The 132,810-nt window shown below is 36.2% G+C and overlaps 7 protein-coding genes and 1 non-coding gene across 14 annotated transcripts; 4 read left to right on the top strand and 4 right to left on the bottom strand.

Annotated features, from left to right (window-relative positions):
- Nucleotides 1–4,857: 4,857 nt before the first annotated feature.
- On the top strand, nt 4,858–12,537 carry LOC143445750 (choline/ethanolaminephosphotransferase 1-like). The gene is made up of 9 exons (XM_076945052.1): nt 4,858–6,696; nt 6,991–7,121; nt 8,804–8,954; nt 9,028–9,169; nt 10,274–10,358; nt 10,469–10,573; nt 10,779–10,934; nt 11,057–11,203; nt 11,855–12,537. The coding sequence occupies exons 1-9, from the start codon at nt 6,606–6,608 to the stop codon at nt 11,975–11,977; spliced, it is 1,131 nt and encodes a 376-aa protein (XP_076801167.1). The 5' UTR covers nt 4,858–6,605; the 3' UTR covers nt 11,978–12,537.
- Nucleotides 12,538–15,993: 3,456 nt separating this feature from the next.
- LOC143446702 (tachykinin-like peptides receptor 86C) lies at nt 15,994–24,360 on the top strand. 2 transcript variants are annotated; one of them, XM_076946458.1, is made up of 6 exons: nt 15,996–17,939; nt 18,146–18,436; nt 18,530–18,669; nt 18,863–19,034; nt 22,981–23,083; nt 23,392–24,360. In XM_076946458.1, the coding sequence occupies exons 1-6, from the start codon at nt 17,336–17,338 to the stop codon at nt 23,591–23,593; spliced, it is 1,512 nt and encodes a 503-aa protein (XP_076802573.1). In that variant the 5' UTR covers nt 15,996–17,335; the 3' UTR covers nt 23,594–24,360. The 2 variants fall into 2 exon arrangements, with proteins under 2 accessions (XP_076802574.1, XP_076802573.1); XM_076946459.1 differs by lacking the exons at nt 22,981–23,083; nt 23,392–24,360 and adding an exon at nt 21,284–22,268 and having other exon boundaries at nt 15,994–17,939.
- A 2,454-nt stretch (nt 24,361–26,814) lies between these two features.
- Nucleotides 26,815–34,731, top strand: LOC143445752 (cholinephosphotransferase 1-like). 3 transcript variants are annotated; one of them, XM_076945054.1, is made up of 9 exons: nt 26,815–26,977; nt 28,037–28,167; nt 29,264–29,414; nt 29,491–29,632; nt 30,545–30,629; nt 30,752–30,856; nt 31,049–31,204; nt 33,608–33,754; nt 34,507–34,731. In XM_076945054.1, exons 1-9 carry the CDS (start codon nt 26,887–26,889, stop codon nt 34,627–34,629), a joined length of 1,131 nt encoding a protein of 376 aa, XP_076801169.1. In that variant the 5' UTR covers nt 26,815–26,886; the 3' UTR covers nt 34,630–34,731. The 3 variants fall into 3 exon arrangements, with proteins under 3 accessions (XP_076801169.1, XP_076801171.1, XP_076801170.1); XM_076945056.1 differs by lacking the exons at nt 26,815–26,977; nt 28,037–28,167 and adding exons at nt 28,237–28,487; nt 28,650–28,816; XM_076945055.1 differs by lacking the exons at nt 26,815–26,977; nt 28,037–28,167 and adding an exon at nt 28,500–28,816.
- Nucleotides 34,732–34,803: 72 nt separating this feature from the next.
- On the bottom strand, nt 34,804–38,223 carry LOC143445751 (signal peptide peptidase-like 2B). The gene has a single exon (XM_076945053.1). The coding sequence runs from the start codon at nt 36,620–36,622 to the stop codon at nt 34,985–34,987; it is 1,638 nt and encodes a 545-aa protein (XP_076801168.1). The 5' UTR covers nt 36,623–38,223; the 3' UTR covers nt 34,804–34,984.
- Nucleotides 38,224–44,188: 5,965 nt separating this feature from the next.
- LOC143445429 (E3 ubiquitin-protein ligase HUWE1-like) lies at nt 44,189–106,404 on the top strand. Of its 4 annotated transcripts, none has more exons than XM_076944529.1 (91): nt 44,189–44,343; nt 49,754–49,887; nt 52,404–52,566; nt 52,753–52,905; nt 52,989–53,051; nt 58,234–58,365; nt 62,339–62,507; nt 62,621–62,718; nt 63,314–63,494; nt 65,167–65,327; nt 66,099–66,282; nt 66,360–66,455; nt 66,674–66,856; nt 67,993–68,146; nt 68,232–68,362; nt 68,436–68,580; nt 68,747–68,853; nt 68,939–69,005; nt 70,051–70,108; nt 70,400–70,576; nt 70,754–70,857; nt 70,988–71,132; nt 71,293–71,346; nt 71,468–71,570; nt 72,348–72,490; nt 73,023–73,165; nt 73,363–73,497; nt 77,951–78,073; nt 79,230–79,306; nt 79,672–79,850; nt 79,963–80,149; nt 80,231–80,282; nt 80,582–80,687; nt 80,912–81,112; nt 81,398–81,505; nt 81,590–81,661; nt 81,748–81,851; nt 81,946–82,027; nt 82,124–82,249; nt 82,348–82,478; nt 82,616–82,822; nt 82,899–83,050; nt 83,133–83,319; nt 87,425–87,608; nt 87,927–88,116; nt 88,197–88,373; nt 88,465–88,502; nt 88,644–88,713; nt 88,798–88,928; nt 89,030–89,182; nt 89,327–89,541; nt 89,710–89,926; nt 90,051–90,206; nt 90,481–90,559; nt 90,996–91,040; nt 91,142–91,330; nt 91,420–91,535; nt 91,641–91,713; nt 91,785–91,886; nt 92,011–92,124; nt 92,211–92,544; nt 92,617–92,761; nt 92,918–93,059; nt 93,215–93,436; nt 93,543–93,620; nt 94,723–94,884; nt 94,995–95,045; nt 95,784–95,918; nt 97,956–98,085; nt 98,174–98,321; nt 98,495–98,692; nt 99,371–99,931; nt 100,060–100,297; nt 100,459–100,560; nt 101,001–101,304; nt 101,415–101,770; nt 101,874–102,015; nt 102,104–102,215; nt 102,327–102,441; nt 102,528–102,725; nt 102,821–102,933; nt 103,055–103,202; nt 103,283–103,378; nt 103,483–103,613; nt 103,749–104,066; nt 104,881–105,087; nt 105,179–105,318; nt 105,414–105,499; nt 105,573–105,719; nt 105,904–106,021; nt 106,105–106,404. In XM_076944529.1, exons 1-91 carry the CDS (start codon nt 44,299–44,301, stop codon nt 106,205–106,207), a joined length of 13,251 nt encoding a protein of 4,416 aa, XP_076800644.1. In that variant the 5' UTR covers nt 44,189–44,298; the 3' UTR covers nt 106,208–106,404. The 4 variants fall into 4 exon arrangements, with proteins under 4 accessions (XP_076800644.1, XP_076800645.1, XP_076800643.1 ...); XM_076944530.1 differs by having other exon boundaries at nt 80,579–80,687; nt 100,462–100,560; XM_076944528.1 differs by having other exon boundaries at nt 80,579–80,687.
- LOC143447673 (5.8S ribosomal RNA) lies at nt 54,003–54,156 on the bottom strand. Its single transcript, XR_013114220.1, has one exon. It is a non-coding gene; the product is annotated as a 5.8S ribosomal RNA (ribosomal RNA).
- LOC143445431 (ribosome-releasing factor 2, mitochondrial-like) lies at nt 106,400–112,211 on the bottom strand. The gene is made up of 13 exons (XM_076944532.1): nt 111,819–112,211; nt 109,922–110,098; nt 109,541–109,728; nt 109,102–109,287; nt 108,797–109,029; nt 108,524–108,664; nt 108,228–108,424; nt 108,043–108,135; nt 107,723–107,935; nt 107,373–107,540; nt 106,836–107,002; nt 106,615–106,746; nt 106,400–106,557 (listed from the first exon to the last, which is right to left on the bottom strand). Exons 1-13 carry the CDS (start codon nt 112,063–112,065, stop codon nt 106,417–106,419), a joined length of 2,283 nt encoding a protein of 760 aa, XP_076800647.1. The 5' UTR covers nt 112,066–112,211; the 3' UTR covers nt 106,400–106,416.
- A 6,770-nt stretch (nt 112,212–118,981) lies between these two features.
- LOC143446182 (TBC1 domain family member 25-like) lies at nt 118,982–127,955 on the bottom strand. Its single transcript, XM_076945709.1, has 11 exons — nt 127,762–127,955; nt 126,792–126,901; nt 124,414–124,537; nt 124,137–124,264; nt 123,903–124,048; nt 123,293–123,481; nt 122,980–123,082; nt 122,728–122,834; nt 121,022–121,158; nt 120,723–120,872; nt 118,982–120,614 (listed from the first exon to the last, which is right to left on the bottom strand). The coding sequence occupies exons 1-11, from the start codon at nt 127,816–127,818 to the stop codon at nt 119,925–119,927; spliced, it is 1,941 nt and encodes a 646-aa protein (XP_076801824.1). The 5' UTR covers nt 127,819–127,955; the 3' UTR covers nt 118,982–119,924.
- Between the last annotated feature and the right edge of the window lie 4,855 nt (nt 127,956–132,810).

Raw genomic sequence — 132,810 nt, 5'->3', positions numbered from 1 at the left:
CCACAGTCAATACGGCCAACTCATTTCAGACAACATTGTCCTACCGGGAGTGCACCTGCTGGAATCGTATCGACCAGCAAGAAGTTTTGTCTTCCGAGTTCTGGGACACACTGTCCTTTATCACAACTATACTATATCGCACGAACATGTGCAGGTGCATCAACTCAACTTACCTTTGTCGCCTATACATGTCAACTACAAGGCACCCGACTACGAGAAAATTCTCAACGAGCTACCTGACTCTGACTCGTTTACTGATCTTCAATCGCTGCTCAGCTCTATGTCTGAAGCCAACCTTCTCAAAGAACAAATGCGACATGTCATGACAAGCCTTACTACTACCGATGAAACCATGATCAACGGATCCTACGTCGCAGACACATTCGCACACGCCGCGAAACAAACGTTACTCCTTGCTCTGTCGCAGATTACGAATCCATTTCTCTCAGCCCTTATATTCATCCTGCAACTCCTTGCCATGATGTGGGCCCTCTTCCATACCATCGGGTTTATCCGATCAGCTCCGCACCATTTGCAGTATGCCAGATCCCTTGTATCCCGTGTCCGCGCTTGGCGCCACCAACAGCAGGCGCCAGTTGCAAGACCACAACTACCACAACCGCTGCCCTTGCCTCGGCGTTCTCGTGATGAACCGTCTCCGTCTGGATCTTCTGATGACGCGCCGCCCGCTTCATCTTCTCGTGATGATTTCGCAATCACCCACACACTTTAAGTTTCACTATGTGTATCACCTTGCTTTTCAATACCGTTAATGTCTTTTGCATGTACAATTTTGCCGTTTTCCCTTGTCGCCGCTTTCAATTTTGTAACTGTTTTGCTTCGTTGCATGCTTAGTAGCTTATTCTTGTGCTAGTATCGTTTTCACTTTTCCCGCCTTATTGCATGCTAACTATTCCTGTGCATGAGTTTAGCTGTTTCAACCCACCTCAATAGGGGGGGTGCAGTTGCAAAAATTTACCCTCTACCCCTTTAGTTTCTCCACAGACTTTGCTGCCAAAACCACTTCAGTATGTTGTTTGTGCTTGCTCGCCATTGCCACCTTCAGTACGTTACATATTAATTGTCATCTTTTTCCTTCCGTAGCGGGGGAGGAATGTGGCGGCTTGGCTCGCTTTTGTAAAATCATTACGACATTCTTAGAAATGTGTTTTCCAGAACAATTGGAGTTTTTAAACTTTCAGTTCCGCCACATCATTCTTAGGAAGGAGTTTTCCAGCTAGTAATTGGAGTTTATAATCTTGCTTTTCAAAACACTGCAAACTACCGTTGGTATATTTGTAAACTTGCTACGAATAATTTCGTGTGAAAGCTCCTTATTTGTACGTTACCAAGTCGCTTCCAAGAAACTGTTTCCAACTAAACCGAATGTAATTTGCATTGCAAACGCACCGTTTTTCACGTCCACACGCCTTGAAATGTTCATGCCTTTTTTGTCATATATTTCCGCCACATCGCAGCACGTATTATAAGCTTGAACTTCTGTGCGAGACTCCGGAGAGCCTCAGACACAAACGGTGACGCAGACGTGAATCAGTAGACATCGTGCAAACAGTCGCATGACTTGTGTTCTTGGTTATTTGTAATGTTGAGAAAGTGTACAGCACCTACAATAAAAGCCTTTTCTGGCAAACGGTATTTGTTATAATATAATACGAACGTTCGGCTGTCAGAAAGGTTAGAGAATTCTAACCGCACGCAACAATAGAGTCAGATACTAATGTAGTAGGTTAACTAAGTCAATAACGTAACGTAAGCTAAGACCGATAAACTCTGTATCTGCATCTGTCGGCATCAACCTCTACATCCTAAAACGACCCCAACCTCTACACTATAAATAATTCCAAAATACCACAAAAGCACCCAAACAAACAATATAACATGTGAGAAAAGTTTTGGGAAAATAGCAGTCCTGTTGTACCAGAACCAATTCATGTGCGTAGAATGCACATGACGTTATAACTATGTATGTCTAAGTCGTTATAACTAAATCCATGGCGAACAGCCGGGAATTCTTTTACAATCCCAAGATGTAAAACATGGACTAAGAAGATCTACAAAAGCCAAAAAAATAGCAAGTCAAACAAAAGAATAGGTAACTATAGGTTTTAGACCACTGTGGGTTTATTGCAAACACGGTTATCACAGTTATGGTTCCTTCATATGGAAGCAAGGAGATATAGTCTTTTGAATTGAACAGAGTTTCAACATTAATAAATGTGTGCCCAATCAAGACGGTTCTTAATAAAGAACTTTTAGTACCACGCTGGCATCTCGAACGATGTAAGATCACGATGTTCAGAGGGATCTTCTGTAGAAATACTCGTTGAAGTGATGTTGCAATTATTTACTTTGGTAGAGTATCCACGTATACCATGAAGTGGTTTCCAACTATCAAAATTGTATTGACTCAGTAGTTATGGAGTTATGGTCAACGCATGGAGCGATAGCAAAATGATAATGTTTGATAAAATTAAGATTTGAGGTAGTTTTCCAAGTTTCTTGTTCAAGAACATCAACGTAAAACATGATGGCGTGATAGCGGAATTAGGGCCGGGTGGGCCCAGGCCCCTCCATTTATTACTTAGAGGCCGGGCTGCTCCACTTTTAAAAACAAATGTATAAAATTAGGAAGAGCGTTATTATGATCTTCAGGCCGGGCCCACCCACTAGTGTATTTAGTGGGGCATTGAGTCATACCTTCTCACAAACCCATTTTCGGGGCCAAAGCCGTTTTTAATCCTTTTTCTTCATCGTATTTCTGTGATTACGACTGCTTGTCGGCTAGAACTGTTGGATAGATATGTGCTACGACAATTTCGGGTGACCAGGTACTGTATGTTATGTAACAAAGACCACAGTCAAAAACGTAAAGAGCTCAAACACGGCAGTTGCTTGTGGTTTTGGTCATAAAGCTTCGAGAGAAAATTTTCGACGCCTCATGCTTCCAACCAAGCAGATCGAGCTACGTTTTCAAAAACTTGTCTGAATCTTGTAAAAAATACAATACAACCGTGCAAAATCGTTTTTTCCAAAAAAATTTTCAAAACCTTTAAAGGTTTTATTTTTTGTGGACCGAAACAGTATTTTTGCTTTCTGTTTATCAGAGCTGCTCTACACGAGTAGAATACTTCACTAGAGTACCTCTTTTGTACACATTTAATAGTTTAATAATTTAATTGGCGAAAGAATCAAAAAAAATGTTTATTAGAAGTCGATGATAAACATGCGTCCATTGAAATACCTATTGGCAATAGTAATAGGCTATTGCTTATCACTTTAAAAATAGCGTTTTGTTTGTTGCGTATGGCTTGGTTGGAACATAATTACCCTCAATTTTTTGAATTCTTTTGCAAAACATGGTTTAATTTTAAATCCCACGTTAATTAATAAAAAATCAAAATGGCACCAAAACTTCCTGGACTGTTGGAAAAGATGGAATACTACCAACAATACTAAGGAACGGGTGTTTCCAAAAATACATATTTTATAAATGATTATATCGTATTTCTTCGAATAGAAGCGGCAACTACTATTTTTTATTTTTGATATTACACAGTACCACAAAAAGAGTACCTATCACAGAAATTGTGTGTGAGCGATTTTCAATAGAGCAATACTTAAAGGATCGTTCGTTGCGGCTTCTATTCAAGGGCGGCTTTTAATCAAGGAAATACTGTATCTTGCTCGCTATTGTCCCGAACACTTCAAGTATCCTGCGAAAATCCCGAGTTTATGTCAAATTATAGTGGTTTGTAGCACGAGTGTATTCGACGTATTGTCGCAGTCGTGATTATCTCACTGGAAACAGAGCCGGTACCCACGAGGACGCCCATGGTAATAACTAATAACTTATGCATATTATTGAATGTGTTTAATATGTCGTTATCCATATAGACCGATTCATTAAGCTTGTAAAAATAACTAGGAAAAGTAACGGGAAATGTAACGCGTCCGTTCCTACTAGGCCGATTCTTTATCAACAGTGAACCGCCGCAACAGAAAACGACCACTCCTCTCTCAATGATTAACATGAACAAGGCTTATATAGGCTACCGGGTTCCGGATTAGACACAAGAATACTTGATAAGAAAAACGTGCAAAGTGATAAAGTTACAACATACGTACAAATCAGTTAAAATGAGCTAAAAAACACGTATAAAATATAAGTGTGAGATCATTGATAATTCTGTCACAATAATTCCAGTACAAATAGGGGTTCACGTCCGCACGGTAAATATTGACGAATTTAAGTTTTTTTTATCACCATTCTCACAAATTCTTGAAAACCTAATGAATATGAAAACAGTTTACAAGAATTTTTTAAACAACTCGCAAAAACAAAACAGAATTCCACTCGGATTGACTCTTGGACCTTAACTTTTCCTCATTTACATAAACGATTTAAAAAATTGTTTTTATAAAATAAATGTATTTATGTCTACAGATGATACCAATGTAATTAAGGTAAAAATATCAAAAAAAAGGTTGAAGATGAATTGGTTATTGTTAAGAAATGGTTTATCATCAACAAGCTTACTAGCATTAGCGATAAACTAACTGGGCCAATCAGTTTTCTGGGCTTTGATAGCAAACTTAGCTATAAATTTGCTACCAGTGAACTCCACATGGAAGACAAATAATGTTGCAACCATAACATTCGAACGGTTAACCAAACTCTACCAGGGAACTTTTACCGAATGGTAAACAAGGGAATGTTTTTGGTCCAATAGCACTAAAGCCTGGTAAACATCACGAGGCTGAACTTCAACAATAAGCTACATACGTCATAGAGGTGACATACGGCTGGAACATTGGAAGTCTGGGCTAGGCTGAAATATAAGTTCGATTGTTATATGGCTTAATACAACATGGAAAAAGCATATAAGCTGATGAATCATACAGTACTTGTCACGACTAAAGATACCCACAACAAAACGAAGATATTTAAAAAACAAATAGCGTCAGGAAAGTGTGCTTAGATTATTAGAAGAATTTCCTTTAAAAAAATGATTTATGTATAGGCTACGTATAGATGCATTTCATACACATTTGTGGATTTTAAGTATATTTAGTGACTATTTTACCGTAAGTGCTAGGTCACGTAATCCGTTGTTAAAGATGGGTGGCTAGGTAAAAAGAATGGGCATACAAAAAGTTGATTTTTTTGTCTGCACATTGAATGCGTTAAGAATCGTATCCGGCCTAAAGCTGTTTGGTACACTCAAAATGTCGAGGTCTGCAATAATTTAGCCAAATTTTAAATTTTGTCAGTTAAAGACACACTAAAATCACTAAAGGGCTGAAAATGAAAACAGCTATATACAGTAGGACTATTTTTTCGTTTCAGCCCTTCCAGGCTTAGTTGGACCCGTCATTCATTTTAAAATGTTAAGTATGTGATGATATTATAAAATTGCTTGCAAATCGAATGCCGCATAGAATACTTGTTTACGGAAATCGGCAAAGCAAAGCATTGCGTTACGTAATCGATTACTCTCTGCTTATCGTATTAAGTCGTGACAAAAATGTCGTGCATGCCTATATTGTGTGTGTTATTATTCATAGTTGTTCAATGCGTTAGTCTACTAAGTCAACCCTAGAAAGTGGTCGACTTTATTATGTAGCTGTCCCAATGTTCTATCTAAATGTATTCGTTCAATGAAGCTTCAATATAATCAGATTATACAGTTGTCATTGTTGTGTAACCTTTGTAGTAAAGTGGGTAAACCTTACAGGTTAAGGTACCATATGCCACTTTTCATTACAAGTATAATAAGTTATAATTTTAAGTTCAGACCGTACCTCGCAATGGGTCTTTTTTGGAAGGTATACATTGGATACAGTATTCCAGTGTACTAAGCCGTAAGGCTTGTGGGTATTTTCTGATGAGAGTGACTATTTCACCGTAAGTAGGTCACGTAGCCTGTTGTTAAAGACAAGCGATTAGGTTAGGAGAAAGGGTATGCTAAAAGTTGATTTAAGCAATTGAAGGTTTTATTGGAATAAGATTTAGGTTAGAAGGGAGGGGTTGAATTTAGGCTAAGTTTAGGTTACTATGTTATAACTTATAACATTTAAGTTAGGTTAACAAAAAACTGTGAAAAATAGCTTCGAACGCAAGATATTTACTGGAGAAATAGTGGCAGCCTTTTCTGATTGCTTATAGTAGAGATTATTGACAACCCTGTCCTTGAATATAACGGATAAATATCTCTGTATGGTCCAGACTTACCCGTTATTTGCAAGGCATACAAGTTAGTGTCATAGTTAGGTATTTAAAACAAGTTTTTGAATGAGAAAAGCAAGAAAAGAATTATAAAGACAAACAACTTTTCTGAGTGTTTTTATTTTATTAGCCGGAAACCATTACGTGATCCCATAACAGTTTCTTCTGACCATCTGCAGGCTGCTTTGTCACGCAATTGCGCGTAAAGGGAGATTGTAAGCCTATGATTAGTCAGGCGTTTAACGAGTATTGGTACCGAAACAAAACAGCGTTTAGTATTCCTAGCAAGACAGGAATTTAACTTTGTGTTGTCTTTTTTGTTCATTTTATGAAGTATTGAAAGCGAGTCATCTGCAAGATGGGATTACTTACCCAAAAAGACTTAAAAGCTCTTGATAAACATAAATATGCTTCAACGAGCGATTCCCTTGCTTGTTTGCTGTGTGCCCGTGAGTATCTTTGATAGGCTGCTTTTTTCTTAACACAATGTTGCACACCTAAGTGATGCTGTGGTGGTTAATCGTTTAGGTTACGCTGCATGGCAGGCTGCAAATTAGTTTGTTGCCTTGTTTTTTTTTATTGAATAACTTAGGTGCATATTCGTATAGACTGCAAGCGATTATTCTTTTCTTATGATCGCCATTTCTCATAACATAAAAATTGTTAATTTTGTCGAATGCATATGTGGTGGCACCTTAATTTGTTGTTTTTCTTTGTTGTATTTACTGAGACATATTTTGCAGCCTGGTGGAATTTTGCTTTTCGCTTTGTTCCGGCAAACACGAGTCCGAATTCGCTGACTTGCATCGGTCTGTTGGGAAGTGTCGTTTGTTGTGCGTTGACTGCTGTCTATTCACCGAAGTTAACGGGAGAGGTAAATATGACATGTATAGTACATTTACAGCACAAGCGAGCGATGAAATTTACAAATAATTCAACAGCCGATTAATTTAAATAAGCGTCTTAAATGTGTCCAGAGAGGCGAACGTTTTTGAGCAGTAGAAAGCGACTCTTGCGGATATCGTGGAGCATTTTGCGAGATCTTGACACACGACTAAACAGAATGCCAACATTAAGTTCTAGAATCTAGAGCAGGGGTGTCCAACCCGTGGGCCCGCGGGAAGGTTCTGAGTGGCCCGCGCGGTATTTTTCGAAATGACTTGTCTTATATTATCAACTGAATCGCCTACGTAATTTATGGCAAACTTACATTCCGAGAAATTGGCATTTATTGTTTGCTTTCTTTGTGTATTGCTCTATAACTATAGAAGTATAGAGCAATAGATAGTAGAGATAATAGATAATATAGATAATAGAGCAATAGATAGATAATATATTATAGTCTCTAGTGCAGGGGTGCACAACTGTTCAAGTTAATTTTATTGCATCACAATTTATTTCTAAGATTAGAATTTTGGTGTGAGGGTTTCAATTATAAATTAGCAGTAAACACTCAAGTGGCCCGCGCAATCATTCGTAAATCGCATGTGGCCCTTTGGCCAAAAGGTTGGACACCCCTGATCTAGAGCATTAGCCAATAGTATGTGGTGTTTGCGGTTTCACCAAACTTCTAAGTATGTACATTCGATAAAATTACAGTCGACTCCGCTTAATTCGGACACTTTGGTTCCGCTCACTTTTGGCCGAATTAAGCGGAGAAACGGCTTTGTCCGAATTAAGCGGAAAATCGATTGTTCATTTCATGGTCATGCGTAAAGGCAAACAACGCATTTAAAATACTGTAGTGTTGCGTAATAAATGAATTGCACCTGCGCTATACTGCAGTAATTGGCACTTATCGCATAAAACGCACAAGAGTACGAGTAAATGAGTACGCATAAAACGCACATTCTGAGCCGCTTCCTCTCTGTCTTTAAACCTCGTCCACGAAGCATAGTCTCTTCACGTTGTTCACGCAGATTTGCATCATTTTTCTGCCAATCTTGCAAAGTACGTTTTGATATCCCCACCAACGCAACTAACTGCCGAACTGTCAAGGAAGCGTCGTCATTTTTTTCTTCGTTTACTTTAGTGAGCAATTTCACTTTTTCTTCTAAACTTTTCTGTACCATTCTGTTCTACAAGATGGTCGCAATGGTACCGAAGTAAAAGCGACTATGAAGCTGGCACGGCGTTATATGAATTCATTGTCCATTGTTACCGCATTAATCGTCATTGTTTCACCATAATCACTCATAATGCAACTGCATCTTGTGTTAAAACCAACCAAGTACTGTTTATTGTTTCATAACCTAACGATGTAACGATAGGAATTGCGAACCTGTGTCCGAATTAAGCAGAGAATTGTCCGAATTAACGGGAGTTTTTTTACGTTCAATTTTTACTTTTGTTCCGTTCCCGAGCATTTTTGCCGAATAAAGCGGTTGTCCGGGTTATCCGGTGTCCGAATTAAGCGGATTCGACTGTATATGAAAACTTTGTTAAACTGGTGTTGTTTATAATTCAGCATAATTGATGACATGTTTAACTGTTGTTTATTGATAACAGTATAAATATTAACTATATTTTGTTTCATTTAAAGTAAATGTTACGCAGGCTCCGAACTGGGTGTATTTACTGACTGGCTTTGGTATATTTTGGCATCAAACATTTGACGCTCTGGATGGTAAGCAATGCAGAAGGGTTGGTAGAAACAACGGACCAATTGAGCTCATATTTGATCATGGATGCGATGCGCTGTCAAGCAGTAAGAATTTTACACTAGACGAAATTACGTTTAATAAAAATAGTGCAACTAACACGTGATTGTTTCTTCGTAGCTCTGTTTTATGTAGCTGTTTCAAATGGATTGCAACAGGGTTCCAACATTAACCTGTGGCTGGTAACATTTTACGCCGGACATCTCCTGTTTTACTCCTTTCAGTGGCGATTATTGGTTACAGGATCTGTACACTTTGGAAGGTGAAGTTACCATACGAATGCATTGCATGAGTGCATTCTATATGTCATTTTAATATTCAAGACAAAATCTATTGACATTAAAATTAGGTGTTATTTATCAGTTATACAGGATATATACTTTGCTGGTGTAACGAAGACAAACCAAAAACCCAACCAGGCCCGTAGCTAGCAGCATGGGGCCAGAAGGGGCTGGAAATATTTTAGCCCCTCCTGGAAAAGTTCTACCCTATAACATCAAACAACATTGATAGAAATTTGCGTTTTATTTTTAGTTTAATTCAACGATCAATCTGATGTCATATACTAGACTAGTAGCCTTCATAATTCGACCTTTTTCTAATAGGCCATTAAATTTACTCTCCGTTTATTTTAGTACTTTTGTTATTGGCTGTCCACTATTTAGCACCAATTATATTGACGCTATAATAGTCGCTGACTAAAACTGCTTTCTTTCAGGCTGCTTGAAGTCCGTTAGTGCATAACAGCAGCTTTTGAAGTTCGCCGCATCATGCTTTTGGCAGTGATTTCTGTGAATCCGGTTAGCAGTTTGGTTTGTTGTAACAAAACAAAAAAGAAATTATAATTTGACCTTCAAAACAGAAATGAAAATAATTAATGAGAAATCTCGAGAATGATGTAATTCGTGAGGAGACTGCCCGAATTAAGCGCTTAGGTGAAATGCATTTCTCATGGTAAAATTGAATCAAGGCCAAGGGATTCAAAAAGCTAATTAAGTAACATTCGCCATGACTACTGGTGCTTAGAGTGGCAAACATTATATAACGTCCCTAAAAATTTTAGAAATACAAATTTTTTTTACCTTCAAAATTGAAGTTTGCATTCTTTACCCACGAATCACTAAATTTATTTTAATTTTTCTGCATTCACATGCAAAGGTTATTGTATGCTTATGCAATAGTATAATTTTTGCCAATAAAAAGTCTTTTCACAGCTTAGTTTGTGAACTCCTCCTGGGTTTTGTTGAGCCCCGTCTGAAAAAGCAGGCTAGCTATACCGGCTTGAACGCAACTGATTTCCAATAACAAAACTTCAAGCAACTCGGCTGAAGTCGAAATAAAATTGTTTCAAATTTTTTATCTGTAGATTTGACTTGACTGAGACTCAATTAGCCACTATGCTGACCATGTTAATGACCGGTGTAGTGGGTTCAAAATTTTGGGCATCTGAGGTTTGTATCGGTAGTTGCAATTTTTTTTTCTTTTCAACAGATCTGTTATATTTTATCTTATGCTATAAATGTATTACGTTTTCATCTCTTAATGGGCAACGTTGTTTTAGATAGGTATCTTTTCGCTTAAGCTGAGAGATGTTATGTCACTATCAGCAATCTTTGTCGCAATTGCTAACTTAATTGAAAATTTGAAGGCAATCCAGAAGCATTCAGTAAGTTAATGAATAGAATGACTCTTATATTGCTTCATAGCAATCAAAATCATGTTATACAGCAAATGTCTCACGTACCACGGAGGCAAACCATTTGCTTTCAGAAAATTATCGGATTTAGCTCTCTGGCAATTAATAATTTTATTAAAATGTTAATTTTATTAAAGGTTAATGTTAATGAATTTATTACCTTTTTTACCACCAGTTTTCCCTTGGAACTCTTTCTCCGATAGTCTTTGGACAAGTTTTGTTTGCCATCGGTTTCGCTTTTATAAGTGAATCAATACAAAATGATGGATTGCTCATTTATTATGGATTGTTTATAGGATTCTTCATTGCAAAGCAAAATAACAGAATCATGGTAAGTATTTTTTGATTGGTATTTTGGTGTGAAAAGCCTATGCTTTTTATCTCCAACCTATCTTTTATTTTCAACAACGCAATCGTCTTTTGTTGGTATTAGTCATTTGGTTTTTCTTTTAGGTCGCCGCGATGGTTGGAAATCATAAGGTATCATTTCGAGACAATTCTGCGATTCCAGTAATTGCTTTTGCATGCTATGCAGCAGTTGGTACAGTCTATAACACTGCAAACTTTCTAAATACAAGAACAATGTTGTTTATTTGCTGTGTAAGTATTTTTGCTATGATAAAGTGGCTCCGTTTTTTCTTGTTTTGTGTTTAATAACCAACATTACATCGCTTACATTCAGTGTTGAATGGGGGTAAGTATTAATTACGACGAAAACAGCCATATTGTATGATAATATTATAATATAGGCCAATATATGATACCTGTTTCAGTTTTTGCCACTTACACGCAGCTGAAGTTTATGGAAATTCTTCAGTTTACGCTAAAGTTATAAATATGATCCATCACTGTACTGTTTTTTAATACAAAAGCTACAAAACTCATTTTGTGTTGCTATCTGTAACTAAGGTTTCCTATCTTAATAGTACTGCGCACGGTGACTCTAACAAAACGCAAGATAAGTTATAAGTATAAAGTTTATACAATAAACTAAAGATGGGCAAACCCGCGGCTCGCCGAAATGTTTGTGTGGCTCTTCTAGCTGAATAGTAATACCCCAAATTGACTACTAATTTATAATATTACATATTTTATTATATTGTAATAACCCAATTGACAAACACTACTGATTTTGCGGCTCGCTGGTGTTTGTAGTTTTCCGCAAGTGACTCTTTCATTGAACAAGTTTGCCCACCCCTGGTATAAATCATATATAGCTATCATTAATATTTTTTATTCTTTTCATCACAGGCAATTTCGGGACTGGACATGACACAGCATTTCTGCAGAATTTGTTTGGAACTCGCAAGGCATTATGATATCGGCATCTTTAACATCAAGACGGAAGACCGAAATTTTGATAAAATTAGATGAAAACACTGTTGGTTAGTTATAGATAAAAAGTATAACCATATATGCAAGCGTGTATAATCTCATTAATGTCCTTCCTTTAACGAAAGCACAGACTGTTAGAATTCATTTTGAAAAAAATGAAAACAAGTTACCTATACACAACAAACTTTATATCGTCGATATTTGGCTTTCGATAATAAACCAACTCCTAATTGAATATGCCAAACTCTAATTTCTGTGTTTGTATTACCAACAACTAATCAAACATATATATATATATACATATACATAATCAAACGTGTCGAGTATTCGCGGTAATTTTCATACGACATCATGACTTGTTTTCATTTAATGCTTTCTTCATCGTCCTCGTGTTTATTTACTGTGACTTTTTCTGTTTTAGTTCGTAGAAGCGTTCAGTTTGCACACAGATTACACATTGCTTCCGTTTACGCTCTAAACGCATGTTTGAAATCACAGTCCAATTTTCAATATATTATGCCTCGTTATGTATCATATGCTTGCTACTTCACTTGAATGTATTATGTCAATATTTTTAATAAAATAAGAATCAATATCAAGTTTTTGTTTGCTGATAGAAATTGATCCAAACCCCATTTAGTGTCAGCAAAAGGTAGTGAAACTGTTCAAAGACTTGAAAAGTACTGGAAGAAAGCTGGAGTCACTCTATAGCAAACCTGATAAAGAATACTGGCCAAACCATAAACAGACTGCGAGGTAAATGATCCCCTGCTGCAAAACTTGTTAGAAGCCTATGTCGTATAGAGGTAAGGCAAACGGCAAGTCGACAGAAAAAATAAAAATTGAGTAAAATTATGTGACGTCAGTAACAATGTTTGCATTACTTGCAAGATACAGTAAAAATTTCCCAGAACGTGGCGTAATATCCCGTTTCCACTAGTCTAAGTAGCTTACTTTGCAAACGAATGTTTGTAGCATGCGTTTCGTTTCGCTCTCGTAGTCCCAGTCGAGAAGACGTTGTAATTTCGCAGTCGCGAAGCAATTTCACGTTTCACCATGTTCATCTAATGAAGAATCAATATATATCGAAATGAACATTTGTGCTTATTGATGTCAAGCCATTAGACAGCAACTCGCAACAGTTACATAGGATTCAACATAAATTTTAACTGTGTAAGCGGTCGAGGTTTCATAGGCCATCAAATCACAAACAATTTAAACTGGAAGTGACTGCTAAGAAATGTCTGCAATCAGACCAAAATATATCAGCACGAACAATCCAACTTTCTGGTTGTGAAAAGTTTGCACGATCTTGCTCATAATAATCAATATACCAGAAATTGCAATCAGAGTTAAGCAGTCGGTACTTTGAAAGTACTGTATCGTCGGTAACGGTACCGATAGTTGGCAAAAAATGTACCGACGGTTCCGGTATTCGGTACTCTTTTAAAAAAGTAGATCCATATTTTGTCGGTACTCGGTACCGGTAAGTTTTGTATAAAATTAAAAGATGCTTTTGCAAATGCAATGTTTGTCACTATTATGCCCCCGGTAAAGGTTATTCCAGGTCAAAACATATGTGACGTTACTCACTTGCAATTTTACTTGACATTTCTAAATTTAAAAAGTTAAAATTGGTATCAAGCATTAATTAACATTTATTTTTGAAAGCATGCTTGTTAAAATTTTTAAATTATCACATAAAAAGTACCGAGTACCGAGATTTTTGTGGCAGATAGGAAGATTTTAAAGATCCATTTGACCTTGTCCTAAATTGTCCTTGTACTAAGACCTCCATTCCTCTGAGTTATTTGGTAATAGAATAGAACAGGGGTTTTTAACCAGGGAGCACGCCTCCAGGGGGACGTGCGTAAATTTCCAAGGGGTCGCGAGCCTTAACGTGCTTTACAACATACTTATTCTTCATTAATATTGATATTAGTTATTAGTTTGATATTAGATATTGATAGTACAGAAACAAACTGGACGTTGAAGGAGGCTTACGATGTGCGCTGTCTGGGATTAAACCTCGCATTAAAGAGCAAGTTGCTAAGAAACAGTGTCAAGTGTCTCACTGATTCGTGATCAATAAACAAAATGCAATTGCAACATTGCTGTTTGTATTTATTTATAAGTGTAGGGGGCTTGAAGCGGAGAACCATCGCTCAAGGGAGGCGCAGTACCAAAAAGGTTGAGAACCGCTGGAATAAAACAATCTGAACAACTATCTAAATTCTAAACTAACAAATTGTCTTGCTTAATCATGGACGATAATCCTGAATCTGAGATGTTTCGTGAGCACATTTTTCGTTTGTTTAACTTTTAGCTGAACGTCCAATTGGGCAAGATAGATAAATTTAATAAGCATTAAAACTGTTGCTGTGGGTGTGCCACGGAAAAAAGGTTGATAGGCATTGCAACAGAGAATAGATGATCGTAATATGAACTTGTTGGGAAAGTTTTGTGTAAAACATAGATTAGGTAGAAACCTTGAGTCTTGGACTTGAGATTCTCTAAGTGTCTGGTGCACGAAGTCAAGAACGTCAACAAATTGCAGGATATTGAGCAAAGAAATGAAACATATAAAGTGAAGGAAAACAATTACTCCAGAACGTGATGCAGCTAACAAAAGATTCGGTTCTTATCGCACACATGAGCTGAGGTTACAAATACTTCAATTGAAAAGGCGTCCATTGCAAAAACTATGCTGCTGTAAATTTGCAGAGAAGCTCAAGACTTTTGCGACCGTCAAGCTTTCAGTTTTTAATCAGATTTCTTTTCGATTCTCACTGATGGTCTTGAACTATGGATAATTACCATAGGTTCAGAAATTGGATTTTCAAGAAAGGTTTGTGGTGTAACATTATTAGATTAAATGCGTAGCACCGAATTCTATAAATCTTTAAATGTTTAACAACCACTTCTTTGAATTAGGAGGTCTCGCTATGGAATGGTATTTTAACTAGAACGTCACCACAGCGCCTCAGTAAAAACTTGAAAAATAAGTCTTGTTTACCATACCGACCGAAAAAGGAAAAACGGTTTGACGCTAACAGCCAAGTGTTGAATTTATATCAACTGGCCAGTCTGCCTGATCTCGATTCCAAAGCTTAATCAAGCTCAATCATATGAAATGCTTTTAACTACATTTGTAAAGTTTTTGAACCGTTCGTATGATGTGACGTTGTGTAATTGGGGTTATTTCTTACTTTTGTGATCAAATAAAGTTACTTATTACAAAAAGATTGCGTTCAAAGTGAGCATACCCTCATACCTTTCCTTTTACACTTTATGTTGTTTATAATATCCTTTTGTATATTTTATTCTTGTCAATCATTTTTAATTATATTTAAGAAATTAACCGTGTTGTGAGTTTAGTGATAATGCTGTAACCAATACCGACTCAGCACGCAATTGTATTAATGCCAGCCCGCACGTTTTAAGCCCTTAAGGCTTTGCCATTTCTGCACGTTCGTTGATTGTTGAATTGCATGTCCTTTATCGTACTGATACTGTAACGGTTTGCATCGTAATTTTTGCTCCTCACTGTTAATGGCGAAAAACCAAGATGAGACAGTTTAAACTTTATTGATATAACAACAGAAGATTAAATAACATCATCCCAAAGAAAAATTATGCATTCAGCGTTACCAAATACCTAATAACTTTTAATTGCCATAACCATATATTTTGCTGTGAGACATAACGTAGGCACACAAAGTAAATTTACTCAGTTTAACCATTAATACAAAAAACAGTTTTGTTTTAAATATGAATATGTCCGTCTATATTTTAGTCTTGTCCACATACCCGTAATAATCATTCAGACTCACAAATACAACGTACAGCTAGCGGTTTTCTTGACAATCTGGTAACAATTGTAAAATATTTTAATGATCTGCAAAAAAACAACATTATATACAGGTGTCTTCAAAAGCAGTTTTCGAAGTTGGATGTTCACGTTGTCATATACGTCATAACTGTACCGATTGCCTACAAGCCCCAAGGCCTCATTATGCTGCGAAGTTATTATTGTGTTCACATAGCATCACGCTGAAAGTGCAGAAAACCAAAGTCAGAGTCGTTAACAGGTTTCAGCGTTTTCTCTGCTATTGCTAAACGATTCATGTCTTCGTACGCCATGCATTAATAACACAGCAGCGTTTTGTTTAAAAAAAATTGAGATTTTTAATCAAACAAGACATGATAAAAAGCGCTCAAATGGTATTGTTCTGAAAGAAGTAGGTTACAAACTTAATGTATACAGTTTCAAAAAATAAAGCATTTAGCAAAGTTTTTCAACTTCAGTTAGTCAGCAAAGGTTGCAGTTGTTATAACGTATATACATGTACCCATACTTTGGAGTGTACTGTATATACATTTATGAATAAACAGCTTGAACTGAACTGAACAGAACTAAAAACATTTATATTTGTCGTACAAGTAAAGCAAATAACAGAAGTTTTATTATATCGTTTCCATTTCATTTATTCATTGCATTAAATTGTGTTTTGTATCTTTATTAATTTTGGGCACTATAGCCTGAAAATATTTCCTTTTCATATAACTTATTTCTTCAGGAAATGTAGAAAATGGTAATTCGTTTTTTGCTGTGTTAAATTTAAGATTCAAAAATTAAAAACCATAAAACTTTAAAAACAACATTTATTTGAAGATTCTTGCAGAAGCAATCATTCGCTTTCAGTTACATTAATTTTATACGTAGCAATAGAGTAGAAATAAACGTGTGATGTTACGAAAGTTGATACATTGTGTATATTTGCATGAATATTTTTTCACGTCATAAAGTTTCTAGTGGTTTTGCAAAACGACACTAAAATAGAATAATTATACAACGGCAACGTCATCCCGGTACGGTCATTACGTCGCATTTTCGAGGAAAAGTTGTTGTTACACCCAACGACGTCAGTGTTTGGACGTGCTCTTGCAGTTGATGACGCGCCAGGAACGGCGAGTACGCCACCTTCGGCGACAACGCCATAAATAGTAATTATTCTTTTTCTGGTCATGTACACTATGGTGATCGACATTTCTCCGCAAAGCCTTTTCACCTTGGCGTCATAAGTAGGCTACTTGGCGTCACAGTGAAAATATCTAGATTTAAATATTTCTCGTGATCAATATAATTACGCCTTAAGGTCAAATTTTTAAACATGTTTTGTGCTTTTACAAGCTGTGCACGTTTCATTTTTGACTTCACTGCAGGCAAGAAGCGATAGTTGTTATACGTTATCAGGTTTTAAATACAAAAACGAAAGATTTTGTTTTATTATTTATATATATGTTATAACTGTGCAATCATTTTTCAAAGGTTTAAACCTGACTGAAAGAGTGTCTAAGATACACAACTTTCAATCGCATGCATGGTGTACTCATATGTTAGTTGGAAGGAAAAACGAAAATCTGATTAAATCTGATGATCCTAAATTTTGGTCCATGGCAAACATGATGTCTCCTCAGCCCACAAATTCAAGCAAAGTTTTTGCTTTCGTAAACAGATTACCCTCAAGTTCAGAGATCTTCGCCCTCAACCAGAGGTTTATTGCTGAACAGGCAGAGAACTTGTTAAACAAATCGACTAAGGTTTCAAGTCAATCGCTTCCACCCACGTCATTTGAAGACTTATTGCCCAATTCTTCAACTTTTCATCGTATATCAATCTTTGAAAATCTCCAGAATAACGATTCATCAGCCATCACTTTTCCGGAGATATGGTTTAAGCTTCCAGCATCTTTATGTGGCTTTCCAAGTTTTTGTTCCCTAACGGCCAGTTCCATTCTCAGAAAAAAACGTCTAAATCAACTTGATGAATGTGATATGAACGAAGGACACTTTTTTGTAGCTGTTTGCATTTTACTTGGTTGCTTTATAGTTCTTGGTAACGGATTGGTACTTTGGAATGTCTGCAAAAAGCAAAAAGGTTTTGAAGATAACTATAGCAAAGTAAAAGGCTCTCTTGCAATAACAGATATGTTGACAGGTACGTTGACAGAAGTGTCTTGCACAACATAGACGTTTCATTTCGCCTTCCAATGGCATTCTTTACATATAGGTACCTTCTGAAATCTACGGTATGCAAAAAAAATATTACCCATTTTGATCAATTGACATCATTCTATAAATGCTGCATATACGCGTTTTCTACCGTTGTCCGAAAGAACTCACATTGCATATATTTCATTGCAGGCGTACAGCTTCTTGGAATCTCTGTGTACAATTACTTTATAACGATTAATTCTTCCGTCGAGGAAGTTGTTGAAAGACAAAGATCACTCCATGGTACTCCTCAGGCCATTGCAGCTGGAAGTTTTCTTCTTTTCAACTTGACGTCATCGATTTACCATCTAGCTTTGCTTGGTTGCCAAAGGCTTATAGCCATAAAAATGCCGATTCAGTATAAACTCTTAAGAAAACGAACTATGTACTATGTCCTCGGAGTCGTGTGGGTTCTGGCGATAATCTCAGCTTCGATGCCAGGTAAAATCAATACACATGATCTCAGAAAATGTTAGTTAGATAATAAATCAAAACCAAGTTGTGGCATGTATATAACAAAGTTTCTATTTTCAGCTTGGTTTCCAAACGAACTAGTCTACACCTACTACCATACCTTATTTCTTTTCTATCCCGCTGTGCGCAGCAATGCGAAGTCATTGTCGGCAACCATTGTAATGTTCATCTTGTTTTATGGATTACCATACCTCGTCATGGTAAGAAATGAAAAGTGAAAAATTCCCAAAATACGAAAAATTCCAAATATCGTTGCTCTGTTTTGTTTACCTTGTAGTAGATAGGCTAGCAACCAGGGAATGTAGCATATCGATTTACCACAAGCTGGAGCCAATTTCAATATAAAAACGGACTTTCTGAGGCTAAAGACAATTATATACACCTTCTGTTTAGATTTCTTCATCTATTCTATGCGCTGTGTTTATGCGAAGCTACTACAAGAAAACGTCAATTCAGTTTTCTGCCAGTAGAAATACTACTAAAAACTCTCAAAGTGTCCGCAAGAGAGAGAAATCAATATTTGTAACAGTGATATTAATGCAAGTTGGATTTTCGCTTACGTTAGGTGAGTAAACGCATATAGCAGCATGAACGTATATAGAGAGTATACATAGCCCAGAGCCGGACACCCCTGCTATTATATATACTGTATAGCCGAATGTCGCACGCATGCCGAATGTGGCAAGCAATGTATTTCAAAATGGCTTGCGAAAAGGCTTTCACAAAAACTAATGTGCTAAAATCTAAGGTTTGTTACACAGGTTGTTGTTTTAATTTTTTATTCACAATTCAACGAATTAATCTTAATTTTTGCGACAGATACCTTTTACCTTTGAGTCTGACTTGTACCATAACATGATAATCACACCGTAATAATTTACAACAATGACATTCATGAGGAAAAGGTCGGTGATTTCGGTAGATTAGTAAAACAGTTAAAAGTGAATGCATGAATTCAACTGCTGCGGAGTTTACGACTAGTGTTACATCATGATGACAGTTTACATTGCAAAACGAGGTAACAATAACGCTGTTACGTCTTTTTTCTTTTGACTGCAGACATGCGTTGTAAACAACCAAAATAGTGAAAAGTTTAACCAACACAATAGTTAAGGAAGCATATGGGTTTAAAAGAAGGGTCAATTTCTTTGTTTATTTCTTTATGTAGTAAAATTATCAAAAATGCGATTACTCATAAATCGCTCCATAGGGATTCTCGAAATTTTACATTCGAACTAGGCTTTCCTGATACTATCTCATACTGGAATATGGCAAAAATCACATATCACTATATCCCCTTACCTAAGCTCAAAGTCAGAAGTAGATTTTTTGGCTTAAAAACACACATTTACCACTTTTTCATGCCAATTTCTGTCCAAGTTTTCCGAGCAACCTGGAACTTTGAAAGGCGCCAACTGCTAGGGGAATCCCCAGGCTAGAAAAAACACCACCCATGCTGCCTTTTCATTGATTTAAACATGTTTATAGAGCCCCACGTAAGAGTCGAACAGAATCAGAGAAATCTTTTTTTTGACCCATAAGCCTAGAAATAAGAGTCTTCAGAAATGTCTAAACTGTACTACACATGTTTATTAAATGTTCAATATCGCTATTGTTCTGGGAAAATGTATCAAACTGGATTGCAGTACGCTTGAGATGGCCTCACAGCTTTCAGTATAACAGCTTACTCTTCGGTATTCCTGAATTCACAATGTTTTTATAGACTAAGTACACTGCTTGTGGCTGGTAGCTCGTTTTAGTATTTATCGTGCCAAGTTTAACAATTGTAAACTATCTATAGAGCTATTTAAATATTTGGTGAACGATACTGAAAAATCCAAGAGATGTTCAGAATCAGAAAAAACAAAATAATATTTTATTATAGTAAACGGGGATCTTGCCTGCCATGCTTTTGATTTACATTTTTAATTGTAATTTGTCATTTGTTTTATACTGCTGTTTAATTCCTACTTGTTGTTGTGTCGTTAGTGGTTAAAAAACAATATAATGATACCCAAAAGAGATATAGGCCTAGATACCTCACACCTCAATATTATCAAGAGTAACAAGACAATAAACAAAGATTTTTCATTTGTTAATGATGTTTTTAGGTTTTTGTAAAAGGCACAGTGTTACGTAATATAAAAAATTAAATTTACTTTATCAAACGGTGGTGCAGGAATAAGTTTTTAAAACAAAAATTGGCACATCTCAGTATTTGACTTGGAAACTCCTATAGCCTACATCTTCCAACTGTAATTGTAGTGACAAAAGTTTTATACTTAATTCCTTAATTTATGGAAACAACAAATCGATATGGTATATGCTTAAGACTATGACTAAAGATCCAAAACCTAACTTAAGCGCTGATTAATTTAAGTCTAGATCAAAAACTCAACTTAACAGCTGTGAGTTGTGATCTCCGCTCACAATTATACTTGATTTCCTGATTCGCCAATTTTTGTGACTTCAGTATATGGTGGCCGACTCGTGTCACGGAAGTTTTTGTTTATTTTGCAACTTTTTTAAAATTGTTTATTACTTTGCCTTTTTATTTATCTTTAATTTATTTTATTAAAGTTTTACATTCTTGAAAAACTTTTTACATTAGATTTTTATATTTTTGTTGTTTTAGTTTTTATTTTTCCAAAAACTTATTCTTTTCAAAAACTTTATGCAAGTTTTTAGAATTTTTATTTAATATTTTGATTTTCAACTTTCCAACTTTTCAAATTTTTTGAAATTAAATATATTTTATGTAAGTGTTTTAAATTGGGAAGCTTTTTCAAAGCGAGTTGATTTTTTTCTCTCCAGATTTCATATGAAGCGGAGGAAGGCCAACAGATCTTTTAACCACAAAACGTTTCAAATATCTTTTAGAGTCTAGAAATAGGCTAAATTTTAGAAATTTGGTTTGGCTTTGTTGCTAAATGCAAGGTGGCAAAAATAATTGTAAAAAAAATTATTTAAAAATTAAAAATATAAAATTGTATGTAAAAAATTAACAAAATAAAATAAAAATAATAAAAGTTTTTCCAAAAAGTGGCAAAATCAACAAAAACTTGCATGCCACGTGTCGACCACCATACTTGAGCACGGATTTTCAGAAGGCAACTTAAACAAAAAGTTTATTTGGCAATGGGAAATACTAAGTTTAACTCTTCCAACGGGACCGTTTTTTAATTATATAAGCCTGGAACTGCATGCGTTTATCCACAAACTCTGCTTCATTGTGTTTATCAATTCCTTTTTTTTCCTATGGTGAAGATTCATGTTGCTTAAACCTGTTTGGTAGCCGAAAACTACCTATAAGTATAAGCAACGCCATATTTGCGAACAAATCCAAAATGCAACTCAACTTACTGCGCATTGTGCTAAGTTTCCCGTAATTGTGTGTTTTTGGTATTTTTGTAAGATATTATATATTCACTTTTTAGATGCCTTGTTTATATGGTTATTTGTTTGTCTCAAACTTTTACACACAAATATTTGTAGTATAGCAGTGGAGTGCCTGTGGAGTATATTGCATATCCGACTTACATTTTTCCCATCACTTATGGTTATGTTCCTATTTAAATCTTATATGCTGTAGTCTAGTAAATTGGTTCAATGACTCACCTTATATTCCTGTGATGTACACAACAATTATACGCCTTATTGACACCTTTCCTCCCTATAAGGCAAGAAACGCCTTTCATGTTAAATTTTTAATTGGCGAATCATACTAACTTTGGGCGCTGCTGTGACCAGTGATTGGATTGTTATGCGTCTTGCTAAATTAAAGCATTGTTTCATTTTAGTTAAAAGTGGTTTGTTTTGCACAGAGATGGCAGTCGGTACTTCGAAAGTACCGCGGTACACACCATAGTGATTCCCAAGAAAGATGTACCGAAAGTTCGGTAGGAAGAATCGGTAAAAATATCCAAGTCAGTCTAAACACATCAGAAGACCATCCTTAGTTATTGAAATTATGTCTGGTGGCAAACATAGTTAAAGTATATGCTAGTCCAACCATCGCATTTTCTTTATTATAAAAACCGCAGTTTATACGCACTGTTTTGTACACTATTACAATACGAAAATACGAAAATTTACTTTTACCAAGTGCATTAATAGATTGCATGATTCGGCTGAAATAATTCGGTTTCTTTTTTCAAAAATTCGTTTTCGGACAGGATCAAAAAAACACAATTGGGTACACTAGCCTGTAGAACTCCTCATATTTTTTTGGAAGAACGTACGGGCCATATTGCCTAGATTTTTGTTAACGGCCATTAACTAAAGACAATATTCCTTTACCAGCATATAGGCAACTTGTGTTTTTTCACAAACAGCTTGATTTTATCAGCTACTTAAGTTCAACATGGCCATGTGCAATTGCGTGGACAAAAGATAGGTCTAATTAAATTACTTGCTTATATACAAATAAAAGTTCTAAAATATAACAACTAGTTTTCTCGACTGGAATAAGTGAGTTTATATACAACTTTGAAAATTTATGTTTTTTGCAGTGCCCGTTATTGTCGTAGCAATTCTGGTGTACACCAATTACCTGACGTGTAACAATTTTTCAAGAGTTTACATAGCGTGTATATACTTAGCAATGGCAAACAGGTAAGGCCTCCTGCAATGGTTTTAGCCATCTTTGAGAGCTACTATAATAATCTCACAGCTTTTGTAGAGATGTTAAAGTTTGACCTGAATGTTAATTGATCGTGGGTTATTTTATGCAATGAATGATTTTAACTAAATATAATATTTGGATAAAAACTTTTAAAACAGTTGAACAACTATACTACATATAAAAACTAATAACATAACTTTTGCAGCCAAAACTAAGTTGTTATGGGCCTACGTTCTCTACAAGCTCTTTGAACAAGACAAAAACCGTTTCATAAGTATCTCATAATTTATTTTTTCAGTTTAGTGAATGTGCTGGTGTATAGCGTGAGAGAAAAAAAGTTTCGAATGTCATTGAAAAACTTTTTGTGCAATATCTGTCGAAGTGAAGTGAAATCCAAGATTCACCAAAACAAGAAATCAACAAAAATACCCAAAATTCTTGGCAAAACAGCGATGAAAGCAATCCCACTACCTTTGACTTACGACAAATCACCCACTTAAAGACAGTCAAGATAAAAACATGGTGGATGAACAAACTGTCTTGCAGTGCTATTTGTCAAATTTATATCTCATAATGTTATTCAGGATTTTCCCTTGTTGGTAGAAATAAATTTCCATATAGCTTATAAAGAGAATAGATTCTATAACATCTTTTTGCCTTATTCTGTCATTATTACTTTATTTGTTGTTGTGTGCTTTTACTTTTACAATATACCGTGAAGTTTGTGGTCTTCCCTGCCGATCGACTCAATTGACTTGGATGAAAATTGACCCATGCTGAAGTTGGCTCTCGTTTTCGGTAGCACATGCGCATGCAGAGATCAATCGGCCATAATCAACATGTACATTGCACAGCAAAAGTTAAAACTGTATTTAAATAGCGGTTGAACTGAAGAAACAAATGAATGAATTGTCATACGATGAACGGGAACATAAAGCATAATAATCCGTGAACTATATCTCTGCTGTTATCAGATAGTCAACGTTAATTAACTAAAAGAATGTAAAAGAGTCCGGTAAAAAGTAGGAATCGTCCATTGAATGGCGGTGACGTGATGCCCACCGCACGTATTTTACGTATGGTTAACCAGGTGTTCATGTGGCATTTTAAAAATAACGAATTTATTTGCTGTTGTTCACTGATCATATTCATCATCTATATATTAAATATTGTGCTGATTGTGATTTTAATCAACATTTTTTCTAATTTTTTGTATTTATGTCGTTTAGATATGACAATAACTTTCATTTTATTAACAGTATGGTGATGTACTTGTGTGTTTAATTCTCAAACACTGTTTGGCCCCGCGTGCAATTATTTCCAGGTCACTACGTAAACTTCGTAAACATTACGAACAATGTAAGTAATGCACACATTTTGTTCACTATCTTGCTATGCTACGTTAACATGGAATGCATGTGACAAACCACAAACATTCCATAAATTTAAAGAAATAATCTATGAAAAAATTTTTAAGAGTAGCCTAATTTGCCCATCTCGTAGTTTGGCCATTATCCAAGTTGTTTCATTAGTATACAATATATACACATATTATAGTGGAAATGAACCTTTTTTCTCTAAAATAGAATAGATCTAATTTTTCCCGTCAAAAAATCTTAAAGATTGTATGGGGAGCACAGTCCTTCACGGAGTTTATAGTAAAAAATAGGCGGTTATGAGTTGGGCGTTAGGAGAAAGGGCATTGGGCATGCAAAACGTTGATTTCAAGGCTTTAGAGCAGGGGTTCTTAACCTTTTCATAGTCGTGGCCCACTTTCGTTTTGAAAATATTCTGTGGCTCACTTCTTAAAGGAAATGGAATTACCACGAGTCTAGACATGCATTGGCACAGCTATTTGAAGTTTTGGGCGACACAAAATGATATAAATCATTATCACTTAAATCATATAATTTGAATAAACAACAATGCTAATTTGGAGGTTACAAAATTTTCACCAACTAAATAAAACTAAAATTTTCACCAACTTTACATTTTTCCGAATAGCTCTGTGGCCCACCTCAAAATGCTCCTGTGACCCACCAGTGGACCATGGTCCACCAGTTAAGAACTCATGCTTTAGACTAGAGTTTAGTTAAAGCTAGATTTATATTTGCAGGAATATTTAAGTCAGGTTTCAGTGACTATGTATGAAAGTTGAAATTAGGTCAACCAATACTGTAAGAAGTAGACTAAAAAATACTTTTTTCTGTTGGAATTATAATTTATGACAGACAAAAACAAACATGTTTATTCCGATGTGACTGCTTGCGAATGCATTGACGTGGAGCAATAGCATTCACTGTATACAGACAAATCCGCATGTCATCGAAACACAAGTTGCTGCATTGTAGCCTGTTGTTCAGTCATCTTGCATCTAGTTCTATCACCAATTCACAAAAAGTTGTGATATGTCTCAGTCTATACAACAACGTTTTTCAAGCCATCAACAGCAACTAGCACAATAATTTAGTACTAAAAGTTAACGGCATTGTTGGGGGGTGTATTGTGAAAAAACTTAGAAGCACTCAATCGCATCCATGATCCGTCGAAGCCCTAAGGTGCCTGGATACTAGATTCTATTTGCACAAAATTTTATTTACGACGACTTGCGGTAGTTTGCGTTGTGATGACATGCGATTTTGTCTGGACACTGATCGTGGTTGCTGTAACCCCGCAAGTCAACGCACTCACAAGCACTCGCACCACACCAAACATGTTTGTTATTTTTGCATTGCACCATGCGATTCCAGGTGGCTTTGTAAAGTTGTAACCATGGTTATAGACTTGGGGTGCATTCGCGATTCAAGCAATGTTATTGGTCAAGTTTACTCAGTAGTCGTGTAGGCAACAAAGTTCTGCTATCAGTGTAACCTATTGGATGAAGTGAATCGACTTAAAATATGGATTATGATCCTATATTAAGTAACTATAGGTACCGTAGCCAAACAAAAATATTTTAGATTAAGCTGCCCCTAACTGGGGCTCGAGCAATGAGGAATCATGCCCAGTTTTAGTCAGGGAAAGGCTTTAAAACTAAAATTTTAAACTTTAATTTTAAAACTTTATGATGAGGTTTTTCATGCGAATTGCATCTAAGGTCTAGTCACATAAGGTTTGAACTTGAGTCGCTCGCTGTTACGAATGAATTTAATTTTCGTTCAAACACTGCTCCATAGGAATGTTTATTTCCTTACCATCGCAATTCATTGAAGTACAGTACAGTGGCACTAATGATTTATGGTTAATATCACGAGGTTATACTATGAATTATTATTTAACAGTATTCTAGTTTACTAAGCCATAATTCTTGTTTGCAGTTTTTTATGTCGTTTACGTTATTGGTGTAGATAATTTGAAGCCCTGCCTACAACAGATAAATGTCGCTGTTTTCGCTTTACATATCATATTATACGGGGTCTACAAGTAGGCTATAACAATATTATATTTTTGAAATAAATTTGATGATGTGGGAAAAGCAAGGTGAGAATAATAACGATAAACGTGTTTTTTCAGAGTTTTCTTTCAGAAATCTCAATTCGGAAATATCACACTGTTTCACAATATGTAACCTCAAAACAAGTTTTTTCTAGAAGTAATGCAGCCCGGTGACACAACACCGCGTAAACACTGATTGCAAACCTGTGATTAGTAATCGCACTTCTTCGGCGCACACCAACGCAAATGTTGTTGCCGAGATACGCCCGTGTTCAGCTTTTATTACAAGTTAACAACTTAGCTTTGCATTGTCTTTTTTAGTTTATTGATGAAGCATAGATAGTAATTCCTTTGTAAAATGAGATTACTTACCGAAAAAAACTTAAAAGCTCTTGATGAACATTCCTATACTGCAACGGACGACTCTTTTGCTTGTTGGATGCTTTGCCGTGAGTATATTTATTTGAAATTGCTGCAGATTTCATGTGATAGTGGCAAACTTAAACAGTCCTGTAGTGCCTAAATTTAAGGTCAAGCTTTATATTGAATTAATTAAATACTTAGCTTTTGGACTGTAGATAAGAAACATGTATGTGAATATTCTACGGATAGCAAGTATATATCTTCATTTTGTGCTCGCCCTTTCCCTTTAGATAAAAACATTCTATCGCATGTATGTGACGGAATTTTCCTGCCGCCTTAGATGTCCATGCTGTGTCTTGTAATTACGTACCAAAGCTGATTTTGCTTAATTTAATTGTCTAAATCAAGAAGCCATAAAAGGAGTAACAAATGATGAAAACTACTCAGCACAGCAGGCACTCCTTGACAAACCCGTAAGCCAGGGACGTACAGAAAATAAACGCCTGTATAACCTTGTACTTTTCCACGCCCAAGTCTGGAATGATTGTTTGGAGGAAAGTGGAAAGAAATCGATGATACAGTATAATTGAGCTTCGTGCCACAATTAGAAACAGCGCGTACTGCAGTTTTACGATGTCTTACACAACACGATGACATACACACTATCAAGGGGGGTATATGTAACAGTTACTATAGTCCTTGAGTTGTGCAATACAAGCTGGTACGTCTAAAACGATACTACCCGCAATGTATAAACACCAAAATTCAATTATATATCAAAACATAAAGCATAAAGTGTGTATATAGGACGACTCAGTAAGACAAGCTTATTTTGTTAAAAGATTAGGTATATAAACATACTACTTTTATCTGTCAGTGAACGAGTGAAATAAGTGGGAGCACAATCATTGACGATCATTATGTTGACCATCACCCTATACAAATTTACATTGAAAGTGAATCATAATGCTGAATAAGGAGTTGCTACACACATTAAACTGGCTTCGTTGGAAGGAATTGTAAATGTCAGAAGTGAACGCTTTCGTCACATATGTAAAATGTTTTCTTGTATAGGCCTATATCGCGGCACCATAGACGTAATCTGTTGTTTTTCTTTGTTGTATTTACTGAGACATATTTTGCAGCCTGGTGGAATTTTGCTTTTCGCTTTGTTCCGGCAAACACGAGTCCGAATTCGCTGACTTGCATCGGTCTGTTGGGAAGTGTCGTTTGTTGTGCGTTGACTGCTGTCTATTCACCGAATTTAACCGGAGAGGTAAATATGACGTGTATAATAAATTTCTAAAATGGAAGCACATACGAGCGATATAACTGACCCAGAAGGAACTTTTTTACATAACGCAGTGCATGGTTCTTGATCGGTGAGGTCGAACGAACGAACGAACTTTCTAGGAAGGAATATTTTGCTTAGCCTCAGAGGCTTATAGATAACGTAGTGTGCCACTTATCTTTAGGAAAATGGTTTGCAATACATGATGATTTGCCTCTTAAAAACGACTGAGTTAAGTTTTGCTTCGATCGAGCTTTCTGTTCTGTTTTGATTTTGCTAATGATTGTGACCGCATTGTACCGGTGGTAAGTATTACGAATTTTGCAAAAAACTTTTTCAATGCACAATCAACTGCTAGTTCCCACATAACAGTAAAGGTAGAAAAAATTTTGAACAAATTTCGCCTATATTTTTTTTTGTACAAATTGTGTATGTTTGTGTACAATTTCTGCATAAAATTCCATAAGAAGAAAGCGAGGAATGAAGTGCGTTAAGAAGCATTAAAGGGAGGAACTTGTCAAAAAGGTTGAGAACCACCGACATAAGGACTACATGGCACTAATAATAACCTTCATACAAATGACAACATCAGCGGTGATTGCTTAGCAGCGGTGGCTGCGAAGTAAAAAACATGGTATTACTGCCAAATAAGTCACTACCAGATTGATATAACGCCTTAGGTTGTTAATGCCACCGAAAAACTAAAATTTTTGAGCAGTAGAAAGCGACTGAAACTTACCTCGTTTAGTACTTTGTACAACATTGAAAATGATGTTATTGAAAACTGCCATTGCAAATCGTACAGCAACATTTGGTTAGAATTGCGTAAATATTTGCTAAACGGTATGTCATCATTAAGTTTTTGGTGAAAAGTGAAGGGTGTCTACGATAGCACCCAACGAAAAATACAGTCCTGTACATTTGAGAAAAAAATATTATGTAAACTTTTGCTGTTGCATTAATCTTGTTTACAATTCAGAATAACTGATACAGTACTATATTTTTATACTGTAATTGTTGTTTGTTTTGACAACTTAAATATTAGCATTTTTATATTTCGACTAACATGAATGTTACGCAGGCTCCGAACTGGGTGTATTTGCTGACTGGCTTTGGTATATTTTGGCATCAAACGTTTGACGCTCTGGATGGTAAGCAATGCAGGAGAGTTGGAAGATACAACGGACCAATTGAGCTCATATTTGACCATGGATGCGATGCGTTGTCAAGCAGTAAATATTTTATGCTAGACCAATATACGTATAATAATAAAGATAGTGCAACTAACACTTGATTTTTTCTTCGTAGCTCTGTTTTTTGTAGCTGTTTCAAATGGATTGCAACAGGGTTCCAACATTAACCTATGGCTGGTAACATTTTACACCGGACATCTGACGTTTTACTCCGTTCAGTGGCGATCGATGATTACAGGATCTGTACACTTTGCAAGGTATACGGTTAGCAAACAAAGAAACTGTACGAGTGTATAACCACTGATTTTTTTCGGTTACGTTCACCGTATCGTATATGTACAAACGTATAGGCTACTCTATACTGTACTAAAACTATACCAACGTATAGTTTTATTATGCAAAACAACGTTTTTGCGCTTTATTTTTTATGTAAGTATCATTTTAATATGTTGACGTGACATAATTAGACTTCAGTTGCTTAGTGGTCAGAAGCTTACTGCATGATGTCACTGTCGCTATATAGACTAGCAACAGACACTCGCCATGTTGGCATTATTATTTGTATTATTTCTTTTTCGTTATTGATAGCGGGAGAAAAAGTATGGTGCTAACCTCGTTGTAGATTGGTCAAACAAATACGCTCACAAAAGACCAATGAACGGAAAAAAGCGCAGAGTCCTGAGGATTTACAGTAAAACGTGCAATGTACAAATTACAGTGGTGCTACAACGCTGGAGTTTAGCACTGCCATTAAATTTCAGGACAATGGACGATGTATTCGTATGTAACTAGACGCCTACTTCCGTAATCATGTTTCCTGCCATTCCCAAATTATAAACATCATTGAACCCAATTTTACAATTACCATGACAACTGTAATTTTTATAAGATGTGCTAAAGTGCATATTTGCAGTCATATTTGCTGAAAGCTATTATATAAATATCTAAACTTGATCGATTGTTTGTTTGTTCTTTTAGCTCACTTTTCGGGCTTTGCGGTCATGATATTTTTTGTCTTTCTGGTAAATTGTACTTGGCAATAACAAAAACTTCAAGACCAACAAAAAGTTAATTGCCAGTTACCCACTAGCTTATTCACAACGTGAAGTTGTTACCGGTTATCAAGCAAATCAATTTAAACAAGGCCATTTCGAATATTTTATCTATAGGTTCGATGTAACTGAGACTCAGTTGGTTACTATTCTGACCATGATATTGACCGGTGTCATGGGTTCAAAATTCTGGGCATATGAGGTTAGTGTCGTATAGCACTTGTGGATTATATCATTTTTGCCTTTTCAAAAAGTATGTTATTGGCTATTTCATCGTCTTCAGTATGTTATTTTTCCGCCTTCTAATGGGAAATTTTGTTTTAGATAGGTATCTTTTCGCTTTATCTGAGAGATGTTATGTCACTATCAGCAATTTTTGTCGCATTTGCTAATTTAATCGAAAATTTGAAGGCAATCCACAAGCATTCAGTAAGTTGAATAGAACAACTGTAAGTTTGCATCAAAGCAAACAAGATCATATTAAAAATATCGAACATACCACAAGCGCAGACCATTTCCTTCTGGCAAGTGGTGTTATTTACAGTAGCTCTCTGGCAGTTACAGTAATTGTCTTTTTAAAATGTAAGTTAAGCACGGATTTATTACCATGTACCCATGCAGCTCTCCTTTCGAACTGTTTCTACATTAATCTTCGGACAAGTTTTGTTTGCCATCAGTTTAGCTTTTACACATGAATCAATACGAAATGATGGATTACTGATTTCGTATGGATTGTTTATAGGATTCTTCATTGCAAAACAAAATAACAGAATTTTGGTAAGTATATCGCATTATTAGTACAGCACGTTTTTGTGTGAAACGAAAATAAACTTACAATTGTGTTTCTTTTCTTGCAAAGTTTACAACTGTAGCCTACACATATTTAGGTGTAGCCTATAGGCTATACTTAGAGCGGCGGTGTTAACCCTTTGCGGTCCAATTTTTTTTTACCGTTTCGGTCAGTCTAGGTCCAATTTTTTTTTAATGCATTTTTGGGTAGTTTTATATGTGTAGAGTACGGATAAGAAATTTTTTTGGCGAAATTTTTTTTAGTTTTTTTTTTTTAGCGTTTTTAAAAATGCTACTTTTCGCAATTTTTTGCATCATGTATTTTCTAGACAAAAGGTATCACAACTTTCAAACACTACTGACGTTTATTGAAACACAAATGCTGTTTGTATACAAGTAAAATTATCACACTCTTATCACACTGTTATCACACTGTTGAAATTTTCTGGTGAACTCCTGTATGACGCCTGGACTTTGGTCAGTCTTTGTAGGTGACTTGGGTGTGATATTGTTTGAAACATTCTCCCGGATGAAGTCCAGGTTTTCTTTGGCATGTTTCACAAAAGAATAAGGTGGTTTTCCTTTGTTCTTTGGTGTTGCAAACCATACAATTCTTTGTGTGACCTCTTGCTCCTTTTTTGATGAAATGTGGTGATTTGTTGAGGCGCTCAGCAGAATCGCTTTCACTTGGCCTTCCTCATTTGGGGTTCCTGTTGCGGACGTCTCCTATAAGTTGCACAATCACCTTGTTTCTATATTGTAGGTGTCTTGAATCTGTAAGATGTTGCATCTCCTTGTAAACCAAGAATGAGTTAACCATGCATACTTCAACCAACCAGAAAAATAGCTTTCTCCACCACCGCAGCGTTTTTCGTGTGAAGGAGTATGATGCGCAGTAATGATCAGAACGATCAACTGCGCCCATATTAGCTGTGTAATCACGGATTACATCAGGTTTCTCTACATCTTCCTGCCTCCCATTTCGCCAACGACTGTGGGGTGCAGTGTCCGCATTGTGCCAGGTGCTGAGCATCAGTATCAAGCGTTTATCTTGCCATCCAAGTGTTAGAATATTTTGTGGATGACGGTATGCTTTCAACTGTAAATTTTTCAATCGCAAACGCTTTACTTCAGTGGGTAGTCCAACCCTATTTTTCTGGATAGTTCCAGTAAGGTGGATTTGATTCTGAAGCAGTTCTTTTGCTGGAGTGCAGCTTGTATAAAACCGGTCTGTATATACATGATAACCACTTGCTCTGACTTTTGACAGCAGCTTGCCAACTAAATGCATCACGATTCTCGATGTAAACGGCAGATCTTGACGCGACAAATTTTCTGTAGTAGTTTTTCCAAAATAGGGTTCAAAAGCTGAGATATACCCAGATTCCGAGTCAGACAAGACATACACCCGAAGCCCCCATTTGGTAGGTTTTTGGGGATTATAAGTTTTGAAAGCAATACGCCCTTTGAATCCAACTGTGCTTTCATCAACAGCAATGTTTTGCCGAGGGGTGAAATTCCGAAGGCACTTCTCTTGGATGCAAGAAACTAAATTTTTCATTACACTTCCACGGGTTATAGGTCTGAGTGCTCATCAGGATCAGAGCTCCCATCATAACTCATTTCCATATCTGAATCAGAAAAATCACTCTCTTCATCAACCTCCATGTCTGAATGATTTTCATCTTCAGAATCAAGCATTTCAAGTACATCATTAGCACTAAACCTTCTAGCAGCCATTTTACTATAAACAATCCAATACTATTTACTACAACTCTCGTCTGTAAGGTAGTAATAAAATACAATAACAAGCAAAATTCATTATAGCTGAGTGCAAGAATTGCCCTTGCCTAGCCCAGTTTTACTAACTGTTTTCCAGTTCCAATTTAACTTCAACTTAACAAAAGTCAGGGGAAAACCCTAATAAATACCATCTACTATGTTCCAAAATCGATAAAAAATGTTGTAACATTCTTAGAATGTAGGTAGACCCGTAAAAACCGCTGTACACAAAAGTCATCCTAGGGATGTAGGTGGACAGCATTACATAATTTTGTTTATCATCCCAGGGATGTAGGTGGACCGCAAAGGGTTAATATTAGTTGTTTAGACATTTATTTACTTCAATTTATTTGTTGATGTTTTTTTAACATTTTCTTTGGCGGTATGCTTTGCAATGGCCTTTGCAAATTGCAATTGCAATCTTGTAGTCAAATTAGGTTTCGCATCATTTTTTGACTGAAAAGGTTTTACTGATAAACCAAAACCTGTCATAAACGGAATTTAATTTTTGATTGGTTTATGTCCCTACCATAGCCTACTTTATGTTGAACGACGCAATTTGTCCACCGTTGACAATTGACAAAGTCACTTGTTTCCTTGTTTTTACAGGTCGCCCAGATGGTTGGCAATTATGAGGTATCATTCCGAGACAATTCTGCGATTCCAGTAATTGTTTTTGCATGCTATGCAGGAATTGGTACAGTCTATAATACTGCAAACTTCTTAAATGCGAGGACAATGATACTTATTTGCTGTGTGAGTATGTTATAGTTCTATGGCGTACACCGCCACCTGTCTATTATTTAGTTGTATATTTTAAGATGTTTGTGTTCAGGTAGTAATTATGACGTGTTTGGTATGCGCTTTGATTCGGTGCGTCGCGCATTCATCATAGATCGGACACATTACACTGTCTGCACTCGTGGTAGCAGCATAGGTTACCTCTGAAGATTCAATCGATTTTAAGTCGCCTTTGAACTGGAATGGACACGCTCTACTAAGGAGTCGGATATATTAATTATATCGGAGTTAAGCCACTTATGGCTACAATAGTCGGTTAGACAGTATACTACACGGATCAAACCTCACCAATACGTTACAGCTCTATCGCCTCTATGACAAAGTGACTTTAATTTCTCATATTTTGTGATAATGACGGACATCTAAGTTCACGTTCAGTGTTACTTTTAATTTTGAAGGAAACAATAATATTTTATGATATTATTATAATAGCCAGTAGGATTATAAATCATAACAGCGTGTTTCATTTTTGCCGTTCTCACGTACAGTAGTTGAAATGTATGCAAATCTCTAGGTTTACGTTAGATAAAAAAAAATCCATCGCTACCGTTTGTTTGCATGGGTCAGCATAAAATACGGTATGTGTTGATGTAAGTACGATTTCCTTTCTTGAAAGTGTGTACCATGGCCTTAACAAAATAAGTTACAAATAACAAGTAAACGTTATTAATAAATATCATTAATATTTTCTATTGTTTTCATCACAGGCAATTTCGGGACTGGACATGACACAGCATTTCTGCAGAATTAGTTCGGAAATCGCTAGGCACTATGACATCGGCATCTTTAAAATCAAGCCGGGAGAACGAACGTTTGATAAAATTAAATGACAGATAATAACATGAAGATAAAGGAAGTAGATTTTGCTAAAAAATAAAACTAAAACACAGATTTGTGAGAATTCATTTGGAAATAAAATGAACATACAGCTACACCTGAACCTGTTTATTTTTCGCAATTGATCGTGGGAACTAAAAAGAGTATTGTGCTACGTGCAACCCGGGGATTGTTAATTTTTCTTTATTGGTACAACACTGAATACATACATTCACATTATTAGTACGTTTTTTATAGAAAATAATGCGAGAATATCACCAAAAATGATTAAAAAACTTGTTTCCAAGCATTTCACACATAACGGATAAATATCAAATATTCTATTTTTTCTCTTTACTATATCATTTATTATTTTGTAGTTAAAAGGTTATCCTTTACGCTGTTTAAGGGTTCTAAAGATTCAATATTTTCATCAGATTCAGGAACAAGTTCTTTGTAAATGGGAGTCGATATGACAGTTTCGGCATTCCAAATATCTTTCAATTCATTTCTTTTTAATGCAACAAAAAAAGTGCTGAGCAAACAGCATGGAACAAGGTATAGTAAAGCTGGTTGTCCTACCATCATGACGTACATCGCAATGAATGTAAGAATTAAACCGATTCCGTATCCCAACACGGCAGCAATATAGTATGAGTGTAGTTTTACCATGCTTTTTGCACTAGTTTTGAAATCCCACGTAGCACAAAATCCCACATGTAAGCCGGGCAGTAAAACATCACCATATCCTAGCAATGAATATGGCAACTCGGTACATTTTGCTAAAGCCAGTAACTCAAGCTTTGGCAATTTAAAGAGCATGGGTAACTCTTCTTTTGTTTTTCCAGATCCTCCAGTTGCCACATGAACCATAACGCTTTCATTGTTTTTAGTTAACAATGGAGTAATAAAAACATAAAAAACATCATACACAAAAAATAAAGACAGTAACAAAGTACAGATTTTAAAATTAGGCAGTCTTATAGCTTTGATCATGTAAATGCAAAATCCCACTCCAAGAATATCTTGCAGTAACCATGCAAACCACTTTTTTCTGCAGATTGCCCACGTAACTGAAAATGACATGCATAACAAAAAAAGAAGTATTCCCAGAACCGATGGCCGATTCTTCAGAAAAATAATATTATTTTGAGGAATTTTGTACCTAATGTAACATGGGGAATATTTGAGATATGAGTGCAGTAAACTGAACATAGCAAGTGCTGATACATAACAAAAAACAACAATAATTACATAAACAAGATAATCGTAAAAGAAATACATCAGTAAAATAGAAACTGAACTCATAACAAAAAATAAAATAGACTGTGCTACATTGACATTCAAATCAAGATTTTCTACAATTTCATTATCATTACTTAAGGATTGTTGTGTTTCTTTAACCCTACAATTTCCTTGAGCCCAAGCTCCAGCAGCACATGTAATAACTGCTAAAAACCATATTATTACCAAATTTAGATCAATATGGCGCGGAACATTAATTGCGTATTCCCAAAGGCGTATGTTAACGAGGCCAACAGTTGTCTTCAATGTTTGAAAAACTTTATATGATTCATCCGTAATAACAGCAACACTTATGTTGATAGTTTCAAAATCTTCTCTTGTGGCATCTGGTACTGCCAAACCGTCATCACTTACTATTAGTACACCATTGCCATTTGCCTTTAACACATGAAACGCCTTCTCCGCAAAGGTACAATTACCACGTTTAACAATGACAATCTTTTTGTTAAAGCTGTTGTTTACATGAGGATGACATCCCAAATCCGGGTAAGTATCAGCTACTTCAAACCATTCCGCAAGGGGTGATGCATGCGTTGGAAATGCTTTGAAACCTGAGTTGTATGCAGTACATATGTCTACCGCATTGGACAATGTTTTGGTTGAAGGATTTATCTGCACAAAACCATATTCTGCAGAGATAACAGAGATTTGTAACACCAGTAAGAATGATAAAGTTACCAAGTGTTCCAATAAATTTGCCATCAAGTTATTCAGATGTACAGCTCATGAAACATGTATAATTATAACAACCCTTTTCTTAGAAACTCCTGGATAAAATCCTGAAATCAAATCATACAACACTAAATGCTACTTTTAATTTTGATGTATAGCACGGTTTCTGCAGTGCATTACAATCACTGGCGACATTAGGTATACCACTGAACGGAAGTGGGCAGTCGGTACTTTGAAAGTGTTGTCGGTAACGGTACTTGGTAATGTTTCAAAACATTTTTTCCGTAGTACTTAGGAAGTAGGGTTAGTTCGGGTATCAATAATATTTATTATCCAGATAATGGATATTTGTATTTTAGCTAACTGGTTAATAGGATAATTATAAAGGTAGGCACAAGGCAACTCTTTTTCAAAATTTTTGGCAAAACAGAAAGCATCAATCGTAACAATTTGTCGGACTGTGAAGTAGTTAAATTACTAGAAGACCACAAATTGGTATACAAAAATTTACAAATCGCTAATGTTTATTTATTTTTTTAAACTTAGTTTTAAATTTAGTAAATTCAGAAGTATTTCGCTTTCAAGCCTAAATTCCATCTAAATTCCTGGGAAACTGCCCAGTTTTCACCTTGCAATACATCCATTAAAGCATTAAACTAAAATGTTAATGCTCGGAGGTTAACTGATAATTTATATACTAGAGCAATTCAATCGCTTTGTGTATTGTTTGTGATATAATAAAGCAAATATTTTCTGAAATTTAACACCTCCTAGAGAATACAGGATGAATTGTTGCACATAATAAAGGTTTTAATTAAGTTTAACAGAGAGTCAATCACCACTTTCGTTACTGGAAACTAACTGATGGGTTGTAGACTGCCCCAGTACTTTGGTCAACAACTGAATTGCAAAATCCCAAAATAAAAATTCAGCATTTACAAAACAACCCATGACTCGTGACGTAACCGTCACACAGTATTCAGAAAAACTGCAGAGTATGGCATGACACACCCAAGATATTTGAGTAGAAATGGTATCGCACACATCTCTCTAAAAAGGAGACATTAATTTTTTTCCGTTTCCTATTGTAAAAGATTGGTAGGGACCTATCTTGCCTACCACAAATGCCAAACAGGCTTGGGACATGAGTCGCATTGCACATCACTTGCTTCCTTGTACACTGGAATTTTGCTCCTGCACCCCCGAGGTCTCTGCGAAAACTGCCTAACGAAAACGCAGTCCAGGCAATCATAACGGACAGAAATTTAAGCTTGAAAATTGACAAACCTATTCACGAAAGATTAATGGGCAATAACATAAAAACTGAAATTAATTACAAAAATTGGCAAACAAGTACAAATTCAAATAGTTTGAAAACAATCAAGCATATAGTCTCTACCGATGGGTTATTGTATAGCCTACCCCTACATGAATACCAGCCTGGCTTAACACAAAAGCCAACAGTCAACCAAGCAAACAAGATTATTTGGAATGTATCATACATAAATAAGCTACAAAATATTTAGTCGCAACTTGCAACTATAGGTGACAAATTTGACGTAATAAATTTGTCATCGTTTACGTCATCAACAAAGACCTATGAGCAGTCTGTAGTTACCAGCATTTTATCTATGGTCATAGTGACATAGTTACCTGTATGGGTTTATAGTCGGCGAGGCAATTAGAGTTCTAACTGAGCACATGCTAAAATGTCTGTGTGACGTCACCAATGGCAGATTGCTGTTTTTCATCAGCACCCTGCTATCAGTGATGTCACGTAGTTGCCGATCGGTATACCACCTTGATGTTGGTGACGTCAGGAAGTTGGTGGTTAGTGGTTTAGAGAGGCAGGGGTCGTAATGAACAGAACAATTCGTTTTCAGATAATGCCCAGCTATTGGTTTGTCCTCAATAGTTGGCAGGCTGTTGTTTTGTATTGTTTAGTTATTAAGTGACTACTTCACCTCAACGTGTGGATAGGTGAAGCCGTGTGTTTTTGAAAACAGACTGTTAGGGTTCTTTTTTGAACAAGTTGTGTAGTGTGACAGTGATAATATTCCCCTAAGCTAATAAAAGTGTGAAATTCAATTAATTAATCATGTCATGTAAATTGTAAGAGCGATCAAATTTGTTATGAACATTAATTAATGCAATGGTTGCAGTGCTTGCATTTCCAGGTTTTTTAGGGTAAATACATTGAGAGACGTGATTGCAAAAAAGTAATCCTATGTGCTGTTGATTGTATTCTTTTTCTTTTTCGCAATCACTTTCAATAAACACCATCCACAGAAACCTAAGATAAATAGTTTATAAACGAGGCAAATAGAAAATAAGGTTCAAATATTTCACATGTATCGGTGGAAAAACTGCTTAAATACCATTCATGCTGGTAAATAGGATGAACAGTAGGCAAAACAAGAGCACAATATTGTACCAAACAGAAAAATGCTTTAAAATTAGATTGCATAATTGACAATTAGTTGTTTCATTGGAAGACCGCAAACAAGCTTGGTACAACACAACACAGTGCGACAAAACCAAAAGCACAAACCTACCCAAAAACTTGTAAACTTTTGCCCAATGAATCACCTCCATGTAATTGCGCTGCGTTTATCAGCCACCGACTGAGCACTTATATTGCCGGTTTTTGTAGCAAAAATAAAATGTTCCATAATTGATGCTAAACCTTCAACAATTTTATTCCAAATCATTTTAAGAACGAGATTCATCAAAGAGAACGCCGATTTACAATAAATAAAAAAGAAAAACTGGTACAAGTTATAATAAACAAACAAAGAAATAAGGCTTCAGTGCACACACGATTTGTTGTCAAAAACTGTCATAGGCTACTTTTAAGTTGGGCCTACCGTCGTACCTGCGCATGTCCTACGGTCAGGGGGAAAAAGAAACAATACTACAAAATAAAGATAGCCTACTATCAGCAATCAATGTGTGCTGTCACCCGATTCGTCAAGAATTAGCTCATAGGAAAGGTAAAAAGGAACGCACGGATTAGCCATTCGTATGAGCTGATGGTAATAATTCCCTCTTTTAAAGTAATTGTTGTAAGGCTAATCTTGTGTCGAATGAGTAATCCAACCGAACAGCTATGTTAGGACCCCGCCTCGACGCTAACGTTTGAATTAAGATTCGACATAAACCCGTTAATGTTGTATCTATGATTGACGCTTGCTGCTGTTCAGTGGTCATTTCAGTAGTTCTAAAATCGGGCAATTGGTACATATAGGCCTTAGGAAAAATCAAAAAAGCTGATTAAAATGCGTGCTTCAATCGGAATGTGCACAACGACTAGCTTGCTAACCAGATCTTGAGCGATGAGAATTCATCGCCAAATGGAAGTCGGGCAAGGACTTCCTCAGTTCTAGGATGAAGATATTGATATGATACCGGATCGACCTTGACAAACCGGTACCCGTCTATGGTATACCATCACCGTGTCTATACCACATGGTAGGCCCTACACAATTCCACGCATGATTGGCTTTAGTTAAAGTTTAACTTTTAGTTCTTGATAAAGCGTCTCTATCTCATCAAAGAAATGAGACGAGTGTTGTCTCATCTGCTGTCCTTCCAATAACAAAAACGGATGTTTCATTGCATTGAAATAGGCCTAAGTTTCTCACGGTAAAGTTAACGCTAGGCATAGCAAAGATTACAGGTACTTCCTCGATTAAGCTTGTTATGTTAATAGCTTGACTATGGCATGTTAGATATCTACCGTTACCTAGGAATGCTAGGATAGCTATAAGCAACCATCTTTCTGACTGCAATGATCAGTATTGCACCGCGGACGATGATCGTACACTGTTACTGTAAGGCCAAGCTGTGTGGAAGGTTTGCCTAGGACCTAGGCAAACTGAACCTGGCGCTGTTAAAGTTTTCAATTATTTCTATTTATAAGCGTTGTTACTGCTTACATTATTATATTGTTTAATTTTCGCCATTGGCTGTCGTGAGCGAAATGTATGGTGCTAACATCGTTATAGCCTAGACTGGTTAATAAGTCAATCATTTTATTAATCGTCAAAAGCGCGGTGAGGACGAAAAAAATCAAGCCGAAAAGGCAAAAAACGTGCTAAAAAATAATTAAGGTAATAATTGCTGGTAACAACTAGCATGGCCACTAAGTTCATTAGTTGAAAATTCCACAAAATCTAAGTTAAAAAAGCGAATTTAAGCAGACTGCGTTTAAGCAATAGGTGATTGAAAATTGCTTCTATCCTGTATATCAGTGGATAGGAAAAGAAAACCTATAGTTGTAAACTCCATCCAGGGCAGGGGCCCGTTTCCTGGTGTCTATAGCACTAATGTAAGGCATTGTTAATAAGCCGGACTGCCTGAGTTTGTACAGCAAAAATGCACACCAACGGTAATCTTTGGGAGATGTGTTGACATTGCTGCTCAAGGTGTCCAATACAACAGGAGGTAGTGCTGAAAGGAAACATTTTAACATTCATGCTTGACGTTTAGCACTTGTAAGAATTCATAACATTGTAGTATTGGACTAATACAATTCATAGACTGAAGATCAAATGTCATCAAGATGGATGTTGTAAATAACATCAATGAAACATCGATGTCACTAGTTTATAACATGGCTTTTCATTGCATTTATAGGCTCAAAATTGCTTTGTTTTTTAAACAATGCATTGACGAAAATATGGTTAATCTTTTTCTTGCATAAAACATCTGGTTTTTGTGTAACAATTGCCTATTGTCAGAGCTTTTTTCTTTGATTTTGTGCCTGTACAGAATGTAAAAGTGTCAACGCAACAAAACCCAGACCTTTTCCATTTGTTTGTCTGGAATAATTTGCAATTAATGATAAATACAGCTTTGGAAAGTGTAAGTGAAACCATGGTTAAATAATAAACAACAAAAGGGTAACGCATTTATTTGTAGACAATTCCTGGGAACTCTTAATGTAGTGTACAAGTATTTGGCAAGAAGTTGGTCAGTCCACTGTCACAAATATTGCACATAATAAGAAATTGCTTTCAAAATAATTTAAAGAAAAACATTGATGCTTTAACCAGTAATTGTACAACATTTGTCTTTTCAAGAATGTGATAATTATGAGCAGGCTTATTAGCCAAGTATGTGTTAAAACTGCCATTGTAGGATAAAAATTTGCCAGTGGACTTGTATGCTAAGCTTGACCTTACTGTAGTTCTGATGCACTCACAGTGGGATAGACAGGGCATTCAGCACATTGATGTAGCGTAGCATGAAGTAATTTTATAATAATTATTTGTCATGATTATGCAGTTGTTGCCAAAATTGTATCACAAATTTGGCCTCCTATTATGACAGAGAGGACAGTCATTATGATGTCACTATCTGAAAACAATATGGTTGATGACTGCTGTGGTTTGTATTAGGCTTGCTAGTAGCGGTAGGCCAACTAAAGTGTTTTCGATAGAACATGTTTCCATAGGTAGGTGATTAGTAGCAGTAAGTTTAAATCGTTCCCGGAGCTGAAGTTGGTTAACATGTAATACTTTAAATTGCTAGACGTAATGCTTTACATACAGGTACATTGTTTGAAGAGGATAGGTGACAGATGAATATAACATGTCAAAAAGGAAAGTTTAACAAGTTCAAATCAGAATTAATTTCTCTGTCTTTGCAAAAAGCAAAGGTAATATGTTTTGGGGATATCAATGAAACGTGGAAGATTAGTGGAATCTCCATATTCATAGTCATGCACTACACCAGTGCTACTCAAACTTTTTAATACAGTGTATCGGCAGCGCACTTTTCGTTATTCGATGTACCAGTAACATGTTTCAAGAAGAAAAACAAACAATAACGAGTCCAATTTCAGTTTGATTAGCTGAAATATCATTTTGCTGTTCAATGTCACTCTCAACAAAATTATTTACAAACATACTCAAATCAATGCTAAACTAAACTGTATTGTGTAATCTAAATTAACTGCCTGCATTTAACTGTAGCTTACTGTTGAAACACAAAGGATAATATTTGTGAAATAAAATTTTATTGTGTCGTAGCAATGCATCCAACTGATACAGCTGATTAAACGTTATCCTGACCTGTAGCAAAGATCTCTATGTCAGTGAATATGACTGGAATTCTGTATTGCTTAAAAGCCTAAGATAGTAATGTAGAATAATGCCGAGAATAAAAAATAACCTGAGCATTAACGTTCCGGCAGTCAACTGCTTGTGTACATGCGCCCACAGGCGTCGGGTGTCAGAAATCGTGCTTGGGTCTGCCGCAGACCCTGGATTTGTTACGTACAAACTCGACAAAGCAGAAAGTCGAACTTTGCGGTTGCAATGCGCTCATAAAGAGAATACAATCGGGTTTTCATTAATTCATTTCACTTTCACCATTGTTATTTTGGATCTTATACTGAATCTGTAATTCTGGAAATTGGCATAACACAGCAATTGCCTTTTTGCTACGAAATGCGTGAGACATGGAAAAAGACCACTTTTTGTGAACAACATGATTAGATACAATTTATTCGTCATAAATTAAAAGCTTTTTGTAAAAATGTATGGTGTGATCGGTATCAGAATCGGGTCTTATAATTATCCTACCAGCAATACTACTTTTCCTTTTCTAGATTTTTTTACCAACATTTGGCAAGTTACTGTTAATAATAAAAAATGTGTGCCCATAATTGCATCACTTGTGTTGTCAAGCATAACTTAAATTAGCGTATCAACAGTGGTACATCTTTAGCTTTGTGACTGATACGAGTTTATAATATCCAACTTGTTCAATGCTGTTTTGAGTATTTTGCAAAAAATGAAACATTGAAAGCGGATAAACAACCTGCTGCTTCAAACTGTTTTATCTCTGCGATTAACCGCATTTTTAGTACTTCCTACGATCGTCATTTTATAAGACGTCACTTCGTACATACAATATTACATAGTAGGGATGGGCCGATGCGAACCCAAACCCGAATAGATTCGCCGAATATCGCCTTTATGGAAGATTCGGGCGAACACGAATACCAACAATGGCGAAACCGAATACAATATTATTTATAAATTTACTGATATTCGTAAAAAATGATGATCTAGTTTCCCGACAATGCTAAACTATAGTCAGCAGTACAGTACTTACAATGAAGGTCGATTTCCTAACGATTTTGCTTTTTCGATCGTTTTTTAAACACTATTTTTCGAAAGAAAGCGATTTGTTTATCGATTACATCATTTTAGAAGCTAGACTTGACAACTTTTGGAGGAAATTTTATTGTTTGGTTCTCATACGAATAGATTCGGGATTCGTTCGTGTCGACCTTCATGATATTCGGGTTCGCACGAACCCGAATAATCTTCCTCACGGCACATCCCTATTACATAGTCAAGAAACGGTGCTACGCTCCATACTTATCTGTGTTGCAATTAACAAGCGGATTGCACCACAAGTTGCATAGGGAAATCTCCATATTTGAAAATCTAGGTTTTGAGGTTTGACAGACTCAAATATTTTCAAAACTTGAAAACCTATGCCGTTACCGGTTTGCATGTCAGAATTTGAGTAACACTACACTAATTAAGAAGATACTTAGTATGTTGTAATATTTTTTTGTTGTTGGTGAACTGCTATAGTCTTATTGCTAAATGATGTATATATATTAAATGTAGTTTAAGTTTAGTTGTTATATTTGAAATATGAAAATTTTGGACAACTGAAGAAAAATGAAAATCGACCGAAGCAAATTAAAAAAGTGTGCAACTGAAGTGGTAAGTTACTCTAAAGCAGGCATCACCAAACTTTTTTCACAAAGGGCGAGAATCTTGAATACTGACGATCGCAGACTAAATTCCCACTTTGATCAATAGGCTACCATACAATAAGCTCATTTGTGATTCAGTGAGGTGGGCCGGACAAATTAGTCTTGCGGACCGTAGTTTGGTGACCCCTGCTCTGAAGCTATTCACAGTATGTGTAGTGCCAGGACCTGTTTCCATTAATTGCATTATTACATGATGAAAGTATTTAACATAGGTTTTGTGATAGTGCTCCAAAATACACAAGTATATACAAAAAACTGTTCATATGCCTCAACATTTAGCACAGCGTTTTTGACATTCATGAACTCCTTTGGATATGATCACTTTTCTTAATCCAACCGTTCAATTTAGTATGATTTTGGTTTACTTAAAACTCCTGTTTAATAATTTTGGCCTCTCATCAGTTAGAATCTTATTACGATAAAACAAGGTAATGAGATTAATATTTTCTGATATAAAATAATTAGTTGTCCACAAGGCAATGAAATACTGCAACAGCATTTTTAAAAAATTTCTATCTGGGCGATTGTTAATGCTACAAACGCATCTGTCCAAGCGATGTTAATTCGTTATTTTTGTCAACTAGGGAAATGTTACAATCAAAGCCAGATATTTTTAATCACAATAATGTTGAGTTTGCATGTCAAAAGTATAAACATGTAGGTAAAACAATCAGACAAACATGATAAAATACCTAGTTGACTAGGCCTTTAACACCAAAAAAATTATAAAAGTTACATTTTGGTTAAAGTACAAAACATGGACCACAAGAATCTTAACATTATTACGTACAATCTAGAATACCAAAAATTAACAGACACGAATAAATCACCAGATAGAGTAAGAGAGATCCCACTACTTGAGTGTGGTTGCGAAAGTTCGCATGACATCAGAACTGTGCTTAGTTTGAGACAACCCTAACTTTCAATTGGCCCGGGAACATCCCCATCAAGAATTTTCTACATTTGCCATTGTATGATACTTTTGTCATTAAAAGTATTTTGTAAAAGACATGTTATGTTATCAGGTAACACAATTAACGGTAATACAGTACATTGGAGTACAACTTTACGGTAATTTATATTTCTTTCAAATATTTTTAATAACACATGGCTAGTTAATATTGTGTTACATGTTGTCAAGCATGACATACATTGGCGTCACATAAAATGTTAATACTGTTCGGCTTTAGCTTTGCTACTAACACGTCCAATTTGTTCAACATTGTTGCTAGTATTTGGCAAAATATGAATCATTGAAAGCTTGATAAACAACCTATGGTTTTATTTTTGCAATTGAAAGGGAATATCAAATTTTACAATATCGAATCCCTGAGAACTGAATCCAAAGCTATTCGGTTCTTGTTTTTTTGAACCGATATTATTCAGTTTACAATCAGTGCCCACAGAAGTTTTGATTTATCTTCTATAATCTTTTTGAAGACGATTATTACACACAATTTCACTCAACGCGATGGTTACTACTATACACAAACACTTAAATTATTGTAAGTACAAAAGTATTTTTAAAATCGTGACGGCGATTAATGCATAGAATCACAGGAAAGGAAAAAGTGGCAGGTGTATATGCGAGAGCACTTGCGTTTGAATAAGTTGGTGATAAGAGGAATGAACGCAAACACAACGGTCATTGTTGAAAAAGGCAATCAAGGAACATTTGAACACCTAAACGATTTGTTTTGAGAAACACAATTGTATAGAATTGCATGAAAGTTGGTTTTCAATTACACCTTGCCTTATGAATTTGTTGCTACGCTAGGTTTATTGACATTTGCACGGTGATGCATAATTCACTGCAACGATACGATAAGAAAATATTTAAAGTCCGTGTAGCTCAGCTTTCAGTTAGAAACTAATCAAATTAATATGAAGAACTTGTAAGAAGTTTTGCTTTAGCAGCCAAAATGAAACTACTTGCCAATACTACAAAGCCGTCGTTGTAACACATCAGGTGATTTAGATAGGCGATATTAGAAACCGACCTTTCTGGAAGTTGCTTAATAAGAATGCAGACGAAGACACACGAGATAAAACAGCAACATATGTGAAGTTGACCAGACGTTCCAGTTAAAGATTACGTCTACAATATTTATGATCATAATTTATTGTTTTTTTTATATAATTGATTTATTACACTGGCCAACAAAAAAATTTTGGCATGGAAGGTAAGAACGATTTTAGGGTATATCAGGGGCGCTGAGCTCGAAAATGCCATTAGTTTTTGCAAATTGGCTCTAGTTTTTAAGATATTAGCGAATTTTGATATTTTTGGTACCTTTTAATTTTGAACGTAGGTTGCATTTTATCTTAAGGAACAGCCTATATTAAATGTTGTTGTAAGTCTATCTGCACTAAAACCACAAGAATGAGCAAAAGCTAAAGACACAATGAGATTAGCTAAATGAAGAAGTGCTGCATAAGTCTATTCTTTTCTGTATATTCAACACAAAAAATGCCCCATTTATTCGTCTTTTCAACAGATTCTCTTAACATATTGCAATGTGTGAGACTAAGCTTCCAATACCACATTAAAACTTGCTTGAAGTGAACAATAAATAGCAGTAATTTGGTAATAACAAACCAAGTATGCCTAAGCCAACACAAGAAAGACGACAATTTGTAAAAACAGACGAAATAAACAAGCAATCAATTTTTTTATTTGCCACGGAGTATTCAAAACAAAACACTATACGAAAAAATATACCCATCTCAGGATGTGCATTAGTGAAGTTCTTAGATGCACTCTAGTTAATTACTCAAATTAGCTTAAAGTCATCTGCAGGAAAGTTCTCTTGTACGACTTTCGCCTGTAGTCTGGTTGTGGACAGCTTCGCATTAGGCCCCAGCAGTAATCTGCCATCATGTGAGTATCACATCTACCTTGATATCTTGGTGAAACCTTTCACCTTGTTCCTCACTCATATTTCCAAGGTTTTCAGGGAAGCGATCCAAGTAACTGAATAGATAGTGAACTTTTATGCTCATCCTTGATCCAAGAGCTTGAAAGTTTGTAAGCTTTACTTCTATGAGATCCACATAGTTGCTTGCTTTTGTGTTTCCAAGAAATCCTTTTACAACTGCAACGAAAGAGTGCCAGGCTGCCTTCTCAACTTCAGTCATATGTGATGGAAAAACTTAATATTAAATTAATTTTCGTATTCGTGGCCCATCAAAAATTCCTGCTTTCAGCATTTCAATACTAAGACCAGGAAATACTTTGCACAGGTGATCAAAACAAGCACCATCTTTATCTAATCTAAGGCCTTGACAAATTGTTTCATCAAACCCAGTTTGATGTGCAATGTGGGTAAAATGATGCGATCACAAATCACCAAAGGTTCATTTACAATGTTTTTATCTTCGTGCACAAGCTGTTCACGTATGGACCATTCCTTTTTAATCCAGCGTTGATCAGTGGCCCGACTATCCCAGTAACAAATAAAGCAGGGATACTTGGTGTAGCCGCCTTGTTGTCCTAAGAAAAAGTTGAACATTTTCAAATCAACGCATATCTCCCAGTTATGCTCAGTATAAGAAAGTTTCTTCAAGATCATCTTTACACTTTGGTAGTGTTCCTTTAAAACGACTGAGTGGCCAATTGGAACACAGGCAAACTTATTTTCGTTGTGAAGTAGCACACATTTCAAGCCTTTTTTGGAGCTGTCAATGAATGACCTCCATTCTTCTGGTTTATACTCAAGTAGACCCATAGATGAAAGAAGTCCTTCGATGTTTTTACAGTACACAAAATTATCTTCTTGAGAGAAAAATTGCATTAACATTTCTTCTCTGTCCCGGTAAAACGTTATTTTTGTTGCCGAATCAAGAATGTTATGCTATGTGTTGATGTTAAGGCTTATGTTAGTGCTTGATGGGAGATGATATAAACTAATCTAAGGTCTTATTTACCTCTCAAGCGAGAAATTTGTGCCAGACAACTCAACATTTGGGCAAAACTAAATAGCTGCTTCACATGGCTTCAGTTTTTGTTAACCTACGTTACTCACTAGCATACATTTGTAACTTTTCATGGCGTATTTAGGAAAAAGCAATATCTCAAAAACTAGAGCCAATTCAGCAAAAGTAATGGCATTTTCGAACTCAGCGCCCCTGATATACCCCTACATCGATCTAACATATCATGCCTTTTGAAAAAAATTTTTTTTTTGTTGGCCTGTGTTATCGTTAGATAAATGTTTTTGTTTTAGTTAGATAAATTTACTCTGATCATAGTGTAAATTTTTTGAAACATGCCCAAATTAACTATTCTCTGTTACTAAAATAGATAAAGTTCTAACAGCTAACCTCTCGTAGTCTCTCATACCAGATATTTGTGAAAAACAAGTGTAATTGTTATTGGATTAGAACAGTTACTCGAAATTGTGGATTCGAAAAGAAATAATTGTAGAATAGTAAATTATTCTACAGTACTTTGCACATCCCTAACAATCGATCACATTTATGGCACTGCAGGTCGCAATGATCGTCTTTTTACCTGACGTTACTTTGTACATGCGACGTTATGTAGTTACGCTGCTACGCCCTACACTTATCTGTGTTTGCAATTAACAAGCGGATGGTACCATGACCAATAACGCAGGTTATTGGCCACATGCTAATTGCAAAACTGCAATGTTTTCAGCAGCAACACATTGCACTTGGATAGTACAAATAGCAAAAAATATCATTATGACATCATATTGAGAATCATCTGTAGGAAATTACCAGTAAACATTGGTAATTCACATCGAAAATAGTATCCCAAGAATTGGTGAGATAAATCATAAACTTTATCATATAATTCATACCTTATAAAATTGTTTAAGAATGATGATGTGTCCAGTTTGTTTTAATTAAATAACTACCAACGCTACTCCACAAAGCTTCCTAGCTCTGCCATCAGGTAATACTCAAGTAAAGCTATGGTATAAACTGACACACTTCAGCTCGTACTGATGTAGTGTGACTTCTATACTAAAAAGGTTTTATTCTAACCTTGTTCGTATTTGAATCAGTTTAATGTGTTTATGTTATGGAGAAGGTCGTTTTCAGTTTCATTAAACCATTAAGTTAAGTTTTATATGGAATTTATTCTGTGTGCTATCTGGGAAGGACAAGCAGCTTCCTACAAGGAAGCTTCCTTGCAAGGAGTTAGCATTCAGTCTACAACAAAATGCAATCGGATACTGTTCTGGTTTATGTGTTATGTTTTGGTTAATTTGTACAGTACTAGTAAAAAATTATTATACTGCAGTAATGCAGTTACATTACTTGCACATAATGTTCAATCCTTTTGTTAGTAGAAAATATTCTTGTTTTCAGTTTTTTTATTTTTTCAGCCTGCAGACTGCAAAGTCCTAATTGACAAATTAAGGTCATGCTCAGATGATGAACTCCTTTCAGTTTTAGAGCAAACAGTGAGCTGGACAGTTGGAAAATGTGAACTCTATCATTGGGTTGATGTATTAGACAGGTATCACTATTCATTATCTGTCATGATTTTTGTTAGATTAAAGCTTTTCATACATATGCATACCCAATTTAATCTCACTGTCTTTGTCACTTCAAAGATGAAACAAATGGGCAACTGTTAACTGAACCGCGTAGTTGTGTTTTAAATAACTTTGAATAGGTGTTTTATTTTATGCATAGTGACATCATTATACTGCTATTTTGCTGTAGTGTCTAACAGTTTGTTTCGGTTGTTTATTCAATTGTAACTAAACTGCACTAGAATGTAAAGTACAGTAAACTTTTGCAATATATTCTTCATTCTTTATGGCAATATCACAAACAGTTTCAAAAAAAAAAAGATTAAGATTGGACGTAAGCAAATTTATCTTTCCATTCTTGTACCGAAACATTTATCAATAATGAAAATGTGCAACAATTTCTATTATTAAACTTTTCTGGTACACGTGTTTGTAATAAAGCAAACCGTGTCAAATAAAATAGTGTTGTTTGGAAATAACTAACCAACAACCATTACCGTTATAATTATATGTATATATATATATATACATATATATATATATACATAGCAGAACAGAAGAAGCCATTACATGTAAATATAATATATGCATTGCCGGTCAAATCTACCATATTAATATTGATTTTGCACAAAGCATTGGGTAATTGTATTGAATCAAAAATGAAATACAAATCTGTTGTATTTGTTGAAAATTAGTGTAGCCCAAACATACCCTTACAATGTACTGTATTATTGTATTTGTTAATGCATTTATTTACCAATTTACACACCAACAACAACTGTAAAGCCTAAATTTGATCGTTCACCTTCACGCATAAGAGTAGTGCATTTTTATTTAAAATAATGTTCTTGTTCTTATGTGCAGTCTAGAGCTAAACTTTGTCATCAAATGTTAAGATAAATTTTTTCTTTCTTATCTATCATACATTGTCGAAAATGGTGCAGCCATCAGCAAACAGTAACAGTCTGTTTAAGTGTTAACATTGCCATGCGTGCTAGAACTCTGCTTTCCGTTTTCTTGGTAAAAGTTAAGTTTGTAACTGTTATAATTTACTATTTACTTATCGCTGTAATTAACACAAAAAAACGATTATTGGTAAAGGTGAGTCCTATATTCACTAGAAATGTTGGGGTTGGAAAGTTAAGGTTCTCCTGTTCTGAACCTATGACACTGATAACTGGTAGTAGGACCATTTCCTTTCTCTCAACCACCTTTAGCCTTGGCTCTATGCCTCCTGATTTTATAACAACCTGGGTGAAGTCCACTAAGCATTAAATTTTTTTAAAAACGTCTTTGCTTGGTTAACTGTCTGACAAGTATTCTTGTGTTTAAGTTCAGCTTGTTTTAGTACTTGCCCCTCACTTTAAATTCAAACAATATTTTGATATTTTGCAATATCAATAGAAAAAGAGCAAATCCGAAAATTATTCTTAAAGTGAGGGGCAATTCCAAAAATGGTCTTAAATCGAAGAGTAGTTGTTAGTAAATATAATGGGGAAAGGATTTGTACTAATATGTAGTGGTTAAACAGTTATAGCCACAAAAAGTGGCAAAAATGCACAAAGTTAAATTGCCTAATTATGATGAAAATGGCGGCTCATATGACGTCACAATAACAGAAACAATATGGATGACTCAGGTATTTTGATCAAGTATGAACAGAATGTTCAGTGTGGCCAACAAGTAAACAGTAATAGTTATAATAATAGAGTTCTTGGCTGTATATCAGGAACATTTTTCGTTACATAAGCCTAAACTAGTTTATTGTTGGTGTAGTTGTACTGGTTAATGTAAATGCTAATCTACAAGACAGTTCAGTCTTGGCTGTTGGCTCTGACCTAGTTTGGTACAGCTTTTCTGGTAACTGCGGTAAAAACAAGAATGCTTTACCAGTTGATGTATTTCTTCTTCGTTTTCTCAGTTTTGATCTTTCTTGCGATAACTCGCTCAAATAACATCGGATGTTCTTGAAATTTGGCATGTAGATGGGGTTTAATAAAATCTCAAACAAGTTCATATATCAGCTTGATTACATGACTACTTTTGTGAGAAATCCCCGAAAACTTTCAAATTTTTGCACAGCTTCAAGCTTGTCCCCCACTTCAGGCATCTAAAACATAATGAATAAGAGGGAAATAATGAACCAAATTAAAGTTGTCCATTTTTTTGTTTGCATTTGTTTTGATGTTGTCTTTATTCTTTTGAAATATTGTAGTGCCTGATAATTTCATGCTTGTAGTAGTTTTGGCTCCAGTTGATTAGTTTCCTCGAAAGTTACGATTTCTCATTTGTTTAAAAAATGCCAGTGTTTTATTTTAAGAGTTTACTGGTTTTTCTTTTTTACAATTTCTCAGTTTTGTTAAGTGTATATTTACAGCAATTTAAAAATTGTAGTTTAAAAGACAGACTGCTTGTGTTGTGTTAATCGCATATATGATACTGGTATTTAAAAAAGATAACGCGGTGTAATACATTCACATATATAATATTTTTGTAGATTTGATGATATCTTGTCCTCAGCTGCCAGTACAGGTGACACAAACTGGCTTCTGGCAATCAACACTAACAAGCGCTTGCAGGATTTAACATTATCGGTTTTGCATTTTACGTCTTTACTTATTGAGTACAGCTTTTCACGCCACTCCTACAGTTCCGTCGAAGTGAGATTTATATACATTTAAAAAAGTAGTATAAAATATATTATTGATTTGCAGTATTGATTGAGCTCGCTAAGTTATGTGTCCCAAGATTTTATTTTGTGCTTTGTATTTGAAAAGTTTTATTTTTTATATTTGTGTATTTAATTTGTATAAAACTATGGTTGATGTGCATATTTTATATTTTAGCATCTCATATCACTCCTCTCTTCATCAAGTTTGGATGTCATTCTTTCTGTTTTAAATCTTCTGTATGTCTTCAGTAAACGCTCCAACTTTTTATCACGGCTTGCTGAAAAGCAGAGGTTGCCTTTGCTAAAACGACTTGCATATTTAGCAGAGGTATGAATGGTCATTGCTTATGTGATTGCATAAATGCAAATTAAAGGCAGTATTTTTAATGAAACCCTTTTTTTAATTTTTAGAGCTGGGGTGGCAAAGAAAATGGATTTGGTTTAGCAGAGTCATGCCTGAATCAACCAGTGTCTGTAAGTTACAACCTCAGTGTTAGTTATTTTTTAAGTTAGAGCTTCTCAAACTTTCTTTGTTCTTTGTTCCCATTTTAGAAAAGAAAGTTTTTATTCAACCCCTAGCCCCGATCATTAACATGTAGGGTAGCCTACACATTAGTGGTATTAAAATAATAAACGCCCCATCACAAATCTTGAGTGTTTTTTTTGTCTATGGCGAAATCATACAAATGCACACAATCAACGAAAATGTACGGTAATAAAAAAGCTGTGCAATGGAAACAGTGAAGCGAATAAAAACTAACAAAAAACAATTCAATTTATAACAGTTGAATTTGTTTCACTACCCATAGTTTGAGAAACCCTGATTTAAGTGGCATGATTTTGTACCAATACAGTACTTCCTCGATTATCCGGTCAAGTTGGGTCAATATTTTCAAAAATCTGACCGGATAAGCAAAAAAAACGGATAATTGAATTTGTATTTTTACCGAGCACGCACGCAAATCGCCGCCATGGGCCTGACACCCGCTATGGGACGATCAGATCGATCAGAAGGACGCGGGCGATCCGCGACGCGCGCAAGACGAATTCTATACGCCACAATTCCGGAGCGCTCCAAAAGCGACCGGATTCGGCGATGGGCTCATCCCGCTTCACTCGCCGTTACTGAGGGAATCCTCGTTAGTTTCTTTTCCTCCGCTTAGTAATATGCTTAAATTCAGCGGGTAGTCTCGTCCGACCTCAGGCCGAAATGTAAGAGACGTCACACGTGCCGAGGATCGACGACGTTCGCGATCGATCGCGGCGACTTGGCGAAACGAGGACACCTCTTCGAGGTCGATCCGCCGCCGCGCTCTCCGATCGCGTGCCGGACCCTTGCTGACTTCGACGGGACGGCGGAGACACAGGTCTCCGTCCGACTCCGCATTCGCCCGGGCGACGGGCGCGCCGGGATTGCTTTTCAGACGACCCTGAGGCGGGCGTGGTCCCGGGATTAACCCGAGGCCGCAATTCGCGTTCAGAACGTCGATGCTCAATGTGTCCTGCAATTCACACTAATTCACGCAGCTAGCTGCGTCCTTCATCGACTCGCGAGCCGAGTGATCCACCGCCAAGAGCCATCATCGTTTATCGTTTCAGCTTCTACGAAGCAGTCACAGGTTTGAATGTGAGCGCTGAGCGGACGATCTGACGACCGTCACTTGAAACCGCGGGGGTACTCGACGCCCGTGAAAGATTTGTGCCTTGTCGAGCGCCTCAACGGGCGCGTCTTGACCTCGACAAGCGCGAGAGGCGGCCGGTTTCCCGGCGACGCCGCCGCAGCTCGAGCGGGAGCCTCCGTTCGTTTCGATAATGATCCTTCCGCAGGTTCACCTACGGAAACCTTGTTACGACTTTTACTTCCTCTAAATGATCAAGTTAGATCGTCTTTTCGGACACCGGTTCGGCCGTTGCCAGCCGCTCCGGGTCCAATCGGAGGACCTCACTAAACCATTCAATCGGTAGTAGCTATGGCGGCGGTTCAACGTCAATTGAAAAATAAAAACCAGAGTAATCTCACGCATATGATAGTTGCAAGTGCAATCATGCGAAGTAAAACGACCTCCCAAAGTCATTGATCACCTGGCCGGATAATCGAATGCCGGTTAAACGAGGGACGGATAATCGAGGAAGTACTGTATATGCAATTATTGTGCTTTGAGCAATTTTTTATATTGTTAAAATTCTGTACTACCGATACCTACAATTTCTAGTCTCTTTTTCTTTTTTAGTTATTCTAATTAGGCTTTAGTCTGTTTGAGAAATCCTTGCCTAAGTTTTGATGTATTTGTTCAACCATAATTGCTAAATCGTATCAGTAGCTTTATTTTTAAATGTGTTTAAAAAATGTTTTTATGATACGTTTCTGATAATGCATGTAAGTTCAAGTTCAGGGTGAAAAGAAACTGGTTGCCAGCTTGCACGTTAAATAAGAATGTACAGTACATCCCCCAATAGTGTGAAACTTTAATTGATCGTTAATATAAAGATTTTGATATCATATAAATGCGAAATTGCACTTGTTTAATGTAACATAACAACCTAACGACATCTTTAATATAATTGAGTTGTTAAAAAAGTCAAATGATGGACATGTTGCTTATGATGCATTTCATCAAGTTTTCTGCACTATTCAAAGTCTGTTCAAAAAGTATCCAACCTTTTCTCTTCTCTGGAAAAGTAGTGCCACCTGTGCCAAGTTTTTTTTGGGGCATTGTTACGTCACTATTACTCCATCTGTGTGAATTGTTTCAAGCCAATCGACCATGTCATTCTCTCTGTGTTAAGCATTAAATCCAGGTATATAACATGTGCCCGTCAAATTTTTTTTCACGCAAAATCCCATTTCAATGTTTGTCAAAAGCTTGGTGATAGTCAAACTGAAACAATTCGAAAGATTCAGCAGGTTTTTGGAGATAAAACCTCAAGCCCAACTCAGAAAAAGAAATGGTTTAATCGCTTCAAAGATGGTCAAATGTCAGTGGAGAGCGAGCCACGCTCAGGGAGGCCATCCACAAGCTGAAACGAGGAGGTGATTGAGAAGGTTCGCTAATTAGCACTGGAAGATCGTCGTTTAACAGCACGAGAAATCGTTGCAGATGTGGGAATAAGCACGAGTTCAGTTCATTCCATCTCAATCAGAATTTGCACCTGCAGAGAGTGTCGGTGAAATTTGTTCCCAAGCTGCTTACGGAGCAACAGAAGGAACTTCGGAAGGAAATTGCCCAGGACATGATGAATTGTGCAAACCATGGCCCAGAATTTATGAAGACTGTCATCACTGGCGATGAAACGTAGGTTTGTGGTTACGGCCCAGAAACCAAGTTTCAATCCTCACAATGGAAACACGTGGAATCTCCAAGGCCCAAAAAAGCACAACAAGTTCGCAGCAATGTGAAAGTAATGATGACCTGTTTTTTTGATTTCTGCGGCATTGTGCACCATGAGTATGCACTAGAAGGCCAGACAATCAACAAAGGTAACTATTTGGAAGTTCTACATCGCCTTCGTGAAGCTGTGCGAAGAAAGCGGCCAGAGGTTTGGGCAGCAAAGAATTTTCGACTTCACTGCGCCAATGCACCCACTCGTTCGCCGGGCTCCTTACACTCCAGACTTGGCACCATGTGATTTTTGGCTTTTTCCCAAGTTTACAGCCATCTAAAAGAGACACGATTTCAGTCACGAGAAGAAATTATAGTAAAATCGACGGAGGAGCTATGGAGCATTCTGGAGGAGCAATTCAAGAGATGTTTCCAGAAGTTGAAGAAGCTCTGGGAAAAGTGTGTGGGCCGCCAAGGGGCTTGTTTTGAAGGAGATTAAATAAAATTTGTGAAATTCATTGTTTTGTCTGTTTTATACCAAAAGGTCGCATACTTTTCGAACAGACCTCGTGTATATGTATATCTTAACCTTTTATGTTTTCTCTAAGTGTGTCATGTCAAATAAATTTTTATGCATGGAAGTATATATTTTCTATTAAATAATATATATTTCCTCATAAAACAAGTTGAACTTAACTCAAAGAAGCGTTGTCAGTAATTATCCTTGACAAAGAATTGTCAATAAAATTTCGTAGTTTATCATATATTGCTGTAAAGATGTCACAATTTTGTAGTTACTTATGACATCTGACATGGCAATTATGGCATCACAATAGAAAATCCGTGTGCATGAAGTTGGCCTTTAGAGCGAGTATGAATAGAAAGTTTCATGCCAGGTTACAATAATACGTAGTTTACTATTATATGTACTTAGTGCGTAATAGAGATACAGCTTGACACTGTTAATCTAGACACTTTATGGTGTTGAAAAAAATGTTTAGTGAGGTGTCCTTATAACCAAAATTGAAGAAATATAACATGAAATTGTGTACGGAGCGTTACACTAAGCTGACTATAGTGGAAACCGCTTTAGTTTACTCTTTAAAGCAGAGGTGTGCAACATACCGCCTGTGGGCCAGAACGCGACCCACGGTACCTACTTACGTGGCTCGCCTCCCACACAGACTTCATCAAGTAGACCAATGGTTCTCAAACTGTGCGTCGCGACGCCCTGGTGCGTCATTTTAATTTTCTAAGAGTGTCACACAATAATTCTATTTCGTAGCTAACCTTATATCGGCTCATAGCAATATATAATTTTGTTGCACAATAATTTACTATCTCCTGACACATGAATTCGAACTCTCCCAAGATTCGATGAACTTTGCGAAAGCAAGCAAGGCCAAACATCACATTAAATGACATTCTTTTTTAGTCATATTTCATATTTCATTTTTTGTTTTATTTTTATTTTCAATTTTATTTCTTTGTTTTCTTTTTTCTTTTAGACATTCCTATTTTTTTGTTGTATCAATAAATACAACTTTGATTATAAGCGTCTTTATTAGATTCTTACCGCTGGAGCGTCGCAAGTCCAGCAAACTTTTCCAAAGGCATCGCAACGAAAAAAGTTTGATAATCACTGAAGTAGGCCATTATTTTTTAATACTTTTAACTGTTGGTCGGCCCTCAGCATCAATACATTTGTACGTTGTGGCCCACTGCTACAAATAGTTGCACACCCTGCTTTAATGGAAACGGATGTAATTTCCGACTTAAGGCAGACATGGACAAAGCACTGTAATGAAGACCTAATTGTGTCCAAAATGACTGATTTTAAAAGAATTGAAAAAATGGTTTGGCGACTGTGCTTAGGACACACATCTAAGTGTGTCAAGTATGAAAGTTTGACATAGTAATATGTAAATGTGTTTCGTGCGAAAAAGGTTGCAAGTATGGTTGACAGTTGACAAACAATGTCATACTCGTGCAAATAAAACTTTCTGATTGAGTCCATGTAAAGACTTTCATATATCTAGACTAATAAAATGTGTGGAAAATGAACATATGTTATAGCTTGGTAATGTATTTCGTAATCATTAAAACTAATATTGTAGTGTTTGTTGTTGTTTATGTTAATTTAAAGAAATTTATGTTAATGTCATAAACATGTGTCATTGTTACTGATATAAAACATATCTAAAGGTGCACTCTTGTGTTATTGAAACTTAAAAGTAGTTTATAATAGCAGCATCATTTTCTCATTGTTCATGCTAGACTGAGATGTTTAAGAATTGCAGACTTCATTAGTGACAGATTTTAATTTTTTTGTGCAGAGTTTTCCTGCTAATGCTACAACACTTCATTATGAGTTCTATGCTGACCCCAAAGACGTCACTGAGGCAAATGCTACTAGAAGAATTGGAAATACCAATATGTTTTGTATTCATGTTGAAAATGTACACCAAGTAAGACATTAAATTTTCTACTTTTTAAAGTGGTTGTTAATCATTAAAGTAGCTTTATTTTTATATACTCTGGTATCCTGTTCATTGACCATAAAATCAACCTTATTAGTCAGTCTATTTTTGGACCAGTTCCAAAAAACTTTTTGGGTTCATCACTACATAATAGGAAAAAAGTATAGCAAATTAAACCATGTTAAGAATAGAGTCAGACCTCCTTAATCTGGACCACTTTGTTTTGTCACAAAATGTCAGTTAGCGAGGTTTTCGGATAATCAGGATCAAAACTGTAATAGGATGAAATTTTTCATAGAAATGGTTAGATACAATCTGGCTAATTTTTATTATAGCTTGGAATGCTATACTGCACTGTGACTGTAGGGCGTAGGCATACTGTACTTGACACTCAAGCCAATAGGATTGATGCATTCTGCATCAAGACATCACTATTGTTGTTAAACTGTAGAAGCACACTCAATCTTGCAACCCAGTAAATTATTTAAATCATTTCTTTTTATCACACTTAAAATGATGCCGACAGCTGGCATAATTACTACTTGCATTTACACATTTAATGTTTCCATGTTAAAGGGTTAGGTTCTGTTTCAACTGCTCATTTCACCTGTCAGTAAGAAAGAAGTAAAAGTAGCAAGCTAGCGGACTCGGTTGCTCTCCACTTTCTTGAAATAACTCAACTTATGTTTTGGGTCCAACCATGTTGTGATGCTCATGTTTGTTTATTTGTAACTGGTTTAAAATGATCTCTCTAAAAAATGCCAACACCTGTAAAGTTTTCTCACTTTGCTGCATCCATAGGATAGCACAAATTATTTATTCATTTTGACATTTGAGTTTTTATCAATGACAACAAATTTTCTAAGTTATTGTAATTATGTTAAAGTTAAGTATAGGAGTAAAAGCTAGTAAATGTTTAATTCAATTTTTAAGTGAATGTGGTATTCAGTCAATGGTATAGCTAATTTTAAGCGAACCTACACATGAGCCTTTTCACTTAAATTACCTCTAACTGTTTTGTAATCATGTTTCATGTGTAAACTCTTCTATGAGCGGTAAACTGGTTCGACCTGGTCATGACGAGATATCTCGTCATGCGCACTGTGAGAGGGGCTTTCCATGACGATATATTTCGTCACGCGCACTAAACTGAATAAACTGTAGCAATGCCATTGCTGCAAATGGGTGCCTTGCTTTTGCTTTGATTAATGGGCATGGTTTTTGCTATAGAAAAAAAACAGAGTGTAATGAATGGGATAGCTTCATTTCTTGGCGAATGGGAGAAAGAGTAGCAGCTACACAGCAAAGCCGAGCTGGTTAGATAGTTCCAAGGATGGGAGGTTTTCCACTGGTTTGGCTTGCAAACATTTAGTCACAATACCCAAGTTGGTACCCTTTATATATAGATATGGTGGGTGTTTGTACTGTGACACCAGACACGTGTGCATTATTCAGCACTGGAATGGACCAAAGCCCAGGCTGCTGTAAATAAAGTGGTAGCCCCCGTCTGAGTCATCTTGTCAGTGTGGCACATGAGAACAGTTTCTTTCATAGTGACTAAGTGTCAGTGGTATGAAAGTGATTTGTTTAGAACTACTGCATAATATTTTAAGGCAGGATAGAAGGTCACAGGCGTCAAATTGTTTGTCAAACTTAGCTTTCGAATAGCTGCCTTGTCGTTGTGTTGGAAACTGCCGACGCCATTTTAGTTTTGTTGAGCTTTTCTGCTAGGTCATGAGTGTTAATGTTAAAGAGTACGTGGGTCGGGATTGGTTTTTGTAGTATCACTTTTTTTAAGGTGGTGTTACCTGCTTTGCTGACCATATCCTGTTTGAAAGTGGACACAAAGAAGAGGTACTGGTAATAGATCTTTGGGTTCGCTCGCAGCTTTTGATGTTTGGGATCATGACCACCAATGCACTTCTAAGAGCTTTGTGATGTTACAATTAGGAAGCTACGGTATACATCCTTGACATTATGATATGTAGAGCAAGGAGTGTAAGTTGTTAGATGGGACATATCAAGGACATATGTTGTCAGATTTCATCCATGGCTTAAGATTCTTAGCAATGAACATTTCCAATCAAGAGTTGGATGTTTTGTTATAAACTTTGCCTAGAGAAGCACGAAGGACCAAGTTATAGAGGGACTCACATTTGGAATCCATTTGAAGTAGTGCTGACTACTTTAGATGGTTTACTTGCCGCAAGTATTTAACCACTGCAAAAATCTTGCTTATACTGATTTGGTTTCACAGAATCAGGTGACGAAATCGACTAAAGATGAAGATTTCAAATTGATGCAAAATATAACAGAGTTAGGCTGTTTAATCTTGTGATTGAGATACAATTACAGATGGTTGAGCGTTTTCTATCATAAACAAGGTCAATTTTTAATAGCAATCATTCAATCATTTTATTTTTTGTCAAAAGCACGGTGTATACGAAAAACCAAGCCAATTGTTACTAACACGCACCAATGAACAGGGAAAAGTGACTCTGCTGAAAAAGCTTAAAACATGCTCAAAATTAATTACGTTATAATTGGCGGTAACAACTAGCACAGCCACTAAACCCATAATTAGTTAAATCCATAAAACATAAGTTAAAAAAGCGAAATTAAGCAGTTGAGCAGGTGGTGTGTTCAAGCAACAGATGAATGAAAATAGGTTCCATGCTGTACATAAGTGGATGGGAGAAGAAACCCACCCTAAAAGAAACCGGTTCCGGGCAAAAGGTCGGTTTCTGGTGGCCATAATACTAAAGAAGAATGTTGTTGACTAGCCCGAGTTTGTACATCAGGAATGCACACCAATTATAATCTTTAGAAGATGTCATGACAATACGTTGCAAGATGGAATTTTCTAAGGTACATCGACGGTGATGTACGGGAAAAGGCAATGCAATATGCTAGGCTAATGCTTGTTTCCTACATTTGCTTTGCTGGGAAGAATAGATACATACATTACAGGATACTCGATTATTCCTGGGATTAAGTAAAAATACATAAAATGGATTCATGACTTGATGTTCGAATCCAAAGTTTCTGTGAATCTAAATACCTTGGTAGAAGAGGTGCTGATAAATGATCCATTTTTTTATTTGTTTGAAAAGCTAGCACAAAACCTGGTAGAATAGTAGAAAGTTTATTATTTTGGATATGCAATTTTAACATCGATCTGACAAATATCGCTAAAAGTAGTAGGTTATAAATTACTAATATTGACGACTTTTTGTTGGTGGTACCTAAATAAATAAACACCATCCAAAGCATGATTGTTTGCTGTATGGCGGTATGAAGGCTGCTTGCCTGGAGATTTTGTCTAAAGTGATATTTTAACGGTATTACTCTGAGCAGACTGGTTTGGTTTTTGGTAGTGTCCAAATATACATACATGGAGCAAAATTCATGCTTGGCTGATATTCTGCGCCGGCTACACAATAACCTTTGGCGGGCTCAATGAAGTTTGCCCCTGCCCTAGGCGAAAGCTATAAACACTTATAGTTTTTTTATTTAAGTAGTAGCAAACTCAGTTATGACTTCTGTATTTACTCAAACAGCACAAGCGGTTTTTGTTATTTTTTGAAAGACTTTTGTGTTGCGTTTAGTCAAGGAATCCTATTTTTCTTGCCATACTAACTTTTTTTGATCAGTACCATCTGCACTAAAATTACTGTGCTGCTAATTTTGCCAGTCAGTAGTTAATACCTATGGTAGTTACACTCACAGCTTCGAGTTGCATTTGTTGATAAGGCAAAGTTTACACACTCGTAAGTTCTATGCTGCAAGTCTTTTAGTATGGTAATTTTTAAGCATCATTTTGTGCACCTTTAGGGGCACTTCTTAACCAAGTGAATACGGTATGTATTTTCAACTAGTTAAGTTTTTCAAACTAGTTCTTCGCTTGATATTCCAAAAAGTCCACCTTCTATTTGGAAATTATGTGTTATATGTTTTGCAGATGTCATCCAATCCAGCAGAGATTATGGAATCGCTCATTCACATGTATCCAGTTCCAGCAGATTCCAAAATGCTTCTTTACACTCATTTGAGACTTGCCCATAGCTTTGCTGAGCATCAAACCCGCCTCAAGTGTGTGCAAGCACGCCTACATGCCATCTCAATTCTTGGTATAATCACTTTTTGTCATTTTTTATTTTCATTTCGGTTGAGCCATAAACTGTGTTGTCATTGAAGCATTTTTTAATTGTAATAATCAATGAAGTGTCTCTTAATTTTTCAGTTTATATGAGTAGCGTATCAGATGTTACCAATGTGTTGTACTCCGGATTTACAGAGGAACTTGTTGACCTTCTGCAAGTCAAAGACAACAGCCTTGTTGTAAGCATAGCCATAACTTGTAAATAAAATACCATAAATTGATTTATGGCAGCAAAATCAATTTTGTTTTTCTTCATTGTACCTAAAATTATAAAGACGGAAACTTGTTGTCAGCTGCAGTTCACAAAACCTGCAGCAAGCTATGTCATTTCTGAAATGCATGGCAAATTTTAGTCATTGTTTTTGAAATTTAGTGCATGTTTCAGACTGTTATTTGTCCGAGCATATAAATTATCCCTAAAATTCATTGCATAACAATGAATTACCAGCTGGCATCTTAAATATCCGATTAAATGTGAATGTTCAGGATTTTGACATTTAACCATAAATATGGCAGAAAGATTTTGGCAAAACTGTTTATATTGAAATTGCAGTTCAAAACATGATGACAGATCGAAATTGAGACTTTTGATTCATATTGTTTTTCTATTATTTTTTTTGTATTTTAAAGATTTAAAATTCAGACACCTAATTAAAATAAGCAGAAAACTTACTTTTAGTCTTTATCAGTACTAAACATAGTAGTTTTAAATTGCTTTTAATTCAACCTTGCTTTATGTCAGCATTTTCTGACCAAGAAACCAAATTCTTGCAGGATATAAAGGCAGCTGCACTTAGAACTCTTACTTCAATTGTTCATCTTGATAGTCGTGATCGTACTCCCAGGTTGGGCACCATTGTCGATGTAACAGGTGTTTCACAGTATCATGGTTTTCTTCCAGTTTTAGTACGAAGATGCATTGACAGTATGACCAACAAAAAGAAATTAAAAGAAGGTAGTTTCATATTGGTAATAACTTTGTTCGATGGATATTGTTTGGATTGATTTAATCAGTTCTAGCCAATGATATTTATTAGTCCATTGTTCAAAGTTGGTACAGCTATTAAATACATAATAATGTTTGTATTTATTAAATTTATTAGTTTGTCATAGCTCTTCGGATTTTATGTCCAACAGAAAAAATATTTAAAGCATATCATTGTTTTCAAAGTAATAACAGTTCTCAATTCACACTTTTTGTGTCGTATCTTTCTTTACTTAATTATTGTTTATCATGTCTTGGAATATTTACATTTTCAACATTTCACAAGTGTGACATCTCCCTTTTTAAAGTAGGAATTGGACTTGGAGTGCACTTTTGCCTTTGTTTTATTGGCTCTTCACCTTTTTTTGGCATGTTTATAAAAAGTTGTGGACCAAGACAAATGACTGTTAGTTATATGTTTCAGGTGTATGTAGGGGTTTTGTGCTCTTTGTTTTTTTTTTTGTGAAACTAATTATTGTTCAATATAGATATAATTTGTTGCATTGCAGTTTATGCAATGTATTTTCTGATGATTGCTTACTGTATTTGATTTTACTCTTACCCTAAACAGACTACACGTTTTGTATTTGTAAATGTAAAAACTGGATAATTGTCAGTTTACTTGTTACTTCACATTTTGATGCTTGGCATATACAACTATACATATGATATGTTTCATGATCAGAGAAAAAGTAAACCTGTAGATAGCCATTTTTCCTTTCATTAAATCAAGTTTTTTACAACTTTAGCTCAACGTTTATAGTGGTACAGTATTACTAATTTCTGCTACTGTTTTTTTGCTCAATTTTGTTTCATTTTGCCGTAAATAAATGTCTTGTTTGCAATTTTGGACAACGAATAATCAACAACACATCTTTTGCAATGCAATTTTGGACTTACATGGATAAAAATTGATGTAAAGTATTCAGAAATGAAAAGTTTTGAAACTTTTGGTGTGCTTAAATAATTTTTAAGAGTAGCAATTAAATTAGATCACCACTAGCTGACAGTATGATGCCTAAAATAAGTCCAAATGACAGAGCATACAAGTATCTTTAATAAAAATGTAAAGGATTAAGTGTATTAATTTTACCAGAGAGTGTTGTGAAGAAAACATGGTACTAACTTGTCATGGATGAGCGCACACAGACATGTTGCAAAAATTGTGAAATTTGCAATGTTATAAGTTTCAAAGCAATCTTCATCATTTTTTCTATTGCCGCTGCAAAGTCTAAAGCAATACGGCAAACTGATAAAAATTTTAGTTTTAGAAATTTGGGATGTATCAACTGTACTAACGTTTGTTGAATGACCAATGTTTTCAAAGTAAAGAATACTTAATTGTATTTGAAATCGATTTGAAGTAATAAAAACGAGCATTCAAACAATACATTATTAGCATTCAAATAATTTCATAATTACAATTCCAAGCCAAAGTTTAAGGTAGCAAAATTATCATGACTTTTATATCAATGTTGCATTTACTTAAGTTCCAGAGATCATAAATGATAATGTACAGATTAAATTACCCAATTAAAAAATTTGTTACTTAATGTTATCTGGGAAATCTTCATTCACTGTTTGCGAGAAGCGGTACTTTTTTGAAAATGTTCTTAATTTGACCTTTATGATTTTTTTTTAGAGAATCCAGAGTTTCCACACAGTTTTGCCACTGCTTTGTTTTCATTCCTTTATCATCTCTCCAGTTACGAAGGTGGTGGTGAAGCATTAGTTCAAAGTGGTATGATGGGTCCATTGTTATCGGTCGTTACCAATATGGGTGATCAGCAGGAACAAACCACAGTATGTCTGTAGTCATTACATGTTAATCCTTTTAAACGGCCAATATTGCTCTGCAAGGAGTTGATACTCCCTGTCCCTGCTGATTAAAGGGTGTTAATGATTGATAAATGGAAATGTATAATAATCCACAATACTTGTCTTTGTTTTACTTCTGACATTGGGAGCACTACACAAGTACATATGATTTTTTATAACTACATGAAAGAATTGCTATGTTAATGTAACATTTTTCACGAAACCATCCAGGTAATTTTATGTTTTTCCATCACGAGCGTGTTATTAATGGGGGAAGGTGCTTTTTCGTAATTATTGATAACATTTGAGCGAAAGCAAAATAATCGTTCCTCTGTTTGCAATAACTGTCTTTTGATTGTTTAACAACTAGCATTAATGTGTAAAGTAGCATTTATTCTACTGGTGAACATTAGTTATACAGATTTAGTCCTCAATGTCAGTCAATTTGTTAAAGTTAGATCAATGAATAGGGGCTGAACGATATCTGAAAAGCGTTTTTAATGTTTTTGAAAACAAGACGTTTACATATATTTAATTTTTGGAACATGTCATGCCAGGGGATCAAGATGCCACAAAGGGGTGAATAGTCAAAAAAGTTTGGCAACTCTTTACTGGAACTGATATACGAATTTACCTTGCATTAATAATAATTTGCAATACATTTTGCTTTATTTCCTATGGTTATTTCCATTGCTATTCTATTAGCTGTGTCACAATGCAGTGAATAGCCATCTGATGAAGATACTTTTTTCACAGTTTGTTACTCGTGCTGTTCGAGTCATTGATCTTATCACAAACATAGATTGGCAAGCTTTTCAAGCAGTAAGTGGATTGCAAGTATTCATTGATCGGCTTGAACATGAAGTTGTGATTTGTCAGAGAGATGCTCCTCCAGCTTGTGATGAATTACCCGGATCTCCAGCAAGCTCAAACGCAGAGGGTAACTCTTAACTTCATTTTTAGACACTAAGAAATAAAAAATTTTATTTTTACTAACTCTGTGTCTTTGTGCTACAGAGGATAACATGGATGTTGATAATCAAAAGGACACAACAACCACTACAGCAATGGAAACTGAAGACAGTGAAAAACTAAAGTATGAATATAAACCAGGTAATTGTACTGCTTGTGCCATGAGACATAGTACTAACTCCAACTTACTAAACAAACCTTTATAATGTATATATATCATTCAATAATGATATATACTTGGTACTCACCAGAACGAGCATTCTTAATAACCTGTTACTGGTTAAGCGCTAAACTTTGAATAATCTTGTGATGCTCTGTGTACTCAACAATTTATGTCAAAAATTTTTTCTGTATTTCAGGAGCACAATGCTTGCCACAGAGAGCAGCACTGTTTAAATCCGTCTTGAATTTCTTAAAGAAGGCAATTTCTGATCAAGCATTTGGTGAACAAGTTCGTCATATGATGGATGGCACACTTCCAAACTCCCTGAAACATATTATTGGAAATGTTGAATATTATGGGCCAGCACTCTTTTTGCTTGGTTAGATATAGTCTTACTTTATGCTGTACAACGCTTGGGAAACACTGCCTACTGAATATTTGTTTGTTCCGATCAGTTTTGTTGTTACTATACATTTACCAATTAAATTATAGCAATTAAAGTGAGGGGCAAGTCCAAAAATAAGTTGGTCTTAAATCAAAGACTAGTTTTTATTAAACATACTGGTGAAAGGATTGTTAATAATACGAAGTGGTTAAGCGGTTATTGTCAAAATTGCATGGCAAATCTGGCTTCCTATTGTAATGGAGGTCATTATGCCATAATGTAAAACCAATATGCTTGCTGACTGGATTTTGAATTAGGTATGGTACTGCAGTACTAGTGGTAGGCTAGCTAACTCGTTTTGGATGAAATGTGTCTCCATAAGTCAGTGATTAGCTGCAGGTAATGTTTTTTTTTTCAACATAGAAATGTCACCAATGACAGTATATGAACTGGTAAAACATCCTTGTTTTTAAGGCAGTTAGCTATACCGGACTAGGCTAACGCCAACAGTCAGGGCTGACTAGACCAGACGATTTTGGCTAGTATGCGAATGGTCACAATAACCGAAAATTTTATAGTACTGTTTAACCGCACCAGGATCCATACAGTTAAGCACAAAATGACAAAAAATATCAAGTTCATTATTTATTTTGGTAACGTTATATAGCAACATTAAAGTGAATGTAAATAAGTGAATTGAGAATACTCATGGCACAACTGTCACTGTCAAGTTGCATAATTGACATGAAAAACTTATAGAAATATCTGAAAAAAATGAAAAAGTTGTCATAATATCTGAACACTGGTCGTAGTAAACTGAAAATTTTATATGAAAAAATTTGGGGCCATACCAAAAAGGCCAAATAAAGCGGGTGGTCATATTAAGCGGATTCTACTACAATTTATTAACCACTACATATTAGTCCAACTCTCCAGTATATTTACTGACAACTACTCTTTCATTTAAAGCGGACTTGTTTTTGGACTTGACCTTCACTTTTAACTTAATGTCGCAATATTAGTTGTTTTTCAAATTGACTTGCTTGTTAGAGGCTGCTCCAGTATAACTTCAAAAGCCTACATTATGAGAAATTCACTGCTCACTACTTATATCTTGTGCTCTGTTACAGCTATGGAGGTTGTCACCGTCTACGTATTTCAAGAGCCATCTCTCTTGTCCACATTACAAGACAATAGATTGACCAATGTTATGTTACACGCTCTGTTGGTTAAAAACCCACCAGCAACAAGAGAAGTTTTAGCATCACTACCGAACATCTTTAGGTGATTTATAGACATATTGTCTTGTCAGTCAAAACTTTTGTCTGTGGTTCTATTTTTCTGGAGTTTATCGTTTACCTTTTTGTAGCGTTTTATGTTTAAATTCGAGAGGATTGGAAGCCTTTGTCAACTGCAATCCATTCGATCGACTTTTTCATGTCATGTTAAGTCCTGATTACTTGACTGCTATGAGAAGAAGAAGAAGTTCTGATCCCCTTGGTAATCGCACTTTCTGATGTTACAACTGACATAATTTGTTGTGAATGCTAGGCTGACTTTGCTGTACGTGCAGGTGATACGGCATCAAATTTAGGCAACGCTATGGATGAATTAATGAGACATCAGCCAACCTTGCGATCTGCAACCATGAAAGCCATCCGTGGTCTCTTAGAAGAACTGCATGCCATGGGAATTGACCCTACCACTGTTTGTACCAGGTAGGTAGATTGCTTGGATTGTCATTATTTTGGTTGGTTGTTAATATTCTGCATATAATAACATTTCCAAATCTTGAATAACTGGGTTATTGGACTGCATTTTGTTCATACATTTATTTGTTTATTTGTTGTCCGGTTTTTTAGTCTATTGTCTTGTTTATTTCAGGTCTTCATCCTCTAAAACGAATGTAACAATTGGAACAACAGACAGTGGGCCAGCAACTGCTGAAGCAGAATCTCAAGCTGATGAGAGCACAGCACAGGATGATGCTGGTATGAGTCATTTGTCTTGGATAACTTCCTTTTTTAAACCATTTTGTTTCTTGCAATGCGATGTCCATAAATGCTTGATATACAGGAAGTGAAGATGAAGTTGAAGAAGTACCAGAAGCACCTTCGAAGCAGTCAGCGTCATCAACACAAGGGTAATTGTTAAAACATGTTATTAACATAATGATCAATATTGTTGATATTGATACAATCAATATATAATTGATACCTAACTGGAACAGTCACTTTGTAGCAAATATGTTGGCAAGTATAATCTGTTGTCAGTCTGTAACAAAATTGGTCATAATTTGTACTTCATTGGAGTAGTGAGGACTATAACTTCTTTGCAGGGGGTTTCTGCTTTGTGCAGTTTAAATAAATTTAAGTGAAATTGTTCATCATTTGCATAGAATAGTAACAGAACGTAACATACAATATTGTCAGCAAGTTGCTCACAGCTTCTGTAGTCCAACATCACAGTATGGATAGTGTTTATGTACTCTGAGAACTTCTAAGGTCATGTAAGTTTTCTACGATGATTCATACAGTCTCAGCTAAATATAGCACTCCATGTCAGACCCTCCAGTCACTTTTCGTAATGTCAAAGTTTTGTCATGTTTGTTGTTGCAAAGGCAATACCTGTTATTCAAATAGGTATGTTTGATGACTCTTGTCTAATAGTGTTATTTATTATTTTTTGTGCAGATGTTTAGGATATGTAGTAATATGAAGTTATAAACTAAATCTTGTTTGACATGGTTACTTTAGACATTCTTTTGAAAGATATTTTATCGCTTCTAAAAATTAATTCCTATTACTGCAATTTAGTCATGCTACATAGGCATTACTGGAGAGATCAGGCAAATAAAAGTATTTTATCAATCAACTAATTAATTTCAAACAGAACTATTTCTTTGCTGTACTTTTATTAGTTGAACATGTTGCAGGGACTGTATTGTGCAGTTAATGGAGTTTAGCCTCAGAGTTGACTTTTAGCTCAACACTAACTGGAACATTGTTTTGAACGTTTGTTTACGTTTTTTTTTGTATGCAAGCATCCAATCGACTAATCACCTCATGATGGGCTTGTATGCAAATGAATTCGTTCAGGCATCACAAGCTTGCCTATAGATGGATAGTAAACTGATTTGGTCCTTATTGCATAAGGCTTTTAATAATATTGAGTCGTTGCTTTTAAAGATTGACAGCAAATGGTTCCAAGAAGCATGTTCCTTTATTGGACTACATGCAAAATGTGGTAAGACAAATATTATTATTATTGTTGTTTATATTATAATGGTAGCTTGTTGCTATTAGTTGCAAATGCAGTAAATGTAGTTCATATCTGGTAGTTGATATAGTTAGTGTGATTGATAAAGATGAAAAAATTAGTTGTTTATATGTTGTAGTCTTGATTTTCATGTACGACATAAAGATATAGAACACAATTTAATCTATAAGTATACTGTATACCGTAGATGCCTGTAGCCATACTGGACGCGATAGATATAAAGTGTTCCTCTGTCTTGATTTTAGACTTGTATTTTAGACAAAGTTCATTCAAGCTATTGTGAGTAACAATACAACTGATGATCATTGTCGTGAGTTTCGTCAACATGGTGGAGTGCCTGCTTTGCTTAAACTACTCCGCCTGCCATCCCTTCCATTGGAATTTCCGAACTCACCAGCTTGCCAATCCGTTACCAACTTAACGCAAACTGTATTTGTATGTCGTTTTTGTATTTTTTCCCTTATTTTAATATATTCTAATTTATTTTAACATCTTTTTAAGATTATGCTATTGATTTTTTTCAGTTGAAGTATTGCTAATAAATGTAGGATTAATTTTTAACTATAAAATGATAACTTTGTTCTTAAACCAACCATAATTTTGACTTTGCAGCTTCTTTTACGTGAACCAACAGTCCTAACAGAAAGTTTGGCCCATGTGCGAGACATTCTGCAGCAACTGAAACCATTGTTCCTTTCATCTGATGATGGCTCTAAGTAATAGTTTAGAATTATAAAGTAACGAAAACAGTATAATGTTAGTTATAACCATTGAGGCAAATGGGAAAATAACAAATTTTTCTGATATATGTAGTCATAATTCCAAAACTTTTTACATATTTTTTAGATCAGGGAGACTTACGAGTGTCCTACTTCATGAACTTATCTACAAAAATGATACTGGAGAGAAAGATGACATGCCCCTTGTTCGCAGTCTTGTGCACATTCATGCATTTGTTACTTTATTTCTCAATATGCCTCGTGCTAGTCAAGTAAGGTTACAACAATTTAAGAGGCAACACATGCAATGCTACATAGTTGTTAAAATTTAACTTATTTGTATATTTTTGCAAATAATGAAATTTTCAATTAGTGTTGTAGCGTGCATTTTGCATCTTGATAAGTAACTAAATTCTTGTAAAATAATTACAGAATGAAATACGTGCCATTATTGTTGATGAATGGGGAAGCAAGTTGGGTTGTGAGGTACAATCATCACTTAATCGTCTACATTTTTGACTGCTAACTTTATTTCATGTTAAAAGAATAGCTTTTTGTGTTCCTGTGTGTTGTTTTTTATGAACTGTGTGATGTTTTTCTACACCAGGTTTTACATGGTCTCAATAAACTTTATCGAAGCTTAATATGGGAGAGTACAGTCCTCCTTGCTTTGCGTACTCCTGGTGCTATTCCTGAAGGTTGTGGAATTAGTAAGTTTAATTTGAAAATACGTTAAAAATACTTTTATGCTTTTGTGTGTTTTCTGCGAAGAACTTATTGATGAATGTTTGCTAAAAATTTTCATATTATTTGTTTGAGATTTTTAAACTTGAGTAGACTTCGCTTACTACATGACTACTTTCGAACCAGGCCATTTTGGTCATAATATTTAAATGACCACCGTAAGCAAAGCTGCTACAGTACCATATAACCATGCCAGGATAGATATAGTTCAATATGACAAAAGCACCGAATTCATTATTTATTTTATAAACATTAAACAGCAACATTAAAGTCAATGTCAGTAGGTGATTTGAGAATACATGCGGCACAACTGTCACTATCACGTTGCATAACTGACATGAAAAATTGTGAAAAAAATTTGAGAGGTAGAAAAAGTGGTTATAATATTCAAAACTGGTTAGTGGTCATAGTAAATGGGAAATTTTACATGGCAACATTCAGGTGGTCATATTGTCTGTGGTCAACGGATTCTATTGTACTCTTTTTTAAATACTGAAATTAAATTTGAAATGTTTTTGTAAGTCTGTGGTTTGACAAACTTTTTGTGGCAGAAGACTATGTTGTTTTTTTAAATCGTAAACTTTCCAAAAGGTGTGGCCGTGTAAGATCTATTTTTGATTCAATTTGCTGGTCATTTTCTTATCGCTTGTATCGGTTGTCTAAACCTGTCATTACCGGTGTTGAAATCGTTTAGCATGTGTAGCATGGTTATGATCATTTCGCATATTCGTTTTCTTACCAAGGTGAAAAAGAAATTGCATGCCTGTCTGCCTTCGAGGCTGGTGTACCTAAGCAAGGGGAGGAGGTGTCAAGCAACCAAGCCATGGAAACAGATAATGGAGACAACACCAAATCTAGTGCTACAAAAAATAAGGAAGCTAACAAGGTGTGTGTAATTGTTATTGTTGTACATTGTAAGTCTGAGTCAATTACAAAGGGAAAAATAATTGCTACTATTTAAAGGTAATGCAAAATTAAATATGTTTAATTCTTAAAATTAACATAACAATTTGCTCAGTTATTGACAAATGCTAGCCATGGTTTATAGATCATGTTCAAGCATAATGTTGGGTTGTTATGTTAATATTAGAGGATTTTAAACTTAAAATACTGTTGCATATATTTAATTTTGCATTTTAAATCTGACATTATTAATAGGATAAATATGTGTTAAGGTCATGTTTGCTGTCTGTTCATCGTAGGAGTTTTGTTTAATCTTGTATGTTGTTCTGCCTTTGTCAACTGTTTTTGCGGTAGTTTACAAAGAACTTAATAATAATGTAGCCAGTAATAACAATTTTTTTCCATGAAATCTGCATGCTTTCATACGAAACCATTGATGGAATTAGAGGTCACAAATATGTTTTAACCATAACCCATAATTTTAGTAATCTCATACTTAACTCATAAATGCTCAGGGATTGTCTGCAACAGCTGCACGCCATAAGTTTATCAAACCTGTCCTGACTGTGGCTTCTAACCTTGGGCGATCACTTGCAGAACTGTTTGGATTACTTGTAAAACTTGCTGTTGGAAAACCAATTCGACAAAGATATAACAGGTTGTGTGAAGTGAACTAATTAAACTCGTTGAAAACTTACAAGTTTTACAATTGTTGCTTATGAGGTACTTTCATAGACACACATGAAAATAGATCCGGAAATGATTTTTATCAACGAGAAACTCATTTTTTTATTGGTCCACCCTTTATCCAACATTAGCCATGGTGTGTTAGCCAATGACTTGTTTTTTGTGCAGACATGTTGTTGTACCTAATGCACAAAATACTGCACCCAGACGGCCGGCGCGTGCTCTTGCGCGCTTGTTAAGCACGCTTCTTAAGGATGGTTTGTCATGGAGAGCACCATCTGACATGCCTTCTTCTAAACTGAGGTAAGCGATGCTAGATTTTTGCACTCATTAACAGATGTGACTGTACAGCAGTTAAGTTGCAGTGCACATGGCATGAAATGTAAGTTAAGACAAATAAAATTTACGATATAGCTGCGGCTGACGGTAAATTTGATTAGATTCATTAATATTGTTTGTTAGGCTCAAGTCTGTAATCTTTTTGTCTGTAAAACATGTTGAATATATACATAGAAAATGTCTGTTACCACTTGGTTAAGCGAGTTCTGTAGCCACCTACGTGTTACACCTGGTGATAGGGCTACTTGGTTAATACTGCAATTTGGCTAGGGAAGAAAAGTTTACTTTATGATTGTGTTGTTGTTTTTAAAACAAAGATGTCGGATAAGAAAAAAATACAAAGCTTTTGAAATAGGTGTATGTGTGTGATAGTGTAAAAGCACCATTACGCAAATGAAATATATTTATGTGTTTAACTACTGGTATAACTGGTTACTTGACCGAATAAAGTCAGCATTGCATTCAACCACAAGTATCAAGTGAATCTAGTGTAAAAGGTCTTTGCTAAGTTGCTTGAATTGTTCATTGAAATACAGTCATCTCCCGGTTAAGTTCGCATCCCAGATAAGTACGCAAAAATTCTTCACAAATTCTGGGTTCAACTTTTTCAACAATTTATTTATTTTAAACAGCAACCACATTAACTGGATGTCAGGAAAAGTTAAACGTCAACTTAACAATAGTTCACTGCTTAAACATGTCGTGCAAAGTCATCTGATGCATATTTTGCATTCTTTTTTGCTTGGCTTCCAACGTCACCTGTCTCAGTTTTCGCTGAAAGCATTCAAAAGTGCTTTTGAGATTATCGTAAGCACCTCCTGCTTGATCTTGTTAGGCAGGACACAGCAACTGATCCTCAACTTCAAGCACTTTGTTGTAAAGTTGTTCAAAGCCATGAAAAACGATGCTGTTTTCGACAGGTGCAAAATCGTTGCTTGGGCCAGCCTTATCGTCAGTGTCATCATTTTCAGTCTGCATCGTTTCCAACACCTCATTCACGTCACCCAGAATCTCCTGTGAATACTCTTCTTTATTCTCGTCATCAACATGAAAAACTTTCTGCAATCCTCGACGTGCTCTGAATCGGCTAAGCCACTGCCACGACACTTGAACATCATCTTCTGATATCAATAATTGTTGAGCGATTTGTTTTGCTTTTGCAATGACCAGTGAGGGGGGAACGGGAAGACTTGCACGGCGCATGCTATAAATCCAAAGATATAGAATATCTCCAAGCTCAGAAAACCGACCAACGGATGCTCGAAACGTTTTTGTCTTTGTCTCCTCAGACATCAAAGCAGAACGCTTTCAAATAACTTCCCGGTTTTTCAAAATCTTTCAGATAGCAGCTTCACTCACGCCATACTCTCTTGCGAAACTTCTTTTACTCGGAGCGGACGGCACACACAACCTGGCGATGACTTCCAATCTTTGGGATTCACTTAAACGCTTACCTTTACCTGACATCATGCGAACGAGAAAATTGTACCCAACAAATTACTTGTGCTGTACTGTACACTAGCAGAAAAGAATGGCATACAAAACCACACAACAGAAAACTTTTTGCAAATGAATGAACATGGGCAACGCATCGTCAATAACGTAATAAATGCAAAACTTGTGTATTGGGTACACGCATTCACACACGCGTTGGCCACGCATGCAGGGTGCATGGCTGCACGCATACCTTCACTAGGTGGCTGCATAACTGCTAAGTACGCACCAACCACATAAGTTCGCACAAACTACTCAGGATAAAGTTGCGTACTTAACCGGGAGATGACTGTATGTCTTATGTTGTTTTGATGTATACTAGTCGCAAGTACTAATGATTCAAATTTTTAGCGTTTGAGAAAGAAACCGTTGTCATTTCAGATAAAGTTGCAGACATTCGATATGTAATGTTTAGCATAATGTCTTGTTAGCAAAACAATTAGTAAATTATGTATTATATTTTTTACTGTATTTTACCCCGACTGCAGTTAGTGTTCTTTATCTCCTATAGTATGTCATACTTTTTATATGAAATGCTGAAAACCTTAACTTTTTTGTTAATGGTCATCGTTTATTTTACTATATGGTTTGGATAAAATAATATAAAGAATGCTGAAGTTACTAGAGTGCCTTTACTTAAGCTCAGACATATTCTATCTATGGCAAAGAATCTTACTACCATGCCATATAAAATATTGGAAAAGACATTTTCCACTGTCTTTGCTTAAGCAAACTATTCTTACTGACACACATAATTAACCTTGAGGCTAAAAGTGTGCACACAAACTGATTTTTGGCTTCTTATCTCTCCTCTTGCTTGTTCTCTTCTTTATCTTTGATTGAATCAGTGAGCTTTGAAACCTCCATGAAACACAAATTAGTTTTTGTTTTCTTGGTGTTTATATTTCTTTTTATTTATGCAAGGTATGTATTGTTAATATTTGAAACTCTATATAGCTAACTGGCTGATGTAAATGAATGAATTCCAAAGTAAATTGCTTCTGCTTCACTTTTGAGAAATTTTTAATAAACTGTGTTGACTTTACTGGGGACACGGTGTCAATTGGTAATGCTGTTCTTAGTTAAAGTGGTTAAAAGTATGAATAGTTAATGATATTATGACAAATGTTCCAAACTAGCCTTACCCTTTTGAGCAAGAATTCTAAAGTGTCTATTCATAGAACTGTAATTCTTAATAGATGGTTTTCGATCATGTGTTGGTCATCCATTCTTCTTACCTTCACCACCCTTGTGGTAAAGGTCTTTATGAAGTAATGGTGTTTTTGTATGTGTTTCAAATTTGGTTAAAGGTGTATGTATATAGTTTAAAGTTTCTTTTGCCAACCTGCTTCACATTTCCTTTACCTTTTGTGAGACACGTGATTGCTCTTTTTTCTTTTAAGCCTGCTCTTTATCACTTCTCTTTAACTTAATCTTCTCTCTCTGTTCAATTTACCGGCCGGTGTCTAGCCTGCTCTAAGTCACGTCTTCCCTGTCTCGCCATACAAACCATTTTATTTCAGGGGTTGATCCCTTTCTCTGGCAACATCTGATAACCAAGAACAAGGATAAATTTAGTTTAATAATACTGTGTAACATGCTCATGCTGGTGCTGATCCCCTTTTCAAGGCAATTTAACTAGGTGGGAAATGACTAAATATGTGGTAAGTTAGATCCACAGAAGATTAGCCTTGTACAAGTGCCTTTTTCTGCTCACACAGGGTTGGTGAATTGGCGAGGCACACCAGATGGCTACATACTAGTACGTGATGATGTAAGACTTAAAATTGTCCCGCCAAAATACACAGCAAACAAGTTGTGCTGTTTAGGGAGCATATCTAGGAATTTGGCGAGGGCGTTACCAGCAAAAGATGTATATAATTTCTATGTAGAGCTTAAGTTTTTAAAGGAAAAATAAGTAGTTTAGTTAGCCATTTCAGCAGTTAAAATGTGATTATATACTGATATTTCATTAAACTTTACGGCGTTCACACATTTTTGTTTGTGTAAGGTAGCTTTAAATTAAACCTTTAATGTTGTTGATACATTGTCAAGCCGTGAAATATTTGTTTGTAAAAGTTACTGAATATAGGGTTGTGAATGTTGAAAATTGTGGCTTTGGTATATATATGAGAAATTATTGACCTTCTTCGAAGTTGGCTTAAAGTGATTTGCTGTTAGCAAATCAGAAAAAAATCAAATATGGCACATAGATCATGTAATTTTTGTTTTTCTTCATTGTGTCTAAGAAAGGTAAGAAATTGGCTAAAAACCTTGTATGAAAAGAAGTAACGATTTACTTTCTATACTACTCCAATACATGCATATTACTCTAGATTTCAAAATATATATACATTAGCTTATGGATTCTACAAATTGCAAGAAATAAAACTTTTGTAGAGTAAAAGTTGCTTATTGGTATTACCTTAAAAGTAATTTGTATCTATGCCCGCACAATTTTAAATTAGTATTTATATTTTTCCAGTTTGTAGTGAAATAAAATCATCTCAAACAATATAAAACTTCAGTGTAAGATTAGAGTACTCTTTTACATATATCCTACGCAAACCTTGTTGGTTTAGTCAGTGTGACATTTAGAAAAAGCAAGGATTTGTGGTAGCATTTCTGGTTTTAAACATCATAGTAATTTGATGGCAAAATTGCACCTGCTTCAAGCAAAGTGTTTTAGTTATGCAATACACGCCTTTATCTTATACCAGCTACCTGTCTTACACATAACACCACATCCAAGTGATCTAAAAACTTTCATTTTTTGTACGTATTTGAACTTATAATTATATTTATATACAAGTCATAATTTTAATGCTTTCTGTGAACAAAACAATGTCAAGATCGATATGATATGTAATGTGATATGTAATATGTAATATACAATAAAAAATCATATATGGTTTTTGTTTAGAATCACATTTTTGATATGCACGGTTGGTTTCACAATTCCTATGCTGTTCGACGAGAAAAAAATGCCTTACCACCTTATGCTTCAATATTTCCTGGGGACTGGAGCACATGATGCACTATTTCAGTAAGACTTTTCTTATATCTATGGATACTATTATTGCTCTTCAACGTGCTTAGTAGCATTTTATTTTCTGCTTGGAATTTGCATGCAGATTTAGAAGGTTTCTTTAAGTGATTGTTTGCTGCTTATTGTTTTTGTGCATATTTTTGTTTGAGTGGGTCCAAGGTTTGTCATCCAGCGAAAAATTATGCTAATTTTTAACTTGTGTTTGACAATTTACTTTGGACAAACATACAGCATGTTTTAGGATGCTTGAAGTATATTTATTTATAACTTCATGCAAAGCAACTGGTCGACTCGACTGCCATGAAGTTGTGCTATTCTTAAGCATTAGTTTTGAGCCAACTAATTGTGCATGATAACTACTTCCCTTCCACATAGTATTTCCTGATCCAGGCCATCATAGAACAAATAGCTACACTGGACTACTTCATTGGATATTTACTTAACCCGTGGCTAGTATATTGCTTGTTTTAGGCCAAGTTGGCACTTTTGTGCTACTAGTTGCCTTGCCTTTAAATTGAAAACCCTTGTCAAACACAGTAACTGATTCATATTTTTTATCTTGTTCATTGTAATATGTAATTTTAAAAGCATCCCACTGAATTGTTATAGAAATTCAAGCCACCAGAGGCTTCCATGGCATATTGGGGCTTTGTGACGTATAATGTAAAGCTTGCTAACAGTTTTTCTCATTAGAATTCGGTAGCCAGAAAAGAAAGACATGTATTGCTTTCAAGTTCTTGCATTTTTAAAGCGTGCACTGTAAATGTACGTTTTGCGACGTACCATACACTTACATTTTTCGTGGTGGTCAATGTTGCGGTTAAAATTGAAGTTTTTATCGCCTACAGCGACGTTTGGCTAAAAAATTATTTTGTATGTACAAAATATAGCAAAGTTTTTTTTTATGTGGATGGGATCATGGAAAAACAAATTTACTAAGATTTGGTTTTTAGATATGGCATTTGTTTAATTATTTTAATACATATTTTCACACTGTTTATTTAGTTCAATATATTTCAATAATTAAATTGCATTTTGAGAATGTTTTTTGGTGTACAACTTTTCATAAATTTCAAGGTTAAAATAGTATTATAAAAAGGAGTGAAGTATTATTAGTAGATGTTATGACTAAACACTAAACTTTTTTTGAAAGGTGCTTCAAGTGGGCACTGACATCGGAATTTGACAGCGGAAAAGATGCTTCTGAATCTTCCCCGAATGATTTGCCAGGTACGTTTTGTGCAGTACTTTTTTCGGAATAAGAACTTCATACAACTCTTATGTGTTACCCATGTGTGTGCAAAATGTTTGTGGGAACCGTGGACATGTTGAAAGATTTCAGAATATGTGGAATTCCCCAGTTGTTAATGGTGGTTAGCACTACAAGCACCAGCGGCTCTATGTTAGCTTTTAGCATGTTGTTTGTTCATAGAACTTCACAATGTCATTTGTCTGCATCGTGTAAGTGACAGCAACAATAATATTGTATATTACTCCGCACATGACGTATTTTTGGGCACACAAGATAATTGTAATAGCGTGATGCATTTGTATGACTTCTAATTTAAAAATGTTTTTGACATTTCTATTTTCAGGAACTGTCGATGACTTTTTGGAAGCCTGGCTAATGTTACTGGAGCGCTTGGTTAACCCACGTAATATTCTAAATTCACCTCACACCATTCAGAACAGACAGCCCTCCGCCAGTCCTGATATACCACCAGCTATCAATGCTCCTTTCAGTGCAGTCAAGTTTTTAATTAAGACACAGAAGGTGATAGGTTGATATTTTTATACTATAAGCTCTTGCTAACAAAATAATGTTCAGACATTATTTACTTGGGATTGTGTTTATTATTAGCTCTTAAAGAATATTTTGATTACAGACAGCTTTAGAAGCGCTGCAACATCTCTGGTCCAGTGGGCGACTCCCAAATTTGTCTAGTCGAATATGCGACTCTGTTATTTTGATTCTTTGTCACCTTATCAGAGGTGAACAAATAGTTCGGGATAAGCTAAAAGAAGAAAAAAAAGGAACAGAAAAGAAACCAAAAACTGAACCTGCACCACAAGGTGAGTTAGGCAATACCTAGCCTATCATTTGCTAAGAAAGAAAATCAGCAGTTATGTAGTTTTTTTATTTCACATTCACAGATCCATCTGCTCTGGCCGATTACTACTTTGAAGCTCTCATGAATCTTCCTGGGTAATTATGAGAAATATTAAATTCGAATATATATAATTAACTTAATATCAAGAATCTGTCTAGAACCATTTGCATTCCATTTCCTGGTACTTGGAAACGTAATCGAGTTTTGCTAATCTCAATTAAATCTTTACTTTTCATTGAAATGAAATAACGTGGCGTAGAGGAACCACATAAAATTTGTTTACTGAAGGCAACCAAGAGATAAATTACTCTGAAAAATATTTCCTGAACAATTTAGCAGAATGCTTGCTTGCTGTTTAAGTTTACCTAAAATTTTGCTATGAAAACTCCAGCAGTTCAACAGCTGCGAGGTCAAGTCGACCAACCACTGCAACGAGTCGGCCATCTGAAGCTCCACCTGCGAGAAGTACTCGACAACATGATCCAGCTGTTGTTCAACAGGTTAACCAACTTCTTGTCTGTATTAGCTGTTGTGCTGACACTAGTTAAATTAACATGTTGAACAATAATAAAATAACTTCAACACAGTTGAAGTGTTTACTGCACAAAATATAGTGATATGAAGATCGCATTTACTTATAGATGTTGTAAAGCATTTGTTTCATTATACTATTTTTTGTTAAAAAATGTTTTAAGCATTTACATTTATCATTTTCTCCAATCAGCTTATGGACATGGGTTTTCCTCGCGAATGCTGCGTTGAAGCTTTAAATGTTACCAACACAGTGGAAGCTGCAACTGACTGGTTGCTTACTCGCACATCTGAAGAAAACCAGCTTATACGAGCCATCACCATGTCACTGGAAAACAATTCAACTACAGCACAAGAGCAACAGAGTCATGAAGATGCAGAAGTTACCAATGAGGTGACATGGAAAAGATGTTTGGCTACTTATTTATTTTAGTTCAGCTGTCATGTGTTGTTGTCTTGTATTCGCACTCTCCGGCTCCATAATATTAAAACTAATAAGAACAGAGCACAATAAGATTAGTATATGATTGATTTTAATTACCAGATAAATCAGATTAAACCTGTCTAAGCACATTATATATGATGTTATTATAGCGTCTAAGCGCTTCAGCTACTATAAACCAAAATTTTCTACAAAAAGTCTGGTGATCTATCAAGTGATAATGATGTACCTTGGTAGGAAACGGCAGATGATGAAACCGGATCAGCAAGTGAGATACAAACAAGGGAGTCAAGTGATGCAACAGCTGAAACCGACATGCCAACTACACCAAAACCTTCACGAGAAGTAAATTTTTGCTTTTTAACTTATGTCACACAAATACGTTTATTAATATATACAGTAGTTCAGTCATAAATACTGCTCTTTCAGGAAATTGAGAAGCGTTTGGAGGCCGAAGCATTGCAGAGAGCTGACATGGAAGAACTAAAGCTCCTAAGTCAGGTATAAAAATTTCATGTAGCAAGTTTCCTGTTACCACTCGGGGGAGATGGATTAGCTGTTATATGGTGTTCATTGTTAATATGTAGGATGATGAAGAGCCAATGTCATCTGGTGACATTGATGCATTTGCCGCAAGTATTTTTGAAGGTAGTCTCCAGTTGGTTATCCAAATGCCGGATACTGTATATCGGTATGTATTGTGTAATATAGTTTTAGTCGCACTTGTTTAAGTGCACTTTGTGCACCATGATTTTACGATACAAAGTACAGCTGATTTTTTGCAGCGTTTGTGACGTAATCGTTGTGCTAATGAAACGTGCCGGAAAAGAATGGTCTGATGATGTTCTTCAAAAGCTCGTCCTGCAGGTATCAATGTTGTTGGTTACTGGCTATATTATTGAAAAATTTACATTTAACATTTCTAATGTCTAGTTCTACATATTATTATTTTTTTAAATGCAGATCAGAGAGCGATGTAAGGAGCTCACCACATTGTATAACTCGGATGCAGCAGGATGCTGGACAAGTGATAAGGAACCCACGAATGGTCTTGCTACTCAGGCTCTGCTGTTTTCTCTGCTATTTGAGGTAAGGAAGAAGAATATCTCACTCGATGATTTGCATATTGGTTTAAAGGAAACTAATTCAGCCAACACAGAAAACAAGCTTTCTCTTTCTTGGAGCAGGAAATGAAGGAATCGTGTACACGAATTGTGAGTGAAACGCGTCTGGTTGCAACTGTTGTTGATCTTCTTCATGCTGTTGGATCATGGTTACAAAAAAATCAAAACAAAGTAAAAGACTCTACCACCCCAAAGTAAGTCTGTCACCTAATTTTGATACTTACCTGACTTACTAAACATGACATACCTTCATGTAATAGTTTGGCCGATTTGGCTTCATATTTTTCAAATTTATTTCATGATTGTATTAATTTGTTTATTTTGTGCAAAGGTGGATTTCTCCTTTAGTATTGCTGACTGACTTGTACGAACGAACTCGACATGCATTACGATGCCGCAATGAACTGAAGAAAAGATACTCTGGCCACAAAAGAGAATGGAAATGGTTTGACGATAGATCGGGAAGATGGTGTAGCTACAGTTCCTCTAACCATAAGAGCATTGATGATGCTTATGTAGCCGGCATGCCAAGTGTGAGGTAATGGCAATGTATCCGTGTTTTTTAAGCATTCAGGTTCATGCAGACTGTCTCTTATTATTTATAAAATAAACAGATTCACTGCTGGGAGGCGACGCTACACCATCAACTTTAACCAGCTTATTCAGTTCAATGAAGAGTCTGGTAATAGAAGACCAGTTATGGCAACGTACCAGAAAGACAAGGGTAAAGCTGAACAGGAAAAGACACTATCCAAAGCACCAAGTGGTATATATTAAATTCTTTGAATTAATAAAAAATTGTATTATTTCAATGAATCATGAATCAACTTTCAATTTTTTGACATTAGAAGAAACAATGGAAACTGACTTCACATCAAGTGGGAAATCAGAGCGAGCATCGCCACACCAACTCGTGACTGAATACACACAGCTTGATTCAGCTAAATCCGATGCATTAGTGCGCGGTTGCACTGCATTCATATGTTTGCCTGTGGATGCTGATACCCTTCATTCATGCATGAGATTATTATTAAGGTAGATTTGAAAATTACTTGCAGAAATAGCTTTAGGACAGCAGCATAATTTCGTTGTTGCTTGTAGGGTAAACAAGTGGCATATCTGTTTCAGTAATTATAACTTGACATGGATGATTTTTTGTATATTAGCTTTTTAAACTTGATATGGACCCAACAGAAGAATTTTTTATATCATAAAGACAATCATATGTTACTTATTTCAAAATGAGTGAAATTGCGCACCCATAGAGAATCACCTACATTGTCATAATTGCTTATTGTTAAGTTATACCTACAACTGATGATATCATGAAAAATAATCATCGTAAGGGGTTAAATCAGAGGTTCTTGAACTCTTTTTAATCATAGATTCCTAAATATATGTACTTGATTTTTGCAAATCCTAGTACAAAATTTCTCTTTTCCTCTGCAAATACATTTTTGAAGGCAAGCAAGAAGGTGGTTGCAGAAAACGCTTTCAAGTTTTGTTGCTGAGAAAAACAGGCTCAAGGTTTTCTTTTATTAAGGTGTTCTTAAGCTAGAGGTCATCCTTTAACACGAAGGCCTTTTTTAAATTACTTTTTGGTCTCATGAAACTCGAACCTGGTCCTCATTTCAAGAACCTCTCGGTTAAATGAAGCTGACAATTGTCATGGAGGCCATAGGTTAACAATACTTATTAATAACATATTTCAACAAACAAACCAGTTCACACAAAGGCAAACATTAGTCAAAAACACTTCATTAAATTTTAATATCTGAGGATCATCTAGTTTGTCTTATACCCTTCAGTTGTATGTTATAAATGGTATTATTTTGTAAAATATCTATTTGTTCTATAAAGACCGTATAAATAAATATCTATAAAGTCTCTATTTGTTATTTCATTGTATGCTGCATATTACGTTACTGATGAGTATGTGAAAGAAAATTCTGCAATTTACGGAGAAAATTTTGTAGAGAAATCTTTGAAAATATTTTTCAATTGGAAAATTTCTTGAAAACATTTCTGAATAATTAATTCCTTCAATAATAATTTTAATTAATCTATAAATTATGAAGTACTCTTTCCCATTTTTTGTACATTTAAAATACAGACACAACTTTAATCCAAACTTTGGATTAATTAATTAATTCCAAAGTTACATTTTCAAGTGGTGCTTATGATAGCAACTAATAGTATGCCAAATTGCTGAAATTCTGGGGATTCCCATGTCAGGCAAATTTTTTTCCGTTGGTTTTACAGTACTTTAGAACAATTACAATTTTTTTCGGGATTGAGTTTTCAGTGTTTGGGTAGTAAATATTACATTTAACCCTTTAACACTGGAAATATAAACTTATAAAGAAAAAAAGATAGTTGTTCTATCTTTTAAATTTTGGTACTTAATTTTTGTGTTTGAAAACAAAAATCTCTTTATTTGGGCACTGTGACAATTTAGGCTCTTTTGAAAAACAATGATAACTTTGTCAGCTTAGGCTATACTTGATTTTCTGCTATTCATCAATCAACTTTGCTTATATTCTCTTGCTTATACACCTCAATGTTGTTTTAAAGCGTACCACGGTTTGTTAGGTATTCAGTACAAGAAACCAGGCGAAAGCAAAGCAACCAACCATAACAGAAACAGCGAACAAAATAAAAGGATTTGATTTAAACAAAATGAGACTTATCGTGAAATTCATATGATATCCTTTAAAGCAGGGCTTCCCAAACTGGGGGTCGCGACCCCGCAAGGGGTCGCGTAACGAACTTCAGGGGTCGCAGAGCGTATACCAATTTTACACGAAGTACAAAATATCGTTCCAGCCTAATCAACATTGAAACCGCCTTGAGACCAGCATTAACAGATATTGAGCCACGGCTGGACTTGCTTTGTAGCAGAAAGCAGTCGCATCAATCACACTGAATAAATGTGTGTGCTTTTTTGTTTCCAGTAGCCTATATATGTGTAAAGTAGTAAGTAGACTTTGAGTACTGGTTGCTTGAATTCAGTCTTTACTCTTTGCATCTCAATAAATTTCACTAATGACTAATGTATGTTTCGCACTGCTAATTTAATCAATTTAAACGTGAAGGGTCGTGGAAAACTTCAGAAGTTTGAAAGGGGTCGCGAGCAAAAAAGTTTGGGAAGCCCTGCTTTAAAGCATAACTCTTCAACCTTTTTCCTCTTTCACTTTTCTATAGTGATGCTTTGATTTCTGCACCCCGGCCATTGAAATAGCTTAATAATCACATCACAGTGTTTGTCTTTTACCTGTTTTTCAAACTTATATTGAAAATGTCAACTCTGCATATTAAAAAGAAATTTTTGTATTAGAGCAATCGTAAAGCAGCAGCAAAAATGATTTCATAACTGATATTTATTACAAGCAGTTGCCAATTGCGACTTTGTACTTCCAGGTAACTTCGACTCTGCCTAAACTACAATTGGCATTACTTTAGCCTCTTAATAAGCTATCAGCAGTGAAAGTTCGCGTATATTAAGTCAGATTCGTTTTTATAACATCACTATGGCTTCGTTTTGTTTACAAGTACAAGTGTTAGGGTTGTAATGTTCGATTTCTTCAATTTTCACTGTGGGAAAGGCGATTAGTCCGATTACACAATTGGAGAGAAGAGTGGCATGCCATGTTATAAATACTTTAATTTCCATCATGCTGTGGTAGTAGAAACCAAACTTTAAGGTATGCATGTAAAAATGGATGGTGGGTAAGGGGCCTAAATTTGCCCACAACATATGGCAGGGGTCGGGAACCATTTTGGCTAAGGGAACCTCGAAAGCTACATATTTTTGATTATATTTCCGTTAGAGCCATATAATATTTTTCAACACTTAATGCAACTAACATGTACATTTTTAAGCAAAACCAACAAATTTAGACAACGTCGGTAAATGTCTGAATGTAATTTTTACTAACGGGTTTCTTACTGTTAATGCGTTATGGAAAAATACAGAAAAAGTTTTATTCGTAACAATCGTGCTGAGAAATGCCAGCTTAGATTTATCTGCGAGCCAGATGTCATCATCAAAAGAGCCACATCTGGCTCGCGAACCATAGGTTCCCGACCCCTGACATATGGGATATCCAAAGTAAGGTTTAGAGCCTAGAACTGAGCAAAGTGGGCCTGAGCCAACCTCACAAAAACATTCATTCAAACTAGCACATATGCACGAATACATTTTAAGCTATGAAAACTAACACCCTCGATCACCTACTTAATTGCATTTTCTATGTATGCTCAAATAGCTTATTGCTAATAAACTTTCAATCATTCACTATAGTTGGCCTGTAGGTCGATGTCATATTTTAATCTTACAAACTCTTACTTCCCAAGATATTGCCCGCTTATCGGCGTCTACTAAGCATTATTCATATTCCAGCGGGAAGCAACACAACAAAAAATCGGTGGTAAACATTTGTGCATCACTTTCGCTGTTGCGTTGCACCCCCGGTTGCTTTAAAGCACTTGACCCTGTGGCTTAAGCAGTGGCATTTTCACATGGTAACTAGTTTATGTTATTCTAATCCTGTTTCTTGATCTAAACAAGCATCTGCAACTACATAAACTATCTGGACACTGAATTGCATTTCCGTAAAAGTATTTGGTTATTGTACCAAGTTTCGGTATAAAAAGAAACTTTATAGTAATCAAATAGTAAACTTGCATAAGATACTGATAATGCTTTAAGGCAAAATATATATGTATTTAACATCCAAGTAAAATATATCCTTTGGCAGATCAGTGAATTACCTCTGCTGTTATTGCATATACTATCTTATATGTCAGTTTGTTTGGCATCACACTATCAACTATTATTGTAAAATTTGTTACGTTTGTATTGAAGGTCCATATTATGGATGATATACAGTAAAAATGGTGTCTAGTTGCATATTTTAGTTACTGTTTTCCACTAAGTAAAATATTTCTGTGTTTGGTCCCTATCAGAAATTGAAATATAATTTCACAGCAGGTTGAAATCGAGTTTTTGTGCTAGTTTTAAAGATAGGATGATTCCATGACCATAGTTTGGGTTAACGGCCCTGAGCTGCATTTATTTGAAAAACCTCATATCACCAACAATTTTGCTTTGAGTGCACTAAATGTTATTGATGTCTAGACTGACAAGAACTGGAACTGAGGATGGTCACAAAAGAGCTATGTTGTTTGCTGAGCTTGGTGGAGCAGCAGCATTGCTTCGACTTCAACATCATCATGGTTTTATTGGCTTTGCTTCTTTGGCAACGCTTCTGCTTCGACACATTTTGGAAGATGATGAAACCTTAAAGATCACAATGGAAAAGGTTAGTGAAAGATAACTACTTACACTTTACAGTATGTGATCTTTTTAGGGTAGGTTTTCTTATTGCATGTACATTGTAGAAGTATGTTAATAACCATTACATGCCATAAACCCAACTTGCTGTAATAAAAATTTCAGGTTACCTACAGTAAAAAAGTGATAAAATGTAAATAATAATATGAACTTGGTAAAGTTGGACTTAACCAAACTAATTTAGTTAGGTTTTCCCAATTTATGTAAATAACTTTTAACTGTTGTAAAATTTTCCCTAATAAAATTCCATCTTGCACAGTTTAAGAATAAAAACCTATTTTTGCAGACAGTTCGTCGTATTTCTTCGAGTGGTGCAGGAAATACAAGTTGTGGGGTAAACACCGGCACTTTTGGAAGCCGTGAAATGCATTATATATTAAGAGCCCTTGCTCCTGCTGCCTGCAAGCATCAAAGATTGTTTAAAGAAGCGTGCTGCGATAATATGCGGGTGGTTCTGCCGCCATTACCATGTCGTCGTAAGTTTGATGTTAAGTTAAAATATCAGTTTCAGCAACCTTGAAGCTTATAAAGTTAAACCATGGCGCGTGTTGAATAGTTGCACCAGATATCGAACAAGAAGAGGAAACATTGGTTGGTCCTACCGGTGTTCAACTGATAAAGGCATCGACAAGGGCAGAACAAGTTCAGCCAGCTGCAGATCTACCTTCTGTTGTTATTAAAACAATAAGACTGTTGTTAGATGCACTGGTTGCTGTAAAAGTCACAAAAACAGGTACAAATAATTTTGAGTTTTTTTGACAACTAGTAGTCTATGCTTTCTGTCATCCGGTATGATGCTTACTTACGATTTTTATCGCTTTTAGATTTCAAGTCGGATAAGGAGCAACATGAAGGCGCAGAGGTTATTTGCTTGATTAAATTTCTTTGTTTAATAACAAGATCTGGTAATATAGTTGATCTAATGCAATTGCACCACCAGAATACACGATTAATGGCACATGATATTTAAGAAATATCAATATCTAACTCTAATTTAATTTAGGTATTGCCCATTTTAGAAGGTGGTACAAAACCCAACGCCAAAGTAGACCAAAAAGCCACCACATCGCATGGTAGGTTATTTCCAGTGGTAGACAGAGAATTTAGGCAATCTTGTTAATGGTGTGGTGCAGACAACGTCTTTATGTTTACATTAGGTGAGGATTCATTGGTTACCAAATCATCCATATTAAGACTTCTTGCCGAACTTGTCAGTTCATATCCTTCATATGCATGTCTTGTTGCAAATCATCAGTACAAAGCTGGCATGACACCACTTGTAGAACAGGTATTTACCATAGTCAGATTTTTGCGATTTAACATTCTCTAGATTATTTCATGAAATGTATGGCTTGAGCATGTTTTTCAAGATAAAACTTTTGCTTGAAGGACTGCAGTGCTCTCTCGTTTATTTTGGACCATTTGTTAATTCCACGACGCAAACCCAAGAAAGATGTCAATGGTACTGTGAAAAGTGCTAACACATTGCAGGCTGCAAGTGCACCCATTGCCAACACTGCTGAATCTACTTCTTCTGTTGATGTAACATGGCAAATTTTTTCTTAAATTAAAATAAATTCAAATCAAAAATATATTATTAGGTATAAATGAATTGAAAACCTTGTTTGTGTAACCTTTATTGAAGTGAACTTTGAAGAGTGTAATTTCTTAATGATGTTTATTCAGGAATTGGAAGATAAAACAACCTGTGACAAAGATTGTCCTGCTTTGGCCCGCCTTTTGCTTGCATGCCTTGCTGCTCCTCACCCTATGAACAACGTGATATCTGATACTCACATGGCTCTGGTGTCTGAACTGAAGTCTTCTTTATCTCGCGCTGTTCATATTCCTGAATCTGTGGACAAACACATCAAGCTTCGTTCTTTGCTTGATATGATACAGTCAGTGTGCAATATTTCTGTGTTAGGTCTAATATGAATACTATTATACTGTATCACACTGAATCTTACAAAAAATGGAAATTGTTTTATTGTGCTGATGAGAAATTTGCATTACTGATTGTCAGTAAGTCCATTCATACGGAGAATGTTTTTACCCAATTTTCACAGTACCATCATTGAAAGTGCATCAAAATCAACGTCCCTTAGTCGTATGTCATTAAAAAGACAGTCCCAAGACTCATCGAGTGACCAGTCTTCTGGAAACATACCTAAGCTGATGATACGCCGGGGACTAGCTGCTGATCTTGCTAAAATTGCACACTTTATTGATCTTGGCTCAAGTGAAATGGCAGAAACCGTTAATGCAGCATTGAAGCCACTGGAAGTAAGCCAATAGAGTTTTTGTATGTTAAATGGTTTCTTTCGTAGAATGAAGAAGGAATCAAATATTTATGTAAATGTGGTTCAACACCTATATCTTATTCATGTCTTGACGTTGCTTGGTACAGATTTTAACACGGTGGACTGGCTTATCAACAAATGCTAAGCAAGCACCAAATGAAGAAAAGAAATCAGTTGCAGATCAGAGCACTTCATCTGTGGCTGAAAGCATTTCCCAACCACAATCAATCGCTGATATAGCCAGAGGGAATGCTAATGAAGAGGTGCGCTTTGTGGTGTCAACCATCACAATAAATACTGGTTAAAATACAGGCTTTGTTTAACTGAATATAATTGATCTTTGACCCCTCTCCACAGGGCATAGGTATCAGTATTTTAATATGCAATGACTACATAATAATTTTAATTTTTTTTTCTTATAGCTGTGGCATAATCACTTATTTAGAATTTGCTCGTTATGTATATTTTTATTTATTTGTACTAAAATACCCGTTTGTATTATGCACAGTCTTTTAACTATCATGATTTTCCATCTAGGACTGGCCAAATATTGCTGGAATGGAAGACACAGCCAGTGGTAGATTAGGAGAAGAGACATTTGATACTAATGAAGATGGTAAATATGAGAGAAACGAGTACTAACTGAGTAATGCTTCCAATAATGTTTGTCTAAGACAGTGTTGGCCTGTTGGGGAACGTTCAGGGCACGGCCCTTTTTCTGTCATTGAAACATCAAGCTTGACTTAATTGCCATGACATGACTTCTTTGGTCGACTTAGTGACACAGCACCGCAAAAGAACACCATGATGTGATACTGATAATTAATCACATGCCTTACCAAAGAGAAACTATTTCAGTCATTTCACGTGACATAAATCGATGTTTGTTTTCATCCAAAATATACTGCAATGGTCTTCCATAACAAGAGTTTCCCATCCCTTGTTCATACTGTCCTCAGATTTATAGATTAAGTTTTACCCTCAATCATTGAGTATGCTTAAGATATTGAAATTTTCTGAAATACTCAATTCACAGAACTAAATACTTACAGGTGACAATGTCAGCCAGGATTCAGATTTACCGTATTTAGATGCACGTAAGTCATTTGCATTATTAGTAATTGCATAGGAGGATATTTGTGGTGTAGAGATAGGTTTAAAATTTAGTCAGTCAATATTCCTATTTGTCTGTTTACAGCTGAAGAACAACCTTTGTTGACACAAGAAGATAGTTTTTGTCAGTCCGATCCAGCTGGTCGGGATGTTTTCATGGAACCAATGGGGGAACTTGAGAGTCCAAGTGAAGATGAGGTTGATGTAGTAGTTCTTGGAACCAGAATCAACTCGATTCCACAAGACGATGATCATGATGACGACAGAGACGAAGGTTTGCGACTTTTATTTAAGCTCAATCAATGAGTTTGTAAAGAAGAATTTGTTAAGTTGTTAAGTTTATGAACCATCAATTGTATTCAGATGATGTAAGTCAAGACGATGAGGAAGATATTGCCGATGATACCATCAATGGCGATGATAGCAGTGATGACAGTGATCAAGATGATGATCATGACGATGAAGACGATCAACAAGATGTAAAATGCGTTGATTTTCCTGCAACCATTTCATATAGCTATAAACATGCATGTATGAAAGTAAACAGTTATTCTGATACTAAAATTCATTCATGTCAATTGTAGGATGAAGATGAGTTAGATGGAGAGGGGTCAGAAATGGATAATCAAGAGGAGATTGATGATGATGATATTGATGGTTCGTGTCAGCGATAATTGATTGACCTTATACCAATGTGCTGTCATTTAATACATGCTGAAACTTTCCAGGTTATGGTAATGATCTCAACTATGACACCTTCGTCTATGATCTTATGCAAGTAGATCAGCAGGACACTGATTTGTTCATTCATTTGGAGGACATTTTGGGAGGTGACTTGTCTTATCAATCATTGTATTTATCTATTGCACTGTGTTTTATTTAAGTTAATGCCATGTAAACTCTGAAAAATAAAAATTTTTAAGTTTGTGTAAACAACTAAACAAATTTTCATAGGTATGCCTGGCAACCGCATGCAACAGCAACTTATTCCGCTGAATAATGGAAATCGTAGACTTGGGCTTCCTGCAGTTGTGCGTGGTGAAGACAACCGTCCCAATATTGACGACAGTAAATCACTGCAATATTTTTTAGACTATTTAGACCACTTACAAATATAAAACCTTATTGCCTTGCTACAATTTGCACGTATATAGGTCGCATTGTTCCTCCACCTCCAAGCGCTGTGGCCACATGTCACCCTCTTTTGGTCCGCCACGCAAACCATGCTCAGGTCACCGAAAGTACTGCAGCTGTTACATCAACTCGTGGACAAGGATTTGGACAGTCCCATCTTCATGGTGGTCATGGCTCGAATGCAGTAACTGGTGCACGTCCTAGCGCTGATAGCTGGGGTATTCGCACTTTCAGAGGTGGTATTGGGTCCAGTACTAATACCCAACGCACTGGAAACCAAAGCGAACCTCCAAACCAAACAATCCATGTGCATTGGAATAGCCAACCACGAACCGCACCCATGGTTCTTCAGAGGTAGAATATATCACTATTTTTTGCGTCCTTATCTTAATATTTTTTTCATCTTTTCATTGTGTTTACTGCTAGATTACTTGGACCTGCTGTTGCTCAAGACGTCCTCCAGATTTCTAACACTCTTTACAGTGAAGGTGGCGGTAGGGCGCAGGTTGTGGTTAATGCTGATGACTGGACAAGCGGTGGTACAGACGACATCATTGATCGGTTGTTTTTGGTGAGCTTTTTGTGGCTGCTTAAACTAAATTTTATATATCTTCAATATTTCAAATATAATATTTCAATATTATTAATATAAGAGGGTAATATTTCAAATTTTATCGAAGCACATCAATTTTCTTAGCCATTCGATGTCATTTCATTTGTTTTACAGGACAGTATGTTGCCATATCGAAGCGGTATTATGGCCAACACTGCTGGAATGGTGATCCCAGATTATGTTCCTTCCTCTCTTGCAAGATGGGTTGAGGAAAGCTGTGTGCTTGATGCGCAAAGCCTGTATGACGAAAGTGAATGTAAGTCGAAATTATTGTGGTTGACAACGTGCGCAAACGCCATGTTTGTTTGTAATGTATAAAAATATGTGAGGTTTCAACCGGCTTAAAGCCGCTCTTTAAGAATCTATATATTTGTTCTCAACCTTCCATGAAGTAAATCTTCTGTTATAAAGTGATTAAAGCTGACATTGTGGAACACATCCTGAAGATCAGAGACCAGGACATAAAAGAGAGAAGGGAAAAGAGAGAACGAGAAAAGGCGGAAAAACAGAAAGAAGAAGAGGAGAAAAAGAAAAAGGAAGAACAAGAGAAAATGGAGAAAGCCAAGAGAGAAGAGAGCAGTCAGGCTTCCAACGCCGAAGTTTCTGTCTCGGTCACCTCAACTGAACAGGTAGGTAGTGTCTCCTTACGTTATTGCTGGACAAATTTAACATTGCAAAGTTCTCACTGCCGTTGCCGCTGATAAAATGCACTAGTAATGCTGTTTTGTGTTCTAGGTAGCAGCAGATACGCCGGGCATTTCCACACCTTCTAATACACCTGTTGCAACTCGCCCTGACTCACCGTCGGTAACCTCAAGTACGTGTCTTGTTTCTACCAAAGCGTTTCTTTTTACCATACGTAACGTCACTGTCTGCGGCTACCCAAAGCATAATCTTTGCCTTTATGAGGTAGTCGGTTACGCAGTTTGCGCCTTGTGTTTATACATACACGAGCGAAGGAGATACTGTGTAGTCAGCTGCCTTAATGGCTTAAGATTGCTCTCACCTAAATTACAATTTATAATGTTTGCCTAAGTAACATAATATTAGCATATTACAAGTTATTTTTTGTAAAAGGAGTAGAAAATTAATCTGACAGTGCTGCGTTCGAATTGAGGTAGTGGTTTCTGCAGTTAAAAGCTTACAAAAATTAAGGTGAGCAAAAGAAGATAACTGCAGTTTCTACCATCTCGTTTGAGCTTATGCCCGACGACGTAATGGTATAACCTATAACGCCACGCCTTATATAACAGAAGGTTTTAGTCATGTGAAAAGGGTATTTTGCTGCAGAAAACGCATACGAGTGCATGCACGAGCGATACGATTACCCTCGCTCATGCATACCGTAGCGTAGAACAAGTGAGCGGGCATGCTGTATGCGAAACCTAGCAATATCAAGGGCACCGTGATGATATACAAGTTTGAGGTAGTAGGTTGTGTTGTTGTGGTAATATTTACACGGGAGATAACTACGTAACCTACTAGCCTCCGCATTGTGTTCTTCACAAGCTTCAAGACTCGAATGTTCTGTTATTTTTTAATCGAGCAGTTAATCAGAGTACTAGTTTCGCATCTCTTGAGGTCAGCTCCGATTGAGGTAGTAGGTTTTATAGTTGAATTTTTGAATCATATGGGAGATAACTGTATAACCTACTAGCTTGTCGGAGTGCTTTGCTATCAGCTGCACAGGAATGGAGTAGAAATATCTGCTATCTACTGAAGCAACGCATTGATGCTGCCCACGGCTGGAGGTAGTAGGTTCTGCAGTTTGCTGATTATAATCGCGGCTGGAGATAACTGTAAAACTTAATACCTCAACTGAAAGCAGATTTTTCGTCTGCGAAGCGAACAAAATCTATTTTGTTTAGTAAATTCATCTATATAATTCACACTTTGACAAACAATATTGTGACATGTAGCTACTGAACGTGCACCAGCTATAAACGCACTGCAGCAGGCGAGTTCCTCTCTGTTGGCCGTAAGTGGACAGCTAGAAGGTCTTAGCTTCGGCTTGCAACAAGCACGTGCCCAGTATGGTGGCGAAGACGCTCAAACGTCTAATGAAGCGACCACGCAAGAAGGTAAACATGTGGTCCATGTTTTGGCCAAAACTACGCCTGTCCGTTTTTGACGTCCTCCTTTGTTGAATCTTTAATTTTAGAATGATGTTTAATTGTTATTCATTTAATAGCTGACATCTCCAGCGCAGCTGCTGTAGCGGAGAGTGCTTCAGAGATTGCAGGTAATGTTAAGAAATTTTACGGTTCATAATTATGTGGTCATTGATTTAATCTCTTATCTTTGTTTTTTGATTCTTTGATGCATACTGATAAAAGCCCTGAAAGCAAGTAGTGAACCTAAACGACTCATTATTCACCAACCGTACTTTTTTCAACGCTATTTTACTTAAACCTCAGCGGTAGCTTGTTACAGTTTGATTTTAAACGCGAATAAAAAACCTTCACTCACGTTAACGTCCCCGCCTGCAGCAAAATACTTCATCGCAGTTGGCGCACAATTTCTTCAACGTATTTAAGACCAGTCGGTCTCTCGGATGTGCAAATGGCTGTGATAGGGCGTGGCCTGATATATTTGCCAGTTCGACGTAATACATTGGCTTGAAATGAAATAAAGAAAGTGGTAGTTAATGTTTGTTCTGTTTTAACACCCTGCATTGATTTAAATAATAAAACCTATTATTTTCAACTTGTACTACTAAACGCAACAGCATTTTACGCATGACTGCTCCTAATAAGCTGCTGCTATCGCCAAATATGTACTGAAGTTTTTCCCTTACCCGCCGCCATTTTGTAGGACTCTCTGTTCGGTTGATATTTTTGATTTTCGGCCATCTCCATCCATACAAACAAATTGGTTTGTGAGCTTTAATTAACATTCCTAAATTTAGTACGTTTTATCTGAAAGGTAGGGACGTGGTCTGTGTTTGGATAAGCGGTTTATATTTTCCTTTTTATCTCAGTTGCTGGCGAAAACGCCCCTATCATCATGGACACCACACCGCCGGTGTTGAACAACTCAGCGGTGAATATGGAAACTAGCGAGGCCCAAGAGAGCGAAGCCAATGGGCAAGCAGTAGGAGCAGCAAATGTGGAAAGTTAGTTTGCACGTTGCATTGCAAATATTTGTCTGTCGCAACCTATTTTTCAAATTTGTTTTTTCCATGTATTAATGTCCAAGCGCTTTATTATTCATGTGCAATATAGGGTGGTCCCGAAATGTAAGGGGAAAAAAAATTTTTACCAAAAAATTCTACCACGCTACCATTTTTTTACATTGACTAAAAGAAGGTAACAAGCAAAATTGCTGAAAAGTTGGTTAATAAATTAGAGGTGCCACACGAAGCTGCAAATCGGGAAAAACCATTATAATTAGTTGGTGTGTTGACTATTGCAGAGAATATCTCAAAACCCCAAAAGCATTGCAGTTCTAGAGAGAATATATATATATTTGTTTGATCGGTCCCACCTCGAAGGAACTGTCTGGGGGAAAGCTTCCTTCTGCTAGGGAAGTCCTTAGCATGTTCTTTTTATCTCCGCAAGGTTGAGAAGGTTACCATCAAAGAAAGTTGCAAAGAAGTAATCATTATGTGTATCCCATTCTGGAATAGAGCCAGGATCATAATATGCACAGAAAGACATCATATATTTAAACTAGTGATTGTTGCAGTATTCAAGAATTCAATGGGACCATCGTCTAGGCCAGATATCGAGATTTTCAAGCAGTTTCAAGCACAGTAGCCACATCTCAAGAAAGATAACTATGAACCTGCAGAAAGTGAACCTTCATGTTTATGTCGCACCAGTGCGTGATTCTTTGTTGATGTCTGCAAAGAAGTACTTGCGCACACAACAACCAAGAGAAGATTACCGCGAATTTATAGAATTGATCATCCTCTTCCTTGGTGGAGTGTCTGAGCAGCGTGTTTTGGCTGTCAGGAAACTCGGAACTTTCCACAGAGCACGATGGATGAGCAAGGTCCTGTATTCTCTCCAGATTTGGCTTTTCTGGGCATAAGGAAGCTGACAGCAGAGCAAAAGAAAGGCCTTATAGAAATTATTCTGGCGTATTTCAGAGCCTGGTTTGATGCACCAGTATCAGTTTCAGCACCAGCCAACATCCTGGCCTTTTTGAAGAATTTGAATGCTGATGCCTCCATCAACAGCGATGTCTCCAGGGTTGCATGCACAAAATTCCTCAACCATCTTTGGTACCTGAGTGAAGAAGTTGTGGCATTTGCATTCTTTGGTGATTGTTTTGCTGAGGAGAGGAAGCAAAGAATGGTCAGGAATCTTGTAAAGCCTGGAAAGAGTAGTCGTACCGTGAAATCCAACATGAAGATGGAAGAAATTGAAGCAAATGAGATAGAAGACTTTGTGTCAGTAAAATCTTTGCAGTTCTTCAAGGCTCAATTTGTCGACAGATTTCTTGTCATTGCCACCGTCAGAGTTGCTGTCAAATGATGGATACATTGCAGGAAAAAAGAAAGCGGCACAGTTACGAGTGCTTAACGACACAGTTGAGAGAGGAGAGGCTCTAATTCAGGAGTGCATGCATCTTCTGACCAAGGATGAAGAACAAAGACAATGTGGTGTCTGATCACCACAAAAACTTTCCAGATACAAAAATTCACTGTTCTCGCTGGGCTAAAAAAAACTTTGTTAAAGCCGGCTCATAGAATAGATGACAATATAACATAGTACAGAAGGGTTTAGATAATCGGAGACAAGTAATTGCTGTTTTATCAACACAAAAAGTTGTAACACTGCATTGTTTATGTCGACGTGAAACAGTTCAAAAATTACATTGTTTATAATGTTAATAAGCTACATTGAAAACTTGAATGGTTATGTGGCACCTCTAAACACTGTTCAATCTTAGAAAAATTTTGCGCTGTGATATATTTTAGACAGTGTAAAAAAAAGGTAAGGTGGTCAAAACAAATTCTAAAAAACATTTTTCAGGACCACCCTAATGTGCATGGTTGATTGCTTTTTTATTTGTAAAAGGAAACTTAGTTGGTGTAGGTGGAATTACGAGGTCGCTGTTGGTACAGCTTCAATTGCGCTTGTTAACAATGCGACCCGTTTATGGAGTTGTCGTCGTGCTCAACCAATTACGTTGCTTTACATAGGCGGGTCGGAACCTGCTGAGGTGTCGGCACCTGCAGCAGCATCGGAACGCGGAGAAAGTCAGGTTATGGAAGGAGTTGATCCCTCGTTTCTTGCTGCACTTCCAGCTGATATCAGACAAGAAGTGATTAGGTATTTTTCACTTACTAAAGTGTAAATTTATAACGAAACTTGAAATACGCTTACAGTCATAGCCAATCATGCCTATAATGTTTTATAGGGAGCAACTTTCCAGGTCCCAACATCGTACACCGGTATCCACATCTTCCAGTGGGTCTCAGCAAGCCAGTGGAGTGAGTCCTGAATTTCTCGCAGCTCTGCCTCCGAACATTCAAGAGGAAGTTTTAGAACAAGAGAGACGGGAACGGGTAAGAAGTTTTTCAACGTTAAGCGTGAATTTTTAGCCAATAATTCTGTTGGCGACATGTATTCATCTAGAAAATTTATTTGTTACAAATAATTTTATTACGAGAAAAACGATTGGATAACATAATGCTTGCTGTGTGGTATTGCATGATTGTTATTACGTGTATGTGTTCAGTCTCGCAATACCGCGACGAATGTGGAAGACGATACGCTGGATGCAACTACATTCATACAAACTCTTCCGGCCGAACTTCGCCAGTCTGTGTTGTCTGACATGGACGAATCCCTGGTGGCTGTTTTATCGGAGGAACTTGTCGCGGAAGCTCAGACTTTACGAGGGGACGCTGAGGAGAGACAGCGACGTATTCTGCAGGTTAATGACAAAAAATTTAAAAAATAGTAGTAAAAGTTGTGTCATACCAATTGAACTAAATATTACATGTACTGGGTGAGGTAAGTATAAGATTTCTTGAAACGTTTTAAGCGTTTAGTTGAGAACTAGTTTTCGTTAAATTCATCAATAGTCTTGTGACACGGCGTGTTACAGAGATATGATTCTTAAATGCTCGGAAGTTTGTTGTCCGACGTTGAATAGTATTTTACTTATGATCACGAGTAAGCAGAATATGGTGATTAATTTGGAGGCAAAATAAAGGAAGTTATTTTCAATTACTCTTGAAGGATCTTTAACCTTAATTGAATGCCTGCTTAGTTGATGTTAGCGTAGATTAATCTGCTGCAGGTACATCACCTTTTTACCAATGCATTTAGCATAATGATTTTAACCATGAAATGCTATTCGTTTGGTTCATAAAGATTGCAGGTGGGCAGTTCAATAAACGAAAAAGTGAATTGCAAAAATTATTTATTTAATTTAAAAAGTTTTGTTAAACGAAAAAGAAGATTTTTTTTCACTTAATTACTTGCTTAAGTATGTGACCACAGCAAGAAAGTTCCTACTCATCGTGATTTTCAGCTGCTATTAAAAATTGACATTACTATGATTTACCGCTATTCCACTACAACACCATGATTGTTCATGTTTGCATAGGAACGAATCTTCTCTCGTGGCACTGATTTATTTCGTCATCCTCGTATCAGGCATACTGCTGCCGAAGGGAACTCATCGTGGGGCGGCTTTGATGAATTTTCAGGCGGTTTGCGGCGACGTGGTGGCTTCTACAATGGAAAGCAAAGCCAGCAGGCTAGCGTCGCGCAAACCCACGCGACCTTGGCGAGACAGATTTTAGATCACGAATCACTGACGTGTTTGCTGTTACTGCTCTTTGTTGAAGACGGAAGAGTAAACACGACTTGGCTTCACCGAGTTTTCCGCAACTTATGCCACCATTCTCCAACCCGGGACTGGCTGGTGGCTACTCTCATGGCCATACTGCAGCGCGCAGGTGACGTTCGCCCTGCCGCCAAACCAGCGGGTGATAGCTTGGCTATGGACGTCAGTCCTGCAGCAACAGCCAAAATGCAGAAACAATTTCCGAAGAAAATTACCACAACATGGCCCGCTGAAGGCTCTAACCTGGGCAATCGCAATGCTTCTTGGATGTCCATTCGATTAGAAGCAGCCCTTGGTTCCCGATCAAGCATATTTCAGGTATCGCAGTTTCGCATAATTAACATTAATACTGCAGCAACGTTATAAAAATTACTTAAATGCCGTACCATGTAGAATAGACCACCGGCTATGGGCTATGGTATGATATAGAAATGTGTATTGCCCAGGTCGAACCACCGCTACAACAGCACTCTCCAGCGCAAACCTCTGGTCGCAAAAGCCATCAGTCAGCGAAAGATTCCACCGGTGGTGACGTAATAAACAGGCACGTGTACATACATCCGCAGGCGGCGCCGGTTGTTTGTCGTCATGTCATCGATGCTCTCATTTTCTTATCAAGGATGTATCCCGGTTATTTTGTTGCGTCACACACTGCTAAGCACGCACATACTGTCAAAACTCAGGGTAAGAGTTCCGTGTACTGCGAATATTTCATGATTCAAACCGTGGCGCTATCACTATACAATAAAAGGTTGCCAGTTCTTTAATTATATGCATATGTCGATATACAGTGTTAACTTCTTTAAGTCCTCTCATATGTGTATATTTAAATTTTTCTTGTCTAGAAGCTCAAGTTGAGACTGATTTTTGGGAAACTCTTCTTCGACTAGACGTTACCACTTACCACAAGAAGCGGTCTTCGTCTCGTCACGTGCACCCTGCTGAAGGTAGGAGTTAATAATTACCAGTCTGAGCGCAACGTTGCGAAAACGAGACATGCCGTCATTGTATGTTGCAAGGTGTGGTAGATATTGCCTTTTACATCTAACAAAAACATAGCCTGGCGACATTACGCAATGTGGTTTTTTCCACTTCTCACCTCTCAGTTTTGTTGTTATTACGTCAGTCATTTTGAGCTTTAGCCATTATCATGACATCCTGCTTCAGGAACAGCGTCATACAAACTCGTCTACTGATATGCAAATTGCTAACGGTTGTTTAGGCTAGCGTTGTCAAACAATTCTAAATATTTTACGCAATTGTTTTTGCTTTGTCTAAAGCGCAGTGTATCTTGTAAAGCCTTAAAAGGTATTTTTATTGCAAACTTGACAAACTGAACTTGTTTGCAACTGTAATTACGATTCACATGTCCCTGTGCCTTGTGCAGATGATCCTAGCGCAGCTGGAAAGGCCTCCGTCGATCCGTCTAAGTTTGACCTGTGTACCACTTGGCTTGGTGTGCTAATGAGGATGCTCTGCCACCCAGTGGTGAAACGGAGCCAGCAACTCACGGACCGAATGTTGCGCTTGTTGGCTCAAATATCACGCAACATTTCCTCCGCTTCTGGCCCACTCTCGAAATCCGGCCAGAAGACCAACGATGGAAGAAGGCCAACGTCGTCAACAAGAACCAACACAACAGACTCCAACACTCCCAGTGATGCCCCAGTTCAACAAAATGTTGAGTCCAGGTATCGTCCCTTGTTTTAAGTTGCTTAGAATCAATAATGGTCTTGAACACTTGTTAGAACTCTAAATAAAATTTGCTTTCAACTATTAATTCGTAGCCCTAACGTTATAGATCGTTGGATTCTGATAGCGTCGATGATAACTCTGATTCCACTACCGCGACAATGAGTGCACGCGCTGGCACAAGTAATACGAGCACAGTCGGAAAATCCCATCTCGATTCTTTGACCAGTACAACTGCTTCATCTCGATCTCATGGATCGATTTCGACCGCTTCAGAAACACCGGCTGGTCTTTCCCGAGATGAAAAGGAAAGTGTCATGGAAAAGGAACTTTCCCTAGCGGTTGGCGTGCTCACTAGCCATGCCTGCTCTGAGGAGGGGTTGGAAGATGCCACATCTCTTCTTCTGCAGCTTTCGAAATCCACTCCTACTCTTCGCCTGCTCATTATCCGGCTCTTACTTGAAGGTTTTTAAGTTGATTTTTATTGTATCAATTTTGTGAAAGTAAAAACTAAAATATCGTAAAATTTTATGAAACAAATCTTCAAAAATTTTTGTGTTTTGAATAGGTGCACAGAAACTCGGGGGGTTACTGGCGCAGCAAATCAAGATGCTTTTGGACGAGATAGTTGCTTACAACGTGCAACAAGTAGACAGTGGCGCCTCGCCAAGTACATCAAATACACCGGTCAAAGGCCTGATGCGAAGCAGGCATGCATAATTTCATATTAATATTTCTTTCATGACTAATTAACGGCATTCTTTTGTAGTCAGAAATTTAATTTTTGTGTAATCCCAGATTTGATGCCACCCTGACCGTGGTTCTTTCTGCTAAAGATAAGTTTAAAAAAGTTGGAAGAGAATTACAACTTCCATCCATGCAAGCTCTTACCAGCAAAACGTCTCATCAAGTATGTCTTGCCGTTTTTTATAGTCCGATCCACTAATGACAATTCGGTTATGCCTAATTAAACATACATTTTAACAATATATGTCGACATTTATTTGCTGCTTTTCCACAGGCTTTCTTTCTGAGAATTTTAAAAGTGATTATACAACTTCAGCAAGCAGCAAAGGGGAATGCGATGAGCAATATGAGCAACCAAAACAGACCTGGCAATCAGTTTAGATGGAGAGGTGAGCTAACTTTTTTCCCAGTTCTAAAATTATGCGTGGAACGTTTCCGCAGTATATTAAGTAACTGAGGTAATATTTGCTGATAGGCGCAGGGATAATGTCAGCGATGCGCAACACAGTCTCACAGTTGGAACGTGACGCAGATGCTCTCATGGAGATGATCGCTCCTCCATCGTCGCGATTTCGAAACCAGGCAGAACGTGCGTCACAATCCTCCTCCTCCACAGCAGCAGCAGTGGCGGCTTCCTCCGTACAGACAGATGCAGATTCGGATGTAGAGAAAGGTGTTGTATCATCAGATTTGATCACCTCTCTATTTCATGTCGCAATCGTCAGCGTTAGCTTGTTACAACGAGAATTGCTTAATTTGTTGTTACAGACGAAACGCGTTTCAGTGAGCGTCTTCAGCTCGACAATTTATGGGAGGTTCTCGGCTCATGTTTAAAAGAACTCTCCAAAAGTCACGACCAACATGCCGTCTTGGTTTTGCAGGTGAGCTTTTTGGCTATTTGGAATTTAACGACGTTGCATAATCATCCTACTTAGGCTACGTTGTGTATGAAGAACATGGGATATCCTTAATTATGTGTATTGTTGGTTTGTCTTGCTCCAGCCTGCAGTGGAAGCTTTCTTCCTAGTCCACGCCACTGAATCGTCTCCATCACCCCAAAGAAGTGGAAGGGGAAGCGAACCAGAATCAAGGGAATCCCAATTAGCTCATCTCAACGAACAGCCACCTGTCTCACCCGGGCAGCCTGCTGGTAACTGACCCTTCAAAAAACCCCGTCTGTTCGTTTTTCGAGCTCACCGTGGTTGACGTATTTAACATCGTATATGGCAGGTGGAACATCTGAATCGAATGCTTCCCTCTCTTCTCAATCTTCTTTGGTGGATCCGAGCATGCCTGTTGACATGCAGAAGTTTCTACGGTTTGCCGGTGAGTGTTTGCTGACAAGTGTTACGATCTATTACATAAAATGATATACAGTAGTTATTATCATAAAAATAATGTTTAATTTTAAAACAATCAATGTTTTGTAGAAACACACCGCACGGTGTTAAACCAGATCTTGCGTCAGTCAACAGTTCCTCTGTCGGAAGGTCCCTTCGCCGTTCTCGTGGATCACACCCGAGTACTCGATTTCGATGTGAAGCGTAGATATTTCAGACAGGTGAGTTTAAATGAAGTATATGAGGCAAGCAATAAAGACAATTTTCGTGTCAACTCATTTACCGGAAATGAAAATTGTCTAATGTACATACGATAAAACGACATATATGATGATAAACTGTTTACTAAAACATAGGAGTTGGAGCGTACAGAGGACTCTTCAGTGAGACGTGATGATGTTGCCATCAGAGTACGCAGAGACCACTTGTTCGAAGACTCCTTTCGGGAACTTCATCGTCGAAACGCGGCTGAACTTCGTTCAAGACTTTACGTGGTGTTCGACGGTGAAGATGGCCAGGACGCCGGTGGTGTGTTGAGAGAGTGGTACCTCGTCATATCCAGAGAAATTTTCAACCCAATGTACGCCCTGTTCCGCACATCACCTGGTGATCATGGAACCTACGCAATCAATCCGCTGTCTTATATCAACTCTAACCATCTGTCCTATTTTAAGGTTGGTAAAGTAAAAGCTTATGCTCGTATTTAGCGTTAAGGTAAAGGCCTGTTTACATCTTCAACCGTTCTCTTCACTCGTACAAACACGCTGCACTTTACGTCATTTTTTGCCATTATGAAACATCGGTTTCTGTTAAGAACGGTCATGGTGTAAAGCTTGCTTTGTAATCAGAATATCGTTGGAAACAGAGTATCGCAGGATAACGCCCAGTTCACTACTAAAAGGAAATATGTAATCAAATGCAAATTTGTTCGTGTAATAATCGACGGAAATGTTTTTCTCTGTTTATCTAGCTTATGCGTTGTCTTGTTTGTAGCTTACAAGAGATATCGTATCAGAGTTTAAGTGATATGCTATAACTGCGCATCTATACCAGAATGGTCAGAGGTTACCTGTGCAGTACCATGACTGTTTGGAATTTTAATGTAGATCAAAATAAACTAGTATTTAACGAGGGATAAAGAACACAGTTAATTTTTTCAGCCCAACACGCATTTTGAGCTAATTTGAAGCCTTTTTAATGATTATATCAACTCAAAACAGTCGTAAATAGCCTAAAATTTAGCATGTGCCAAACAAACACTTTTGTCTCCACGGCTGAGATATTTTTGATTCACTGAACTGCTTTGAAAGATTTAGTGGGAAATATTAGCGAAGGCTAATTAAAGAAGACGCCTCTTAGTTTTAGCTTGGTCTAAGTTCCCCCAACTCAATAAAAAAAATTCTGCGCATACAACTTCCAAGTGTAACCGACCGTATTATAGGCAGTAGCAGTATTCAACATATTACTAACTTCACTTTTTTCTTGCAGTTTGTTGGCCGCATTGTCGCGAAAGCAATCCACGACAACAAGCTTCTGGAATGTTATTTCACTCGTTCCTTCTACAAGCACATACTTGGAAAACCGGTCAAATATACAGACATGGAAGCAGAAGATTACGAGTTCTCTCAAGGTCTACATTACTTGCTCGAACATAATATATCCTCTCTTGGAACGGAACTGAACTTTAGTGTCGAAGTAAGTGTAATTTTGTTCGAATCTTATCGCATTTTATTGTTATCTTTTAAATGAATAACATCCGTCCAATTTTATTTATTTATTGAAAAAGATTGAAGAATTCGGAAAAACGGAAACGCGTGATTTGAAAGAAAATGGCCGGAATATGATGGTGACCGAGAAAAACAAGCGGGAATATGTCCATCTTGTCTGTCAGGAAAAGATGACCGGGGCTATTAAGAAGCAGATAGGGTACGTCTTGGTAGTATATAATAGATAAAGCAACGATATAACTTCATCCCGTTCACAGAGCTGTTATTTGATTAAGTACTGACTCATATTTGCAGCGCCTTTCTGGAAGGCTTCTATGAAATTATTCCGAAACGGTTGATTTCAATTTTTGACGAACAAGAGTTAGAATTGCTGATTTCAGGTATGCATGCTTTCAGAACAACTATTCAGCAAATATGAAAGTGAATTTTCAACGTTAACTGTTTTGTGCACAGGCTTGCCCAATATTGATATCGACGATCTACGGCAAAACACTGAATATCACAAATATCAAGCCAATTCACTACAAATTCAGTGGTTCTGGAGAGCGCTGCGTTCCTTTGATCAAGCGGAAAGGGCCAAGTTTCTTCAATTCGTTACCGGTAGGCGTAACTACCCATAGATTTGTTGCATGGAATGTTTACCTTGGAGGGTTTATGTATTATAGACTCTTTCTCCACAACACCTTAGAATTGCTTGTTTTTTGGGGGTTATCAATGGCCGAGTTGTTCGGTATCTTTTTGCGTTGAAAATTGTGACATAACTTGACTCTTTTTAATATCTTAGGAACATCAAAAGTTCCTTTGCAAGGATTTGCTTCGTTGGAAGGAATGACTGGTGTGCAGAAATTCCAAATTCATAGAGACGATCGATCAACGTCCAGGCTGCCATGTGCTCATACGTGGTAAGATGTATAAGATAGCTTGTTAAAACGCAATAATTTGTAGACATTTAATTAAATAACTACTGTAATATGTATTTTTACAGCTTCAATCAGCTTGATCTTCCAGCCTACGAGACCTATGATAAACTGAGAGAACGACTGTTGCTTGCTATAGTGGAATGCACCGAAGGGTTTGGACTTGCTTAGTAGGATAATTTTGCCAAAGCCTCCAAGAAGTTTTGACCATAATTTATTTGCCAACATCATCCATATGGATATGGTGCTGAGCTTGGAATGAAACTTTTTATTTGCGATTGTGTATTATTGTTATGTTAAACTGCTTCTTGGTTTTGTGTCCTAAATAAACGGTGTCAGAAAAATGAAATAAAACAACCCGAATAATGCTTTCGAATTTATTAATAATGAGTAGAAGTAGCACCAGACAGTTCAAATTTAATTTTATGTAATCGTTCCTCGGTGACTGGCCGATATCCAGCTATTTCAAGAGCTAAGTCTGCGTTGCCTGAAGTAGCGCTGCGTAACGTTGATGCGAAACCCTAGACAAAAATGGTCAATGAGATATCAATATATGAATATTCATTCTGTATTCCCACCTTCATTTCTGCTACGGGTGCTTCTGCCAGTACGAACTTGGTCGTTCCTTGGGCAGTGATGTCATGCGTGGTAGCATGTCGCTTGTTCAATTCAGCGATTATTTTGTGCAAGGTATCTTCGGTTGTAGTTACCTAGACGAAGTTCAAAAACTTACTCCAATAAGATAATCTATTTCCTGTTTAAAACTAGCCTGCCTTCGACGTTTAATAAACTTGTTTACCTCTACGCTCATAACAGGTTCCACCAAATGACATGCCGCGTGGTGAAGTACCTCTCTCGTGTACAGCAGCGCAGCAGCAGTTACCAATGCTGGCGGGCAAGCTTTGCTCGCGTGAACACTATGAAGTCTTATTTTAGCTCCCACCAAGGGGTATCCAAGTATAACACCTGCGTAATGTTATTTGTACTAAGTTTATCAAAGCAACAAAATAATATAACGTTAAAATATAAGAGACAAATTGCTAATGACTGAACCAAAACCTTCCACTTGATATGATATATTTCTTGCAATGAACTGTTGCGAGTAAAAAGTTTAGTGCTAACCGTTTCCAGCACCATAAAAAGAACACACAAACAATTAATAAACACGAAAAAGCAGCAAAGCTCCAAGGAATTTAAAACGTGCACACGTTCAGTTCAACTCAGAAATTCGAAACCCGAGAAAACAAAATAAATCCACTTACAACAAAATTTAAATACGAAGTATGTAATGCCCATTTCCTGAATAGAAAAAGTACGCAGAAACTATCTAGCAAACCTTGTTGACAGGCTTGTACGATCCCTATTGCAGCAGCATGTGATACTTCAGTTCGTCTATGGACAATATCGGACACGTTTGAGATTGGAACTAATTCTTCTGATGGCTCAATAGAAATGTCAATGTCAACGTGGTGATCTTTTCCTAATATTGTTCGGTTATACTCACCTGATAGATTGAAAGCAAGAAGCCAAATGATTATTTGGGCAGTTCGAATAATCTAGAAAACCCATGTTATTTAAGTTGATGTTGTCTGAACCGTTTAACTAAATTTAAAGTAAAATAAAAAACAGGATCTTCAGAGTGCCAAACCATATCCAGGTTTTTTATTTCATGTTATTTAAGTTCACCTTTTTCTCGCGCATTTAGGGTTGGTATTTCTCTGTAAGCGACTTGAATGGGGCTTACGTAAGCATCGATTTTAAATTCGTCTTTTATTCTTTTAGTTATAACTTCCATGTGTAGCTTCCCCATCCCTGACAATGTGACTGATCCATCCTCGTCCGTTTGGACTCGAATTGAGGGATCTTCACGACAGATTATTGCAAGAGCATGCGCCAGTTCTGCAGGAAATTTTTGCTTATGCGATTTTTACTACAATTATGATTGCAAGTATAGTATGAAATCTCCATATGGTAACACTGTGCAGAGCACACTATAACGCTTTAACCTTGTTCCTGAGTGATGGTGTTTACTGCAATTGAACAGAAAAACACTGGTTCTGGAACTGGAACCGCGGCAAGCACAACCGTCGTAATGTCTTCTGAAATATAATAATTAGACCTAACTAGTGATAACTTGGTAGCTAATATTAAGGTCTACGTTAAGCTAACCAGCAGTATGAATTGTCTATACTTTGTGTATCATTTGCTTTAATGTTTGAACTAGACAGTTTTGAAGTAGCAATTTCAAAGGATTCTTTTGACGAAACAAGTGTATCTCCAGTGACAGTTTCTTTGAAACCACAAATTATTCCAATTCCTCCAGCTTCAATTGTAGTTGTTTCTTTGTATTCATCAGCATAAACGTCAAGGAGACGAGAAATCTTTTCACTAATTTCATATTCACAAATAGTTGTGTGAAACAACCATACACTGAATATGACACACTGTGAATAAAGACGTGAAGACACCTTTTTTATGAAACAGTACCTGCATGACTTGTTTGGATTGTAAATAGACATTCCACTTTTTATTCTTCCAGAATACACCCGGACAAATATTAATGGGCCATGCCGCTTATGGTGAAGGACTTTGAAAGCCATTGCACACAAAGAATCACCATAGTATTTCCTGCAAAAATAGGGAGTCAAAACTTGTAAGACCTGGTAATTTGTGATATAGAAATTAATGAAATTTGGAACTATCTTGACACAAAAATATTGAAAAGTCAAAGTGATATGAACATGACAAGAGTTTATATACATGAAATCATGTTGTACATCAGATGGATTAGGTAGATAATTTACTACAGCATCTAGAAGGGGTTGTACTCCAACATTTTTTAAAGAGCTTCCACAAAGGACTGGGATAATTGCCTGATCAAGAACACCTCGACGAATCCATTCTCGTATTTGGGCAGCAGGAAGAGCTGATGCATCACCTTCATGCTCTCCTTCCAACCATGTCATAGCAACATCATCGTAAACCTCACTGAGCTGTAAAAATTATTAATTTGTGTCATGCTTAATATTTATTGTAATAGATTTTCTAAAAAATATTTTAATCACCTGTTCAATCAAACTGGAACGAGCTGCTATGCACATTTCCCACTCTGCTTCAGAAGATTTTAAACGATGTTTCATATATTTTCTACCGGTGTGATTAGAATGTGTTTCTGGCATATCCCACTCAAGTTTTTCCATTTCCACCAGGTCAATTACACCATTGAACACACCATCATTGTAAACTGGAATCTGTGAAGATATTCATGATTTTGTTGTGCAACCAAAACAAGCAATGCAGTATTAAAAACCCTAATACTTTACATTCCAAAGATGTATCTGTTTGTCACGTAACACTAAAGCTGTTAAGAATAGCGACAAAGAATTCAGCCAATAACAAAGATCATTATTTTAATGCTTTGCAACAGAAAGTAATTATATGTAAATGCCCAAAAGTCCTTAGTTAGCATTTCCAATTCCAGTGACATGCAAAGATGTCACTTACTTGCAACAGCAATGTGTTAGCATTAAGTTTTTCCTGCATTGACTTAACAGATGCTGTGAAATTGGCACCATGTTTATCCATTTTATTAATAAAGGCAATTTTCGGGACTTTATATCGATCTGCTTGACGCCAGACTGTTCTGGATTGTGCTTCAACTCCTCTTGAAGCGTCAAAGATGGCCACAGCTCCTACGTAAGCGATAGAAAGAAATGCAATAAGTAAATTTATATTTTTGAGTAAAGAATGGGTTTGAAAAGTTAATTTCTGAAAAGATCTGCAGCGTGTTCAAAAAACAGCATTAAAATGCATTTCATATATACTTGCAAACAGCATAACATAAAGATGAAGAATACACCATATCACATACAACCCTGATCATACCATCCAAGACACGTAGTGATCTTTCTACCTCCATGGTGAAATCAACGTGTCCCGGTGTGTCAATTAAATTGATCTTAGTTTTATGCCAATTAAAGGATATAGCAGCACATTGGATTGTGATACCACGCTCTATTTCAGTCGGTAGGTAGTCCATGACTGTCGTTCCAGCATCAATATCTAATAAATATTTAAAATTTTGTGCAGTGGTTTCCTTAATTTTAAACAAAACTTATTCTTATCAGAAATTAAAATACCAATTAACCTGAACTTCTCAAACTGCGGGCCGTGACAATATTGTGGGTGAAATAAATTTAGGGGGTGATCAACTAGTGGCCTCTGTCAGTAGCAACAAAGCACCTAGCACTCCTGGATTATAGTAACTATGTAACGGTTGGCATCAAGCCACAATCAAAATACTACACTGCAACCGATTATTACGACACAAGAATGTGACGTTGCATGTCGTGCTACAGACAGAAGCAGAGAATTCGAACAGTCGAATTTAGCTGTGGAAGAGGACAGATCTCTTCAACCGTGATTCGATGCATAGCTGCTGTCTTAGTGTCCCTGACCTATCGCTTACCAGCTTTAACGTATTAGATTGTCCATTTGTGTCAATATTATATGCGTTGTACAATACATGCAGGTTGTTTTTTTAATTGCTTGATTATATATAGTGGCTAAGGGTTTGAGGTGCCGCAAGTTATCACTGGGAAGAACACAACTTCACTTACTTCAAAGCCAACATTGGTTACCTCGACAAACCAATCACATAAGCCACAACTATATCTGGTATTCAAGATAGGAGCAACCAAAGTACACATTCAATGTGAACATGCCACCTGCCAGGGCGGTTTGTGTATGACTCTCAGGCAGATCATGCGAACATAATCTGAAGTTTTTGCTATAATTTCCTAATATTTATGTAGTATAACATTAAATATTTGCAACATAAATATCGTTTTAAAACCTAGACTATCATTACAGTAGTTCCGTTAGTGGAATCTTTGAAAGTCTTTCTTCAGTCTTCACTTTTTTCCAAAAAACTTAGAACTTTTAACTTTCTATCAGGGTTGTAACTAATCAATCATAACAAAAGTCATTAACACATGTTGAACATCTAGAGTAAGTTCTAGTCATTTAATAATATTAAGTCGGACATTCATGTATTGAAGTAATGAGTTGTCTAGTTAAACTGACGTAACTTGAAAGTTACAAGTCCAAACGAGGATATAAAGACCACTTGGGTGAAATTAATTCACTTTTTAAGTTCAGTGCTGTCATAGCAAGGAAGGTACTTAAAACTGAATCAATGTATGTAAGAAAAACCGCTCCAATCTACTCCATACAAGATAACATGTAACTTAAGTCAAGACAAAATAATCACCGAAAAAAGACTTGAACCTAGTCATTTCATAATATTTCAAAAAAAATTGACTCCAGTCACGCTCAAAACTGTGACTCGGGTCGAACTCAAGTCTTTTATTTTTGTTTTTTACACCTTAGATTTACAAAGTCTTTTTCTTGTCTTTCTGGAAATGTCATTTAGGTTATTATGTTATAACCTTAAGTAGGTTAACAAAAATTGTAAAAATAGCTTCAAATATATAACATTTTTCTAATGAAAAATAATGACAGTCAATATGAAAGACATTTCTATAAAAGAAAATCCAAAGAAAGTAACATTTTTGCAAGATGTAAGAGATTGTAAAAATGTTATATTCACATCAGCCATCGATAGATCTAATACTATTGTTGTGGCCCACTGCAAAATTTCCCCACTATCAAGGGTCACAGAAATATTACCCCAAAAAATTAATGGCAAGTGAATAAAGTTTGAGAAGTTCTATTTTAAACAATCCGAGAGAAAAAAGTATATAACACAATTAACAAATACCTCCCATATTTTTAATGTAACCAGAGTAATAGAGCATCCGCTCTGTTGTTGTTGTTTTCCCTGCATCAATGTGAGCCATAATTCCAATGTTCCTTTGTTCTGTTCCAAAAGATCTCACATTCTTGCAAGAGTAGGGTTTACTGTAGAGCCACGATGAAATGAGGCGCTCTTTCAAAATCCCATTTTGTACACTTTTTAGGGAATGCAAATTTGGAATAAAAACCATGGCTCGAATTCCATTCCACATAATTTCCCTTAATTTCCTAAAATTCCTTCCAATTATTCTGTAAGGCTTGTATTGAACTGTGTCTTTTTGACAAGCCACAATATCACCCTTGTCCTCGTCCTTATTCCTTGTGGTAACCCACAAGTTAAAACTCACAACATGCAATTTGTTTTTGGTAAAATTGCAGAAACAGTATAGGGGGTTACCCTACCTAAAAAACTTGTTCTCACGTGAAAAAATATTATTTTATAAAGTTATTCATGACATTAGCGAAACTCAACATACCACTCAACTTATAGAACTAAAAGAGCAGTTGCTTAATACCGTTATTTATAATAACAACTTTTTTGTTTGGTTCTTGCTGTTTTAAAACGTTTCACTTGTTTCCAATGCTTTCACTTGGATTAACATGGTTCAAGTGTTTCCATTACAAAGATTTGATTTGTTTCAAGTTGCTTCAGGTGGTTCCAAAAGTTCTTCTTTTAGTTAAATCAGTTTGAATTAATTTAGGTTGTGAGTGACTCGAGTCAAGTCGAGTCGATTTAATCTGTGAATGAGTCAAGTCGAATCCATTTAACCTGTGGATGAGTCAAGTCAGGTTAACCTTTAACTTCAAAACATCAAACTACGCGTTGCGTTAAATTCGATTTCATACGATTCCAAAATTAGGTATCCGGTAAGTATAAGTAAGTATTTGGCTGATAATTTCTTTCAGAGAAGTGTAATGTTTTAGAAAACTAATTGGTCTTTTTATCTAAAGGTCTAATTTATCGTTACAAATGACATCACGTGACCCGAATAATTTTGGACATATGACCCGATTCAGGTTAAGTCATAGAAAAATGATGTCAACTCGATTCATAACAACACTGGACTCAAATAGGTCTAGGTTTTTTAAACAAACTACACCTCATTTGCAGCAGAATTTTGGAAAATTGATATCTGTTTAAGATCAAAGAAAAGCCTGGGTAAGTCGGGTTTCCGAACTGATGTTGCCATAAATAACAACTAAATATTTACTTAAGCAATTATTTTGGTTTCGAATTATTATAAATAGATCAATTAATTTTGAATTCAGAATATTTAATCAGTTTTTCAAATATATTTGACTGCGTAAATTAAACGTTAATAAAATCAACATTCACGTGTAACTGGTAACTATACCGGCGTGAGGTTGTATTCCTGCTCCAGGTCCCTGGTTACTTATTTCATTACATTTTTGCAGTTGAAGTTGGTTAGCGGTTACTCATACAAGTGGACTACTTATTTGCAATTCAAGCGAGTTACTTGTCAAACCACTTGCTACTTGTTGCAAAAGTCAGGATTTTAAAGAAATTCGTTATTTGTAAAAATAAAAGCAATTTAATCATGTTTGTGTGTAAGAAAATTGTCATTATCACTGTCGCGATGAACATTAAGTGTCACATTTACCCTTTTACATCTAGCTTATTGACTTTTATATATTAGAGTAGTGAATATACTAGATTTTTTGTATTATATGAGACTTGGCAGTATAGACTATATTTATGTCGTTTTGAGCACACTGTTAGCATATTTGTACAGGTTAGTGTAAGGCAAGCCTATACACGAGACGCATATAACACATTATAATCACGAAAGTTCATGTACGGAGATTGTTTTGTTCGAATCTCTCGCCGTTGTTTTGCTTTGATGTTTGGAGTGTTGCTTTTTACAGACTTCTGTGATTTGTAGAGTGTTCTCATCGCATTTTTAGTATTCATGCTGTCATGACCTTGGAACTCAGATATTAAACCAAAAGTAACAAATTTTTATTAAAAGAGAATTGCTAGTCCTAAAATAAAATATAATTAGTTACGTAAGACGTGACTGTAAACTATATAACACTTATATAGATAAACTCTTAGCATTAAGCAGTCGACCAGGCGACACTACGTCGTACAGATGAAAACCAACACAAGAACCAATTAAGGCGGCGTGATTATGCGCAAGGCAGAAAAGGAAAACAAAGGAATATCACCACATTCTCCCCCGGTTAAATAATTATTAAGTAATAATAATATTAAGTAATTTCAATGTCGAAAACTACAATATCCTGTCGCTATATCTTTGTGAGGGTCTTCTCTCTCTCTCGTGGAGCACCTGATACTCGGGGTTGGTGAATCAGCCTCCCCGGAAGGCGTTTGCTGGTGTCCATCTTTTTGAATGTCAGTCTCTCTTTGCGCATTGTCACTAGTGCCTGTAGACAAACGTATTCCTGGTTGACATAATGGGGAAGTGACGTACGACGTTGTGGCTTGCTCAATTTCATCGTTAGCTGGATTTACTTGTGGGTATAAGGTGCAAGGCCGAAAGTTGATACCGTAATCTCCCTTCCATTTGGATATTTAACTCGAGCGAAAGTGGGGTTCACTATCATTAATTCAACAGGATCGCGGACTGGATCGCGGACTGGATCGCCTTTGTTTCGCACAAATCGACGTAGCAGTACAGTTCCTTGATTTAGTAACCACGTAGGCATTGAGCTTCCAAGATTTGCCCGTCTTGGAAAAGAAAACATTCTTTCATGCGGAGTTTCGTTAGTGGCCGTACACAACAACGACCTAATTCCGTGTAGGGCTTAAGGGAGAACACGTTTCCAATGTTCTTCTGAGATTTAGTAGGAGGATAAAAGCAGTTTTATGGTTCTCCAAATTATTTGATTGGCTCCTTCGCATTGCGAGTTCCCTTGAGGAAGATACGGAGTAGAATAACTGGTCGCAATTCCTCGAGGCATGAAAAAATCTTTAAGTTCCCGACTCATGAAGCTGGATCCTCGATCACTATGTATGTATGCCGGAAAACCAAACAAGCAAAAAAGGTCGATAATTAATCTATAACTGTGTCTGAAGACATCTTCTTGCAAGGATAAACAAAAGGATAACGACTAAATTCATCAAGAATTACCAATAGATAGGTTTCGTTCCCACGGGTGAGTAGCTTTCACGAATGTTTCAGACTGTCTTATAAAAAAACGAGGTTTAATCTCGGCGCAAACACGACAGGACTTACAAGCGGTTCTTGTTTCCTCGCCGGTGTATGGAAGGTTTCGAACACGGATGAAATGATAGAGTCGAGCGTATCCCGAATGTCCGAGGGAATCATGAAGCGATGACAAGTCTTTTAGGCAATCCACTGTGGCACAAACTCTTGAAAGGGCATCGGGGACAACATTTTCCTTCCCTGACTTGTGGCGAATTTCATAGTGGAAAGGACTCAGTTCTAGATGCCACATCACTATTTTGTTGTTTTTGATTTTTCCTTTGTTGGTTTTACTGAACATAAAGGAAACCGATCGTTGGTCCGTTGCTATTGTGAAAGTTCTCCCTTTAAGGTAGTGGACCCTTTTACGGACCGCTTCTATGATAGCAGTAGCTTCCTTCTCAATAGAAGGACAATGTCGCTCACATTTACTGAGCGTCCGAGACATGAACGCCACTGGGCGCCCTCCTTGTGACAAAGTGGCTGCGACGGCGTAGTCGATGCATCGCACTCAACTTCGAACGGCAGATCTTCACAGATACTAGCGAGACTATAGCTTTAGCAATTTCTTCGTTGAAAGTTAATCCGGTAAGCTTCGCGGCATTTAGTAAAGCTTCTAAATTTTGGTCGTGTTCTTCAATCGTCGCTCCAGTAACTGTTAAGTCTTCCAAATAAGCAAATACCTTTTTTAGCTTATGGCGTCGAATGAAATCATCAATCACTCTTTGAAAAGCGGCCACACCGTTTGTACCACCAAAGGGAAGTTTTTTGTATTGATAGAGGCAGCCCAAAGCTTCAAACGCAGGGAATGGACGTTCTTCCGCTCGAATCGGTACCTGGTGGTAGGCCGACCGTAGATCGAGTGAGTTATAGTATTTATCCTTTCCAACCCTGTTGACAATGACTTCGATGCGTGGAAGCGGGTAAGCATCGAGCAAAGTGAAGCGATTGACAGTTTGCGAGGAGTCGACCACTAAACGACATTTTTCTCGGTTTCGCACCACTAGTAATTGAGCTCTCCAAGGCGATTTCGACGGCTCAATGATATCTTCGCAAAGTAATCTCTTAATTTCGGTTTTAATGAAGGCGGAGTCTATCTTCGAGTAGGAACGAGTGCAAGAAGCGACTGGGTAGTAGTCCTTTTGCAAGTAGTCCTTTTACAAATTCGAACAAGTTGTGTGGGTCAACATCGGCTGCCGCTACCATGAAAACCTTTTCCGAAGCAGCAGACACAACAAGGGGATTTTCAGCTCCACCAAATTCGAAAGTAACCGCCTCATGCCTTTGTAGAAACTTCTGCCCCATGATAATATCGGCGCAAGAGTTATGCATTACGTCCACCACAACGTTAGAGTAGCTCCGGCCAAACAGTTGAATGGTTATATTAACATGACCTTGTGTTTCTAACTGCACTTCAGTGGAAACCATGGTTATATCACACACTTTTCTTCCCGGTTTTAACTTGATGTTTTCGGCTAAAGAGCTATCGATAAAATTTTTGGAAGCGCCCGAATCTAACAAGGCTTTCACGGGTCAGCCTTTAATGACAGCGTTGTCGGCTAAATCGGCCACTCGTTGTAGGTCGACACCATCTATCTCCAACAGGCGTTGACGTACTAGCGAAGAACTCACCCCATTAATGAAAGAGTCCCGAAAAAGTTCGTCGCGGTACTTACTCGCTGTGATTGCTTCGAAAGTACAATCCTTAGCGAGTACCTTAAGGCACGAAGGTACTCCAGGACATTTTCCCCGTGGGTTTGCTGCCGACTGACCAGTAGATGCCTTGCGTAGACATTATTTCTTGGTCGGATGCACAACTCTTTCAAAAGAGTTACAATACTCTCGTAGCTATCGTCTTCTTCTACGTAGGAGAAAACTTCGGGCGAAAGACAGCTTCGAACAACTCTTGTCTTGTCTTCCAGTGTATCAATGTAGTCTTCGACCGTCTGCAACCAATACTTAAAAACTTTAGGAGCGTCGACGGTGTCTGGGCCAACCGTCAGATTTTTGGTCGAAGTAAAAGCTTGTCCCTGACCAGCTCATCTTATTCTGTTTTAATAAATTGTCATGACCTTGGAACTCAGATATAAAACCAAAAGTAACTAAGGCTTTATTAAAACAGAATTGCTAGTCCAAAAAATGAAATATAATTAGTTACGTAAGACGTGACTGTAAACTATATAACACTTATATAGATTAAGCAGCCGACCATCCGATACTACGCTTACTACCGAATAACGTCGTACAGATGAAAACCAACACTAGAACCAATTAAGGCGGCGTGATTATGCGCGAGGCAGAAAAGGAAAACAAAGGAATATCACCACACATTCTACCTCTTCCATGCTACCTCTTGGTAAATTGTCATGTGTTGCTTTAAAATTGTGGTACAGTATATGGGGTCACTTAAAAATTACGATAAACATTTTTTTTTATAGAAATGGCTAAGTAACAATTTTTGACAGCAGTGTGTTTTGTTGATTAATTAATTATTATTATTAATATGTGTAATACATCTGATAACTTATTACCCTTTTTGCCAGTATGGACTGCAGTTTTTGCAGATAAAACGAGTAAAAGCTTGCACCATGCTAAACAAATATGATAAGGCGTTTAATATGCAGCTTTGTTTTGTAGAGTCTACAGTATTATAGACTACGGTACTGCAGTACTAATACAACTGAACAGTCGCACACATACATTAAGTAAATAAAGGCTACGGAGCCCCGTTACCTCCTAAATAACACAACACTATTTCGCCAAACGACCTATATTTGGTTATTGTTACCATACCGTTGTAGGAGTTATGATATTTTCAATTATCATTATTAAATAGGCCTATAGCAGAATCAACTTTAAGACGTGCCTATATTTGGTTATAGGCTTAAACATTCTTTAAACGAGAAAACCAAACAGTGCTTTTGATATAGGTTACTGTATTTTGTGTTTCATTTTATTAATTTTATAGGGTGGGTTACATATCGCAAAAACAACATTAAACAGCCTCCTTTCATTTCAAAGTCGAGCTTGGGGTCAGTCCTGTAAAGGAATGTTTTCCAACATTCACTTGTAGATTGAACCATCACTAGCTTCCTGTTGCTTATCAAAAAACCGTAACTCTTTACATATTTCTTTTGGATAGATGCTAAGGCAATCATCTGCTGTTTTAAATCTTCCATCTTCCTTTTCTTCTGTTACGGGGTTATCTTCAGATTTGTACATTTCACTTCTTTTTCCGGCTGTCATGACACCAATCGAGTGATCTCCTTTGCCGTACAATGCCATCATTGCCATGCAAATACGTCGACATATTGGAGAGTGTCGCTGCTTGTAGTTTGAACAGCATGGCGTTATTTCTCGCGCCAATACCAAATCGCTCGCAAGGAAAGCGACCACCAGCCCAGAAATCAGTAATAGATTTGCCATCTTGTATGTATAACGTGCTAATTTAAAGAGCATAATAACTTTAGCATATGATTTTTATTATTATTAATAGGTTATAATATAATATAACATATCAATATACCTACATACATCTCACCAAAAACTGAACCAAAGTAAAGAAATTATCGTGGACTCAATTTCTTAGCTTGTGTTAGGCCTACTGTGAAAATGAGGTTGTTTTTAATCTTCTTATATATGCACTGGGATGTCTTTGTCGTCTTGGCCATGTAACCATGAAATTAACAAATTTTGCATGAAAATGCCGGATAATTCATTCCTCAATAATGAATTCACGGTATCTTCATTACATATGCACGGAAACATGTTAAATTCCCAGAAATAGCTGGAAAATAATTCATAATTTATCAGCAGCCTATGGTAATGAACCGTACTTCGGTCATAAAAGCTAATTTACTAATTTAAGGATCGCAGTAAATAGCACCCACGCCCAACATACGTGGGCAATAGCGTGTGCAACGTTCACTACCAGGAGAGATGTGAACGATTGTGTATTGGAAGTTCAATAAAGATTGTTATAAATGACGCCATAATCGCCGTGAACTTATATAATCTACAAGACGAAGCATTAAAAGCGTAACAGCTAATACGCAACCAATCACTAACAGACATGCAATATCATCCAAGTTAACTTGTATTGCAGCACAACCGTTCAACGCTATATATACCAAACGAATTGGCAAATGCTAAATAAATTTAACTAAATGCATATTCAATGGTTTGAAGAGAATTTGCGAATTCGGCTAACGGAGCAAAACGTCGGTAGATTTGCTATTTTATAGCAATTAAGACGCGCGGAACTAATGAAGAATTTCGAAGCGCAACTACAGTGAACACTATTCAATGTACTACGATGTCCTGCAAACGACATATTTGCATAAAACTACCAAAATTAAAAAACACCAGCGAAACGAAACAACCAATAAAAAACGAGTCCAGCATAATTACGACTGAATACCGAATTTGGCAGGTAAAATTTACTTAGACTCCAGGTATAACAACATTGAAAAATAATAATCGGCAGAGCTAAAAGAGCAATGCGCAAATATTACACCTAAGCGAAATTTATTATGTGTGAAGGTGCAAATGAGTTAGGTTGGAGTAAAAACGGAACGATAAATGTGCAAACCCAATACATATAATGTATAAAAAACACCAAAACAGGAGCAAGCAGTTTGATCAAACAAGTTGAAGAGAAGAGCAATAATCACCTCGGTGACAGGAGGTTAAAAAAACACCACAGAAAAGTCATGATTCACGGTTACACTTAATGGGATGGAAGAAACAGGTAAAAATAATGCATGAGAGGGGACAGGTCTTGCACAACGCACCCGATTTATGTCAGTACTACTTAAACTTTAAAGCAAAAACAATTGCACTTTCTATTTTAATATTCAAAAAATGTTGAACTACAGTGTTTAACTAACATCGGTACGCAAATACTCTGCAAACAACGTCATCGCTTTCGACAAGACCTTACGTGGCTGGTGCTTCCTAACCATTCGGTCGAAATGCATTACCATGTCGTCGTATTCCTTCCTAGTTGCTAGCAAGGTGTCACGTTCGTCGAGCAACACAGCAAGGCAAACAAACATGAGAAAAGGATTTCCACAGCCAAGCTCTTCTGGGGGAGGAAGCTTATTGCTTAGTTCCTTGGTTTCGCCATTTACCAGAGGAGCTGATGGATCAAAAAATTTAACAGCGTCAACTGATTGGATGTCTTCCTTTGATACCTGAACCAACTTTCCACTGCCATCATGGGTGGATATAGTGTCAGTGGAGTTGGTCAAACTTGCTATGGAAGGCAAATCTTCACCTGCAACATATGGTGTCAAAAGTGGAGCAGAATCGAGCAAAGTATCGTATGAATTAAATGATGTTGAAGAGCTGGAAGAAGATATTTCAAGCAAAGTTGGTGTTTTGGTCTTGGCACATTTCTTCGTATTTGAGCTAAAATCATTCTGAAGTTTTGCAGGACTTGCTGTATTGTTAACTTTTTCACTGCAGGAGTTGGAAGGAAAAGTTTTATCTATGCTACTGTCTACATCATCATCCAGTAGCGGTAGTTCTACTACTGGAGGCTGAGGAGGCAATGAACTCCACATTACCTAATAACAATAAATATTAAGATAATAGAAAAGCAGATAAGTTATTTTTAACCAAAGCTTTTAGTTCACACAGAAAAGATTATAAGAGAGCTTGTTTTGATGTCTTACTTCCAATACAGTGACAGCATCGTCAAATGAAAATTCTCTCTTCATTTCCAGTAATATCCAGCGATAGCAGAAAAACATGTTATCAGCTCCAAGTGATTTCAAATAATTAAAAAATTCAAGGTCATGATTTTTCAGCAGCAAAGCCAAGTGCTACAGAGCAAAAGACACAAGTATGATGTCAAGAATATCATGCTTGCCCATGGGCACTTCAAGTCTTTATCAAAGATCACTGATATGATGTAAGAGTGCCAGTAAATTTACTATAAAAATAAGCGTTGCACACAAGCTATACATTATACCTTAAATTTAATTGACATAGTATTGCCATCTGTTGAAAAGTTATTGCGAAGACGAATCATGATTGCACAAAAACAAATGTATGCTTGAGCTTCATTGTTCATTACCATTAATATTGGTGAGACCAAGTCACTCATACCTGTTAGAAAGTGAAGTGCTGCAGAAATCAATCTAAATTACAGACATACAATTTAAACTTCTATAACTATCTGTTAGTGCTGATGTGTGCGCAAGTGTATGCATGCTTCAACGATTAAACTGGGAAAATCTGACCTACTGTACATCTGGTGCCTCAACACTGTGATTTGTGTTTGAATGAGGCAGACAATTGTGTGGGGTTAAAACGTTTTTATATGTTCTTGGTAGACTTACTTATGGAAACTGAATGAAAAAGATGTTAAAATCCTGAACTACATTTGTAGATCGAAAATTCGATGATGTTGAGATATTTATGTCAGGATAAATATAAGAAAAAACGATGAGAAGAAAGCTAAACTGGTATGTACATCTTGTGGTATATTATACCTTCTTTGAATTGGAAATACACGTAACCACATTGGAAATACAATAAAAGGTTTCCTTAATTTTTTGCCAGATGCCCATTTCGCCCTTGGCAATAGATAACTTATTAACTGTCACAGAGTTAAGTTTTACAGTTAGTAAATATACAACTGAAGGCCATTAACACGAACTTGAAGGGACCAACTAAATTACTTCAAATTGACGATATTAGTAAAATTAGCAAACGATCATGCGAACAAGACTGGGCAATATTAAATGTTTTTTTGCAATTAGTAAAATTCCTTTCTTGTTTCATCACCAGAGGTGGGGAGTACTGCGAGGTACTATTATACCGAATTACTGTACCATAGTACTTTTTCAGTACCAATACTGTCAGTACTTTTTTCTAAAAGTACCAAATTACTTAAGTCAAGAAATTTAAGTCGATCCCAGTACTCAGTATTTTTAAAATGATTACTTCAAGGTTTTGATAAGCATGATTAAAAAAATTCATTTTAATAAAAATTTAGTGCCAAGTTTAACACTTTTTGTTCTTTTTTAATATAAAAGTATTTAATAAAGTCGCAAAGAGTAAGTCACTTATTTTTTGACCTGAAGTAATCTTTAGTGGGATCATTATATTGGCAAAAATTGCACTTGCAACAGGATCCGCTGTAGAACAACTACCGGTACCGAGTACTGGCAAAGTACTGAAATACTTTTTTGAAATAGTGCCGAATAACAGAAACATCGGTACTTTTTTGCCAAGTACCGGTACCACTACCGACGATACTTTTAAAGTACCGACTGCGCACATCTGTTCATAACCTTTCCAACAAATCTGATCCAATTCCCAAACAAGTATACTTTTTAAACTTGTTTAAGTTTCTTTAACCAATCTGGGACAACATCCTTTATCAACCAGGCTATAAAATTACCATCTCACCCAACTCACAACAAATCATCACGGTTATGTTATAACATTATAAAGATTTTATTGACTAACATTGAGACAATTGGGAGCTATTAAGCCCTGAGAGCTACTAAAGAACATTTGGTTTGACCGAAATTTAACGTTAGTTGTTCCTTGCATTTAAAATTTGCAAAGAAAATTTCTGGGACCGGTGAAGTTACTTCAAGTTAACAAACTTTCACTATTTAAATGGTCAATAAATCAAATAAACTAAATTAACATCAATACTAATACCTTGACAATAAGAGACTTTGGGATGTGTTAGGGCAAAAGTAGTAAGGATGTTCATCAAAGCAATAGTATTAGGATTATCATCAGGGCCATCAAAAAATGGATGAGACCTTTTCAAAACAAAAGTGTAAGATATGTTCCGATACTTTGCTTTGTAAGTCTAATGCAGATTTAAACGACATGGCAATTTGTCAACTGAATTTACTGTTTAACCACATTATAGTACTTGAAGTGAATTATCCATATCTGCCATACCTATCAGTTCTTAGTACATCTTTCCAGACCATATCTGAAATCTGTCTTACTTCATGATGATCTGCTTTAGCTTGCCACTTGGACCGCAAATCTCCATATTCATCTGTAAATGCAGAAGAAAAATTTTGAACAGTTAAAGATACTTAAAAAATAACTGTAGGTTTATTATTAAATAAACATCAAATAAAAAAGACATCGCGACAGAAAAATTATGCACACAAAGCGTAAATAGAACAAACTGTACAGAATAAGAAAAGCACACAGAGCTAGAGACGGCAATGACAAAAATATCGCCATAGTGGGAATCACAAACCTGCTTTTTTCTTCATATACGCAATTCGTTCCTTTCCATTAAGTTGGCTTGGAAAAATATTAAGCAGCATGCGCCAAACAACTTTACGAAGAGCAGGGGCAACACCTCCATGATATACCCGTAACCTAAGCTCTTCAGGCTTTGTTAACTTTCCAGTTTCATCCAAATAATTGCGAAATTCTGCATCGTCTGTGGGAAATACGTCACAATGATAATCCAACTTACATATAAACAAAAGAAAAATTAGTGTTATTTTTTACATAGTCAATTCTTGTGGCAGAGTTGCATCGATACCAAATGTCTAACAGGCCAGAAGTTGACTTACTATAAATCCTAACAGAATGCAGTCAGCCACATGTAGTAGTTTTTAAGTGCAGGAATTATTAAAGAGACACGCAGGAACACATTCCAAGTCATATATGCAATGGTACATGCACCATTCAAAAATTAACTGAACACTAAAAACTTTTGATTTCTCAATGTCACAGGAAATATTTACATTGCAAAATTACCAGTTATATTAAAAGTGTGTTATTAAACAAGAAAAAGTTACTAAAATACTGCAATAAACTCGTGTTCATTACTATAATCCACATATATAATATCCTACCTAAAGGGGGCTTGGAAGGAAAGAATGAGCAATCATCAGGATTGTTTGAATTGTTTACCAAAGTCCCAGCAAGCTTCCCAAAAGCACCACCCAATGAGTCAATCCAATTTCTTTGCATGTTAGGCATAGAAAGCATACTGTTCATGCTAAAATGTATCAATATATAAGATATAGAGATGCATACCAAAACATGCAATGGTGAAAGCGATTCAAACTTCATTAGACAAACAATACCTGTTTGTTACAGGATATAAAAAGTTCCTAAAGACATTGGACTGATTTCCAAATGCACCACTGGGTGAGTCATGGAGATCCCAGTCTGTCTTTGACATCAAGCCATCCTTGTAAGGTTCAGCATCCAACTAAGCGCATGAATTTGAAGAATATAATAAAAATTGTTTACAAACATACAAGTTATAGATATACTGTACATGACCTAAAAATTATAACAACAGCAATATTTTAGATAACACATAGCCTATATTGACTTCCATAAAACAAAACAAGACACCTTTAAACGAAGGTGAGGATCAGAAGAAGTGAGAAAAGCAGCATCCAAGTCCCACTCTGTTAACATTGATAGAAAGATGTTTTCACCAGCATCATCACGGCACAAATATGTTAAATGAAATGGCCTGTACATCAAACAAACAATTTTTAAAATAATTATAGTATTATATTCCCAATAGAATCCTACATTAAAAAACTGTTCACATAAACACTATATATAATATTGAAAACCATGCATTTACAACAGTACTATGGCTCTAGTCTTTTTGAATCGAATTATCCAAAAACCAGTTTATTTATTATTATAGTTATTCAATATATTATAATTTTTTTGCTGTTGTAAAGTACATGTTTTATCATTTTAATTAAAAGGACAATGTTAAACTTGTATAAAATTATGTGCACCAAAGCACAAGCATATCAATTAATCGTGTTTCACAGTACCTAATACTTATCTATCAAAAATGCAGTGTATATGTTTTTAGTTTCTGTGCATATATGGTTTTCTTTTAGGTGTGGCCCCCTGCCCCTGCTTTGGTTTAGTTCTCCTCCATCCATAACATTTCAGGAGCCCTAATAAATTTTGTCTTGCAGGATGCACTAGCTTAAGTCAGTAAGAAAGTTTAACTTGTCAGGGACCGGACATCAAAGCATATTATAATAGGTTAAATACAAGATGGTTCAAAATGCACAGATCATTTGGGCAAATAATCAGTACCATAATTTTTTTCAAATGTCAATGTTAAGCATAACGAAATTTATTGCAAGAGGAATACATTCAAACAATACTGAAAATGTATCATTACATAGACATGATGAAAGGCAATTCATTTTGCCTAACTACCAAAAAAATCATATACGTAAGTCGAAGTAATTTGAGTCTTTTTCACATATAGTATTTGAATAACATATTTACTATACTCATATATAATTAATTGTATGACATTGCACACGTCAAAAGTGTTTTTTTTTCAAATGCAGCAGTTGTCCAAACATGCTTATCTTCACTAAGAAAAAAACTAGTGTCATTTCATTGTGATGGCCTCACAATATTTAATTTTGGTACCAATTTCTAAGGTAACTTGAAAATACCACTAAGAAACAAATCAAACTTCATTGGAACAGTATATACTATATAACATTCAAAAATGCAATGTTCAAACTACGCAGAAACATAGAACTTGAATTGCAAGCAGTTTACAACACCTGAAATTGTTGGTAACTATGAATCTTTGGCACATATCACCTTAAAAGGGACAAACGGTTTAAAGCAGTGGTTCCCAACCTTTTTTGCTGTCGGGGCCGAATTTCAAACTTTAGAGTACGTATGGAGCCGCATGAAAACACTCAAGCAATTACAACAAAATTTTCAAAGCATGAAATCATGTACCAACGAATAGCAACACTAACAAGAAAAATAACACAAATCACACAAACTTTGACCAATTTTTGACAGGTCAAAAAATAATCGCCGTAATTAATATAAATAGATTTTTTATATTTTTTGTGGGATTTTCAGGGGTCAATGAGAGCCGCAAGAAGGCTAGCTTGGAGCCGCAGTTAGGAATCACTGGTTTAAAGTAACTTCTGATGAAGTAGTGATTTCTTCTGTTTTATCATTATTTAATGCATGACAAACGGCACACTTTACGCCATCGTTCAGCTTCCATTAGAACATTTTTAATGTGTTTTCATGGCAAGGCAATTTAGAGTAAATTTTGAGTTCAATGTTGAATTAAACTACAAATTATTGCATAACTGAACAAATATGCTGATGAAGAGTTTGTTACGTATGCATATATAAACAACAAGATTGTAAAATTTTAACCGTTTTGCCTACTTAATGAAAATAAAAAAGGTACTCAAATCAATTATTTTGGGGGGTAACATATTTTTTACCCAAATTTGTTCCATTAGTAACACACTCCACATTATTTAACGTAGAAAATGAAAGTCACATTAAGAGAACTTCACAAGAAAAAAAAGCAATGTTTCAAGAACGACCATTATTTATTAAAAAAAGGTGTTACAAAGTTTATGGTTTTTGATCAACATCTATTTTCTTTTCACGTTGTGGTAAATATATTTTGATACTTGTCATCTAAACCAATTATGACATGCCCATTATGATAATTTAGAACGTAGAAACATATCTTTGGTTGGAAATAAAAAACATAAGTTTGGTTGGTGGAAGAAAAATAAAGAAAATTTGAACTAGTTTAACCCGGTTGTACCAAAATTAAGCAGTCCCTATATAAAAGAAAAAACATATTCATTAAAAGATAAATATACCACTATAAACAATTAGTTAGAATAGTTACCGATAACTGTTGTTAACCAAAAACATGTTTTAATAGAATATTTCTTTCTGTCACAAACCCATTCAAATTGAAAGCTTCAATGAGTATTTTTTGAAGGTCCTCAAAGGTGGTAAGATGTGGATCCACAGCAAAACTTCTGCTTTCTGGATTGAAATATCCTGCATACTTCTGGAAATAAATTTGCAGATGTGTTGAAAACTGATGTCAACTAACACATGAAGGCACTTAACTTGTAAATGTTATAAGTTATTGTTTATAGGATATATTTTCAATACAAAGAAGAGCAGAGGTGTGCAGTTGGTACTTTGAAAGTACAATCGGTAACGGTATCGATACTTGGCAAAAAAATGTACCGATGATTTCGATATTCGTCACTGTTTTAAAAAAGTAGTTCGGTAGTTTGTCGGTACTCGGTATTGATACTTTTTGTGTAAATGATGCTGCTGCAAATGCAATATTTGCCAATAATATGCCCCGGTAAATGTTACTGCAAGTCAAAACATGTGTGACAGTACTCGTTCGCAGTTTTACTTGACATTTCTGCATTAAAAAAGAGCAACAGATGCTCTAGTAATAACAAATTGGTATTAAGAAGTAATTAACATGTGTTTTTGAGCACATACTTGTTCAAATTTTGAACTAATCACGTGAAAAGTACCGAGTACCGGGACCGACTGATATTTCTTAAAAAAAGTAATTCGGTACTTTTAGAAAAAAGTACTGACGGTATCGGTACTGCCCAACTATGAAGAGTTGGGTCTAGTATATGAGTGCACAACAATAGGATGCCTTTGTATACTAGACCTCAGCTACTCAAAATGTGACCTCATCTGGTTGTGCACTTGTATACTAGACCCGAAGAGTCAATGATAAGTATAAATAATTGGGTTACAACAAACAGAACAAATGTTAATTTGAGCATGAGAATATCAATTATATAGCCTAATAAACATGGTAAAATTAAAATAAATAATAACATTATATGACTTATTACACACACACACACATATAAACCTTTTTGCACTTACTTTTACTTTTATGTGAATAACATCCTTAACGTCACTTGAACGTTTCACTCTAAACATGTTAATAAGCACAAGTTCTCAAAAAAGCAATTCAACTGAACAGAAATTTGTTCTGCAGCTTAAGTTTATTGCAATCCACTACACAAAGCATTTTTGTGAAACTGTATTAAAAAAACTTTAAAAACAACATAAGTGTCAAATGGCTGAGTGAGTAACAGAAAAGACAATTTTTTGGACATAAATGTCACAACTTGGATCAAAACATTGGAATTTTTGGGTAATTAGATCAAATGGACTTGACTGAAAAGTATGGCAGTATTTGACGAGAACTCGTGCGTACAAAGCCGTTTGTTGTTTGCTTATCTGTTATAAAATCGCGTTTAAATGACCAGGTTTTCTTTGTTTAATTACAAATCGGTGTGAACTGTGAAGATAAAAAATGTAAAAATGATAATGACAAAAATGTTCGGCATGCACGTTGATGAGAACCTCATGCGTACAGTTGCCATACTTTCCTCTGTGGCTGATGGATAGTTTCAATGGTTTGTATAGCCTATGACCTTCAGACCTACAGTAGATAAGCTAGTTGTAGTCAAGTAAAGAAGTGCACTGTACAGTGTACTACCACTTCAAAGGATCCGAATTATGACGTCACTACAAAGCAGTGTTGTGTTGACCTCAAAACAAGGGACGTCAGAAACGTAAGTTTTCCACATCGTTAATTACTGGGGAAATCCCTACAAAAGTCAAAAATACACCTTTTTCAAAAATCTATTACACTAATTATCCGTAAATAAATCGAAAAATTTCAACGAGGAAATGATGTCATGAACCTTAACTCTAGCATGACTCCCTAATCTATCCAAAAATAACACCTACTTTACCTACAAGGCCACAACATCTTTAAAATGGGACTGAAATGTGACAGCGACCACCTCAAGGAAGTAACAAAATTGTGTGATAAAAAGGGGGAATCCCAAATAGGTGGCGTATACACTCTACACTTCTCAAACTTTTTAGTTCTGCGACCTCATTTTAGAAAAGAAATTCCGACTCCTTGATGGGTGGCCTACACGTTAATAATATTAAAGCAAATAACGTTTAATTACAAACCTCAAGTAGTATTTTTGTCTCTGGCAAAATCATACAAAATTACACAAGCAACTCAATGTACAGTAACTGTAGCCTACAGTAATAAATGAACCGCGTAATGGAAACAGCAAAGCGAATAAAAAATTAACAAGAAACAATTTAATTTATAAAAATTGAATTTGTATCACGAATCCAAAGTTACAATTTGCTACCCTCACGGTTTGAGAAGCATTTCTCTACAGTACACCATAGAATACTAACAGCTATAAAAGGTTAGGAATGTTTGTTTCTTTATGACGTAAAATTGGTCACGCATGGTTGCAATGCTGAAGTATTGTTCATTTGGTAACTTTTCCAGTTTTTATCAGTAATTATTTGTTTAATAACGTGATAATACTCAAAGGCAATTGCTACAACGAGCAAAATACTTATATGCCTTGGACGTGGCTTGTAAAGTTTCCGAATTATGATTCATAAGATAATTGGCGTAATGCTAAAGTATTGTTTTTATAACTTTTTCGGTAATGTTATCAGTAATTAATTATTTAATAAAGAAATGGACATATTCAAACGCAGTTGCCATAACGAGCAAACTATTTATGCACCTTGGGCGTGTGAATGTGGCGGGTGTTGTCACACAATTGTGGCTCGTAAAGAAATTCGCGCACTTCTAGTACTACTCATTTGGAAACTTTTCTGTTGTTATTAATAAATACTTAATTGATTATTTAATGTAGAATCGGAAATATTCAGATGCAGTTACCTTAACACGCCAAATGTATATATGCGGTATTTGGCTGCGGCGTGTGACTACGTTTTTTATTGACGTGAAATTGAAATTGACAAAAAATTGAAGTTACCTCACTAAATCTAGTTTTACTACCAAATCACAAAAAATTACGATAACCTCATCCTATCCAATGATGTTTTCCACGGCATCAACATTCAACAGCAACCAACAAAATTAACTCATTGACATAGGAGTAAACGAAACTGTTCAAGGGATACTGTGAAAACAAATAGAAGCATTCGACCGTGACGAAACACCGGTTAGTCCTCTTTTGTTGTTTAGATTTCTATGTCAACAAGCCACAACAAAACATACAAATCAATTTATATTTTTCTACAGCCCAAACCACTTTGCAAAATGCATTTCCCCTGGAAATTTTCTGTATAAAAAGTTTCTTTGATTTTCCAAACACAGTTTATGTGATATATCGTTCACGTCCCTTATGCTCTACTATAAGTTTTACATTGCTTAACTAAACATTGTGTGGAAGTGATATCACTGCCACCGGAAAGGTTGGTTATAAAAGCTCATAATCAGGGCTGACCTTAGCAAGCGTGGAGCCCAATGCAAGAACTGATGGCGGGACACCTTGCCAATTTTACTGTAAATAGCTTAATGTAGCCTTATGATGATAATAACGTAAACCAAATATCAACTATTGCAAATCAAAACTTTGCTTTGAAATAGGTTTTCGCCAAAATATTCTCTTTCGAGATCAAATTGGGAAATAAAACTGCGATTAGCGCAAAATGGAAGATATTTTTTGGTACCACGCAGCGGTGTGCCCGGAAAAGCGCGGAATCCAACGCGGTCGCGTCGCTGGCATTGGCCTAAGACCGGTGCTGCTCATAACTTCATGATCTTGTGAGGAAAAAACTATCATCTATAAGGGTTTGAAATACTGAATATATTATTAAACAACATACTGTATATATTTTGTTTCCAAGATATTCCTGAAAGTCATGGACCAACCGCTCCTGCAGGTGTTCGGTTTTGCATCAAGCTTTTAAGGAAGCTTTTTGGGGGAGAAAAACATAATGATTAGTTATATGGCGGATTAGTGCGGTACCACGTAGGCCTACTGTGGATAAATGTGGTTATTATAAACTGTGTTAATGAATTTAAGAAATGTTTGTTTGGCCCCATTGCGTCCGTAGAAAACGACAGATATGAATGTTGCAGAGCATACGTTTCTGAAACCGTAGGATGCTCACTGAGAAGCGACTTCGAAGACGCTTAACCGGCATTGCCTATATTGCCGCTGGAGAGAAATAGTCCCGTCATGACTCAAGATAATCTAACTCCAGTAAAACCTCCGCGTTCTTTTCGGCTAGCACTGCATGTAGCCTGGCTGTATATCTACCGACGTTGCAAACAAAATGAGAAACGTTTATAAACCTGCATTGAAGCGAAGTAAAGCGAATCAAATAAACAGAATGAATCTCTGCACAAGACGCATGCGTTTTTATAACAAGCCTATACCGTACATCGAATTAAGCAAATAGTGATACATATTATTATAGAAATGTGAAGATTATGGGGTTTTAAAAAGAAGTGCCCAACTGACACGACTGTTTGGTATTAACCATTGCACGTCAAGGCCTTTGTCAAATTTTTGGTATAGGTTCCAATAGTTTGTGGCAAGTAACTGAATCTAATGAACTGAATGAATTGACAAACAGTGAACGAAAATATAAAGCAAAATAATCATCTAAAAAGAATTTTTTAACAAAATGTGTTTCATACATACCGGTATCCGTGAATCAATTTCATTAAAAGAAAATTTACCGCACAAAGTTGAATAAGCCTATACGATTTGATGAAAACAAGACAATAAAATATAAGTGTTAATAAGATTTATCGTTCTCTCATTTCAGAGCGCTACACTAAAAACGAAATTTAAAAATCAGATATCTGCTAGATATCCCAAAATAACCTTTATGCTGAACAGGTATATAGCATCTCAGGAATCGACGTCGTGTAACATTTCCAATATATTGGGTTTTCTTCTTTGCTTTGAGATCGATGGTAGCTGAATTATTTCTCCCATATAAATAGTATAGCCTTAGTATTGTATACCCTATACATACTGTAGTCGGTAATAGTTGGTAGTTACAACATTAGGCAATTGCATTGAGTCGAGCATCATTTAATTGACCCAGTCAGTTGTAGATGAACTCATTCTATCAATCTCGTCTATTGACATGAGTTTATTGCGATGAATTAGCCAGCTTCTGATGTCAAGTAATTAGACGATGACAGTTATGGTTTGCCTTGTTGACACTTACAAATTCTTTGCTATGCAAGGGTTGAAAACTTGTTTCTGGCATTTGCAGATAGGTTTATCTGAGAAGGAATACGTTCGACAAACCACCCAAACTGGACCTAACTGCTTAGAACTAACTGTTCGTTTCCTACACTAAAAATATTCTTGGCTTGACGATTCTCCGTTTTTAAATCAAGCAGTAGATCAGCTATAGTCTGGGCTAGAATATAGAGGTTAAATAAGTTTAGCTTAATGTTATGGTATACGGTAGAATGTTTTTGTTTACTCTGTACTTGGAAAAAATTTTAGTGGAGTATGATAGATGAGTTTTAGATGGTAAAGTAATAGGATTTAACTGCTGGTCACCCTATTAAATATGTCTCGATTAATCTGATCGAACGTGGTAACTATATTGATAAAACAGCAGTTTACAAGAATACTAATCAACTTTTGCGAAAACATCGAGTTAGGATATTTCTCATTGATTTCTCCATATTCTGCAAGAACGACTTTTCTAATTCTCGTTGTTATATAACCTGTACAAAATTCAATACCTTCAGTGATCACGTTTATTCACAACTTTTCAGCATCTGCAAACCCGTTTATTGTTCAACAAAATAAAATTATTACAAATTTGTTTCAATGAATGTATGTGAAACTATGCATAAATTTATTTATCCATCCACATCGGACCAATATTATAAAGTATACGTGATCCAGTCCAATAACGGCAAACGCAAACAAGTATTTCCGCTGTAAGCAGTAAACTAGGTTCAATGTAGCTATATATTTTTATATTAAGCTAATACAAACAATATCCGAGATACAAAGCTGTTTCTTATAATAATTGTTATTGTTTTATCCACCTGTGTAATGTTGGTACCTAGTTTCCATCATATTAAAT

Source organism: Clavelina lepadiformis, chromosome 2 (assembly GCF_947623445.1).
Source record: "Clavelina lepadiformis chromosome 2, kaClaLepa1.1, whole genome shotgun sequence".
NCBI lineage: Eukaryota > Metazoa > Chordata > Ascidiacea > Aplousobranchia > Clavelinidae > Clavelina > Clavelina lepadiformis.
The sequence above is the reverse complement of the archived record's forward strand: the minus strand, read 5'-3'. Positions and strand labels throughout refer to the sequence as shown.

Bases quoted from the DNA above. Each gene is read 5' to 3' on its own strand.
- LOC143445750 (XM_076945052.1), top strand. From the start codon at position 6,606: ATGGGATTACTTACCCAAAAAGACTTAAAAGCTCTTGATAAACATAAA. The intron at 7,122-8,803 runs GTAAATATGACA...AATGTTACGCAG, and splicing joins CACCGAAGTTAACGGGAGAG to GCTCCGAACTGGGTGTATTT. The intron at 10,574-10,778 runs GTAAGTTAATGA...TTTTACCACCAG, and splicing joins AGGCAATCCAGAAGCATTCA to TTTTCCCTTGGAACTCTTTC.
- LOC143446702 (XM_076946458.1), top strand. From the start codon at position 17,336: ATGTTAGTTGGAAGGAAAAACGAAAATCTGATTAAATCTGATGATCCT. The intron at 18,437-18,529 runs GTAAAATCAATA...TTCTATTTTCAG, and splicing joins AATCTCAGCTTCGATGCCAG to CTTGGTTTCCAAACGAACTA. The intron at 23,084-23,391 runs GTAAGGCCTCCT...TTATTTTTTCAG, and splicing joins TACTTAGCAATGGCAAACAG to TTTAGTGAATGTGCTGGTGT.
- LOC143445752 (XM_076945054.1), top strand. From the start codon at position 26,887: ATGAGATTACTTACCGAAAAAAACTTAAAAGCTCTTGATGAACATTCC. The intron at 29,633-30,544 runs GTATACGGTTAG...TTTTATCTATAG, and splicing joins GGATCTGTACACTTTGCAAG to GTTCGATGTAACTGAGACTC. The intron at 30,857-31,048 runs GTAAGTTGAATA...GTACCCATGCAG, and splicing joins AGGCAATCCACAAGCATTCA to CTCTCCTTTCGAACTGTTTC.
- LOC143445751 (XM_076945053.1), bottom strand. From the start codon at position 36,622: ATGGCAAATTTATTGGAACACTTGGTAACTTTATCATTCTTACTGGTG.
- LOC143445429 (XM_076944528.1), top strand. From the start codon at position 44,299: ATGAAAATCGACCGAAGCAAATTAAAAAAGTGTGCAACTGAAGTG. The intron at 73,166-73,362 runs GTTGTGTGAAGT...TTTTTTGTGCAG, and splicing joins ATTCGACAAAGATATAACAG to ACATGTTGTTGTACCTAATG. The intron at 88,374-88,464 runs GTACAAATAATT...TATCGCTTTTAG, and splicing joins TGTAAAAGTCACAAAAACAG to ATTTCAAGTCGGATAAGGAG.
- LOC143445431 (XM_076944532.1), bottom strand. From the start codon at position 112,065: ATGTGGAATGGAATTCGAGCCATGGTTTTTATTCCAAATTTGCATTCC. The intron at 108,665-108,796 runs GTATATAAACTC...CTATTTTTGCAG, and splicing joins GATGTACAACATGATTTCAT to GAAATACTATGGTGATTCTT. The intron at 108,425-108,523 runs GTACTGTTTCAT...ATATGAAATTAG, and splicing joins AATCCAAACAAGTCATGCAG to TGAAAAGATTTCTCGTCTCC.
- LOC143446182 (XM_076945709.1), bottom strand. From the start codon at position 127,818: ATGTTTAGAGTGAAACGTTCAAGTGACGTTAAGGATGTTATTCACATA. The intron at 124,049-124,136 runs GTATTGTTTGTC...GATACATTTTAG, and splicing joins TTATATCCTGTAACAAACAG to CATGAACAGTATGCTTTCTA. The intron at 120,615-120,722 runs GTAAGACATCAA...TATTGTTATTAG, and splicing joins ATGCTGTCACTGTATTGGAA to GTAATGTGGAGTTCATTGCC.